We start from the raw sequence: 144,179 nt of genomic DNA on the forward strand, positions 1-144,179 counted from the left end.
AAATGCCCTCTGTGTCACGTCATATTTATACCCCAGGGACACAGGAAGTGATGAATTACTAATTAAATGTTCCTAGATACTCTTTTCAACTTTGTAAACTACTGTAGAAATGACAGAAAAACTTCGATTACATTCATTTCCTAGGAATTGTTAGGGGTGCCAATAATTGTGGAACAGGTGATTTTATGAAAAATAATTATTTCTTAGTCAGGGATTTTTTTTTCCCTTAAAATTCACTTGAGTTGAAGGTTACATATTTCTACAATTGTCAGTGTGAGAGTATGCTTCTGCAATAAAAATGTAATTTATTTTAAGGCTTTTAACACATCTTAACTAGGGGTGCCAAGAATTATGGAGGGCAGTCTGTATCTGTGCCTGGCTGTCAAGCAAACGGTGTCTGTGTGTTACCAAAAATATCCACAGTCCAGCATCATCTCTCCCGAATCCCAGTACGGAAGCCCAGCGTCATCCCACCCGAATCCCAGTACGGAAGCCCAGCGTCATCCCTCTCAAATCCCAGTACGAAAGCCCAGCGTCATCCCACCCAAATCCCAGTACGGAAGCCCAGCGTCATCCCACCCGAATCCCAGTACGGAAGCCCAGCGTCATCCCACCCGAATCCCAGTACGGAAGCCCAGCGTCATCCCACCCGAATCCAATAACCCAAAGTATGTTATGTATTCTATTGGCCACTAGAGTTCAACCCTAACCCTAACCCACCACTGCCTCACTAAGGTCCTAAAATGCAGACATTTACCAAATATTCCACATCATTAATGCCATTTGATGGAAAGGAAAAACATTTATCAGTGAACTGTGGTATCATTTTCTTTATGTCACCTGCAAAAAGTCTCTGAAACAGGCTTGATGAGACGGATCTTTGGAGGATTATTAGTGACTATGTGGGTCTTTGTGGGCAATGAGTGTAGAAGGGGGATAAATTTGAGGACTGACTGGCATCCTATTGCTCTTGTGGGGACCTGCATAGAGCCAAACCCTCCCTGTCTAAGCAAAGCGCCTTTAGGGCAGCGGCTCTCCAAGGGCTCAACAAGACCAAGAGAGAGTATAAACAAAACTCAGAGTGGGGGAGGGATTCCAACCCTTATTCCTGCAGGAATGAAGTTTCCACTATACCATTATAAAATTGGCCATTATGCTCCTTATTCATCATCATCATCATCTTTATTTATAAAGCACTTTAAAACAACCACTGTATTATGTTGTCTAGCAATTGAATGCACTATTTTGTTATGTCATAGAATAGAATAGAATAGAATAGTTACTTTATTGTCATTCAGAGATACACGGGTTAGTGCACAACAGAACGAAATTGCGTTGCATTATTTTGCTCAACATCAGCCTGGCAGAGTGCAATAAATATATATAAAAAGATGTATATATAAATATATAAATAGGAGCAGAGTACAAGTACCACAATTTAGCAGCAAAAAAAACACAGTGTACATCACCACAAGACATAGTGCAAGACAGTAGACAGTGCAAGACACAGTGCAAGTTCTTGAAAAGTGACATGTGCATGGATGGAGAGACACGGAGTGTGGGGGAGAGGTGTGTAGGGGAGGGGCTGTTATGAGTTCAGGAGTCTGATGGCTTGAGGAATGAAACTGTTGCAGAATCTGGCTGTTCTGGTCTTAATACTGCAAAGCCTCTTCCCCGAAGGCAGCAGGGAGAACAGACCGTGGTGCGGGTGGGTGGAATCCCCGATGATGTCACGGGCTCTCCTCAGACAGCGTTTAAGTGCAATGTCCTGGATGGATGGAAGAGAAGTCCCGATGATCCTCTCTGCAGTCCTCACCACTCTCTGCAGCAATTTTCTGTCTGAGGCTTTTGAGCTGCCAAACCAGATGGAGATACAGCTGGTTAGCACGCTCTCTATGGTGCCTCGGTAGAAAGTGGTGAGTATGGGAGAGGAAAGGTGTTCTCTCTTCATCCTGCGCAGGAAATGCAACCTCTGCTGAGCCCGTTTTACCTGAGAAGTTGTATTTGGTGACCAGTCCAGGTTTTCAGTCATCTGCACACCCAGAAATTTTATGCTGCTGACCACCTCCACGACATTGTTGTCAATGACGAGTGGTGAATGACTGGGCTGTTTTCTCCTGAAGTCGATGATCATCTCCTTGGTCTTTTCAACGTTCAGGATCAGGTTGTTATGCCTGCACCATCCCACCAGTCGCTTCACCTCCTCTCTATAGGGCTGGTCGTTGTTGTTCCTAATGAGACCCACCACTGTTGTGTCATCTGCGTATTTTATGATGTGATTCGAGGCAGATGCAGCACAGCAGTCGTGAGTCAGCAACGTGAACAGCAAAGGACTGAGGACACAGCCCTGAGGGGAACCGATGGAGAGAGAGATGGAGCTGGAGATGTTGTTACCCAGTCTCACTGACTGTGGTCTGGCAGTGAGGAAGTCCAGCAGCCAGTTGCACATGGGTGTGCTGATACCCAGGGGGCCCAGTTTACTCACCAGCTGCTGGGGGATGATCGTGTTGAACGCTGAACTAAAATCAACAAACAGCATTCGTACATGAGTGTCCTTGTCCTCCAAATGTCCTAGGCTCAGGTGAAGAGCAGAGGAAATGGCATCTTCTCTGGAGCGGTTTGGCCGGTAAGCAAACTGAAATGGGTCAAATATAGGTGGCAGTGTAGAGATGATGTAGTCTTTCACCAGCCTCTCGAAGCACTTCATCATTATGGGAGTAAGTGCAACAGGGCGATAGTCGTTAAGACATGTGATGGTGGATTTTTTGGGCACTGGAATGATAGTGGCAGACTTGAAGCATGATGGAACGACAGCCTGCACCAGTGAGGTATTGAAGATGTCCGTAAGGACATGTGCCAGCTGGTCAGCACACTCCCTGAGTACTCGTCCTGGAATGTTGTCGGGGCCTGCTGCCTTCCGTGTGTTCACCTTCCTCAGGGTTCTCCGGACATCAGCCACATTGAGGCTCAGTGCTTCTTCATCCGGGTGAGGATTGGCTTTTATTGCAGGAGTGATGTCATTTCTTGCAAATCTACCGAAAAAACTGTTGAGTTTATTCAGTAGATGTGGGTTGTTGTCACACAGTGGAGCAGCCGCCTTGTAATCTGTTATTGCCTGAATCCCCTGCCACATTTGTCTGGTGTTACTGGGGTCACGGAAGAGATTTTGGATCTTCTCCGCATAGGCACGCTTTGCTGTTCTTATAGCACGGTTGAGGTTGGCTCTCGCTGTTCTGAGTGCAGTCTCGTCACCCGACTTGAAAGTGATATTCCGTGCTTTTAGCTTCTCACGTACCTCTTGCGTCATCCATGGCTTCTCATTGGCCCTTGTGGTGATGTTCTTCATGACACAGATATCCTCTGTGCATTTTTGGATGTAGGCAGATACTGATTATCAGTGGCAGCAGCTCTGAACATGAGGGTCATATTACTAGCTACAGCTGGACGTCTCCAACACAGGACTATGTTGTGATTCAAACCTTGACAGGGACCTTTGAGTCCCACGCTGCTCCAAGGTGTCTGCTGGCTTTCTCTTCTCTTCTGTGGGGCTCTAGATCTTCTTGAATCTTCTAGCACTGCCCAGTTGATGCCGTCTTCATCCTTTTCCCACCTCTTTCCAGGCAGCCGCGCCGCCTCGGTCAAACAGAAGAGGCTAATCAGCCTGGCCCCGTCACTGGACCCCTTTATCAAGTCGGTTGTCCACATTTCTTCCTGCCCTGCTGGAGCTGACTTGGTCAACCACAAGTGAAATGATTGCGACGTGGAAACGTCTGGAACAAGTTCGGCTGCGAAGTGGTCGGCCACACAAGCTCCCAGAAAGGTACCTGATCACCCAGCATCGATACCCAACCTGAATGGCAGCAAATCCCACCAGCAAGGTTCCACCCTCTAACGGAAGCCTTCCCAGAAGAGCAGAGGCTATTATAGAAACTATTAATACCCTTTGGATCAGAGTAAGATGCTGGACAAGCTGGTGTCCCAGTACTTGTGTCCATATAGTATGCATCTCTCTCAGGAGGGCGACACGGGGCACAGACGTCTCAGGAGGGCGACACGGGGCACAGACGTCTCAGGAGGACATCATCATCCAGATGTCCCTGTGTTTAGTGGCCTTGTTTTTACGCATTGGTGGCTTTGCTCCCCTCTAAGCCACACCCACCATCAGCAGATCCTGACCTTCTACAGCCTGCCTCTCATGAGCCACTTTCATTATGAACCAGCCGTGGAGCGACACTCCGAACCCAATTACTGACAGAGAAGTGGCAGTATTTTGGAAATTTGTCTTAAAAAAAACCTATATAAACATTTAAATATGCAAAAAAGTATATTAACCAGCATTAGTATTTAAATTAAATGCCTAAATTACATTTGTAATCAAAGTTTGTCTGCTTATCCTTATTAACTATGCTCTGACAGTTCATTTTCCCCCTCCTCCTCATTTCTTAGAACATGCAACATACAGCAACCAGGCATAACATTAAAACCACTGACAGGTGAAGGGAATAACATCGATTATCTCGTTACAATGGCACCTGTTATGGGTGCCTTTATATTTTAGGCAAGTAAACAGTTAGTTCTTGAAATTGTGTTGGAAGCAGGAAAAATAGGTTAATGTAAGAATCTGGGCGACTTTGACAAAGACCAAATTGTGATTTCTAGAAAACTGGGTCAGAGCATCTCCCAAACAGGTCTTGTGCGGTGTTCCCAGTATGCAGTGGTCAATACCTACTAAAAGTGGTCCAAGGAATGCCAACCGGTGAACCAGCAATGGGGGGCGTCACATGAAATATCAGAGTTCAAGGTGCTGACTTCGCCTCCAAATTCCCCAGACCACAATCCGAAGGAGCATCTGTGGGATATGTGCTTGAAATGGGCAAGATAAAGGATGGATGATCCACATTGCAGCTCACAAAATGGTAGCTTATTAAACCTCAGAAAGAACACAAGAAACAAACAGACCACAATGGATCAAAAAACAGCCAAAAACTAAAGGCAGAGAGCAACACAGGAACAACCACAGCAAACACACAATGACCAACTTAAATACAGAGATAACGAGGACTACATGAGGGGCAGGTGCAGAGCAAGACAATTAGCCAAACATTAGGGTTGGGAGTAAGATACTGTGGGGGTTATAACTTATAATCTTAAGGGTTCAAACACTAGGAGAAACCAGAATAACAAGACCTACAAACCTGGGGCACAAGCAGGAATAAAAGATGTTCCACAAATGGAAAATAACCAATGATTACAAAATAAAGCAGGAGTATCTAAGTCTACAGGTTGAGTTAAAAAATAACATTAGACTCGCTAAGAGGAATGTAGAAAGGAAGATTGCACTGGAGGCTAAGGATGACATTAAAAGTTTCTTCCAATATTTTAACTCCAAAAGGGCTCTAAAAGCTGAAATCACTAATCAATAGGATGGTTAGAGCCTTCCTTACCACCATTTAGTACAAATACAGCATCGTCCATGACCAATATATGCATAATTCTGGGCAATTTATTAACGTCTTTCCAGAGAAGATCCATCAGTTTGGGGCAAAGGAGAGGCTGAGAATAAATGTTTACGCTTTGCCATCTGAATATAAATCTCAGGTCAAAATAAATACAGAAACCTTATCAAAAGCAGATTTACATATTGTGGCACAGATATCTGATTGTCACATACTTGGTAATGAGACACTAGATTAAGTTGAGAAGGAGAAGCCTGAATAGATGCAGGCAGCATTGAATCTACAGCACATTGTGATTTTTACAAGATGGGAAATCAGACACTGTAACGTCTCTTTTTCCCATTTCCTGTTTGCCATATTTGTTGTCTTATCAGTTAAAATATATTTGATTGATCGTATGTATAATAAGCCGGGACGGACAGAATGAATGAAACCTTACTGATCCCAGTGGGGAATTTCTCATTTCACCTTCCTCATCCTGCCCTCCCTGAAACACCGACAGATGAGAGCAGGCCTGGGGAATCAGTGAAGGCCAGCCAGCTATGGAAGGCATGGATCTAACAGACATGTGACTGTTCTGCTGAGGCCAGACTCAGACTGGACCCCTTCTGTTCTCAGACACAGAGGCTTAGCCTGCTGAGCCACTCAGCACTCCTCTTTCTTACTGTAAATGGGATGACTTGGTTATATATATCAGCTTTTTACTTTTTTAACAGGGCCATTTGCGTCCCAGTTTGGGCCGGCCCACCTGGGTAGGCACGTAGGGACGTCTTGTCTCTGCGGCAAGATGACCATCTCCCTCTTCTGTTGGGGTTGCTTCGCTAACTCCGCATTACGGCGGCGGCGCTCTCTGAGGTACGCAGACCAGGGAGTGGCCAGATCTCTGTAGGTGGGTATACCTACGTTTGGTCTGGTCGCTCTGACGGCTGCGATACTCAGGGAGTAGCTGTTGCTGTGGCGGATCGGCTCCTCCCGGTGGTGTCTGATGTCACTGTATTATGACATTCAGGCTCTTCTTGGGTGTCAGTTAGCGGCAGGGATCTGTGGTATCCGGGGTGAACTTCTCCAGGCTGGTGGTAAAGCTGTTCTTTACTTCCATTTGGGAGTCAGGCATCATCCCAACTGACTGGAAAATGGGACTTGTAGTCCTTATCTGGAAAAGGAAGGGTGACCACCTGGATTGCGGAAACTACAGGGGGGATAACACTGCTTTCAGTGCTGGGTAAGGTCCTTGCCAGGGTCATTCTTAACAGCAGCCGTGATCACTGCTTTCAGTGCTGGGAAAGGTCCATGCCAGGGTCACCCTTAACAGGAGCCGTGATCACTGCTTTCAGTGCTGGGAAAGGTCCATGCCAGGGTCATCCTTAACAGCAGCCGTGATCACTGCTTTCAGTGCTGGGAAAGGTCCATGCCAGGGTCATCCTTAACAGGAGCCGTGATCACTGCTTTCAGTGCTGGGTAAGGTCCATGCCAGGGTCACCCTTAACAGGAGCCGTGATCCCTGCGTTCAGTGCTGGGTAAGGTCCTTGCCAGGGTCATCCTTAACAGGAGCCGTGATCACTGCGTTCAGTGCTGGGTAAGGTCCTTGCCAGGGTCATCCTTAACAGGAGCCGTGATCACTGCTTTCAGTGCTGGGGTCATCCTTAACAGGAGCCGTGATCACTGCTTTCAGTGCTGGGTAAGGTCCATGCCAGGGTCACCCTTAACAGGAGCCGTGATCCCTGCGTTCAGTGCTGGGTAAGGTCCTTGCCAGGGTCATCCTTAACAGGAGCCGTGATCACTGCGTTCAGTGCTGGGTAAGGTCCTTGCCAGGATCACCCTTAACAGCAGCCGTGATCACTGCTTTCAGTGCTGCGTAAGGTCCTTGCCAGGGTCACCCTTAACAGGAGCCGTGATCACTGCTTTCAGTGCTGGGTAAGGTCCTTGCCAGGGTCACCCTTAACAGGAGCCGTGATCACTGCTTTCAGTGCTGGGTAAGGTCCTTGCCAGGGTCACCCTTAACAGGAGCCGTGATCACTGCTTTCAGTGCTGGGTAAGGTCCTTGCCAGGGTCATCCTTAACAGCAGCCGTGATCACTGCTTTCAGTGCTGGGAAAGGTCCATGCCAGGGTCATCCTTAACAGGAGCCGTGATCACTGCTTTCAGTGCTGGGGTCATCCTTAACAGGAGCCGTGATCACTGCGTTCAGTGCTGGGTAAGGTCCTTGCCAGGGTCACCCTTAACAGCAGCCGTGATCACTGCTTTCAGTGCTGGGAAAGGTCCATGCCAGGGTCATCCTTAACAGGAGCCGTGATCACTGCTTTCAGTGCTGGGTAAGGTCCTTGCCAGGGTCATCCTTAACAGGAGCCTTGATCTCTTGCTGGCCCACCAGTGACCACAGCAGTCTGGTTTTACGCTAAGAAGTGTATCCTTGACCACATCCTGGCACTGAGGGTTCTCATCAAGCACAAGTATCACATTGGGTAGTGCTGAGCCTGCATAGCATCTCATTGGGTAGTGCTGTGCCTGCATAGCATCTCATTGGGTAGTGCTGTGCCTGCATAGCATCTCATTGGGTAGTGCTGTGCCTGCATAGCGTCTCATTGGGTAGTGCTGTGCCTGCATAGCGTCTCATTGGATAGTGCTGTGCCTGCATAGCGTCTCATTGGGTAGTGCTGTGCCTGCATAGCGTCTCATTGGGTAGTGCTGTGCCTGCATAGCGTCTCATTGGGTAGTGCTGTGCCTGCATAGCGTCTCATTGGGTAGTGCTGTGCCTGCATAGCGTCTCATTGGGTAGTGCTGTGCCTGCATAGCGTGTGTGGAGTCGGCATGTTCTTCCTGTGTCTATGTGGCTTTTGGCGGATTCATGAATTTCCTACCGCTGTTCCTAATGATAAATGTAATCGCCAGGTATTTATTGTATTACATATAAACGATTACTGGATGAATCGTCGTCATCGGTCATAGGAAAGCAAAGCTCAGAAAGGTTTGCAATTTTAATGATGGCTCCTCTTTTCAACATTATTTAGTATATGTAGGTCCAAAAAACTGTCTAAAGTTTGCCGTGTTTGCATCAGCTTTCCATGCGCTCATCATAATCGTCATTCTCCTCCTTACTGTTCGATTCAGTCGTAGACATTGCAGCGCAATCATGAGAAATTCAACAAAAATGAACGAAAAAGAGAAAAGCTAACAAGAACTGGTCACAAAAAGACATTCATCTAGCAATGAGAGGTTATTGATCAAAAGCAAATGATTTGTCAAACATGATTTGTACCTGTTGGTACAACTAAGGGCAACACCACCAACTAATTAACAGGCTCTGTCAGTAGATAAGTTCTATTTGCCTGCATAGCTAAACTGAAATATCGCAATGTGAACTTGTTCAAATATCATTCAGGCCTTCTCAAAAACACAACGCTCATAAAAATATATAGTATGGTCATACACCATATTATGTAAGTTGGTACGGCTTAGTGACGGGGCTATAACCTTTGTTTTAGCAGCGATTATTCTGATATAGAAAAAGTAAATTAAGAAAAAATGATACAAGCCAAAGTGACGACAAAGACAGGCTAGCATATATATGGCTAATCTCGTATTATTAGGTGATCCGTCAAACCTGAAAGTCTTCTTCTTAGATGTCGTTGCACTGCAGTCATGCTGTGCTGATATTTAAGTTCCGCTTTGCAATACTGACAGACGACTGCGTTTTCATTCACTTTTAAGGTGAAGTGCTTCCAAACAACTGATGGTTTCCCGTTTAATTTGGATCCTCATCCACTCTGCGCAGTCCTCCTTCCGCCATATTACAGTGATCGAGAAGGTCATTTTCAATCCATGCTTTTAAATATTCGATCAATCGAGTTTGAGTAATTGCGACAGCTGTAGTGTAATTAGTACCGGTACTAAAGAAAATGTAATACCGAAGAGCTTTCAAAAATGCGGTATTTTTTCAGTATCGCTGATCCCGTGTAACACTAATTGGGGACAAACTCAGATATTTGGTATAAGGTGGGAGTATCTTGTTCTTGGTGCAGCATAAATAAATAAAAATTGCTACATTGCATCCTTGGTAAATCTGTGTATCACGGTGCCCATAACGACTGCAAATAAGCCACAAAATAAGAACATTGTTTGTGAATTCCATCCTGCTGTGTGATAGCGCTTTCCTTCCTATGTTTTTTTCAACACAAAAAACTTGCGCTGGGATGACAAAAGCGTGATTGGGCCAGGATCGTTACGTTGTTAAGACGACTGAAGTGTGAGTCCACCCTAAGATGTGGGTAATTCTTACACTACATAACAAAGTGCCCTATAAATGATTCCAGTTGTATCTGGCTTTCCATCATTATCAGTCACTGTTTTTAAAATGTGACCTATTTCCCCAAAACTATTCTGTGATTCATCAAATGTGTCCCTGTGGTAACATTAGTGTGATCCATTGCCAATGAAAAGGGCCATTGTACGAGTGCACAGGGAAATTGTGGCCCCACTCAGACACTGCATCAGGACCCATCAGCCCGCCTCAGATCTGCTTCCATTCCACGTGCCAGTCTGATACAGGGTGATCATCGTTTTCATGACTGCTGTGCTGTTACTTTGCCTAAATAAATTAAACCCCACACCAGCATAAAGCACCACAAATGAACAAAAACAAAAAATAAAAACCACCTGAAGATGCACAAAACAAATACACATCGTAGGGTCTTTCACAAAAACAGCTCTATGTCCTGCAGGCTAGTGGTTTATTCCTGGTTTGGGCACCGTTGTTGTCTCCCCGGTGTGAAAGGCTAATGAAGTGAAACTATGGCAACAGAATGCAGGTCTCTGTCGCCCTATAGCAGCCACTCATTTCCTCTTTGTGCTCGGCCATCCATCATGCTGAGAGACTCTTTTCTTTTATCACTTTGGGGACTTTTAAAGGTAGCCGCCTGGATAAAGCACCTCTGTCTCCGTGTTTAATCTCCGTTATTTAACCAGAATGATTATGCTAATCGGACAAGCTGTGGAAGCAGGGTCGTACTGGAATGTAATTGATTGCGTTTTCAGAGGGCAGCTCGCGCCCTCCGTATGATTTATGCCGGGAGAGGACACTGTGTACACACTTGTAAGTGGGAGATAACGACGCGGCATACAGAGCGAATAACAAACAGCGAGGGCTTGGCAATCAATTCTTGGGGCCCCACCCTCCCCGTATAATTTTGAGAGATTAGTTTGATCTTTTCCTCTGTTTCTGTGGTCCAGTGTTTTTTTTTATGTCATCACATGCATCACGTAAAGGTTCACTCTGTTAGATGATGGTGTGGTCATCTAGTAACCAGTGGGATATGAATCCCTACCTGTAATCCTAAAGCCATCACTGAACCAAAACCTAACCCTAACCCTAATGCCACTCCTACTGTATCTGCGACACCAGAACACAAATCACAGCAAACCCCCTCCTTAGCTCAAACCCTCACGCCAATCCTAATGGTAGATTCAACACGAATATTTATAATAATATAACAGCTAAACCTATTCTTCACTAATATTAACCCTAACTCTAACCCAAAATTTATCATTAATTCTACCATTAATCCTGATGCTAGTCTCGATTCTAATACGACTGTAACCCTTACCCCAGAATCCTATCTCTAATGCTACAATAAGACTTTGCCCTGACCCGGCCTATCAGCCAGTGCCGGAGTTGGGTCAGCTCACCATGAAAGCCTGGCCAAGGAGCATCCTGCCCAGTCAGGGCGTGTGTCATAAGAACGTAAGAAATATACAAACGAGAGGAGGCCATTTGGCCCATCAAGCTCGTTTGGGGAGAATTGAACTAACAGCTCAGAGTTTTTAAAATCTTATCTAGCTCTGATTTAAAGGAACCCAGGGTTTTAGCTTGCACTACACCTACAGGGAGACTATTCCATACTCTAACTACATGCTGTGTAAAGAAGTGCTTTCTCAAATCCATTTTAAAATGTTCTCCTGCCAATTTCCACCTATGGCCACGAGTTCTAGTATTTCAACTAATTTTGAAGTAATAAGAACATAAAATAAACAGAACTTCCATTCAAGCCACCTCCTATATAACACCCCCCACTCAAAACCTCAAGGCAAGTGTCTCTTACAAGTTACTCATCTGTGGGACCGTGGCGTGGATGTTTAAGTTCCACTCATTAATAGGCTTCTAGTGCACTAGTGACTTAATGCTTGGTGTTTAGACAGTCTATAATAATTTTGTCACTGTGTTTAGAAACATGCATTTCATTTCTGTATTCAAATTCGTTTCTAAAATGTTCTAAAATATGGCAATGTATTCATTGTAAGATGTACAGTATTATCCATAATGTAATTAATGTATTCAACAAATCAAGTAATTACTCTTGGTTCTTTGGCTGTCATTTATCACAAGAATGTTTCATGGAGATGAAACAAAGTAGCCTCTACCTCAAAAGCCAGAAATAATTATTTGCTTTGTGGTATTTTCCTAGTTAAGTAAATGTGCTGTTTTTTTAATTTTAACCAAGTGAGCTTTCTGAAGCATGTAAGTGAGCAAATGGGGAACCGGCTGGGTATTATTACCAGATGGTGGGTCCGTCTTGCAAAGACATTCAGAAATGTGTTTCGCTTTACGATGAATAACAAAGCCATATGTTCCTGCCTCCCCACCACCCAAATAAGTTTACTGTATGTGCATTCTGTGTACATAAACATCCTCAGGATTCCTGCTGACAGAATATAGAGGAGACAGCATCCTGTCAAGTAGCCAAATATTAAGCAGTACAATTCATTATGAATCTAGACTTAAGCAATATCTAAAATGCGAAACAGTAAAAATGGAGAAAACCTTTGTGCTGAAGCAAGATTATCGTGTGTGTGCAGAGCTGCCGGTGAAAGGCCGGGACTGAGGGGACGATTCCACAACGCAGGCAAGTCAGCCATGGTGTCGTCACGGCACAAATATGGGTTTGCTGCCTTCGTTTGGGGAATTTGCTGTGCAGCGTGATCGAACATTGGCGAAGTGTGACTGTCTTTGTACTGTGTATATGGTGTGTAAAATGGAGACAGCTGTGTGTGTTAGATTACGCGGCTTAAGGAGAGCAGAGCAGGTTGCGGGTCAGCAGAATCATGAAGGGGTTCTCTTTAGATCCATGTGTCAGGCGTGACTTCACACACAGCAGCAGAGTGGGACTCAGAGTGGGCGGCGACCTCCTCAGGCCATTGCTGAGCTTGCAGAATGACATCACCTCTCTCATGGGAGGCATAACTGGAACACGGTGCTTGTGCAGCAATCCTACGAGTGCTGATCTTTATGATGGGAAGGGGACGAATTACAGCATATTCTTCAGAAGTAGGCAGAACTGTAATACAGCTGTGCTTTACAGTGCTGTAAATAACTTGAAATTGGACTTGGTCCTGATCTCACTGGAACCGTGAGATGTGTAATGGGTAAGAACCTGTGTATCAGATGTTCTATAATAATGTGGTGCTGGATCATCCATTACTGAGTGAATACTCACCAGAACTCATTAAAGTATCTTAATACTGTATCTATACACTGGCCTAGACAAGGTGGCTGATGTCACTGGTGACCTTTCAGTTAAAAACCACTTTAAAAGTTTGATTGCATCATGCAATATATGTTCTTCAGAGAATATTTGAGCTATATTATAGGGAGATCAAATTTATCTAGCTTTATTAATAATATTCTCTGGATACTGGATGTTTTGCTCAGTACAATCAACCAGTTAGTCACCTTTAATTGCTGTCAATAGCGTTAAAAAAAAAGCTAACAACATTTCAACAACATTAAATAATTTATTCTCATTTTACAGGACAACAGATTGTTTTCTAAGTGAAAAATTTGAGCTCCAAAAATGCTACATGATGTGTAACAGATGCATGGATAAACGTTTGGACTTTAACAGACAGGAGACAGATGTTATTCCGCCCCTGTCCGTGCACAAATGGTTTATGTTATGGCAGTCGGAGCTGGTCGGAGCAAGCTGCAGAGTGAAACAACTTCCTTTATTCGGGAATGTTTCATACAAACCAGAAGGCAGTTTTTTTGCAAAATTCAGAAATACTTTTCCAAAAAAGGACTCTGCTTTAACTCCGAAGCTAAATAGCGTTTCATATTCAATAAACAAAACATATGCATAAACAATAAAATACTGATTAATGATACTTGTTTAAAAAAAACAAAAAACGATGTTTTGGTGCTGGTTACTCAAAGCAGATGGCCATTCCACAGTCGCGAAACCTTTCAAAGGCAATAGAAGTTGTAACAGCATTTTTTTTTGTTTTGTTTTTTGCTTATACATATCTTTGAGAACAACCGGTACAAAGGTACAAAGATTACTGAAAGCCTGCGAAATCCTTTTGTTGTTAGCATTACTTCAGAAATGAAAACGCCACATCGCAGCCCTTTCGAGTTCCTTCAGAATACGCTCCTCCTCCATTTCGTATTTACAGGGTTGCCACATTGAACGAGGCAGGAATTTCTACCCCAAGCGGTAGAGTCCTATGTACAGTACGTCACTGGGGCTGCCCGCCTAAACGGTCGTGACAGACAGCAGGGAGTTGTAGACTCTTGTCCCGTCCGGAGACTTGGTGCCGTGGGTGAGCAGCTCCTGGATAGTCATCCAGTTATCGAAGATCTTCTTGCTCCTCTTCTTCATCATCTTGCGGTGGCTCAGCTCGATGATGCTCAGCTCCTTCTTGTCCTCGGTGGCGCCCGGCTCCCCACCGCGTGGGACGTCCAGCCGGCTTTGCTTCATGAGCTCCCTCCGCTGCCGCTGCTCCTTGGCGCGCACGGCGTGCTGCTTGCGCTCCTCCTTGCTCCAATAGCGGCCCATCTTCATCTCGCTGGCGGCGTCGTCGTCCGTGGTCATGCCGCTTCGCTCCTCGCGGATGCGCAGGGCCCGTTCGCGGAGTAGCCGGTCGCGCACGGGGCGCTTGGTGATGTAGCGGGTCCCATCGCTGCGGATCTTCACCTTCCACTCGGTCTTGGGGTCGGACTCGCCGGCACCTCCTCCTCCGCCTCCGGCCCCCCCCATGGCGTCCCGGCACGCACTCAGCAGGCTCACTTGGCTCTGGGCATACTCCACGGCCGACTTCTGCTGGATCAGCTGCATGTAGCTCTGGTAGTGCTGGGCATGGGCTGGAATGTGGGCGTGTTTGTACGGGGAGTGCGGCGCTATGGGACCCTTGGTCTGCCGGCGCTCTCTAGCCTCTGGTTGCGTGCTGGCCTCGGCTTCCTTAGGGGAGAGGGACTGCCGAACCCGGGCTGGACCGGCCTCGCGGACGGGAGACAGCAGCGGCCTGGACGTGCGGTTGCCCGGTCCCCGTGGCTCGGCACCGCGGCGCAGCGAGTTGTCCGGTGACAGCTCAAGCGTGAGTGGTGTGCTGCGGCAGCTCTCGCCCGTGTTGTAAGCGCTGGAGCTGTCCTTGTCCGATTTCTCGGGCAGCTCAGTGATGTCTGAGAGCTCGTGGCGCCGGGCGTCGATACTGGTGTTGTAGTTGCGGAAGCCGCTGTTGTGTAGCATCCAGGGCTCGCGCAACTGCTGCATGCGATGCGACCTGGCGATGCTCAGGCACTCTAGCTCGATGCTGCGCAACTCCTCATTGAGCAGCTCCAGCTCTTTGTCCACACCCTCTGGTTCGGCACTGGGCTGGTACAGGCCAGGCTGCCTGCTGCTCCGTGTCCGGCACTTCAGCTCCAGAAGCTCCCGGAAGCGCTCACACTCGTCGGCGGGGATGCCCAGGAAGTCAGTATCGGCATAGTCGGCGGAGATGAAGGACTCGTTGCTGAAGGGCGTGTCCCCGCTGCCCAGCGTGTCCTGACTGTAGGCGAGTTGCTTGCGGCTGCCCAGCGTGTTGGATGAGGTGGTCTGGTCATCAGCCAGGTTCTCCTGCTCCGAGCTCTCATCGTTGCGCGTGCTCTCGTCTGTGCGGCCCACCCCACTGTCCTTCTCATGCTGATTGGACAGGAGGGTCGCCGTATCTGTGGTCCCGCCGTCTTCTTCACGCTTCTTCTGAAAAACAGGAACAAGGGCAGTGTCCTTCATAAACTGGGCAAGAGCTTCTCTGGTTACATTGCAGCTGGGATACAATGAACCATTAAATTCAAAACCTATTACTTCTATTAAATTTACTGGACTACATGTATGGCCATTGGGCACAATTTAAAGGAGCATATATGGCTGCATCAGTGGGTTAGGTCTGACTTACCTGATGGAGCATGCTGGGAGCGACATGTCCATGTTACTCAGGTACTCTGTGATGGATTAGCTTACCTGATGGAGCATGCTGGGAGCGACATGTCCATGTTACTCAGTTACTCTGTGATGGATTAGCTTACCTGATGGAGCATGCTGGGAGCGACATGTCCATGTTACTCAGTTACTCTGTGATGGATTAGCTTACCTGATGGAGCATGCTGGGAGCGACATGCCCATGTTACTCAGTTACTCTGTGATGGATTAGCTTACCTGATGGAGCATGCTGGGAGCGACATGTCCATGTTACTCAGTTGCTCTGTGATGGATTAGCTTACCTGATGGAGCATGCTGGGAGCGACATGTCCATGTTACTCAGTTACTCTGTGATGGATTAGCTTACCTGATGGAGCATGCTGGGAGCGACATGTCCATGTTACTCAGTTACTCTGTGATGGATTAGCTTACCTGATGGAGCATGCTGGGAGCGACATGTCCATGTTACTCAGTTACTCTGTGATGGATTAGCTTACCTGATGGAGCATGCTGGGAGCGACATGTCCATGTTACTCAGTTACTCTGTGATGGATTAGCTTACCTGATGGAGCATGCTGGGAGCGACATGTCCATGTTACTCAGTTACTCTGTGATGGATTAGCTTACCTGATGGAGCATGCTGGGAGCGACATGTCCATGTTACTCAGTTGCTCTGTGATGGATTAGCTTACCTGATGGAGCATGCTGGGAGCGACATGTCCATGTTACTCAGTTGCTCTGTGATGGATTAGCTTACCTGATGGAGCATGCTGGGAGCGACATGTCCATGTTACTCAGTTGCTCTGTGATGGATTAGCTTACCTGATGGAGCATGCTGGGAGCGACATGTCCATGTTACTCAGTTGCTCTGTGATGGATTAGCTTACCTGATGGAGCATGCTGGCTGTGAACTGCATTGCCTGATGGTGCTGCTGTTCCAACATGTCCATGTGCAAGTCATCCAGGAAATCGTTCCTGTCATCATCCATCCATCCTTCGTCCAGCTGGAAACGGGGGTGGAGGGGCAGGGGGGGGGCAAGGCAGAGAAGATCATTTTCAGCCAACTGACATCTCACTGCTGACTGTGATACTTTTCACCAGCCTGTAGGATATATACACGCTTTCTGGCGGACGTGTCACACCTGGGTCAGCTACCCACATGTGTGACACCCCAGGGCAGGAACCTGGGGGTGATCTTTGATGCTGATCTCAAATTTGACAACCACATAAACTCTGTTGTTTCAGTTGAGACTTATGTTGAAAATCAAGAACATCCTTTCTTTTTCCCGACTTATCTATGGCTTAATTTCCTCACATTTGGACTATCTAACGCCATACATGCAGACATAAATCAGTCTTCACTAGCTTGTCTCCAATTGGTACGTATTGCTGCGGCCGGGATTAGTGACCGGCACTAAGAAGAGGGAACACATTCAACCAGTTTTAGCATCTCTTCAGTGGCTCCCAGTTGATTTTAGGATTACATTTAATAGTTGACTTTTCGTTTTTAAAGCACTTAATGGACAGGCCCCTTCATACATTGTAGATCCTCTCCAGTTGCAGTCTCCTTCCAGACCACACAGGTCCTTTTTGGGTTTCCCGCGAACCCGGCTGAAATCAAAGGGTGAGGGGGCCGTGACAGCTATCGCACCCGGACTGTGCCGCTGCTTGCCGGCGGATATTAGTTGTTCTCCATTGGTTCTAGACACACCTGTAGCGATGAATGACTGGGACTAAAGCTGCTATATTCTTCTTGCTTCTCTACATGTTTGAATGCTCCAGTGTAAAAACCTAATAAAGACATAAAAACTCCCTATCACACCTCGTATAGCTAATCAGTACCTCACTGAGTTATTTAACTAAACCAGTGGTTCCCAAACTGGGGGGGCGCAGAGGTATTGCCGGGGGGCGCACCAATGGGATAGCCTCAGGGACATGTGCCACCCTAAAATAATCTCTTGATTATTTTTAGTGTGATTATGATGTAGTGTTGTTTTGTGCTATAGTATAGGCTGAAACCTGCGGTTATCATCAAAAACTAAATGCGGTAAACGTAAGACAAACTTTAATTTGTGTACGCCAATGAATATTAACAGGAATGTTAAATCTGCATTTGCATAACTTCAAACTTATGCTGGACTTTTATCTTTAATTGATTGCTCTTTTTTCTCCCACAGTGGTGAAATTGCACCATTTGTAGTTTGTAATTGCATTTATTTCGCTCAATTAGAAAAGGGAGTTGTATTTCAAATTAAGTTTGAATCTGAACCTGTGTAGTTTGAATGGGGGGGGGGGGGGGGGGGGCTCAGTAATGTTCCTATCTAGAAAAGGGGGGCCCTGCAGAGGAAGTTTGGGAACCACTGAACTAAATTAATTAATTAATTGGGTTGGTGGTGAAATGTAACAAAGACGTGACATAGCTGGGGTGCCCCTGAGGAGAGGACTGGGAACCAAAGCGACGTTCTTCTAGCCCTCCAGCAAGACAACAGGAACTTAGAACAGAACAGAAGATTTTTTTTCTCATGTTACTGTTAATTTGCACATTTTCTAATGTTAAATTGTGTTTATTTTTCTCAGCAAATGTATACTTACTACTCAGATATACAGCCTTACGGATTCTCTTTGACTGCTTAAGGTTTTAGCACAGTACTGTACTTGGGATATAATCAAGATGAGGTTCAATTATTAAGGTCAGTTAGAATAATGAAAATTGCATCCAATCATTAAAATCATTTTCAGTCGCTGAGCTCCACTTCTTAACATCAATGGCAGTATTTTCTCTGATCATGCGTATAAATGCTATGAACGCCTCCTGACTATGAATATGCTGAAATGTCCTGCGTTTGGTTAGTGACACACAGGCCCTCCTCCTAACTGGCAAACCTCCGCACGCTGCTGTGTGACGTCACTAACACAGAGCCTTGTCTGGCTGCTCTCGGACCTTCTCCGTTTCCTTCTCCTGAATTCTCACCTGGATCTCTGGCCGGGCCACCAAAAGACACACGTTCTTGTTCTCCTCGCTGGTCAGCAGTGCCACGGCCTCCTCTCGGTTCTGGATCTCCACACCGTTGATCTGGGAGCAGGACAAATAACGATATTTTCGTTATTTTCAAATAGCGATACCCTGCCCCGCCACCAGGTGGAGGCCTTGAGGTGACTGTACCTGGATGATGCGGTCTCCTTCCTGGATCCTGCCGTCTTTCGCAGCAATGCTGTTCGGATCAATCTAAAGAAAGAAAGAAAAAAAACACACCCACTTATACTCAAGACAATAAAATCACATCAAAGTGGATGATGTTTCCTACTTTAATGTTTTAATAACATTTAATAACAATCAACTGGGAAGAAATTCCATTAGTCTACCCATTGTCTGACAGACAGTAATATCAGTTAAATACTTCTATTAAATCACTTTTCAGTGGCATTCCGTCCATGGTGGACCCTATGCTGACTGGACCCGATGCTGCCTGGACCCGATTCTGCCTGGACCCTATGCTGCCTGGACCCGATGCTGCCTGGACCCGATGCTGCCTGGACCCGATGCTGCCTGGGCCCGATTCTGCCTGGACCCTATGCTGCCTGGACCCGATGCTGCCTGGACTCTATGCTGCCTGGACTCTATGCTGCCTGGACCCGATGTTGCCTGGACCCGATTCTGCCTGGACCCGATGCTGCCTGGACCCTATGCTGCCTGGACCCGATTCTGCCTGGACCCGATTCTGCCTGGACCCGATGCTGCCTGGACCCGATTCTGCCTGGACCCGATTCTGCCTGGACCCTATGCTGCCTGGACCCGATGCTGCCTGGACCCGATGCTGCCTGGACTGGCTCACGGCTGCTGCCAGACCCTGTCCCGGATTGGCAGATGGGAGATGAATGGATGGGGAAATGCTGCAGGATAGATTAAAATGTCACCTAAACTAACCAGGCTGTATGACTCAGGAATAAACATGCTATCGCCGTCTGAACGGATGAACATCCATAGAGGCACTTTCTCATTTCTGGAAGCTGATGCGCGATGAATGACAAAACATGGAGCCGGATCTCAAAAACAAATTTAAAAGAAGTGTTTCATTTAAAGGCCTGCAGCAATGAAATGATAACCAGCTCCAAAAACAAAAACTTTATCTCATTCTTTTTACTTCCTGTCCTTGACCACAATATATCAAGCTTGTGCTGCAGATTATAAGACAGTCTGTGTCTCACTATATACACTTTAGTGTTGAATACATTCCTAAACACTTTTCGTTGTACTTTGTGAGCTGCTAGCTTTTGGGGCACCTACCTCGCTCACATAGATCCCGGTTTCGTCTTCATCGTCAGTCCTGTAGCAAACGGTCAGTCCCAACTTGTCCTGGCTATTTATTCTGTACAAATCCACTTCCTGAAAGGAGACGGCAGAATAAAACACAAAATGTCTCTGTATCATAGTATTTATTTTATGGGGCAAAAGGACTCAGCGATACCAGCGATCTTTGCGGTGAGATAGATATACTTCACGCAGAACTGCCATAGTGTATTGTTGTAAACAATGAGAACTGACTGTCCCACAGGACAACTGGAAACAGTGAACAATCGATAGCAGAGCCAACTGAGACAGAATGAAATATGAAAAATTTATTCAGATCTTGGGGAAACATCTGCCAACCAGCCGTGTCTCACTTTTCACGCTCGACACCTGTAATCTATCAGATGGTGTAACAGATACGGCGCTCCTTCTGTCCCGGGGGAGGGGCTCGTCACACGGTGTTTATCTTCACTCCAGTGCCATCCGAAACCCTACATAAAAGGCTTGAATTTGGGGGAAATCACATGGCATTACGGTCATTTAGCGGGGCCCGTCTTCGAAAATAAGCCACTTTCTGGCAAAGCCTGCAGAAGTCACTCGAGAAGTTCCCTGTAATCAGGAGAGCTGGGACAGGCTTTGATGTGAATCCCTATTTTACTCAGACAGCAAACACCTCAAAGACAGTAGCACCTTGCTCCAGTTCCATCCCAACAAAGCATCCATGTGACTTTGAGATCCTATTGTTGATCGAACAATTGACCTTTGTCTCCGAAGATCTCTGTGAAGAGGCACCGTGGCCTACTGCCTAGCCGGGGGGAGCTATTCAGCTGCCTGGGTGACCTTTGACCTCGCTGCCCTTCGGCCGTCTGCCTGTCAAAGCCAAGGCGATTAATATCGCAGACGAGGCCCGTTGTAATGGGCGACCTCATCATTTTTTATTTTACTGCGATATTATGGCCCAACGTAGGCGGCAGTAATATACATCATGAAAGGCATCAGTCTTCCATTATCCCAGTCGTACCATTATCTTCTTTGTACGATCCGTGTTCAGGAGCAGCCAGTGCACCAGAGAAAGACATATTAGTCTTTGCCAATAATAAATAATGATGTTACCGTCTAGCATCTGTGCAGCGTGCAGAACAAACAAGCAATCTGATTGGACCACAGGTCACAGCCTCCACACAACAATGAAGAAGCCTGGTTTGGTCAACAAGAACAGATACGCTGGGCCCGCATGCCATGCTCCAGATGGTCATATCCGCAGCAAGCCTGGGAAATGTTACCTCATACTCCAGCTCCTCTCGATCCATTTCCTGTCGCATGCCTTCGAGGAAGTCGCCGTGGTCAAAGAATTCATGCCTCGGCGAGTGTCTGGAAAAACAATGGAACATCACGGCATAAATTAGAGAAAATATTTAAAGGCTCCTTTAAGACAGTGTTACAAGTCCTACATGTAAAGAGTCTTTTATTACCCATAAATCCAGCTGGATAGATATGGACCTGCCCCTGGTTTACTGCGAGTAATTCCCTCTGCCGTGTGACTTTCAGTACTTAATATGCCAAAGGCCCACTCACAGGGGGCATCGTATTCAAATGCACACAGTCAAAATTCATATTCGCACACATATTCCACGTTGGAAGCACTTTTCCAATATCCACATATCCAATGCCCGCAATGCCAGGCTAAGCCTCTGTAACCGTAATCGGAAGGTTGCCAGTTTGAGCCCGGTTTTTGCAAAATGGTCACGTGTCCGTGGGCCCTTGAGCGAGACCCTTAACCCCCAGCTCCATGGGTCCCGCTGCGGGTGGCTGCCCTTCGCTGCCAAGCCTGCTCTCACCTACACGCGTCTGTGTAGAGACTCTTCCCACGAGGGATCAACGAAGTGTCATTATTATTAACAAGCCTTCACTGGATGCAATTCTCCTTCAGATCTTTACACTGTTTAGACAGACAGATAATTCCAGCTGTTTGCTCTGAGTCACATTGTCATTTGTGTATTCTCAGTATTATTATTATTTATTTTATTTTATTTTTTTGAGTGTAAGCCAAAATGCATGAGTCTTTTCACTAGAAAGCCAAGCAGGGCTCACAGCTGGTCGACCTACCGCAGGTCAGGCTACTGGCCTCACGGGGTACAGAATATTGCGGGGGTTCTCAAAGCGCAGAATGAAAAGCAAGTTTATTCGGACCCAGCCGATGATGCCTTACGAATCAATATGGTTAACGTCAAAAGGCTTAATGTGGTTTGAAATACAAAAATACTACGTACAACCACACAACTCATCATAATCACCCCCAACCCCCCCTCAATAACAGAGAGCTGAAATTATCAGTGAGCTTTAAACCAGTCTTTATGTTAAGTTCCTATCATAACTAAATATTGATGTTTGTATAGAAAGTTATTGTGAATTCATTAAAACTCATAAAATGCTGTTTTGTTAAATTTGTTCCGGACCTCTTTCTTCAACAAAAATCTGATGTGGACCTTTTAGAAAAGTTTGAGAACTTCTGGAAGGTGCTTAGCGAGGCCAAAGTGATTTCAGTTAGACCAAAGTGCTTCCTGTTTTAGAAGGAGAGGCATGATCTGAAGACCGTGATTCATTCATGGCAAACAGTGTACTTTATTGTACCAACCAAAAAGAACAGCAACAATAACGATTGAGTGGATATCCAACCAAAAACACCTTGAAGAGGGGAGTCTGTGTTGTATCTCCACAAAAAGCATGTCACCTGGCTTATTTCTCATCTTCATGCTTAGGGATATTTATACCCCTTCTGAGGCTGCGACCCCAGACAGGCTTCCAGCCCAGAGTGTGAAGCGTTATTCTTCGGCTGAGCTGTGCCATTCCTGCCTGACGGCCTCCTGCCCGTCTAGAGAAGACGGCGCCTGTGGCAGAGCCGGCTGACTGGCAGATGGGCGTAGAGGAGCGCTCTCATTAGCACCCGGTGGGACGCGACAGGGCTTAGTACCGGCACCTCCAAGGCGCCAAGCTGCTAACTGGCACCCGGGAGGGACACGGGCCATGGAAGGAGATGGAAGATTCTTTACAATCTAATTCCAACTCATCTATTTCTTATAGTACTCAAGTCTTATTATTACCAACAACTCGATCATTAGGCTAAGGATATGAACGTGTATTAGCATAAATTTCTACATTTCAAAATGTCACCCGCTATGCAGACAGTTATAGCAGTTCTAACCTTTCTGGGGACACTCAATTTAAACAGGCACTGACAAACGACTGCACATATTCAAATAAGCTACTATTAAATACTATAAAAACATCAAACTATCAACTACAATTCACAGCATGCATGGTTTACATATTCCCCTTTATTTATAACAAGATCATTTTGTCCCTGACTTTCTTCTACTTCGGACATAACAGAGATTATGAATGATAAGCAGTTACTCCACTGCTTTAGTCATGAGGGGTCTGGCCCCCATCCCAGGCAGCACAGGGCAGGGGTACACCCTCACCCTGGACACAGTCATACGCTACACAGGCAGCACAGGGCAGGGGTACACCCTCACCCTGGACACAGTCATATGCTACACAGGCAGCACAGGGCAGGGGTACACCCTCACCCTGGACACAGTCATACGCTACACAGGCAGCACAGGGCAGGGGTACACCCTCACCTTGGACACAGTCATACGCTACACAGGCAGCACAGGGCAGGGATACACCCTCACCCTGGACACAGTCATACGCTACACAGGCAGCACAGGGCAGGGGTACACCCTCACCCTGGACACAGTCATACGCTACGGGCAGTAGAGACACAAATTAAGATAAATGCATGTCTTTGAACTGCAGGAGGAAACCCTCACAGAGAACATGCAAACATGAGACACACAGAGGAAGCGGGATTTGAACTAACAACCCAAGAGCAGTGCTGTGGCTAACATGTTCACTGGACGGTTAAGTTGTGAGCTTTCTGCCACTTGTGGACACCACACGTTACTCACTCCTCTGGCAGCAGATACTGCTCCAACACCCCCACCGGTGAGGCTGCGGGCTGCTTGCTGAGGGCCATGATGTGCTGGAAGGTGATATCCGTCTGCGTGCTGCTGTCTGCCACCTGGGCGTCCAGGGGCGGGGCCATGGCCTTGGGACGCGGAGCGCGACGTAGCACCTGCACCACGATCGGCTCGCTGGCCGTGCGGAAGGCCTCTACCGCCTGGTCATGCGAGGCTTTAGACAGGTCCTTCCCATTGACCTGGAGGGGGGAGAGGAGAAGCAAGCGGTTAGCCGGTGACGTGGGTGGGCCCAGGGAGGGGCGATAGGACCAGGGAGGGGCAGGAACAGGGAGGTGCGCTGGAACCAGGGAGGGGCGCTGGGACCAGGGAGGGGCAGGACCAGGGGGGGCAATGGGACCAGGGAGGGGCGCTGGGACCAGGGAGGGGCAGGAACAGGGAAGGGCAATGGGACCAGGGAGGGGCAGGAACAGGGAGGGGCGATAGGACCAGGGAGGGGCAGGAACAGGGAGGGGCGCTGGGACCAGGGAGGGGCAGGACCAGGGGGGGGCAATGGGACCAGGGAGGGGCGCTGGGACCAGGGAGGGGCAGGACCAGGGGGGGGCAATGGGACCAGGGAGGGGCGCTGGGACCAGGGAGGGGCAGGAACAGGGAAGGGCAATGGGACCAGGGAGGGGCAGGAACAGGGAGGGGCGATAGGACCAGGGAGGGGCAGGAACAGGGAGGGGCACTGGAACCAGGGAGGGGCGCTGGGACCAGGGGGGGGCAATGGGACCAGGGAGGGGCAGGAACAGGGAGGGGCAATGGGACCAGGGAGGGGCAGGACCAGGGGGGGGCAATGGGACCAGGGAGGGGCAGGAACAGGGAGGGGCAATGGGACCAGGGAGGAGCAGGACCAGGGAGGGGTGGTGGGACCAGGGAGGGGCAGATCCAGGGGGGGGCGATGGGATCAGGGAGGGGCAGATCCAGGGGGGGGCAGGGTAGGTATGAAGAGTGTCCCACATTCAAATGTCTCATAAAACCCTTTGGGATGTGGCCCCAGACACAGACACCATCAGGCCTGCCATGCTGACACGGTGCATTAAAAGTTTATTGTATGCAGGCTGCTCTGTGAACAGATTATAGTCGACTGTGACGCCTCAGCTGATGTGTGGCAGAGGTTTCCATAAAAAGGCCGTTCTGCTGCTCTGAGCGAGGTGGCCATGTTGGAAAGGTCAGACCTGACGGCAAAGGTGTCCTTAAAGCACACAGCCCCCGCGCTGACCTCTATAAAACTTTACACTGTTCTTTCCCCCGTTATCGCCGCCTCTGACACTCTGCATTCCACACGGCCGTTCATCACAGAAAGCACATTAATGAAAAGATGGGGGCAGTGAGAGCTGCTTGCCAGAAAGCGCAGAGATGACAGCCTCCCTGTAGGTTTCATTATTCAGGAGGCATGTGGAATTATTCATTAATCCCAGGTGAGACTGTGCATGCAAACGACTGGGTGCCGTTGGAGGATCTTGAGCTGAGACTCCCCTTCAGGATGCCAGATAGGACTGAAACGCCGCCCCCTACGGCTCAAACAGGGAACACCACCATGTGTATATATATATATATGAGGCAAGCAAGAAGAAAGAGTGAATGCTGACGGTCCATTCAGGCAGAGATTCTGTTGTTTCCTTTCCAAGGTCCATGGGCCTGAAAGTTGAGCAGATTGCGTACAACTTTCTGGATGCCCCCCCCCCCCAAGGGTATCTGGAAGGCGGTCACCTGGCTGAATGCGCTAAGTGGGGGGGTACAAACCAAGCATCTCCTCTGTTGGGGGTTTGAGGCTACAGCCCAGCTTTGACCTGTTAGACACTTTAGGGGGCAGTGATTGGCTCAGCAGACTAAGCCCCTGTGCTTGTGATCAGAAGGTCGCCGGTTCAAGCCCCGGCCTTTTCAGAATAATCAGAATAATCAGATGCCTGTGGGCCCCAGAGCGAGGCCCCTAACCCCCAGCTCCAGAGGTCCTGCATGCTTGCTGTGACCCCCAAGCTTGAACTCGCATGTATGTGTGTCTGTGCATCATGGAGAGCAAGATGGGGTAATCCTACCACAAGCTGGAGGAGCCAAAACAGACACTAAACACCTATGCATGTGTAGGCAGGGGTGCCATAAAGGGGGTGGGGGGCAGTTATGACAATTCAACGGGCCCCCTAGGGACAAAAAAAACACAATATGATTGGTCTAGGTTGGGGGGCGACATGATATGATTATAGCCCCAAATCTTTAACGGCACCCCTGTGTGTATCTACCATGATCCACAGCTCCAGGTGAGTTTCCCAGCTCGGATGAGAGAGGCTGGTAACTGGCTGCTCCAGCCTGTAATGGTGCTGAACTAAAACCATCTTCGAACTGGCAAAAAAGATAAAAATCACAAGACCTCTTGCAGCTGCAATATCCTATTAACTTCTAGCGGACAGGGATATTAAATTCTAGCAGTGATGTATGATAACCTGTAAATGCCTCTCCCTCGTTTACAGGGTCAAAGCAAGGCTAAGCAGAATGGGACGTTAATTAGACTGAGCCTGACTGTGATTAATAAAGGTCGTTAGACAAACCAAAATGAGATGCCCTCATTTAGCTAAGTAATTCGTCGCTGCTGAAATGTGGCTCCCCCTCGGAGATCGTCTGAGTTCTGCGTGTTAACCTGTAAAGATTAATTTGTGGACGGCCAGACACTATGTTACAGGGAGGAATCTAATTAAGTTACTCGGCTCTTCCACGTGACTCTCTGAGATGCTCAGCACAAGACCAGCTGAACAAAATGCCCTATTCCAACTCACAAGCTCTTCAGAAATGCTCTGCTGTGACTTGTTAAGATTAAAATGTCAAGTGTCGTTGACTTTAGTGCATGGATTCTCAAACCTGCTCTACACACTGAGAACAAGGAGTCACCGTTGATTTACACTTCCTAACCTGAACCTTAACCCTAACCCTAACCCTAACCTTCCACTTCTTGATGTCCCAACACATTTTGTTGAATCTGTTCATGCACATGGATGCACAGACACACGTGCACACACGAATGCAGAGACACACGTGCACACACTCATGCAGCACGCACACGGATGCACAGACACACGTGCACGCACTCATGCAGCACGCACACGGATGAAGGTCAGGAGCCCAAAAACAGTGTTATTTCGGTGGACTGTCTCCTCTGGCTGTGTTTTCATCATTTCCGCTGTAGGACCCTCTGAGTGATAATTATTAAGTTACCCAGCAGGAATTTTAGTGCCACCGACTCAATCATTACATCTGCTGCAGAATTCAGAGTCTGATGCTTATAGTCATTTATATTCATTGCATTTTACAAATACGGATACGGCTTCATAAATTAGGGGCAGGACTGAGGGTCTTCTGACTTGGTCACTGGTGTGATTTAGTCTTTGCCGATACAGTATCAACATTAACAGAACATGCTGAAGGAGGAAAAGAAATTGCACTTTGCAGCTTGGAGGAGGTTATATGCTCACTAATAACCAAAAAAGGGATTACAGCTAATCCCAGCCTAAAGGATAATTGGATCATCAAAAATGGGTTCAACTTCAGAAACCTCAAAACTCAACGAATAGGAGTAAAAACTTAACACTTGCAGCAGAAATTCACAAATTGCAAAGTGCATGAGAACCTGGATCTCAAAATGACAGGAGTGAACCCAAGGTCCTGACAGCTGTACACAGAAAGGGAAGGATCAGCTTCTAAGCTACATGACAGACTCAGTCTTTTGCCGCAGCCCAGAGGGAGCGTTCTGCTGAACCACATTGTGACCTGCAAGCGGCCCACGGTGACCTTCACGGTGACCTCAGAGTCTCGGAGGCGTCGACCGCAGAACAAAAGTACCGGGCTCCAATGGCCACGATGGGGGTGGTGATGACCCTGAGGATGATCTCCAGCACCCCCATGCTGAAGATACAGGAATCAAATGCTGGCCAGCCTCAGGAGATAACAACGAACACGCATTATAACGCTGTGATCCAGCGTTTCCCAGTCCGGTCCTCGGGGCCCTCAGACAGTCCATGTTTTTGCTCCCTCCCAGCTCCTGGCCTGCAGGTCCCCGAGGACCGGATTGGGAAGAGCTGTAATTCATTTTTCTCTTACACCGTTTGCTCGAGGGGTCTGTATGACACACAGGTAACTGATTTAATAAGAAATGGGAACAGAAGTGGCAGGGACTTTCAGTCACATGCTGATAATTTAGCATATCATTTTTACAGGTGCCCGTGAGACAGACAGTACACCCGTTATAAATGCCTGTGTTTTACATACAGAAAATTGACTTGAAACTTAAATTTATATCACCTTGGAGGAGGTAGGATAATTTGACAGTTTTACTTTCTGCAAGTGAGTGAAAAGGTTAGGGTTAGGGTTAGGGTTAGGGAATGATTAACCCTGCAGCAGGGGTGGGGAGCCTGTTACTGTACATGGAGGGCTGGTGTGGGTTTTTAGGATGGCCTCTCAATAGCCAATAACAGTGGGTCCTCAGGACTGGAGTTGAGAACTACTGGTTTATTATTGGCTGTTTAAGAGGCCTTCCCAAAAACCCGGACCCACACCAGCCCTGCATGGAACAGGCTCCCCATCCCTGCCCTCCAGCACAATAATCAGCATGTTGATTATAAAAATCCACATTAGGTTTGCTTAATCAAAGTGATGGAATTGATTTTTGAAGATCTGGCATTTTGTACTGTAGATACAACAGATGATGTAAAATTATGCAGCGTGACGGTGAATTTATTACAAAGACTCAAACTAAATCAAACTGGCTTGAAGACTTTGACCAGATGAATTTATCACCCGGCGGCAGGTTGGCACAATAGTGACTGCAGATACCACAGGCCACCGTGCGAGGGCAGAGCGAGGAGCGGCTCCGTCAGGTACCGTAATGTGCTTTAAATGTCATAAATTTCCTTCCGGATCAATCCATCCTCCCTCAGCTGTGGGCTTTTGCTTGTAATGATGGCTGCACCCAGTGCTGAAGTCCTTCCTGAGTACCTACCAGACCTCATAGGTGGATTTAATTAAGGTACCAAGCCTGGATCACCATGCTCATAAATGTGGATTCCTGCTCAAGAGAAGAAGAAAAAGACTCCGGCCTTAGATAGGGCAGAGGCGGGGAGGGGTGTACTTCACTCACCCCAGCTCCCCCCCGGTCATCCCGTCAGAGTTCACCATACAGCTCACCCTACGGCTCACTCCAGTGGTCAAAATTGCAGCCATTGTGCCGGTGGTAATGAGCAGCTCTGAAGTGTGGGTGTAAGTCTGGCCACCCCCAGAATGCAAATGCTGCTGATTGCAGCTCCACCCTACAGCAGACGGACTTGGATCAGCCCGCATGCGACCGCTGGTTGTCTCCCAGGAAGGCGGACATGTCAAGCCGGGCAAAGCGCTTCTCACAGTTAAACCACGAGCCCTACAGAAGGCTTGGCCGCTTATCACAGAAAGCATAGAATAGCCGTGGGATTCACGAAACCTGCATAGAGAAACAAGAACTCTCAAGCTAAACACACCAAACAGTGCATTTACTTGGAAGTTTCTTTTGTCCAAAGTGATGTACAATTGAGAGAGTGGGGGTCAGACAGTCCCTGGAGCGATTAGGCTTAAGGGGACTGAATATGACATCAATCTGCCAACGGCGGGATGTTAACCTTCTGACCACGAGCACAGAGAGAGTGCTCACCCACCCAGCCTGGCACAGGCATCTTCGTTTATCTGACACAGGACTAAGGTAGAGCTGACATAGTGGCTCTTCTGGTGAGTATGATGGTACCTTCTCATCATCTGCTCTGTGAGGTAACCTGAGCTTCGGAGCAGAAACCCTTCCCTGGGTCACTCCAGAGGCGCCAAAGCTTTGGAAATTTGCTGAGCGGTGATCTCACCAACCCAGGCAGCTTACACAACAGCCCTCGTGAGACCGCCGTGGGTCTCGCAAGCTCTCTGTGAAGCTTCCTTTATGGTCCAATACACCTCATAAGCAAGAGCTTCAAAGTCTGCAAGGAGAGAAAGGGACACTGGGGACAGACAGGGAAGGACGCCGCTTGCTATGAGACACGGAGGCCTGACGGCTTCCTTCCCGACGCCTGGATGGCTGCCGTGATTGGTGGACTCTAAACGGCGGTCAGTTCTGCTCAGAGCCAAACTTAATCCTTCTTTTATTCCACATTTAACCATTGAAACACAACTGAGCCCAGTAAAGAGTGCTCTCCACATAAACGCTTCACTTCATTCAGACTGAAAGGAAACAGTTTCCCAGCTCGCAAAGCCACTTTGCAGAAGGTCCCTCATTCACTGAGATGTGCTGTCTGAAGACAGCCCAACAGAACAGGGGCAGCTAACAAGCGCGGACGGCTGCAAAAAGGACTTCATTATTCGACAGCTGCTAATCTTGTTCAAGCGTGGGGCATTGCTGTCAGGCACAGGAAATCGATACAAATGCCCCTATTACTTCCCACAGGCTTGTATCTTCTCAGTAAGAAGTCCTTCAGGTGTTCACTGACAGAATGTAAGTGTGATAGTCCTCTCAACATACACCGCATGAACAATAACCCCTCTCACATAGGGATCTCACTATAACCCCTCTCACATAGGGATCTCACTATAACCCCTCTCACATAAGGATCTCACTATAACCCCTCTCACATAGGGATCTCACTATAACCCCTCTCACATAGGGATCTCACTATAGCCCCTCTCACATAGGGATCTCACTATAGCCCCTCTCACATAGGGATCTCACTATAACCCCTCTCACATAGGGATCTCACTATAACCCCTCTCACATAGGGATCTCACTATAACCCCTCTCACATAGGGATCTCACTATAACCCCTCTCACATAGGGATCTCACTATAACCCCTCTCACATAGGGATCTCACTATAACCCCTCTCACATAGGGATCTCACTATAACCCCTCTCACATAGGGATCTCACTATAACCCCTCTCACATAGGGATCTCACTATAACCCCTCTCACATAGGGATCTCACTATAACCCCTCTCACATAGGGATCTCACTATAACCCCTCTCACATAGGGATCTCACTATAACCCCTCTCACATAGGGATCTCACTATAACCCCTCTCACATAGGGATCTCACTGTAACCCCTCTCACATAGGGATCTCACTATAACCCCTCTCACATAGGGATCTCACTGTAACCCCTCTCACATAGGGATCTCACTATAACCCCTCTCACATAGGGATCTCACTATAACCCCTCTCACATAGGGATCTCACTATAACCCCTCTCACATAGGGATCTCACTATAACCCCTCTCACATAGGGATCTCACTATAACCCCTCTCACATAGGGATCTCACTATAACCCCTCTCACATAGGGATCTCACTATAACCCCTCTCACATAGGGATCTCACTATAACCCCTCTCACATAGGGATCTCACTATAACCCCTCTCACATAGGGATCTCACTATAACCCCTCTCACATAGGGATCTCACTATAACCCCTCTCACATAGGGATCTCACTATAACCCCTCTCACATAGGGATCTCACTGTAACCCCTCTCACATAGGGATCTCACTATAACCCCTCTCACATAGGGATCTCACTATAACCCCTCTCACATAGGGATCTCACTATAACCCCTCTCACATAGGGATCTCACTATAACCCCTCTCACATAGGGATCTCACTATAACCCCTCTCACATAGGGATCTCACTATAACCCCTCTCACATAGGGATCTCACTATAACCCCTCTCACATAGGGATCTCACTATAACCCCTCTCACATAGGGATCTCACTATAACCCCTCTCACATAGGGATCTCACTGTAACCCCTCTCACATAGGGATCTCACTATAACCCCTCTCACATAGGGATCTCACTGTAACCCCTCTCACATAGGGATCTCACTATAACCCCTCTCACATAGGGATCTCACTATAACCCCTCTCACATAGGGATCTCACTATAACCCCTCTCACATAGGGATCTCACTATAACCCCTCTCACATAGGGATCTCACTATAACCCCTCTCACATAGGGATCTCACTATAACCCCTCTCACATAGGGATCTCACTATAACCCCTCTCACATAGGGATCTCACTATAACCCCTCTCACATAGGGATCTCACTATAACCCCTCTCACATAGGGATCTCACTATAACCCCTCTCACATAGGGATCTCACTATAACCCCTCTCACATAGGGATCTCACTATAACCCCTCTCACATAGGGATCTCACTATAACCCCTCTCACATAGGGATCTCACTATAACCCCTCTCACATAGGGATCTCACTATAACCCCTCTCACATAGGGATCTCACTATAACCCCTCTCACATAGGGATCTCACTATAACCCCTCTCACATAGGGATCTCACTATAACCCCTCTCACATAGGGATCTCACTATAACCCCTCTCACATAGGGATCTCACTAGAATAGAGCTTAAATGTGAGGTGATAAGCAATCACACAGCTACCTGAGTGAAAGCAGCAACTGTCGACAGTGCTCTGCTGCAGCAAGGCAGGAATGAGCTTCCTCACCCAATAATCCTGCTCTCACCCTGCTCAACTGGTGAATTTAAAAGCTCCAGTCAAAGTTAGAGATTGGGCTGTTCCTGCTCGCTTTCGGCGGGTGAGGTACACTTTCTCTGGGGGGTCGGAGTTCAGATGGACACCAAGACAGAGACGTCGGGTCAATCATAGAAAAGATTGACAACGGTGAAGTCTGTAACCCACCATTTGTGCTGTTACTTTGGTCTCCTGAACTGGGTTGTCCAATCTCCCTCCACCAGTCAGAGGGGCACCCCCCCCCCAGGAAAGAATGGCATAATTCAAAACCTTCAGAACCTGTTAACCTCTCTCAACCCCACCCATCCGTTCCTACCGATTGCTTCAAGTGCACCACAAGCACAGGGTACTGATACTGTAATTATGCAGGACCGGCAAGTCTCAGGTACGACCCATCGGGCCGGTGAGCCCACCGCGAATGGCACCTTGGGTCATAGTGACAGTACCTGTATGAGGGGCGGCTCCAGGAACAAACGGGTATGGAAGGTAGTTTCATCTTTAGAACGAGCCTTTCGAAAAAGATTTGCTGTAACATCACAAGCAGGATGCTTTGTGATCGCAGGATTTTTGAAATACGCTGGTTTCTTTGTGTTACTTTAGCCACAATCCACTGTTGGCCTCCACACTGGTTTCTAAACAGTGAATGCACAATGTGATTTGCGAACAGTTATGTAACAGTTACATCTGTCTCGCAAGAGTTTGAAATTCATGCTGAACTAGAGGAATGTGAACAGAATTCAGGGTTATTGTCAGATGTAAGCGACTGACTACAGTACAGAAACCCGGCATAAGAGGTTATGGGAGATGGATGGAGTATCTGGGGAGGTTCAGGAGTTTCTCTAATTCAGGCACTGCCGTGTTTGCTGAAGAAAATGAAGGGTAGGGAGCGAAGCAGGCGTGAGGAAGGAGCCCCCATCAATGCAGGCCATCCCGTATCAGAGCTGGACTCCTCCCAGACGCCACTCCTCCACCCGGCTAAAATGTGACGCTCCCCCTCCGCCTGCCGACGGCTGCCCCCCGAGGTCAGAAAGCCGCCCAAGCCCCGCCCACCTGCCGCAGTGTTAAGCAGATGTGCCGGCACACAGGGCGGGGTCCGCGTCCCGCTCGCTGCCCTCCCCAGCACGAGACGCTTTGTCCTCACAGAATGCCTCTGTCAAGCCCCATTAGGTCCTGCCTGCTCCACGGCCATTAGGGGGCTACCAGTGTCCCAGTGCTGGCCGCCCCGTTCTGTCCTTTTCCTCATCATTGCACTAGAGCCTCACACCTTTGGGGTTGTGGGTTCGATCTCCACCTCTGGCTCTGCACATGTGGAGTTTGTGCGGTTTGCTCTGGGTACTCCTGGTTACTCTCACAGTCTAAAAACAATCCCTCAGCTGACCTGGTGTCTCTAAATCGCCTGTAGTCTGTGATTGTGTGTCCTTCCACTACAAAACCCAAACTACCAAAGCATATTTAGAAATGACGTTCCGAAAGAGCACACTTTGGTTGAAACTGCTTATTCTTCTTCTTCTCAGAATGCACACTGACACGTTGTGGGGCGATTAGAAGCACCCCTTGATCTTCTGAAACGTATTAATTTAAGTGTAATTCATTCTACCGATCAAGATCTAAGATGAAGCCTGTGTTCTGGTAGCCCATCTTCTTATCGGAGGGGGAAACATCATTTTAGGGGGCACCATGTTATTCCATGCTATCAGCAAGTCTAAGTCGAATTTTTCTGGATGAAAAAATGGTGTAGGGCAGTGTTTCCTAATCCGGTCCTCAGGGACCCACAGACGTTTTTGCAAAAATGTCGACTGTCTGGTAGGGGGCTGGGAGGGAGCGAAAACGCAGACCATCTGCAGGTCCTCGAGGACTGGACTGGGTCTCAATAAAAGTAGGGACCAGGAAGAAGGCCAACTGTTCTCCTGACAATAATGTCCAACAACATCTAGTTTTGAGCACTAGCAGGTAGTAAAATGATATACAGAGGTGTGGGTAAGACCCCATGGACCTGGCATGATGTAGAACTTTAAGTAATAATTGCAGGTTACCCTCATGTTTAAAACGTCAATCACCAGAGCAGCGTGTTCCCGGGACATTGAACCTAAGCCCAAGAGATGGTCGAATACCTGACCAGCGGGAACCATTTTCGACGGTGGCATTTCAGTGGTGCCCAACACCAATGCTGGCAAAGCATTTTCACGGAGCTACCATGGCAAACAACAAAAAACACAGAGACCTCGTTATCCTCTTAATTAAAGTAGATCATTTCTAATGGACAAAGGATCAACATTTTGCTCTCGCAACAGAGGAATCCCTGCCAAACTTTGACTGCTCAAGCTACCTCGATGACCCTAAGGCTTTCAAACAGAGGAACCAATTTCTGCAGAGGGTACACAGAATCTAATTTGAAATAACCTCATAGTTTTTCAAGGCTACTTCAAATAAACTCATGTTTGCCTTTGCAAGGAAAACTGGAATCAGTCTTGATGAAAAGCAAATAAGGCTCAACTGCCATATTGGTCAAAGTATGAAACTTATGATGAATCAAAACCAACCTATAATTTAAGAAATAGACAACACAATGACTTTAAGACCAAGAAAAACATTCTTGCTTCTGATTCATGATGACACAAGTCAAATCACCATTGTGGTGTCTGTCTCAATCCCATCTCGGTGCACCGTTCTGGTCTTAGCAGCAAGCAAGAGAGTTTTATGATAACTGAAGGTGAGAGTCTCTCTCCACCCCGACTCCCCCTGCCTGGTCGGGTTGGTGATCCTGACAGTAGAGCAGAGTCTCTCTCCACCCTGACTCCCCCTGCCTGGTCGGGTTAGTGATCCTGGTAGTACAGCAGAGTCTCTCTCCACCCCGACTCCCCCTGCCTGGTCGGGTTAGTGATCCTGGTAGTACAGCAGAGTCTCTCTCCACCCTGACTCCCCCTGCCTGGTCGGGTTAGTGATCCTGGTAGTACAGCAGAGTCTCTGTCTTCCTTGATTCCCCCTGTCTGGTTGGATTCGTGATCCTAGCAGCAGGAGAGGGTGACACAAAGCGGCCAGCGTGCTTCTGCCGGTTAACAGCCCGCCAATCAGCGGTAAGTGACAGACAGCGGGACGGGACCGATTTGCCAGCAGCCGGAGAGGCGGCAGACAATGGGTCTCGCTCTCCCCTGGCTCCCGTCCAACACTTGTCAGGGAAAGAAAAATGAGAAGAGAGGAAGGGATGGGGAGCCCTTTGATGCTCTCCTGTCCCTAATCACAAGTCGAGTGTGGAGAGATGCACAACCCATCTGGCGATACAAAACATGCCCCGGTCAAAAAACAGGGCAGACCTTTTATGTCATTTTGACAGAACACGCGTGATCAGAGCGCGGCGCTTTGCTGTGGCAACAATGCCCCCCCCACGCCACCGTGGCCATGTCTGAGGAAGGGGGACCGCGGGCTCCCTTTCTGCAGCGCTAATGACTGCGCCGTACGCAGCGCCTGCTCATTAAGCCCCTTTAAAACGGCCAGCGCAGTAGTGCGGCACCGGGCCTGACAGGCACAGCAGCCCTCTGCCTTTCACACCCTGCTGCCGAAACGCAGCCCTCTGACGGCGGCGGCGAATGACATCCTGCTGCACACGTTACGCTCTGTTTTCAGTCTTTAACCCAGAGACGGCGAGGCCGTGACGGGGAATTAGAGTGACTCCGACAGACCCACTGCTGTTTGCTGGTAAAGGGGGGGGGTCCGTCACAGAGTGCCCCCCACTCTCCTGTCACAGGGATTCACCTCTGAACGTCGACGCTTCGCAGACCAGGCATCAAGCAGCCAAAAACATATCCTCTGCTTAGTCTTCCAAAATTATGTCAACGGATAACAGTGTTTTTTTTGTTTCTAATTCTAATCACGTTACATTCACAAGATAACACAGACGTCACACTTCATTTGAGGACACATGACACATGGCTGTGGACTAGCATGACGTGAAGGATCAACTGAAGTATTTCATAAAAAAAGCACTTCTCTTTTAGTCCCTTTAACAGGCAATGCACACACACAAAGCCACATACCCACAAGCCAAACCCTAACCACAGTGCACACCCCCAAACGTCACATACGGAAATGAAACTGGAAACCATTCATTTAGCCTAAAGTCCCTTTCATCTTTAACTGTAGTGGATTCTGATAGTCAGTCTGATAGCTGTGGACAATTAGTGGTGTGATCCCCTACAAGATCAAATAAAAAAATTAAAAAAACGAAAGCATGCTACACAAGTGGCCAGATGTGAAGCGGAAACCTCAGGACACTGCAGATTGCAGATACAGGACTCCTTCACCCCGAAACGAGGGCAGTGGGGCCAACAGGCCCCCCTGACCAACACCCCCATGTGAGGCCGATGTTACCGCCTGTCTTCTTGTCCCCGCAGCATGTGACTCTCCTATGACCCCCCACCCAGAGGAACAGTCCTCAGCTCACAACAGCCAGAGGCAAACTCTCACCAAACTGCACCAGGAAGGGAAACCTTGAGCCCAGCCAGCCGGACGAACTACAGACCGCGGATCTGCCGATTTTACACCCGTTAGCAGAATTTAATTCCATGCAGGAAGAAAGAGGCACAGCGAAGGCCCCCCTGCCAGATCTGCCGGCACTCTCAGCTCTGCGGTCGATGTCCCGCGGCCCGTTACCTGACAGACTTCGTAGAGCAGTTTGTACTGCTCGTCCGGCTTGCGCAGGCTGCACAGGCTACATCCCATGTCTGAAGAGCGTCGCCGTGCCGTCGCAGTGTTGCCCTCTCCAGGGGGGGGCACCCCAGAGCACTTGCTTGTTGGGGTTCCCTCGTAGCAGAAGTGCACGGCTTGTTTGGGGGGGGGGGGGGCTGGCTCACATGGAGGCTGCTGGCTGTAGCACCCCCAGACCCCACGGACGCGGGCACTCAGCTGGCCTCTCGCTTACTGCTCTCCCTCTCCCAGCCTCCCGCTCTCTCTCTCTCTCTCTCTCTCAGCTCCCCTCTCCGCTTCATTCAAACTCCCGGTGTCACCGAGCCGCTTATATATTCTTGCTCATGAATATTAATGAGCATCTCCCCTCCCTCCCATTGAATATTCATGAAGGGCTGCTCCAAAGAGGTGCATAATTGTCCACCGCAGCCAGATGAAGTTTCAGTAATTAGAAATCATCACCGCGCTGGTGCCAGTGGGACAAGGGCTTTCTGTGGTCAGCCCGCTCGCCGACTGTTTCCTGTCATCCTTTGTTCAGTAAAACTTTACATTTGTTGGTCATAAGACCCAAAACAAGAACGGTATTAACATCATAAAGAGGCTGCGAATAGTGTTTCATTGAGGACCATGCTGAATTAGAAATTAAAATGATATTACACACAGAAATAAACATTTCACACGTATTCTCAAGCGTCCCAGCATTCCCTGTCAGGCAGATCACAGGCCATGTGCATAGCGATGTCTTAATAGGGAGTGATGTATCCATTTTGTAAGCAGTCCTTTGAGCTTTCCCGGCAATCAGAGGCAATCCCCGAGCGCCGCCCAAACTCATAGAGACCAGTCAGCTAAGCTTGTTCTCGTGTGATATCTACTCAGCCCTGGTCTGTCTGGGGACCCCCCAGTCCCTGCACACATTGGGCGGGAGGGGGGATCGCTGACCCTGAGTGATGTCACTCGACGTGTCAATTACAACTGGAGAGGAGATGTACCCTAAGATTATCAACTGACATTTGAGTCATATTGAATTTGACAGAAGCCACGCTTGGATGCTTGGGTAACCTGCCTCTGACTCTCCGCATGACGTCACCCCGGATGTTCACCGCTCACTGATCAGTGAGGTTTCCGCCGTTTCCCTCACAGCGTGTCAAACGCGTACGCAGTCTGGTCCCCTGCTTTATAGTCTAGTAAATATCATGAATCCTAGCTCAATAGTCAATGACAAGGAAAAACTCAGCTATCCGTTATAGCCGTCGTCTAACAAAACACCACAAAACTTATATAAGAGGTGAAGTCAAGTCGAAAGTAATTACAGAAACCTTTCCGATGTCCCTAGCTGAGTCTTGGTGTGACATCTTTACATGCAGGTGGGCATCCTCCTGCGTCTCCCAGCACCCACCCCCAGTCTCCACCCCCACCACCGCGAAACGGCGGAGAAGTCACCATGACACCAGAGACAACAAACAAGAGCAGGACTGAGAATTCCCATTTTTAAAAATTCATTCCTCGTTTCTGTGCCGACCGAGCATCCTGTCCCAGACAGGTCTGTGACCTCGGAACTTTCTGCAAGCAGTCTGTAAATGGCAGTCTGATCCGAGGTCCGGAAGAGACGGGCAGAACAGATACGGCCAGACGGTGAGCAAGGATGTAAGGTGCCCTGTCTGGCCAGGTCCCACCCACTATACCTAATGAGCCAGTGTCAAGCTGCAAGCACTGCAGGATCATTCATATTCATGAACCAGGCTTTGTGACACCCCCCCAGCCCCCAGCCCCCAGCCCCCAGCCGCAGCTGGAGCCTAACAGCAACCCGTCTCTTAATGGCTCGACTGGGCGTTCCACATGCCACTAGCACTGAACCAGCCTGTTCTGCCCAGCGTGCGTGTGTGCGTGCGAGTAGGTACACCTTACCTAGGGACACATAAGGAAAAAAACAGTTTATTAAAAATCTGTGACTGCAATGAAAAAACTAAAAATGCAAAAACTCTTGTATTTTGCTTGGTTATTTATGGTTACGGTCAGGGCAGGGTAGGGGTTAAGGTTGTCATAGTTAGCGTTAGCATTTTTCCCATAGAAAGGAATGAGCGGTCCCCATAAAGATATGTATGCACAACTGTGTGTGCGTGTGTGAGTGTGTCTATGGGCGAGAGAGGCAGCCTGCTCAGCCTCACAGGACTCAGAGCGCATTCTGCTTCTGTCCTTTAAAGACGCCGAATGAATTTCAGAAAGCAGACATACAGATTTAATGTTCTTTAGACGGACACCAACAGCGTGGATTTATCTCACTGGGTTTAGCTGGTATTAAAGAGCTGCCTTCATACAAGGAAGGAATTTAGCACCTCTGAATGGAGGCTGTGTTTCTGGCCCTTAAATCTCCCCGTTAGGCCGGCTGTCATGACCATAAGGTGTTAATGAACGCTGACCCACCCCCACTTCCCAGTGGGGAAAATGTCAGGGAGCTGAGTTTTATTATTGTACGGTGTGTAATGTAGGAATGTCTCAGGTTTCACACTCAAGGGGGCGGAGCCAATCAAAGCGGGCTGCTAATTGGTCAGTCCTGAGAGTGACGGCTTGGGCGCCCCGTGGGAGCAAAGCCCAAGTTCTCAGAAGCTGAGCAGCAGGTGACTGAGTGACATGGGGTTCTGCTGTGTGATGTGAGTCCCTGGCTGCCTCCCCACCGTCATCATCCCTGGGTCGCTGATCCCTGCTGCCGTTCACCTTGATCTATGGAGAATGTGGACATGACTGTGCGTGAGATTCACAGGGGAAATCTGCGACGGGACAGGGCTGGAGGCTCAGTCCATTCAACCACCATAATGGTCTGACTGGGTCACTGCTGCTACCTCTCTGTGGAGAGCAGGCGGGTGGGGGCTCGGGGGCTCGTCGCCGGCCGTGGGCCGCGCTTCGCTCAAAGCGCATCAGGCAGCTGTCGCGTACGAGCCTTTATTTACACAGAGCGCAACAGACACACAAGCCACGGGAATTAAGCAAGAGGAGAAAAACGACGACAACGGCTATAACGGTTTAATTGGGGGGAAGAGGCTAATAATGCCGTATCTGTCACTTAAACACATTAACGAGCCCATCTGCAGGGGGGGGCGGGGCACTCGGAGTACTCGGGAGCTGTCATGTCCGCATGTGACGGCGGAGTAGAACAGATGTGTGCGCCGGAGAGCGCGACCCAATAACCACGCGGGGCGACTGCCGGCGAGCTTAGGGCGGACCTTAACTCAGCCCTAACCTTAACCATAAGTAACCAAACAAAATACGAGACTTTTGCCATTTTCAGTTTTTTGATTACAGTCACAGATCTTTATAAAATTGAGATTCCCCTTCTGGGAACCGAAAAGGTAGTCCTCACAATATCAAAATAACAGGTTTTTATTACATTTGGTCCTCACAATGCACCATATGCATCACACACACACATTTTTATGAACGACTCTCCCAGCGTGAGTGGAGAACAGAAAAACGTGCTCATCTGATCTCTTGCGCTGCCGCGGTGGCAGAACGCGATCGATCGCAGCTTAACGCCGTAAATCTGACAATATTACATTCCGGTGTACTGGGTACATCTGTGTCTCAGAAGTAAACTCGGCACCGCGTGCCGTGTGGGAAAACATCGCATTTCGCTTGGAGACCGATGGATCAACGTGACAGACGAATGACTTTCGGGCAGACTGTGATGGCAGAGGAAGCGAGATGTGACATAAAGCATAACGATGGATTTAAATATGAATAAATTAGCGGCGACGGTGACCACTAATGAACGTGGCTGCAGTAAATAGACGCCAGGGCTCTCCTGACAGACTTAATATGTCTTTGGCGCTGGCTGGCTGCCAGCCTGTTAATGGCTGAAAGTGGAATTAGGAGACATAATTGGGCAAAGCTAAAGCCGTCATCTAACCTACAATACAAGGTAGAAAAGTGCACGTCCATAAAGGCACAAAAAAATATTTACGCTTCATTATCTAAATGCCATGACATTCCACCTGCAGGTAAGTTATGTCGCTTGTCAACAGAGTTAATAGGCTGGATATTACCGGGGTCGGGTTACTTTTGTGCCCGCGGGTTCCAGCTGGGGGACCGGGCACCTCGCTGTGGCGTCTGCCCCCTAGATCTGTCCTCAGGGGCAGATTCACTCAGGGGCTATAGCCAGGGGCCCCAGAACACATCAGTCCCCCACTTCCATGCTGATGTCAGCCCCAGGCCCCAAGATAAGTCAATCCGCCCCTGCTTGTCTTGTCACGATGCTCTCGGCACCGACAGTGCTCACACCAAAAGACATTTCCATCCAGAGCGGATGATGTAATTCAATCACCTCTGATGGGGCCGACATCACCAGGCTTACGGCTGAGAGTCTCTCGGCGTGACATACTGGAGTCCTCCCCATTTACCCAGAATGCACCTCATTACATCACAACACCTTTGGAAATGAGAGCATGCAGGAGGGGTATTGGTGACCATTGGTCTAACAGGCCACTAGTGGGTAGGTGGGTGAGTGGGTGGATGGATGGCACTGTCACCTGAAGGAGAACATAAGGACTGTCCTCTTAAAGTGAATTAGAGAAAACCAAATTTGGGTGGATATTTGGAGGAGAATGACAAATCTACAGCTTAATGGTGCTCATTCTCATTGCAACTGGAAACATGCAATTAGACAATAAAGAGAGAATCACAGGAAGCCAAACACACGATTAAAGACATCAGCACTGCGCCCATAGTAACCATGGAGTTATAACCAGATCCTCCCTTGCCTTTTGATGCCTATTATACCCCTTTGACAATCTACAGAATACTCTGGCAGAGTACTCAAAATACTCTGGCAGAGTACTCAAAATACTCTGGCAGAGTACTCAAAATACTCTGGCGGAGTACTCTGGACTCTTCGACTATGATTACTCATTTATATAAGGTAGAAAATGACTAACAGGCTGTCTCTTGAGGTCTGAGATTCCCTCCATTTTGCAGGCAATTAAACAGAACCCCTCAGAAGCAGTCTTGGGCTCCTGGAGACACAGTGAGTAGAAAAACCCACCATGAAGCGCATGAAACTCCCCTTGCTGGCCCCTGGTCTGTCATTGTGATACACTGACCTGCTTTGGCAAGACACACCTGGGTCATCAGAAAGCGACAATGAGAAGCGTTTTTGTCTCCCAAGTGAGTGGGCTGTTTGTCTCTGTGTGTGGAGCAGGGTTCTGGTGACGTGGAAGCAGACCCATCAGAACCAGCAGAACCATCCCGGCTGTCTGCTAGCCATCTGCTCCCTCACCTTCACCTTCACCGCACTCCTGCCCAGGACAGATCTGCCTAAGACAATGCAAAGCTCATTATGGCGATAAGAAACTTCAATAACCATCCTCAGGCGTATCAAAGTCCAATTCATCATGACTTCCCTTCCGCTTGCCCCCGGACTCCCGAGCGCTGTGAGAAGGAGGCTAATCCGTTTAGCGCCGATGAAAAATGCATTTGTAACAGTCGGCATTATTCAGCTTTGAATGCTGAACTTGCCCATGTTTAAGCACACAAAGAGGGTTACGTGAATGAGGACCCTGACAAACCCTGAATTCACGTCTCCGAATTTAGAAACACACTCACAGGCTTTGAAAACCGCAAACACACACATTCAGCTGAGATGCACATTTTTACTGTGTATTATTCTTCACATCGATCTCAGAGAGCTATTCTTACAAAGTCCTGATCTCCTTAATTTGTAGTGTGTGTGTGTGTGTGAGTGAGTAAGAAAGGAACTTAACAGCTGTACTTCGTTAGGAGAGCCAGGGTGTGTGTCTATTCTCATGTGTGTGTATAGTTTTAAAAATGTCCACCAGCTCCCAAAATGAGAAAATGGACACAAAGTAAAAGCTTGGTGATTAAGGTGTGTACAGTACAATGTGAGCCATATTATTAGCCAAAGCATATTTGTCCTTAAGTGCTATTTTCAGCAGCACGGCATCAGCGGAAGACGGCGTGTTTGTTTGAAGATAACAAGCCCCCACACATCTCCCCCCCCAGCCTTTCCAGGGGCAGGCATTTTGGGGGGGGGGGGGAGGGGATGGAGGCCTGTAATTTTCCTCCAATTGAAAGTTCATTTACACGGGACTGTGCCACACATGCTGTCATTACAGAGGACAACCCCCCCCCCCCAGACAAAGAGGACAGCCTCTGGCACTGAGGGACAGAGAGAGGAGTTGGAGTCCTGATTACACAACAGCAGCAGAGATGCAAGCGAGGACCTTTAAACGGGATGAGGTACGTGATCACAGAAGGAAAGGGAAGAACAAACGGCTCACGGACGTGTTACTTTCTCCTAAGGGCAGCGTGTTGGGAGTGTGACCCAAATCGGCCTGCTAGTTCACATTAAACAAGTGGCATGCGACATTTAGACGAGAAAATACAGCAAGAACACACATTTTTACTGAGACATCAGAATACTGAACATCGTGGTTTTTTTTGGGTGATATTTTTTAATGAGTGTTATTGTTGTTCATGAAGAAGACTGATGTGCAGCAGCCTGACAGAGCATGAGAGAGGAATGTAAGAAATCTTAACCGTTATACACCGTCCAAGACTCCTGCAGACAGCTGAGGGCAGGCTACCATCACGCAGCTGGACCACAAAGGTCAACCTGAGGTCTTTCTAAATTAGCTTCTGCCATTTTACTCAGACACATCTTTGACTCTGTTAATGACCCCAAACAGCAATTAGCAAATTGAAGCCATAAGCCAATCAGGCCCACACTCAGAAGCCCTTAAAAGAGCCAGGAGCACTGGAAGGTTTTCGCTGTATAATTATATAGATGAACGCCGCTCTCGGCGGGGGCCGGGGGGGCTCCTGCTTTATTTATGCTCCAAACAGCTTGAAATGGCCCCTTTGTATTATTTTGGCCTCCATTAGCACCAGCGGGGGATGATATGACAACATGAAAGAGTGCGAGTGAACGTGCCGTGTTCCCCGCTTTACCGCACACAGCCCAGCGGCTCCTGATTAGGATAAGTGGCTGGAAAATGGATGGATGGATAGATGGATGGATGAAGGCCTGTAGCTTCAGCAGAGATGACGTCTGGAGTTATACTAAAGGCCAGCAGTCTTGCCTATAATCATCTAATAGTTGGGTTTAAGTCTCATATGAGAGACCCCTTCAAACCACAAATCGCATCCTCCCTTTCTCCCGTTCTCCCTTTCTCCCGTCCTCCCTTTCCCCCATCCTCCCATTCTCCCTTTCTCCCGTTCCTCCTTTCTCCCATCCTCCCTTTCCCCCATCCTCCCATTCTCCTGTTCTCCCATTCTCCCTTGCTCCTGTTCTCCCGTTCTCCCATCCTCCCTTTCCCCCATCCTGCCATTCTCCCTTTCTCCTGTTCCTCCTTTCTCCCATCCTCCCTTTCCCCCATCCTCCCATTCTCCCTTGCTCCCATCCTCCCATTCTCCCTTGCTCCCATTCCCCTGTTCTCCCGTCCTCCCTTTCTCCAATTCTCAGGGTCATTTCAGCTGGTACTTTGATCGCTTGCTGGTGGTCACCTTACATTCCCCAGAGTGCATTGCCCTGCCTCCTGGCATCCCAAGCTCATTGTGACATGTTTTGAATGACCCCACGAGGCGTGAAAGGACATCCTCCGCTGTAATTCAATAACGGGACAAAGCAGCAGCACGTTTTGGGCCCCCTCCATTGTCCCGCAGCACAGGATGAGTGACAGCGGCGATCCTGAAGTCCCTCCTGGGAGCCTGGCGGCCGGGGAGCCGTTAGCCTGTACCTGTCACTCAGAGCCGGGTCACGGCAACCTTCTCTGAGATGGACCGGGGTGAGGGTCCTGCTGGTCACGGGTTTGACCCTTGGGGGTCGGTGTTAAACTCACACAGCAAATAGCACACGATTCTGGGCCAGAGCCTTGGTATGTCCTGCTATTCCAGGGGGGGGGGGGTTTCCATAAAGCAGGATTCCCCAGGTAGCTGGATAACTTAAGCCAACAGGAAAACTGTCTAGTAGGAAGAGAGGTAAGTGACATTCCTATTGGACAACCCATACAAGGTACCTATGTAGTAGAGAAATCCTGCTTTTTGGAAACCCCCCCCGACAATCATTCCGTGAATGCCGAGTACACAAACAGCCCTCAAGCAACTCCGCTTGGAGACACGCATGTGGGCGAAAATCCCTACTGGTCCACTACCGGCTGATGGTACACAGTCCCTGGCAAACCTGCACTGTGCACGTGTGCCTTCCACCCCCTGCTCACTCGATGTAAGTATTCCGCAATCTCGCTAATGAGAGAAATCGATGATCGTTCCTCACCACTGAACAAAAATCCATTCTTATTGATTGATGACAAATGTGAGGGACCATTATGTGCCAATCAAGTCCTGCACGCTTTCAGACGAATAAAGGGCTCGGAGGTGGGGGGGCGGGCGGATGGTGATCTCCAGCTCACACATTTTAAGAAAAAACTGCCTTAAATTACCCAAATAAATACTCTAAAATAAGCAGCAAGTAAAATCTATTTATGGGACTGACATTAATCGTTATCCATGTGTAAACACTGAAATGCAGAGATATAACAAGAGAAACATCTACTGTATATTTGTTGGGTACAGAGAATCATTGCAAAGTCAATGCAAAGTCCAAACAAATGCACGCTTTAGCAAACAGCCAAGCGTAGGCTCACAAACACCTACCCCAGATACTTAGGCTACCGAGAGGAGCTGCAGGCATCAGGTTGGAAGTGATGTGTAAGTTAACCTGTACTTCCACGGTGACAGAGCCAGGATTACAGTTAATGCAGGGAAATCTACACTCTTACCATCACACTCATCAAGGTCCAGAGAATTCTGCATCATTCCATGCTGCCCGACAGGAAGAGGTGCTTATTGTGTACATTCTGCCTCATCTTCTGTCCATCTTTGGGATTAGAGAGTATATTCACCTGAACCCAGTCTTAGTTCCAAGTCTTATGTAGGTGTGCACCAAAGAATGATGGTGAAATGACTGATTTATGATTCATATTAGGAATAGCTTATTCATAAATAATGTATTGGGTATGAGAGCCTGAGAACTTTATTTCGTCCTACAAACATGTACTTAATTAGTATGATTCTTCTTCCTGCAGAATAGTTGCTTACCTAAAACGTCTTCAGAAATGGACCGTTCTTGCAAAAGGTAAGTAAAGGATTTCTATAAAATTGCTGAATATTAGTTTATGGTTATAATTTTAAAAAAGACATGTGAAAGACATGGCAGGGAACTTCCAAGCCGTAGACGTGATGCAGATCAGCTGTTGCTTCCCAAACAGGTGAGCCTGACTTGACTGAAAGCTTTTTCCACTTTCTGACTCATTTCCCTGCTACACCCCCTCTTAACGAAGGCTCCAATTAAATAAGAGAGCGGCAATCCGCATTAAGCAAGCCGACTGGGGGGGTGGGGTGTGGGGGGGGGGGGTGCGATTAGCAGACTCTGTGAAGCATAATACCACTTCTGACGTGCAATGACCAGGTGCATTAACATTACTGTTATGCTTGCACACACTCTAATAATGAGACCATCGAGGTCTGTGGAGACACACCAGCAGCTGATGGAGCAGGGCATGAGGGAATGAGGGCATAAGGGCATGAGGACCTGTGGGCATAAGGGCATGAGGGCATGAAGTCATAAGGGCATGAGGGCATGAGGTCATAAGGGCATGAGGGCCTGAGGGCATGAGGGCCTGAGGGCATGAGGTCATAAGGGCATGAGGGCATGAGGTCATAAGGGCATGAGGGCCAGAGGGCATGAGGACCTGTGGGCATAAGGGTGTGAGGGCATGATGTCATAAGGGCATGAGGGCCTGAGGGCATGAGGACCTGTGGGCATAAGGGCATGAGGGTCTGAGGGCTTGAGGGCATGAGAGTCTGAAGGCATGAGGACCTGTGGGCATAAGGGCCTGAGGGCATGAGGACCTGTGGGCATAAGGGCAAGAGGGCATGAGGTCATAAGGGCATGAGGGCATGAGTCATAAGGGCATGAGGGCCTGAGGGCATGAGGACCTGTGGGCATAAGGGCATGAGGGCCTGTGGGCATAAGGGCATGAGGGCCCGAGGGCATGTGGGCATAAGGGCATGAGGGCCTGAACCCTCGTGACAGCAATGGCAGCCTCTCACACCCAGATGGTGAGAACAAACTGGTGCCCAGTGACAAACTCGGCCTGAACCACAGAGAACATGTGTCCCCCGCTAATGTTGCTCATGTGATCTTTGGTTCTTCTCTACAGATGAAGAACCATGGTATAGGAGCGCTGAACATCTCATTTGGGCCTTGGTCACTCCTGAGCTGAGGTCTGAGATTCCTCCACGGTACGAACGGCCAGAACTCTTCAAAAACGGTTCCGTTGAGAAATGGGGCTGCTGTAATTGGAGGCTTCATAAGCTCCGTGCTAATCGGCTTAGCGTCTGAAGCAGAAGCGTCGCGTGACCCCGAGGCTGCAGATCGGCGTGACGGTGCCACAGTGCCTGAAACGCGAGAGCCACGGGCTCATAACGGAGCAGGAACGACAGCTGGGAGCCGTGGAAGACAAGACAGGGCCTGGGAGTAAAACAAAAATGTCCCTCCTTCCAAAAAGTGTCTGGCTGGGGCAACCTTAACTTAAGCTGGATCGTTTGAATGAATGTCTATCCTTACACATGTATGCAGGTGTGAAAACCGCTAACTGCAGACACATGAACAGGGAGCCTGGGATCAGAGTCTGTGACTTGTCAGAAGTTTCAGCTCATTAAGAACAGCACCCGTAGCCTCTAACAGGAAAGCTTTCATCTGGGAAAAAACACATCTGGACTTTTCCACGTGAAATTGAAAGTATCCATTGTGTACTGTGTCAATTCATTCTTTTAAATGTGTGTAAAAATTTTCTAAAATGAGGAAGCTGCACCAGTGCTGTAACTGACCATGCAGCCTCAGAAACAAGGGTGACTAACACACCTTCAGCTGCCTGCCACTGAAGTTTATAAGTCATCTTCATGTTTGCGCTGGTGACTTTAAATCGCCCCTAGGGTGAGAGTGTGCCTCTGTGTGTCAGGTGATGGACTGGCATCCCTTCCAGAGTGGCCCCATGCCCTGTGCTTCCAGAGACAGGCTACAGTGTCTGTGCTGGGTAAATGCTTTAGGAAGATATGATTTAATCTATCAGTATCAGAAGGTTAAGAAACTGATTAGTGTTTCTGGTATTATACTGCCACCCATTGGCAGACATTATTACTGCAGTTAACAGAATTAAGGCTTAGCAGAAATAATGGATTTCAAATGAGCAACAACCAGTGAGAAAATAATCTGATATAATTTACTTATATAATTAATGTGCTGCTATATATTTAGTGTGCCGTCCTAGAATATCCTTCCCACACATCCAGAATCATGTCACAAATACACTCTTCCTCAGTCTATGCACTTTAATTAATCCCTATTCTTTGGCAGTTAAACGAATACTGAGGTAGAGAGGAGATGATGGGATGTTGCTCAATATGCCAACTTGATGGTACTTGTGTTCTAATGCACCTGTTTTACACCATCTTCCATTGCTGAAGACCAGTTCTAATACTCAAGAACAGAAGTACAGAGGAGGGTAAAAATCCCCGGATGTCGTTCTTGCCCCAAATATCAATGATACTTCAGCTGCATCCTCACCAAACGAGACCAGTCCCATGATTCATTGCACCCAAAGTTCATTCCTGGGAGGCAAGTTAGCCAGACCGCTCTCGCCAAGGCGTTCCTAGTATTCAGAGACACCCATGAGCACCGGAGAGAGCTGCTGCTCTGCCGTTAGCCAGTCTGACTGCCCCACACCCCCCCAGCTGGCGGCACGCTTACCCGCCTCGCCTTGCTTACCCGCCTCGCCTCGCTTACCCGCCTCGCCGTGTCCTCGCCCGCCTCACTCTACTCTCTCTCGCCTCCTCTTTACCCTCCACCCCCTGTCTCTCTCTGCCATCAAGGCTAGCAAATATAGTGTAATACATATCAAATTGCCTAACATGTAATTTTTATTGCCACGACAATTTCGTTTAGTTAGCGTTCACCCAAAAGTGACATCTGCATTGAGGAAAAGACGTTATTTAAAGATGCTGAGTAATAAAGACTGAAAGATGGTTAAAGCCGCGTGAGTGTGGTTACGGGACCCAACCCAGTGCAGCTCCATTGGCGAAGCATAAATCACGGGGCCATGGAACGCTGTGTGGTTTTCTCAGGGAGACCACGAATCTTACAGGGGGGAGAGAGCACCTCCGCGAGAGGCGGCAGGATCCCGTCCCTGGAATTACACAGTCGGCAGTCACAGGCTCCCCCCCCCCCACAGACAGACGGTCTTATGCTACCTGCAGCAATAAGCAGATGATGGCCGGCTTCTGGCGGACGGGACGCCTGTCTGGCACTTTCCGAAAAGCCTGCCAGCTGGGCCAACATGAGAATGTGGTCCAGAGAAGCGCGACCCGCCCTGTAACCAAAGGACGGGGGGGGGGGGGTACATGCTTTATTTCCTTTTTCGAAAAAGCAGTCAGCTGAAGCCAAGTCAACTTCATTTATACAGCAATTTAACAACAGCCATTGCTGACCAAAGTGCTCCTCATAGATCAGAAAATCACAGCATGGTATCAAGGCACAAGAGCGACATAAAACACAGATACACAGTCTGCTCTGTAGTACAATGAAGTCTCATAAAATGCTGAATACAGGTGAGTTTTAAGTGCAGATTTGAAGAAGAGCGTCTAATATGCAGTGGTAAGCTACTCCAAAGCTTTGGTGCCACCACTGCAAATGCAGCTCACCCTTTGTTAGTCACGTCACTGTCGGAAAGTGCCAAGCGTGACCGAGCACGACGACCAAGCACAGTGACTGAGCACGGTGACTGAGCACGGCGACCGAGCACGGCTACTGAGCACAGCGACCGAGCACGACGACCGAGCACGGTGACTGAGCACGACGACCAAGCATGGTGACTGAGCACAGCAACCGAGCATGGCTACTGAGCACGACGACCGAGCACGGATACTGAGCACGGTGACCGAGCACGGACTCTGAGCACGACGACCAAGTACGGCTACTGAGCACGGTGACTTGGGCACGGTGACTGAGCATGGCTACTGAGCACGGTGACTGAGCACAGCGACTGAGCACGGCTACTGAGCACAGTGACTGAGCACGGTGACTGAGCACGGCTACTGAGCACAGTGACTGAGCACGGTGACTGATGGGATGCGATTATATCAGCCAGGCCTCCCCCGTCCCCTCCTGGTAATAACAATAAATACCAACAGGCTCCATTAAATGCAAACACGAAATACTAAACGACACGCAAAGCTACAGAAAGGTGCGACAGCACATAACACCAAATTAACAGAAAACTAATTTTCTTCATAAAATCCTTATTTTCCAGGTATTTACATTAATGTTTATCGAATCCAGGAAATAATTTACGGCGACTGTAAAACGAAGCTAAAACAAGCATTACAGCCAAATAAAAAGACAGCAATTAAATTTAGCCACTAGGAGGCTCCACGACCCCAGTTTGCGGAATTTTTAAAGCCACATTTTCGGCCTTGACTGCACAGCATGCAGGCCATCCTGCGACTTTCCCCAGATGAAGTTACACCCTCTAAACCTTCCAGTATTAAAACATCAAGGGGGAAATTTAAAGTGGAAATAGCTTCAGTGACACATAAAATGAATTTTTCTTCAGAGCCCATATAAATATTTTACGGTGTTTCCAGAGCTGTCGCATTGCAGACTTCCCCCAGTACATATATACACAGGGTATGGAAACATAAAGCCTTCAGTCTTCTCTTTTTTGTTTTAAGAAGTGGCAGGATGTGATAACGGCTGGTTCCTGTGCTCTTTAGCAGGAGACCCTGGGTATTTCTCAATATGGATTACTTGACTGTTCTTGTGTTCTCGCATGCGTTCTTGTGTTCTCGCATGCGTTCTTGTGTTCTCGCATGCCCGTGTTGCGTGATCATACATTGCAGAAGACCATTTCCAATACTCAAGAACAGAAGTACAGAGGACGGTAAAACTCCCCAGATCTCATTCCTGCCCCAAATATCAAGGCTACATTTACTGCATTTGGCAGACGGTCTTAGCCAAAGCGACTTACATATGTGCTTAGAACTTTCATCAGCGAATACATTCTGATACTGGTTCAGTAGAACCTGGCTATGAATACTATCACTCTAAAAACTCTGTTGGCAAGTAATACATTTTTTTATAATAATGAGTATAATCCTGGAAGTGCTAATCCAAGTCAGTTGCAGTTGCATCCTGGCCAAACGAGACCAATCCCATGATTCATTGTGCCCCACGTTCGTTCTTGGGAGGCAAGTTAGCAAGACCGCTCTTGCCAAGAACACAAGTAGGATCTTTGCGTTCTTGGTGTTGATAAACACCCCCTGTCTTATCCTGAAAGGAGAAGCGGGGCCCATTACAGAGACGAGACTACAGGCATCCGATTTGTCGGGTTTGAGCTTCTTACCAGCTTATTGGGCCACAATCTGCCTGCAGTGCAACTCAAACAAATAAAGACAAACAAATTTATAATACACAGCTAAGCTAGTAACCAAGCAAATAAATGAATAAATGAGCAGAAGATTTCTTAGGCTCATGCAGAATGCTTGTGACCAATCTTTCGTTTGCAGTCTGCGAATAAAAGAAAGTGTGATGGAGAGAGAGAGAGCGATAGACTGAGGGAGAGGAAAGCGAACCCTTCGCTGCGCTCTCTGGGGAGACGGAACAGCAGCAGCATTTAACTTGCAGGTCAGTGAGTGCATCGTGGAAGCAGCGAGGCCTTCCACAGCGACCGACAGGAAGCACCTGGGCCTGGGGGCAGCACTACGCCGCCTAGCCCCAACTGGAACAAATATCCACCTCCTTGTTGCCCAACATCTCAGCTTCCTGCCTGTAAACAAACACAGCCCCCACTAGAACCCCCCCAAACCCCTCTGCCAAGTGGTAGTGGATTTCTGGAGTGGTTCAGCCATTCACTGATTTCCATTCAGCAACGAGCCTTGACGCACACAGATGGTTTGGCCATCAAACTGGGAGTTAGGGCTGCATTTTACTGGCTAGTGCGTTAAATAAAACGTGGGTATGTGTCAGCAACAAAATAAATGGGTTGGTTTTTCACTCCGACTCCCCCCAAGTGGTGAGTGGTGGTACAGCCCTGGGGGTGTGTGGGGGTGTGTGGGGGAATGGCGGCCCCCAGGATTAAGTCCAGCAGAGCCTCATGACAGAGGCCAAATGCAGTGGGCCGAATGGAAACAGCTCATGTCGGAGGATGGCTGTAAGGCGCTCTGTCAGCTTGTGCAAGTCAAGAATCAACCACTCAAATAACCTCATTTGCAGCACATGCATGCGGTTTCTTTTCAATCAAATGTCCTCGCAAAGTAAAATTAGAATTTGGCAAAATATTCCAAGTTGATCGAGTCAGGTTTTTGCTCTGTACTTCCACTGGCAAGAGTAACTGCGATCTGGATCTCACACTCCATCAAATAATCAAGGAGACCCTGGATTTCCACTGAAATCGCCTGGCAACCCCAACATATCCTGACACTACGTCAAATCCAGGGAAGCTTTTTTTTTTTTTATGGAGCCTTATTCAGTCAATCTAGATGCAGCAGACAGCCCATCCCACAGCTGAAGTCCGGGAGATCCTCCAGAACAAGGCTAGTTTGTCAGGCTCTATGGGAAACGTAGATGCAAGGAACAGACATCAGCCAAGAAGCCCTTCATCAACATTTTCAACATGTTATCCCACTTTGGGACACACATGCTGAAAAGAGTGGTGACACTTTACTTAAAAATGTACAACAACTGACAAACAGTACCCAGATGCATCACAGAAGACAGAGGGACCGACCCAAAGTGAAATCGGAAGGTAGATGAAGGTGTGTAAATGCCAGTTTACTGTTATCCATTAGCAATTTCTGACTTAGAACATACTGTATTTAATTTTACATCCACAAACACAACGGCTAAAAATATTTCGGCCAGTAATAACCTCTCCCAATCTTGCTTCTAAGCAATTGTGCAGTTACCAATGAAAAGCTAGTTGCCTGAACCAAATAAAGGCTTTATAAATAACTGTGATGCTTTGTTGGTCTTCTGAACAGAGATGGTGTCCATCTTTCATGGTATTCTGCTTCCCAAGCTAGGAATTTAATAACAGACAAAGCCTGACAGCAAATTTACAGTCGTCTACAGACATCTGGCAGCGTTCGTTGACTGGGTATCACAGAGACAGTGTGTCCTTGACAAAGCAGAAATAGTCAAATTACAAGACAGCATTTTGGTAATTGGAAGAGTATATTAATACATACCCAGCCCTGTTCTTCTGAAGGTCTCCCTTATGACAAATAATCTTTCAAGGAGCACAATACTAACTAAAACTAAGGAACTAAGTAATGAATGTGTAACCAATCTTCAGTGACCATCTTGGCACTCATAAGGTAAACTGTAATAACGTTCCACTTGATAAAATGACCATAATTCTCGACAAACGCAATGCAATTGACACACCATTAAATTAGAAGCATTTAATCTGCCCTGGAATGAGCCTATTAAGGTGCATAAAGTACTGACTTCGGCCAAGTCCAAAGACTTTCCCAATTTAATATGGATGACTCGTTAAAAAATTCTAACAGCTAAGCGCTAATTGCACAGTAAATAATGATTAAACACTATATAAAAGTGATGACTTCATGGATTTCATTGACAGCAAGTTTGAATATCAGAGAGAAGGTCCAGGGTTTGGTGCCAGATTTACATCACAACTGGCAGCTACTTCTACGCAAACCCAGCATTTTCACACATTTGCTCTTCACACACCACACCAGTAACATATTCTACATCATCTACTTATGTCCAGAACTAACATTGGGGTGAAACCCCTCCATTAGACATTATAAAGGTATCATTATTGTTGGGATATATTACCATGTCTTTAAGGTCAACTACAAGGAGGCCTCACTAAACAGTTCTATGCCGAGTTGTACTTGATGACGGAATGACGGAGTTTCATGCTGATGGCTTTGACGGGTTTTTGTCTGGTTTCAGAGAGAATCTTAAGACTGAAACAGCCTTTGTCAGAATCATGAATGACTTGCTTCTCCTGTCTGACTGTGGCCATGACACATAGGACACTACAGATGACTGGGTTCTCTTCGGCAGACTCAATCAAACTCACGGTCTCTGCAGATATGCAGTCATTGGCTGTGGCACTGTGAGCTCACGGTCTCTGCAGATATGCAGTCATTGGCTGTGGCACTGTGAGCTCACGGTCTCTGCAGATATGCAGTCATTGGCTGTGGCACTGTGAGCTCACAGTCTCTGCAGATATGCAGTCATTGGCTGTGGCACTGTGAGCCTGCTCTCGGTGTGTGAGTGGAGCAGAGTGCTCAGTCCATGAATCTTACCCGTAAATAAGCTTTGGCATGAGGATACCAGGTGCTTGTTTCCATGGCCACGCCAATGACACTGCACATTATGGATCTGTCAGGCTCAGAATTAACTATGTAACCTTTAAAGTTAAATAAATGATTTTCTCCAGCTGAACTCTGATGTTAGTAAACAAATGTTGGTAGCTGACATGTTATTCTGAGGTATCAGACTTTAATGTGGAAGAATACTGCCTTACGTGCAGGGATCAAATGACCTATTAATTCTCCCATTATAGACATATAATCATCTACAGGGTCTTTATCCATAGAATGCAGTGAAGGTCAGACTGCTCTTCATGACCAGCCCTAACCATAACCCTGCCCCTACCAGTATGCCTTAGACAGGGAACATGGAAACTCACTGGGAGCACAGGTAAGTCCAAAGCAACCCCTTCAATAATGGTAATCCAGAAGGAAAGTCCACAGTAAAATTCAGTCCATGAGAAATCCTGACAGTAATAATCCACAGAGAAATAGGAAAGCATAAGAAGAATGCCAGCAGCGACGTTTTGCAGGGATGCCTCAAATAACCTGTTCCTCTTCTATCTCGGACTTGTGAAATGAGAAATGCTGTTTGGTACATGTGGTGCTTTAGGTTTCATTTTCACAAGCTTTGAGCCCTTTTTTCAACAGAAAGCTCCATCTAGTGGGACAGAAAATATAGCAAACTGTTCTGGAAGTGTCATTCTGGCCTTCACTACTGTTTGGCAAGTGTTTGTTACCTTCTGAAGACAAAGAAAAGTTTATAACCACGATTAACCATCTGGTTTCTTCAATTTTAACTAGTTAAAATCATCCTTTAAACTGAAGAGAAATGATGGCTTGACATTAATCGCAATAATTATCGATATCAACCTATATGAAAACTTTTATCCCAATAACATTTTTGGCCATATCGCCCAGCACTACTGTAGACTGTATTTTCCAAAAGTACCACTCAATCACCATCTTGAACAGCCCAGAGAATAATTTCCTACCGTTAGAATAGTGGAGTTTGTTTGTTTGTTTATCAATCAATTAATCAATCAATCAATTCTTTTCAAAATTACTGTATATCACCACAGAGCACTTTTTGTAACATGTGCTTGTGAAAATATCTATTCTATTCATCCATCTATCATCTAATCCTGGTCAGAGTCACAGTGGGACCGGAAGTCGACCCCCGGAAGCACACAGCACAGTCTGTCAGAGGCCAGAGTCACAGTGGGACCGGAAGCCGACCCCCGGAAGCACACAGCAGTCTGTCAGAGGCCAGAGTCACAGTGGGACCGGAAGCCGACCCCCGGAAGCACACAGCACAGTCTGTCAGAGGCCAGAGTCACAGTGGGACCGGAAGTCGACCCCCGGAAGCACACAGCACAGTCTGTCAGAGGCCAGAGTCACAGTGGGACCGGAAGTCGACCCCCGGAAGCACACAGCACAGTCTGTCAGAGGCCAGAGTCACAGTGGGACCGGAAGTCGACCCCCGGAAGCACACAGCACAGTCTGTCAGAGGCCAGAGTCACAGTGGGACCGGAAGTCGACCCCCGGAAGCACACAGCAGTCTGTCAGAGGTCACTTCAGGCAATTGATAGAAGCCAGTCAGCTTAAGATTTTATGTTTTAACTGATTTATCTGACACACAGATAGATACATACAGAATACAGAATGACCACTGTGATGATAACAGAGACAGGGACATCACTGGAGCCCCCCCAAATAAATGTGCACGTGTGTTTTCATTCATTTGCCATAAAATCAGAGCCCCCCCGCCGACACTAAGCTTGCCGCCGATTCATCTCCGAATTGCGACTCTCTCAGGTACCTTCCTGATATTCGCTTCCCCATCCCTCCCGGACGGAAGCCCGGAGGTGCGTCTCGCTCGGCCAATCCCTCCCGGACAAAAGCCCGGAGGTGCGTCTCGCTTGGCCAATCCCTCCCAAGGACTCGCTGGTGGTCACAGCGCGTCTTTAATGTCCTCCAATGGCGTGCGGCTTCATCACTGAGCGCCTGCGGAGGCCCCCTGTTTAGTAAGTCACACCCCCCCCCCCTTTACAGAATGACTCTAAGAAGCCATGGATGCTGATGTGCGCCCAACCGGGGCGGGGGGGGGGGGTAAAGCGAAGGCAGCCTGCATTTTAATCACTCCGCACTCTGCGTGCTCTTCTGACAGACCTCAGAGAAGAACAGATGCACGGGGAGTCTTTCCAGTTCCAAACGCGCCTGAGACATTCCCAGCATGTCGACCCCCTGTTTGTTGCTTCCCGATATGCAGCATATATTCCGCTGTCTATCTCTGACCACATGCGCCTGCAGTAAAGCTGCACAGTCAAGCTGCTTCTGCATTATAAACGAATAAACTGCAGCAGCGATTACAGGCAATCAGCTCAGAAAAAGGCAGGACAGTCTGAGGTCAATTGTAGGTTCTTAAAACAGACCCTCAACCAGTTTGCTCCCTACTGGCCTCCGTGCCTGCTGATAGGCTGACGTGGCTGTTAGGCTCTGTGACGCTCTCCCATTGGTTCTTTGTGCCCCCGTCTGAACGCTGCTCTAATTAACCAATTAAAAGGCCCATGTAACACATGTGAGGACTGAGAAATGCGTGAAAGCCGGCGCCCCCCCAAGCTGAGGATTAGACCGACTTCATGCACTGATTACACAAAACATTCAGCTGTGGGGGGGACGGCGGGGGGGATCAGGTGTTCCCTGGCAGATTAGGCCTGATCTCTTATTAATGGAAGGGAGAACAGACCTCCTCCCCTTTCCTTTGAAGTGAGATGAGTCAACCTGACAGGGGCAGAATCCCCTCAAAGAGCACCCAGGGTAGATGGGGTCAGAGCCCAGTTATGGGCCGGGAATATGAGACATCGGCAAGGACTGGCCAAGCCAGAGTCACCTCTGGGCTGATAAGCCAATCCACACCCTCTTCTGGCCCTAATTCAATTCAATGTATGAAGCCTTCCTGCGGGGGGGGGCAAGATGCATGTAATTTTACTTAACCTGCTCTTCTGGAAGCCATCCAGGCCCTTTGTAAGGTCAGGCCCCATCAAGAGTGTGTGCACTGGGCCAGCCAGAAGGGGGCGGCAGTGAGGGCCGGCTCACGCGGAGCTGGCACGGGATGAAGGTGGGGCGTGTGCACGGGATACGGGTTTTAATCAAACTGGCGCTGAAAGGACCCGGTGTGCATAGAAAGGAAAGCCAGAGGTGCGGAGAGACGGCCTCAAAGGCCGCAGGGCAGACGCCGGACCCCTAATAAGGAGCTTCAATTAACAGCGGAATCCCGGCCTGGGAAACTTTTAAGGACTTAAGATGTAAACAAGATGAAGAGTCAGCAGTAGAATCCCAAGGGAAGCGTTTTCCACGGGGGGTGGCAGAGGGAATGAAGACTACACTTTACAGTCACGTCAGGGGGTGCCCTTTTTTGATGAGGGGGCTCAATTTCCTCTCCCTAATTTTGGGGCTAAAGACTCAATGAGAAGCCGTCTGAGTTCTGCATGGAGGGCTGTGTTTCTTATGGAGGCAACGTGGATTTAATCCAAACCCCCCTTCCATCCCCTGCCCCACCCCCAACTAAAACATATTTGTCTGTGAGTCATGAGTACTCTGGGGGTTAGAATGTTCCAGAATTTATTTATTTCTCTAACACTCTTCCCAGCTGTGTGGCAGCAGTTATTAAAGGAACAACAGAGGTAGAGAGAGAGAGAGAGAGAAAGAGAGAGGATGGAGGGAGCAGGGTGGGAGAGAGCTACACAGGATATTATTCTTTTCCAAAGCTGCCTTTGTTTTATGTCCAGAAACTTTTTTTCCCCCTTTTATTCCAGCGAATGTTTACATCATTCATCTCAAACTAATTCCCCCAAAACACTATCTACACATGTGATTAGTAATATAACAATTTAACAATAAACAATATAACACTCCTTTTTCACTTTTTACGGAGAATCGAGCTGCTTCCCAAATCACACTGAGCAATCACACTGAGCAATCACACCGCACTGGTCACACGCAGGAGAGCAACAAACGGCTCCCCCCTCTATGAGGAGGCTATTTTTGCCTAAATGTCGGGCAGAGCCAAACACGCTTAGCCCAAAACCCCTGTCCGAAAGCGGGCCTTTCCGGAATCCCACCCTGCATACAGGCGTATGACAGAAACCCCACGCAGGCTGGACCAGGGTGGACGACGTTCTCTGCGAGGAGGCGGCCCCGGTGCGTGCTTCCTGTGCAGGATTCTGGGATTCGTCGGGGGTAAAATCATGCCACCAGGGGCCACCGCTAGCTAATGACTGTCACTATCTGCGTGACTTGGCACATCCAGGCGGGCTGATAAGAGGCCACCGAAGTCACTCAGGTCTTTAGTTACACTGCGGCTTAACAGTCTGATGTTGTGGCTTTTTACATCCTCTCCTAGTTGGGAGAAAAGACAATTAAGAATTCAGCTGCTGCAAAGAGCAATGCCACAATGTTACTTATTGAATTGGGGAAAAAACCTGCTTCTGATCATTTTTAGAAGCCACAGACTGTAATTTTCCCCCAGAATTCCTAACAGAGCCGCTCTCCCCTCGACTGACGTCCTTTACCTCCTTCGTTCACCCCAAAAGAGAAACAGGACTAACCATACAGGAATCTTGTTTATCAGATTCTGTTTAAAAACTCAGTCCTGGTCCCTGGCTTTCAAGGAGCCGCGTGACCTGTATGCAGACGTTGGCAGGGGAAGAACAGAAAGCAGATCCGTGACCTGAGCATGATCTTGTAGTAGGATGAGCGAGTGAGTGAACACTCGTGCACGCACGGGTACGCGCGCGCGCACGCGCACACACACACACACACACACACACACACTCAGCCCAGGCCTCCGGTTGCATCATCCTTTGTCTGTACTAGGTGCCAAAGGACTCGGTGTTAATGTGGGCACAGTACCCATAATCCTTTGCATCAACTTTGCAGCCAGCTCTGCATAAACAGAAATTATGTCAGCAGCCATTCAATACATTTTATTTGTTCAACATGGCTGTTTATGTACACATTGCAGAAATGACTAATTTCTCAACATTCGGCTAAAATAAACATAGTTGGACATGTTTATAAATAATGAAGGAATCTCAGTTGCATGCTGTTTTTCTTTTTTTTTTTTTTTAAATTATGGAATTATGCTGGATAACCATGTAGCTGATGTATAATTAGCTGCCCATATATCTTGGGTTGTCTGTGGAAATCAATTAAGAAACAAAGGAAAAGAGGGGTGTGATTTGCAGCTTGGGTCCAGTGAAGAGCAGCCTGGGAAATAGCATGGTGACCTTCAGAACACAAAGGCGTCTTCTGAAGGATGGGAGCCCTCTGAGGGCACATGTACGACCACAGTGAGGTGTGTAATGTGTGAGCTTCAAACGAGATATCGGCACGCTGGGGATGGACCAGGCCTGAACCGGCTCAGTCCGGTTCCCGGGCCGAACAGCCGGTCATGTCCGGCCGTGTTCCCGCTACTCCGAGTGCCAATCAAAGATTCCCTGCTGCTCTTCAGAACCACGACGGTGAGAAGCCCCCACCCCATCTCCCCCCCGCCACCCCACCCTCCCCCTTATGTGTCTGTCGTCTTGAAGGACAGCTCCGGACCTGCAGGGTTGGCTTTATCAGCTGCTGCCAATTACCGCTCGCACGTCTGGCCGTAATCCCCGGAAACGGCCCTGACTGACGGGGCGGGGGCGCCAGCTAGCCCTGGGAACTTTCCAGAAGTCGGACAGCGGCGTCTGCTCCCCACCTGGAGAACCTGAATGGGCTGAACTCCCCCTGTAGGCCTCGTCTGGACATGTCGCCACAGGACAGTCTTTCAGTATGGCGCCCCCTAGTGACAAAGGCGCCCCCGACATTCTTCCTCCATGTGGATCATGTTAATGAGCATTCAGTCGAGCCTCCTTCACTGGGAAGGGGAACAGCTGGTATACAGTGAGTGCCCCCTTTGTCCTGTTAGCAAAGCTGGCTAAAGATAGCCATCGCTGAGTGCCGCTGACCGGACTAGCAAGGTGGATCAGGGTGTCATACCGCCCCGGGGACCATGACGGGGGGGCCATCCGCAAGCTCTCGCTTTCAGGGGACTGTCACAACAACACCTCCCCGGGGGATCTCGCTCAGCGCATACAGAGCCAGCGGCAAACAAAGCCAGGTGGCAATTTAGGACTCTCCGCATGCTCCCAAAAGAAAACAAACAAAAACACAAATGAACTCAGGTCTCTTTCAAGGCCCTGTCACAACACGGGGCCCCCCAGGGGAGATGTCATACACAGCATGTGAGGGGAGGGGCCTCGGGAGTCATTCTGTACTTACACAGCAGCTCACACAGGCTTTAGAGGTGATCAGAGTCTTACCTGGAAAGAAAAAAAGACAAAGTGCCGTTAAATTCATGTAAAGGCAGGTCTCACATCCGAGGGGCCGGGCTGTGTGCCTATGTGCTGCATGGACTCGGCTCCTAAGATAAGGCCCTAAACCGCCACACCACCTGCTGGCCGCATAGGGAATTTTCTCCTCAATGGCTTAGAAGGTGGCGCTAAAGGCAAAGCCACAGCGGTGGCCTGAGCGGCGTCGACAAGGCCGCCCATGGCAGCGTGGAGGCCACCAGCGAGGGAGACGCATACCCGTCCGCGGTTGTAAATACAGCACGCGTCAGCAAACGGCACGCAGGTGCGTGCAAACTAAGAGGCGGCATTCGAGCCAAAACTGCGCTACGGAGAACGCCACGGGGCGAAGGGGGGCCAGGTTACCGCCGCGCTCGCAGCCTATGCTGAACGTGCTCACACAGGCTGAATCCTCTCGCAATCAATTTGGGACAAATTTCTATGATTTTACGCCAGCCGCATGTGTAGTTTATTTTAAGAACTCTGTTCTTAAACACGCACTCTGTAACACGGCCTCATAACAGCAGAAGCAAGACATACAAATACTAGATTTTTAACTACTTTTTTTCTATTTAACTTGCTGCTCTCAGAATTGCTCAAGATACAGTGCGTCTATTAACAAACTACGCCTGATTCTCATCCATCCATCCATCCATCCGTCATGTCTGTTTATTCAATACTGGGTCACAGTGAGCCTGGAAGTTCATCCAGGAAACCCAGGGGACAGGGCAGGGGACCCCGGAGGTGACATGATGGCGATGAGGCTGCATGAAATACACTGCTGTGGGACCCTGAGGTGCACCTGATCTCAGATCAGCTACTAACAGCAGGCATTAGCAGTGAGAGATAGCTGCGAAGGATAGCAGTGAGGGTTAGTGGAGAGGGTTAGCGGTGAGAGTTAGCGGGAAAGGTTAGCTGCAAGGGATAGCAGCAAAGGTTAGTGACAAGGGATAGTGGTGAGGGTTAGTGGAGAGGGTTAGCAGTGAGAGATAGCAGTGAGGGTTAGCAGTGAGAGATAGCAGTGAGAGATAGCAGTGAGGGCTAGCAGTGAGAGATAGCAGTGAGGGCTAGCAGTGAGAGATAGCTGCGAAGGTTAGCAGTGAGGGTTAGTGGAGAGGGTTAGCGGCGAGAGTTAGCGGGAAAGGTTAACTGCAAGGGATAGCAGCAAAGGTTAGTGACAAGGGATAGTGGAGAGGGTTAGCAGTGAGAGATAGCAGTGAGGGTTAGCAGTGAGAGATAGCAGTGAGGATTAGCAGTGAGAGATAGCAGTGAGGATTAGCAGTGAAAGTTATTGGTGAGGGATAGTGGTGCGGGATAGCGGAGAGAGTTAGCGGGAAAGGTTAGCTGTAAGGGATAGTGGTGAGGGTTACCAGTGAGAGTTAGCAGGAAAGATTAGCAGCGAGGGTTAGCGGCATAGCATCATCTAGGTGAATTTCGGACGCCATATCCTCAAAAGGCCTACATTCTCCTTGCAGTCACACAGCTTCTGCTGGCCTCTCTCCATATAGAGCTCTGACCGTCCCTTTAAATATGTCAGAAGTTACCACAGCCTATGTAACACATTTACAATTTACTGCGCCCACTTCTGTCCCACCGTGGTTTTACTGGCCTTTCATCGCCAGCGGGGATCCTGGGGGACCAGGTTTTAAAAAAATTATTAATCTCCTCTGACAGCCTCTGATCACAAGGCAACAACTGGCCAGTTTTAAGGAAGAAGTGAGACTCGCATGCTGGATTTGATTAAAGATAAAACTGGGGAAGCCATTGTGTGCTCAGCCAGCTAATGGGGGCCGTCAGACCGCAAGGCGAGCGAAGGCAGGCCTGCAGGGGAAGCGTGCTTCGATCCACGGGGGCCTTCTCACAAGGCCCGACTGTTCAGAAACAGGGGTAAGTACTCAGGGACAGTAACAGCGCACTGCACACCTACAGAAATGAGAAACCCCAAGCAGAACCAGCCTGGCATGGAATCTCGGCGGAGCGGCGCTGTAGGTAACCAGCAAAAACAAGCGGCTTCAGAGGCCCGGAATGTCGACTCTGCCCCCTGCGTCCAGATGCCGCTGGATCGCCGCTGAAATGTGGAGCCCGTACGTTCCTGCTTCCTTCCCTCCGCGCTGTGGGACTCGTTCGGGGTTACGGATGATCTCAGCCCGCCTGCACGCCCATGTCCCTCCCCCGCAGAGGCACAGTGCACATTTCACAGGGACAGCGCACCAGTGCATTGAGCTCGTCTATTAAATGTATTCGCTTCGCTGCCAATTAACACCTGCATTCCTGGCCGATTCACACTACCGCAGCGTCTTTAAGTGCCTCAGACCGCGGGGATTTAGCCTATGCGACCGACGTGGCTCCTCTGACGATTACGGACATATTACGAGCAGCTGGGCTGCACACGCAGCAGCTGATTCACTGAGTCACCCTGAGCAGCGCCGATCCTTCCAGAGGGAACTGAGCTTGGGTTTAACAGCAACACTGCCTGTTTTCACAGGTTCTGGATTATCATCGGGAGGCTGACTGTGTGACTATCATCCACGGACGTCATCAGCACAGTGAGAATATTATCTAGTCCAACAAGACTGACTTTATTCTGCAGTCCAAAAAAACAGACTTACTACAAATTTTTTCCCCCAAATACTCAGTGGATCATACAAAAGGACTGGACACATTGGAGGATGAAATTAAAAAGTAATGTGCTATTAGGAGAATATGGGTTAGAAAGGAAGGAATGAGTGTCTGGACTATTCTGCAAAGCTGTCCTGTTTCTCTTTATTTAAAATGCATCTGGAGATGCCTCACTGACAGTAAAATATACGCCGAGAGGGACGGAGGCCTGAGATCAGTGCCAAGAGCAGCTGATGGATTAAGAATCCGTGAGTTTTCCTATATGACACCAGTTTGCTAAGACGCCATCGACCAAACACCCCTTGAATGCTCCATGAAGGACTCTTACCTTTTGGCACAACAGAAGGGCTGTTATGAGGCTCGGGGGATGGGGGGGGTCTATTCACAAGCGTATGAGAAGGGGGGCGGTCAGGCACCTCTGTGAGCGTCTGTGCTCTACTGCTGCCAAGAACAACAGGATGCAGTCAGCACCAGGGTCTGGTCTCCACAGCCAGGATATGGGGCTCCTCCCAGGGAGGGGAAGGGGGCGGGGCCAAGCAGGGGCGTGTAAGAGTTCTGGTGAGGGGGCGGGGCCTTATGGGCATGGGTGGGGCCTCACAGGAAGGGCATGGTGAGGCTGGCACTCTGAGAGCGCACAACCACACAGGCTCAACAACATAAACCGTAGTGGGCGGGACCTTACATCGAGGGGCGGGGCATATCTGAGGGCATGGCCAAAATATGACCAATTCCCTTGAGCTGTAAATAGCTGATGTCATGTGACGCCAGTCTGCGTAAAGGTGTGATGCCACAGACAGCCAATGGGTGCTGAGGGCCTGGCCTGTGCGTCTCCCTAGGGCCCCCCCTGCCCCCCCCCTGCAGCATGCGTGTCCCGGGGCATGTTTAGAGATGTGCTCAGTGACTTTAGGGTGGCGGAAACATTCTTATGTGTGGGGAGAGGCGGAGGTGGGGGTGACGGCCATAGCCCGCTCATGGAATATGGAGCGTTTATCTCGAGGACAGCCCCCGCAAGTCCCAGACCAACGGCCCCCTTCACATTTCCAGTCTCTCTGGAAAAAATAAACTTCCGTAGCAGAAATTCCCTCCCCCCACGCCTGGGTATGATGGAAACCCTGCGCTGTGCACTGGAGGTTTGGGGCCGGGGGGGGGAAGGTGTAGCCACAGAGTGTCCGCAGGCACATGGCCCCAGGTGGCCTAAGTGCTCCCAGCCCCCCTCCCCCCTTAGAAATTCCTCTTACTTAGAAAGTCTCATCAGAAAATGCCCGATGGAAATGTGAAAAGAACCTACTGCTAGTCTATACTGCAAATATCCATTAATATTCATGCATTCATATTTAACCGGAGTAGGAATTCTCATTGTCTCATTTTTAACATTTCTCATATTCTCCTTTATAATACTGTTTGTGCATTTGTGCAGAGCTACTTGACTGCCCAGTAAAGACCCCCCAGCCCAGATTGAGAGCCGCCCCAGTGTGTGTGACAGCACTCGGTCCCATGTGGCCATTTTAATGACCCATGAAGACCATAAGCCCTCCTTAAAGTATAGGAAGGAGTGGGGGGAAGAGACTGAGGGCGACAGGGACGGGACGGGGGGGGGGGCGGTGTTAGGCTTCACCGAAACATGAAATGAAGTGAAAGAGCCATCAGTGTGAGCCGGTTACACTGGCGTCCAGTGACAACACTGCAGTAATAAGACAGTCACTGGAGTGCGAAAAAATGGAGGGGCCACGTGCCGAAGGGCCCCCAAACACCACAAAGGACGGAATCAGACAGCAAAGGCTCCCAGACGGAGGTCTGACGATGAGCAGGCGGGACGGCGAGGAGCCAACGAGAAGCTGAGTGGTGGGATCGGGGCGCAGAGTGACGCGGGCTCGCTATTTAAACAGGCTAACGGTGGCTAATGCTAATGCCCGTCGGTGCTGTCGGCGTCGAGGACAAGAGCCGGCACGTTAAAACACAAACACACACACGCAACCATGTAAACAGGGGGCTCAAGTGCGATTTCACGGATAACCTGGCAGGGAAAACAACGGTGGATCATTTCAGCGCCGACGTTAAGCTCACAGAGAGCCGAGATTTAAGGGCACATCCTCAAAACGCCTATCCCCCCCCCCCACCCAAGCCGCGATGATGAGATCTCGCTGGAGGAATGCACACGCTCGCCTAAATCTAAAGCGCGTCTGTGGACGTACCCCCTCGGAAGGAGCCTGCTTTCCCCATTAGCCGAGCGGCGATCCAGTGCGGACGGCGCTGCTCCAGCAGCCAGGGCCATAAGTCACTCCTCCAGCAAGCCAAGCGCATCCATTCCTCATGAGGAGGCCAATCGGCGAATCGGTAAATCAGCCAGTCGGGACATAAGATGAAGAAAAAACTAAAAACTATTTCGTACACCATAAATACATTCAAAACCATAATTACGACTATCAGAACTAAAGTAAAAGACATGCCTCTTTCTCAAGTAATAAACCAGAAGGCTCCCTCTCTGTAGATGGGATGGCACACAACACGCAGCGGCAAATCGCCATGGCTGCGACTAACACGACAGATTTATGAATTCCGGGGGAAAAAGGATGACCCTCTTTGATGAGGGTAGTTGTGTGTCTGGAGATCACTGTTATCTCTGTCCACGAATCCTGGAAGCACAGAGCGCTGTCCCAGCTGGGAGACGCCCAGGCATTTATCTGAAGGAACTCGCAAGGCTTACAGACTGAGTAAGGTCTGCTTTTAAATGGCTGATGGCCGGTCGGCTAAAACAGACGGGCCCTGCGGTTGTGGGGGGGGGGGGGGGGGGGGTGAAACAGACCCCTGGGCCAAGCTGGGGAGGAGCAGTCTGACCAGTTCAGGGCTGCTGCTGGTGATGATAACCCCAACTGGTTTTGAAGCATTAATAAGCCTTCAAACCTGAGACTCTGCTAAATGAAACCAGCGTGGAACAGGGAGTCTGACGTCGGCAGATAGACAAACCCCCCCCCCCCCCCCCCCCGCCCCCTCCCCCCAGCAGCGAGGCCACGTGGCTTCAGAACGGAGGTTTGAATCCTGGTTCTGAAACAACATTTTTCCGTCGCCCAAAGTCCACAGAAAGTAAAGCCAGCCGCTGGATGACGAGAGCAGATCGGGCCCGGTGACGGATGCTCGGGTTTGCGGGGGCATCGTACGGGAGGTCCGGGCTTTTCCGAGGTGATCCTGCACCTCGCGGGTTTCAGTGAGGAGTACGCAGACGCTCGCAGCTCGCAGACAGTCGACTCTGCTTAAGGCGGCCATTTGAGGCCCAGCTGTGCCGACAGTCGAATGAGGCTGGGGGTGTGGGGGTGCGCGGGACCTTCCTGTTGACAGCTGGGGCAGTTAATAGATACAGAGACACCACACAATACTCACACTCACGTTTTCACATCAACACCCATACACCACGTCTGTCACTTTAAGTGACTTTAACAAAAGTTTGCTTGTTTGATTAAATTTAAATATGCGCAGGCAGCCATTCAACATGAGTGTATAAAACACTGGAAACGTAACGTGACACCAGACATTAAAGCCTCCCATTAGCTGCCTGTTCCTCATTCTCAGGATAAACAGGCAGACATTATGCTGAACTACTGTACATACAAGCTTTATAACAAACCTGAATCTCAGAACTTATAGCTGAATTTTACATGAACACTTACGAAACAATTATTTTGTCTGAAACTGACAAAAAGAAGGGTCTTAAATTTGGTCATTCCTGTCATCCAGGGATTACATTATCATCATTATTACACATCTACTGTGATGACATTACACAAGTGTGTGCGTGTGTATGTATGTGGATCATTGTGATATTACATTGTGTTGACCAAATGTCCTCAGGGGAATATTCAATTTTGTAAAAATCTGTGCCTGCAATCAAAAAAGTAAAAATGCATAGTCTCATATTTTGTTTGGTAACTTATGGTTAAGGTTAGCATCCGTCCCCAGCTCCCCGTCTCCCCATCTCAGCTCCCCGTCTCCCCAGCCCAGCTCCCCGTCTCCCCAGCCCAGCTCCCCGTCTCCCCAGCCCAGCTCCCCGTCTCTCCAGCTCAGCTCCCCGTCTCCCCATCTCAGCTCCCCATCTCAGCTCCCCGTCTCCCCATCTCAGCTCCCCGTCTCCCCACATCAGCTCCCCGGCTCAGCTCCCCGTCTCCCCGGCTCAGCTCCCCGTCTCCCCATCTCAGCTCCCCGTCTCCCCGACTCAGCTCCCCATCTCCCCGGCTCAGCTCCCCGTCTCCCCTGCCCAGCTCCCCGTCTCCCCGGCTCAGTTCCCCATCTCAGCTCCCCGTCTCCCCATCTCAGCTCCCCGTCTCCCCATCTCAGCTCCCCGTCTCCCCTGCCCAGTTCCCCGTCTCTCCGGCTCAGCTCCCCGTCTCTCCGGCTCAGCTCCCCGTCTCCCCTGCCCAGCTCCCCATCTCCCCGGCTCAGTTCCCCATCTCAGCTCCCCGTCTCCCCATCTCAGCTCCCCGTCTCCCCGGCTCAGCTCCCTGTCTCCCCGGCTCAGCTCCCCGTCTCCCCATCTCAGCTCCCCGTCTCCCCGGCTCAGCTCCCCGTCTCCCTGGCTCAGCTCCCCGTCTCCCCATCTCAGCTCCCCGTCTCCCCTGCCCAGTTCCCCGTCTCTCCGGCTCAGCTCCCCGTCTCCCCTGCCCAGCTCCCCGTCTCTCCGGCTCAGCTCCCCGTCTCCCCGGCTCAGCTCCCCGTCTCCCCGGCTCAGCTCCCCGTCTCCCCTGCCCAGCTCCCCGTCTCTCCGGCTCAGCTCCCCGTCTCCCCGGCTCAGCTCCCCGTCTCCCCATCTCAGCTCCCCGTCTCCCCTGCCCAGTTCCCCGTCTCTCCGGCTCAGCTCCCCGTCTCTCCGGCTCAGCTCCCCGTCTCCCCGGCTCAGCTCCCCATCTCCATGGCCCGGCTCCCCGTCTCCTATCTCCTACTGCCTGTTTGCACTCTTTCAAAACACGCTTTCAAAACAGCCCCCCCGACCCAAGTGTGGCGCGCTCCCGAAACCCCCACCCCCCACCCCTGCCTTGGTTTCTCCCTCTCAGTCACTGATGAAGAGATAATATGCAAGACATCAAAGGACATGAAGCTGCCAAAAAAGACTGGGGTGGGGTGGCCCAGGAATGGCACTTTCTCAGGACATTCAGATACCAGCGTTAGAATGAGTCACTGCGCCAGTGAAGCGTCTGACGTGTGCGATTAAGCGGCTCGGAGACTGGCGTATTTACGAGCCGCGCTAACAGCAGCTGGGATGCGTGTCTGCGTGTGGGACAGAGCCGGGCCCTGCCGCCAATCGCGGCCCGCCTTGTCGCCCCCTCCCCCTTTATGTGGCAAATTATTGCAATTATAAGCCAAGCATGCCGACAGGAAGCGAATCTGTAGGCCACCTCTTTAAAGAGCCGCGTGCAAATCAAACGAGCCCCGCATCTCGACTCATTTAAGTCAAAGAGGAAACAACTTAAGGCTCCCGGCCCCCCCAACCCTAAACCTAAACCACCCCCTCCCCCAAAAAGGCACCCCCTGTACATTTTGAAGACTGTCTCAAGTCTCAAGACTGTTCATTTATATACTCTATGTATAACAGACATGTGTACAGGATCATACATAACAATCATGGCGCATTCAGAGATCCTGCTTTGATCTCCATCACAGCGCAGAGTAATTAACAGCCGGACGGAATCTGTCTGAAGTAAGACAGAGAGCGTCGCAATACGAACACGCTGCTGCGTGGGAGGAGAGGACAGAATACAGTCTGTTCAACATGCGCTTAGCCATGCGAGCTGCAGCGGAGAAGGGAGACAAAAAAGAGCAGCGCAGTCACACTGCGTTACGTGGGTGCGGCGAACAGCCAGACATACATAGAAATGCAGAATAAACACAGCCTAGACAAGACAGTGACTGAATGCTGGGAAATAGAAATTCCACTCTTCAGTAAGGTGAGATAGAAAGGCCTTGTGTAGAGATAAAATAGAACAAGGGATGATTCAGAAGTACTGTGCGGAGATAGCCCACACAGTCGTGTCTGGTAACCTACTGGGGAATATAGAAATCACAAAAAGTATATATAGAGTGTATAGAAATACTAAAGCAAGGCAGATTAAATAGTGGTGTGATGGCGCTCTACATGGCCAGCTCTGTATGCGAACTTGCCTGAAAAGGCAGAACTGGGAGCCAGCACAGAAGGTTGGGGCCCCACTGGGACCAGAACCTACAACCATCTGTGCCCAGAAGGCAGGGGGCACCTGGGCCTAGAACCTAGAACCATCTGTGTACAGCAGGCAGGAGGATGATGCTGACTGGGATCCAGGGCAATCCATGTGCAAAAGGCAGGGGGGAGAGTGAGCCTGGAAGCCAAAAACATCTGAAGAGAAGGCTGGGGGCTGACCAGAACTGGAACCCAAAAACATCTGTGCAGATAAGGCTGGGGGTGACCAGGCCTGGAACCCAAAAACATCTGTGCCGAGAAGGCTGGGGGCTGACCAGGCCTGGAACCCAAAAACGTCTGTGCAGAGAAGGCTGGGGGCTGACCAGGCCTGGAACCCAAAAACATCTGTACAGAGAAGGTTGGGGGCTGACCAGGACTGGAACCCAAAAACGTCTGTGCAGAGAAGGCTGGGGGCTGACCAGGCCTGGAACCCAAAAACATCTGTACAGAGAAGGCTGGGGGCTGACCAGGCCAGGAACCCAAAAACATCTGTACAGAGAAGGTTGGGGGCTGACCTGGCCTGGTACCCAAAAACATCTGTACAGAGAAGGCTGGGGGCTGACCTGGCCTGGATTACCCGGCCATGGGACAGAAGAGCTTTGCACTCTGAATGTCACCCAAAGCTTTGCTGTGCTCAGAATCATAACGCACCCTGTACATCTAGATTGTGGCGGATAAATCCTAAACGCACACCACAGTAATGCATTCTGTGTAGTTTCACAATGATGTAACACAGCTATTCACTGTGTGCAATTATACACGAAATTACAGCATAATGACTGGACAGAAATGTGCATTGAGGTTTTTATGCAAAACTTTGATACTACATGTTTAAGCACAACATCCAATCATTGTCCAGAGAAGGAGGCCATGTCCTAACTTCCCATGTGAGTCCCGGCTGTGCAAAGCCTTCTCTTACGGTCACTACAAAGGGTCAATCTCAACATGTAATCAACACGAGCACCGTTCACCTGCTGATGCTACAGCTGGTGAGGACGAGCAAATGGTTAAATGTGGCTTCATCTTTCCTGCTTGCTGACTTGCAGGTCGACCATTTACCTTCTGGGTGGAACTTCAAAGTTAAGCTGGAGTCCAGAGAAAACATAAAGTGCTCCATAAATAAATACGGCAGCTTGGATCGCTGGCTGAACGCAGATGGAAACGAGGAGAGCAGACGCCAGGAGGGCAGAGGAGGATAGAGCAGGAAAGGAGAGCAGAGGGGAGAGGAGGAGAGGAGATAAGAGAATAGAGCAGGAGAAGAGAGAAGAGTAGAGGAGCAGAGGCAGAGGGAAGCATAAGACAGGAGAGAACATGAGAGGAGAATGGAGGCAAGAGAAAGGAGGGCAGAGGAGAGCAGACTTATAGAGAGGATTCCATAAGTGAGGAGACTGGAGGAGAGGACAGCAGAGGGACGGAGTGCAGTGAGGAGGAGAGCAGATCAGTGCTGTTGCTAGGAGAGGAGAAGAAAGAGGTTTAGCGCTGCAGTTCGGTACAATGGGCCCTGAAAGCGTCTCCCCGGGGCCAGTCTCCGCGTCGTGCCGGGAACATGCTGAGATGCCTGTCGCCCTCGGTTACAGCGCCGGCCCCCATCTGTGACCGGCCGCGGGTCTCTCGCCGGGTTTACAGCATGTGCCCAGACATTAGCTCACGCCAGCCTAGCGCCCGAACGTGTGCCTGTCTTCAGCGAAACACCTTTGACGCGATTCCCCACGGGGAGCATCGGCATCACGCAGAAGTCTAATCCCGGCGGCGTCCGGCTTCCAGCTGGGGTGGTACTACCCTGCCGTTAGAGTTAAATCTCAGGAATGCGCTGTTATGGGGGGGGGGGGGGGGTACTTTGGGGAGATATAAACAGCAGCCCCCAAACAAAAAGAGGCTAATTGAGTTAGAGTGTCACATGGCTCCCTGCTCCCAGCTCAGCGTGGTGTGGGGGGGTCAGTAAGGGGGTAGGATCAGTCAGCTGTGAAAGGTAAAGCAACCTGGCTTCTGAAAGGGGCCACGGAGGGCATGGGATCAGAGATGCCGGTGTGCCCGCTAATCTGAGAGCGTCCTGTCCTGCGCGACAGAGCACCCATTCAGGGGGGCCAGCAGGAGTCTGCTCCCTGCTCCCGGCTCCCTGCTCCCGGCTCCCTGCTTCCGGCTCCCTGCTCCCAGCTCCCTTCTTCCGGCTCCCTGCCCCCTGCTCCCGGTTTCCTGCTCCCTGCTCCCTGCTCCCGGCTCCCTGCTCCCTGCTCCCTGTCCCCCCGGCTCCCGGCTCCCTGCTCCCTGCTCCCGGCTCCCTGCTCCCAGCTCCCTGCTTCCGGCTCCCTGCCCCCTGCTCCCTGTTCCCAGCTCCCTGTCCCCGGCTCCCTGCTCCCTTTTTTTTTTAAATGGGAGCGAAAATAGTGCACATCCCAGATTTTTTTGTTGTATACCACTATTGAAACTGCAGCACTATTTATATCTGGCAGTAAATAGCCCACCTATGGATCGGAGTAACAGGCCTACAAAACACTGCGAACGTCAAATTCACTTACCACTGTTAAGGTTATTCATGCTTCATAAGACTAAAATAAGTAGAAATCGTACAGACACTAACGTTAGGAGAGAAAATGGATAAAAAGTGACTTTGTAGCTTGACGTTTTTCCAAATTTGTGTACAGGATGTTTGGAGCAGCACAAATGTAACAAGGACTCGATAAATGGATACTCTGTTAAATGTTTGGTTTTTTTCCTGTTTCAATTTCTCGATTCAACAACTGAATATATCACAATAAATGCAACATCCAAAACTATGTATCACCTAACGTTTTGATGGAGTGATTGCTGAGCGATGTAGACACCAGCACACAAGTATAACTGCTCACGACAGCACAGCCCACCAGTGTAGGTCATGGCATTGGCTCGACGCAAAACTGCAATACAGCCTTTAGCGCAACGCATCTCTGCCTTCATTAGCCGGCTGGAATCTGCATCTGGGGAAAAATCTCGCTGTCCGCACACCTTCCTGCAGAAACATCAGCTTTCTGAGAAGAACTGCACCCAGAAGCTCTGAACGACATCTCACTGAAACCTTCAAAATGCGTTATCAGGGCAGTAATCTGCACCTAATTAAATATATTTAATTAAGTATGGGCTTTGTAACAGGTAGGGTAACACAGTTTCACAGTCTTTTCACAATCACACAAACAAATCTCTGTATGGCACCAACAATTCAGAGGAAAATAAGAAACAGACTCCGAGAAACTTCTCAGCCCGGAAACCTGGCTTTAGCAACACTGAACACCCTAAACTCACAGCTGTAGAAGGAGATCAGGAATATGAGAGCTTCAGTGGAGCTGTTACGTAAAAAGTGAACAGTGTCCTATTTCAGAGCGTTTCATTGTGAAATCTCAGGATCCAGAGGAGTCAGTCAGAATAGGAAAACAGTACGGCTTATTTCACGAATGAACATGGAAAACATGCTAATCCGCTTTGGTAATGCGAAAGAAAAAGACTCATTTGGCTTATCTGCTGAGAGAGTTCACACTCAGTTACTGAAACACGCGCCACGTGAAACACAGATCTGATAATCTGAGGAAAATCATGGAGAGTTTAATTCACCTCCAAGTATGTAAATGCTTAATACATAGCAAATGTTTAGTTATTTTTAAATAGGCGTTTTATGTGTAAATGCAGAATTAAAAACAGTGCAGAGCTAGGGCACCCACGCAAGGATTCATATCAATGCTAATAGGAAAATCAGAAAAAACACAGGTGACACTGACATCCGACTCTTCACAGGCTTCCAAAACAAAGCCTGAAATCAGAAGGTGACATTTTTCATGAAACAAAGAGCTGCTTCTCTGTTCTGTAACACGGTTTCCGTTGGGTGTGTACGAAATCCCCTGGTGATGAAAAACAACAACAAAAAAAAACTAATAAAAAGATTTAGGGAGAATTCCCCTATAAATCTGAGTTAAGCAATTAAAGAAGTGTAGGCAAACACACCGCAGTCACGCCCCAAACCTCAGCAGGGGGTGCAGGAGAGGAACAGCAGGGGGCGCTGCTGTGCTCGACAGGGGACCTTATCAAAGCCCAGGTGCCGGGTGACGGAAACGGCTTTCAGTCATTGAAGCTGAACCCAAACTATCACATTCTGTTATTTTTCTGACGGTACGCACATGGATCGAAAGCTACCCTGGGATGAGACGGGTCACTGGGGGTAGCGGGAAAGGATTCTTCAAAACAAAAACAAATTATTTGAAACTGGGACCCGGAAGACAGCCATCAATTGGTGAAGTGTTTGTATGTCGCTCCCCCAGGCCGGCGTGGCCCCTGTACAGACTGCACCTCTCAGGCTTGCTGTCTACACAGACCACCTACTGTTCAGTCCAGCAGGCTGGTTTTAGAGACGACCTCATCTCCATTCTGCGCTTTATACTTCATTCAACTGCACATTATTGTTGTTTCCAGTCTACTGTGATTTCTTTCGGGTTTGGAAACTGTGCTGATTATAAAAAAGAAACTATTTTAAAAATTAGATTTTTAAAACAGATATTTATTTTGATTGTAAATAAAACTTAATAAAAATGAATCCAAATATTTTAATATTTCAATATTTTAGCTAAGCACTGTAACTGCACTTGATGTCTCTTAGATGACATCACAAGACAATGATATCAAACTGATTACCATGGCGGGAGAATCGTAAGGGGGTGGGGCTAAACTGGCCTTAATGAAGGTCAGGTATATGAACCACCGGTCATGCTTTTAACCTCTTCTGTTCAGCATGGCACACTGTGGCTTTATTGGAGAAAGGGGGAGGGCGGAGAGCAGATTCGAGGATGGCGCCCCCCGCTGTCAGCACCCGGTATCGCAACCTTCGTCAAGCTCCTGACACTGGGGTCAGAGAGGGGTCAGACCTAAGCAGCTCTTCGGACAGGAGGCCTGCTGGCCCTCAGAGGATATACAGGCTTGTATAAATATTGACTGAAGCCCACGGCTGCGTGACTGATACTGCTGGGGAGCAAACGTCCCGAGGGGGGGGTCACGGGACGTGTGGACGCCATCAGTCAGCCAGCGATGGGTGTCCCTCTGAAGATTCCAACAGAGAGAGCACTGGCTGGGTTTGCTTTGCGTTAAAGCACCTCAGCCGCTGCTTGACCTCCGAGACGCAGCCAAACATCGCAGATGGGGCTGTGCAGGCAGGCTAACGAGGTCGTGTGAACACGGGTCTGACATGCAAATGAGTGACAGCTAGGCTCCCAGTGGGCCAAACCTCCATAGGTATACTGGGGAGAAGGCACTGCAACACAGGAAAACACTAGTTTCTAACAATACTTGTGACAAATAGGTAACAATAAAGCCTTACAATTGCTTTGAGACAAATTAATGTCTGATGTCTGCAGTTACAGACCAAAGGGAGTTTCTAATGAGAATTTAAATTAAAAAATACACAAAATCATAAGTCTGCTGCTGCTGAGGGCGAGGAAACCTCGAGCTGTTCTCGAAAAGAACCAGAGAATGAAAAAAAGGAAAAGCTGAGAAAATTCCTGGAATGTGGAATTATCGGCGGCCCGGAACGTTCCCTACGGATGGCATTGCCGTCTGCAGCACGATCCGTTTTCCCCAGATGAAAGAGGTGTGTGTTTTTCGGAGGACGGGTGGTTTTGGCGTGGCGGTCTGGGGGGAGGGTGTGTCCGGGCGGCCGCGATCTCACAGTGTACGGGCGCCGAGGTGAAGCCAGGCGACAGGGGGCCTTACTCCCCCCCCCCCCCCACACGCATACCTCAGAGTCGCGAACGCAGGCAAACATGTGCTTCACATTTCCGTGGCTTCACACAAAGCAAGGAGCTCTGAAGATATTCCGCTGGGGCAAAAATATTCAAATTTATTGGAACTGAAAGAAATTTAACGGAATTAATTAACATAATATACGTAAAACGATTAATACAACTATGGAAACATGCAGATAAAAATACTTTCTGCTCTGTCTAAAGCCTCCTCATCGCTCCTCTTTAAACCCGTCAGAGGGCAGAATCCAGCCTCTCCACCGACACCGCCTGGGTCCGGAGCCGGCCAGCCGTCTCCACGGGCCTCCAGAATCAGATAAAAACGCGCCTGGATGTTTGGGTGGGACAGCTGTGGGGGGGCTCGGGTTACACTGCCCCCTGTCAGGGAATTTGGGGGACGGGCACACGACACTGGGGACCCCAGCCAGCTGCCACAGCTCGAGACACCGGGTCACGTGTGGCGGCCATGCTCAGCTCCACGGCACCATTGTTTCATCGGGAAGTGGGGGGGGGGGGGGTCAGCACACAGTCAGGAAGCACTTATTCATTCACTTTTTCTTTTCCATTGAAAAAAAAAGTTAAATAAACCCCTGTCTGAGCTGAAAGAGGGACTGAGGACCGAAAATACAGGCTTTGTGTTCGGCGGGTCGAGCCCCAAAGTGAAGGCCGGCATCCCAGCATGCCTTGGTGGTGAGAGAGCAGCTGCTGGCCTGATATAGCGCAGCAGGCCTTGGGGTCTGTGTGTCCCGACTCCTCCCGGTGCCCCCACCCCCACCTTTCCAGGGTCCCAGGTTCGGGTGTGAGACAGGAAGGGTGGAGTCACAGGAGAGACCGCCTGAGCCCTGCTGATATCTCCCAGCGTGAGGAAGGGGATCCCCGCGCCGCTCGGGCAGGTGTGTGGGGTCCGTGCTACAATCCGGCGCTCACACTCGGAGGTCATGGATTCCTGCCCCCCAGCCCCCCCAGAGTGTGCTGCTATAGCGTGGTACTCATGCATGAGTCTGATTGTAGTCTGATGCAGGCATCAGACCGGGTGCCACTGGAATGACGGTGACATTGTGAGGCACCTGAGGGACAGAAACACAGAGAAGGCAGGAGCATGGGAGGGGTCAGGGGTCAGGGGGTCCCTAAACACTCCATAAAGGAGCAGCTGTTGTCCAGCCAGCCGGTTCAGTAACTCGATGCCGGCCGCAGATGTGAGGAGGTTTATTTAACGTTGCCCGTCAGGCCCGGCACGTGACGCGCTCGGCTGCAGAGGTCGGCCCCATTCCCAGAAGCTTCCGGCGGCACCGGTGACCCCGTGGTTCAGGGAGCTGGTAGAGTGTCTGAACGATGCCCTCTCTGCGCAGTGTGGAGCCACTGTCAGTTTTGCCAGATTGACTGATGGCTTGCGCACCTGCATGGTGCTTCATGGATACTCTCAATCTGCCAATCAAGTAACATGAAGGTAACTGAAATGTTTTGTAGCTGAAATGTTACTGAAGAACACATGGATCTGAGACACTCATTTGCCTACCATATGAAAGGCTAAAAAAATCAGAGAGGAGGGTAAGTAATATACACACTGCTATTGATATTGGCTTTGCATGGTTCTTAACAGAGATCAAGCAAATTGATTATACTATTACACAGGGGTGTGTGTGTGTGAATATTATACAGCTGGCTGAAATCCCCGAGTCGGCAGAGTGGTTTCACCGTTGAGCGTGGGCCTTAAGCCCAATGACCCTGCTGCCTCAACTGTAGGTCACTTTGGACAAAAGCATCTGCTAGATAAATCAATTGTAAATGTAGTGTATATGAGGGTAACATTTCAGGCACCATCACAGTCTATCAGTATGTCAGCTTGGTATGTCGTCACAGTTCAGTGGTTAATGGTGAAATTTTTGAAGCAACTTCAGGGGTCTGAACAATCAGCTCCTGTCACCCCCGAGATGAGAAGTCCACATTTTTACGGCAGGGAAGGTAGTAACCCCAACAAAATAGCCTTAGTGATAATTAATTCCGTTAACTAGCCCTCATATCTTCCAGATGCCATCCACTTTGATCAGGCTTCCCCGAAAAGCATGTCAACACGCCCATTGTCTGGCTCTCTGAAGGTGGCGGTCACGTGGCAGCCCGCGGCGGCTCGGCCAATCAAACGAGCCGCGGCACGGCAGCCCGCGGCGGCTCGGCCAATCAAACGAGCCGCGGCACGGCAGCCCGCGGCGGCTCGGCCAATCAAACGAGCCGCGGCCCGGCAGGCTGTTCAGCTATTTTGGCCTCACCTCAGCGGGCCGATGCGGGCCCCCCTTTGAAGCTCCCCGCAGTGGACCGAGGCGGCGACGAGGCCAGCGGTCCCAGGCAATTCGCGGGAAGCCAGAGCTCGTCCTATCAGGTTTCAGGTTTTGTTTTCGCTCCGCTGGCTGCATGAGTCTCCACGAGTGCTTCACATGCATCTGACCTCCATTCCGCTGTCGCAGCTGAGGGAAGTGTGCTCCTCATCCCAAAAATGTGGCCAAAATGAAGGAAGCAGTAACAAAACTCCTACAGCGTAACCAAAAAGCACAATATCAGCTGTAAATAAAGCAGAATAATGACTGAGCTGCTTTCTGAATGAAATGACATGGAACAAAATGTCTCCTAATAAACGTATAATATGTAGTGGCTGCTATTATTTTTTTAAACGTGTTTTTAAGACCCTGACCAATGTTCCGACTAAAAACTGGATTTATTGGGTGCTGCTTCACAATGAAGACAACAAGCATCTCCTGGTTACTCTTGACAGCAATAACTCCAGCCAGCCCCGCTGAAATGACTGGCTGGGACAGGAGGGGTTAATCCACCCGGATTAATTAGGTAGCCGGCAAGAGAAGCAGAGGAATAATTCCTCCTCGATGTTGGCGAGGATCTTGGTCAGGCTATTCCGTCACAAATGTTGAAAGCACATTCCCTGCCGGAACATCACAGCACCCAGATTCCACAGCAAGACGGACGTGGCATTACCAGTCCCGCGGCAAAGGGCTTTAATCACGCCGGGGGGGGCACCTGAAGCCCAGCTCCAACACTCTAGTCAGGGGGTTAAAGCATCTTCACTGCCACCCTGACAGTGACCCCCCCCCCCCCCCCAAGCTGGTGGTCTCACCCTTGTCAGCCAATCTTATCCTTTGAGTCAGCTGTACACTGAGTCATAATGTTAACAGGAACATGTTTGCGCAACCTTTCTAAACTGCGGATTAAAATACACATACTGCCTGATGTCCACTGGGCTGCACGACAGTGACCCATGATTAAGGGAATGACCATCAGACTGGGAGTTTAAAGTGGAATTTTAAAATGGTGACGTGAGTCAGTTTATATAACTGCAGCCTCACGCATCCAGGCTTGAGCATGCAAATGCTGCAGTCACTGTGTGAGGAGTTTGCACATGCTGACGGTCCGAGGGGGGGCCCTTTCCCCTCCTAATGCTGGGCTGCAGGATACAACAGCAAAAGTACAGCAACCAGGACAGTCTGTTAAACTCCATAAAATATCATTAAATAAGATGCTTCCTGGCCAGATTTGCTTAAAGGTGACCCCAGAAGGAAATGACTGCAACCACAGACTCCAGGCAAATTAGCAGCAACAAGCTAATTAAAGCCGGATGTGCCTCAGTTTGTCACACACGTGTAATATCTTCATAAAAATGCCAATGAAATTAACTTAAGTTCTTACTTTAATCACAGGGAAGTCAGCTCCACAAATAGCGTACTAATAAAAACATGTAATAACTGTTACAAAACCACACGCATAAACTCTCTCTCAGTACATACATATACACACAAGCTCCTACGCGTCTGTGTGTGTGTGTGTATATATATATAAAAGCTCTGTGACAAACGACCTTTCAGCAAACAAGTGGTCCCTGCACAATTAAAAGGCCGCACCTTGACGTCATTAGCTAATTCATAACACCAAGAGCGTTCTGCAGGCTCCTGGCTGCCGTAATTGATTTGGCATCTCATCTCTAAACTGCGTCTCTTATTAATAAAAATTAACAAAAGACAGAGATGTAGCAGCCAAGCGATGCAGCTCGGGGATTCGCGGCGGCGAGTGGGACTGTGCCGTCATGCTGGGGGGGGGGGTGAGGTTGCGAGGTGATTAATGGCTGGGGGCTGGATGCATTACCGAGCCGGGGGGGGGGAGGGGGCCAGGAAACGGCAGGTCATTATATATCGCAGCCAAGGGTCCGTTAATCAGCCTATTAGTGCTTAATTGAGAGAGTTAATTAAGGGGGCACAGGGGGTGTGGGGGGGGGGGCAGCCGTGGATGGCAGTTGGCATGAAACCTGAGTGTGCGTGGCCCCGATCGCCTCACTTGACGGTACCGGGATTTAACGATGGGGTGTCAACAAGAATGTGTCACATGTGGAGGCTGAGCCGAGGCACGCAGGCGTCACCGGCTGAGACGCCCCCCAACTAAGTCATGGCCTCTGCAATCCTCCACCACATGGGGTCCCACACCAGCTGCTGGTCACCGCCACTGAAAACCAGCTCACCCGCTCGAGCCGATGTCACCCAAGTGATTCCGGAATGTTCCGTGCGGCCAAGCCCAAGGAGGCCATCCTGCATGCAGGATGAAATCCAATAAAGCCGCTCACAATGGCCCACTTTCCCCCACCGCCAAGTTCACCAGCATGTGATCCTCGTGCAGGAATGACTGCCAAGTCTGTCCTTACGGAGCCGGGAAGCGGAGTCACATGAGACGCCGGAAGCAGCGCGTCCGGCGGCGCCTCATTAATAAAATCGAGAATAGGAGTCGGCACGGGATCTCCGAACGGGACACAACCAAGGAACCAAAGCCGACCGCTTGGATAACGTAGAAGGTGAAACGCAGCGCGGAACACATGCAGGAGCAGGCTGGCTGTACTGAGGTGAAACACGGCATCGGGAAGCCACCCACTGCGGGCGCACCCCTCCCAGATCAGGCCGGGTTAATGACACCCCCCGTTAGCGGCCGCGTAAAACACCGATGTTCTAATGAGCCTCCATCGGGGTCCAGCCCCACCCCAACACCGGCGTGTTGCACCACAGAGAGACCTGCAGACGGCCTGGAATCTCCGCTAGTGTGATGGAGCTGCTCATTCGGAAACGCATCTTATTTTAGCAGGAATCCTTGTCCGACGAATCTAAGAAGAATAGCCGGTGTGGGGGGAGGGCAGCAATCCACATAAAAAAAGCACACAGCAGATCATTATACAGGCCCCCCCCCAAGGAGAAGGGGGCGGTGAGGGGCAACGCTGCTAGGCTCACTTCAAAAGGAATTAGCGCTTGTCAACATGCAAACCCGCGGCCTGCCTCCCTCCCTCCCTCTATCAGCGCCCATCCGCAGCCCCCAGCTGGGGGGCCGGGGGTGTGGGCCGCTAAGCCAGCACGCTGGGGGTCCCGTACTTGCGGTAGGATGAGGCTGCGGCCTTGGGAACTGCAGTCACAGCTAAATGGCGCGCTAACCTTTACTTCAGCATGCAAGCTACCACGTCTTGGCAGTTCGCCGGTATTTACCGAGATTTCACAACGACGGCATCATTTCCTGGCGACTGTCCTGACTCTCCAGACGCCCTGGGGTGACACCCTTGTCTTCTCTCACTATCGGCGGTGCTGTGTTAGATTTATATCTAAACAATCAAGGAGACAAGCATTCCTTAAACTTGATCATTTTGCATCTCCCGACACACCTCTCTGCATTTGGGCTTTAATTTTTTTTTTAGTTTTTACACAGTATATGTGCCAGAATTCACCGCAGTCGGTCTACAGATTAGTAGTGTTAGTCTGATTTCAGTCACTGTGAATTTGTCGATCACGGCGCGGCCTTAAAGACGCCATTAAAGTAAAAAGTTCCAGCGATTTATAACATCTTCCACTCTTCACCCCAGAAAGAGAGCATAATTAACCTAATAAAAGGAATCTAATTAAGTATTATGGTCAATATTTTCAGCAGCTTGCTAATGGCATCATAAACCGCTTATGTAATTCTTGGACTATGTAGCTACTTCTAATCCTCATGCGTGCTCCTCCGGCTCTCTTTATTCACCCCTTCACTCTCAGGACCCAGATGACGCGTTTTCCTTCGCTTTGCCTCAGCATTAGATCAGCGATACTAAGGAAATCATCTTTGCGTCTATCGTCTGCCACTAGCTATACACAGAGGACGTCCTGACATAAAATTATAGTGGTTAACATCTCAGCGGAGTGAACTTTAATGATAGGTTACGTTTGCTGATGTTATGTTACGGATCAAACACGGTTTGAGTCCCGATGGCGCTTAACTCTCCATTTGCGTATTAAAACAGCTGTTAACAAAAGGCTCAGGCATCGCAAGGTGATCGTTACACGGTTTCATCGGTTCGTCGAGACGAAAAAACCCACCGCAGCCTCGTCACTGACGCCCAGCTCTGTCACCACGGCAGACGCACAGGTGTCAGGCTATGGGGGGGGGGGTCCATGGGAGGCACAGACCTTCAGTAGGGAGCGCTCTTCACTCACACCTGACAGGTTGAGGGTTCGAATCCTGTAATTGCGCCATTTCTCTGCAAGTGGCGGTGGGGTTTTCTACATGGGTACAACTGATGTCTTTAAATTGCATTTTTTGTGTGCTCATATGTGCCTTGTGCCCCCCACACCTCACAGCCCAGAGTACAAAAATCATTTAAATGCTCTTTGTTGTCTAAGATAACGTTTCACCGGTGCTGCCATTTAAGTAGCCGAACAGTTAAGGCTCCCAAAGAAGTTGATTTTGTAGATCCCCACATTAGTACAGCTGTTCTTCTTTAAAAACAAACACGCAGAGCCTGAGGTAAAATAAACCTTCCTTTGATTCCACACGAGAAGGTCACACAGAGCGTATGTGTAAACACGCCCAAGGATTTCGAGCTCCGAAAAAAAAAGAACCATCAGATTTTGGGTGAGTGGAAATCCAAACGCCTCCTTGGATTTAATGAGGGACTCTCTCTAGAGGACAAAGAGCCATTCATTCCCTCACTCATCGATTTAGCCCGAATCGTAGCACCGCAGACGTAGAGCAGCCAGAACTCTGTGGTTCTGTTCTGCTGAGGTAGTGTGCGGGTCTGCATGTAGGCCTGTGCTAACGCAGAACAGCCCTGCAGGAGCCTTGTAGCCCAGAAACACGCTCAAGACCAGTGTCCTGGGTTCCTCCAAAGGAACTTTTGAAGATTCCTTTTCCCTTACTGGTTTTCTAGCTTTTATATGTTATCTGTAAAGCATGTACTATGGAGAAATCTGATCTATTAAAAGTCAGGTTACGGTCTTGCTAAAGGCTATGACAACGGTTTCTGTGTGATCCGAATCTCCCACACCTGCGGTACCAGATCTGATCCTTCATCAGTTTCTTGTTTTATATACGTGACTCATCTGCAAAGCAGGGACTCTATGAGGCAAAGCATGCAGCAGAAACTAACCAATCACAGCCAGGAGGGCGACACTCTGACCATCTGATACACAGCACCTTCTCCTACTTGACCTAACTCGATGAGGCATGGCACCTACGCAGACACACACGGGCTCTGGTCCCCTCCCTGGGGACACGGGAAGCCTCGCGACGCCGGGAATGTGGCACAGAAGACCAGCAGGCCTGGAGAACCTGCTGACTGAGCACGGGGACAAGCCGGGGGCACCGACTTGAGAAGCCCACCCCCCCCGCTGCACTTTCCGCCTGAAACCAATCACACAGGAAGACGCCGCAGGCAAAGTGCCGGTAGCTGCACACTGAAACACACATTTTCTTACCTTTTTTTATTGAAAATGATTCCTTAAGTAGCGCGGTTAGGAACTGCCTGGCCACCCAGGCAACCAGCAGAACTGAATAAATATTTTAGTTCGGGTGGTCATAGCCCCTTCCTTAAACTTTTATTCTTCATTTGGACAGCAAATGGAAAAGGTCATCTTTTTGGAGAATTATTTCCATCTACTTTCTCGTACAGGATTGTGGGGCAGGTGGGGGGGGGGGGGCTGGTTGGTATGTGTAGCACACACAGGGCTCTCTCTCTCTCTCTCTCTCTCTCTCTCACTCACACACACACACACACACACACGCAAACACACACAACTTCAAGTTGTCTTTCCTATAACAATCTTCAACTTAACATTCAATTCTGGCTTTAAAATAGTGACACGTCTAATAAACTACAGATAATATTCACCATGAGGTATAAACATATGAGGTCAACCGTCCCCGGGGCCAAGGCTGGCCCAACACTCCGCATCCCTCTCAGACCCAGACGCCCTTGGTGTCCCTTCAGGAATAGTGCCGCATTCTCCTCCTTCCATGGGCCAGATAAACCACAGTTTGATATCCTGCACCTCCTCCATGAGTCAAGGCTACAGGACCTCCAAACCAGGGATAAACTGGAAGAAGCGCCTTTGCTGGAACTGAAGAAAGCCTGTAACCACGGCAACGTGGAGGTGAACCTAACAGCACTGGGGGCGAGGCAGGCGACATCCTGGCAGGGGTGCCAGCTGGGTTAGGGTCACGCTCAGAGACCCCGATTCGCCTACACCGTGATACACCCCCTCCCCCCATCCCACACACACAGCTCGGAGCGGAGGACTTACTGAGCCAGCACACTGACCACATAAACGACATATGATATACGACTCCTCACAGCTAATTATTAATGGCGAACAGGGCTGTCATTATTTTATTTACATTCACCCTTCAAGCCCACCCGTTCCTGACCGTTCATAGATATTTTTAGAAGACCATTCAATGGAAACCAGAGGGAAGAACTCCGCATTTTCACTGGTGGCCCGTCACCGATTCACCCTGAGCGGCGGCCTGGGCCACATCCCTGACCCTGGCATTTAACGACAATGCGGTTCCACCTTAACAAGCGTGAGATATTCAGCCAGCCAAGTCATTAAGACTCGGAATTATTAAAACAGCTTTGTGCACCTCAGATGGCATTTGACCGGCTGCAGTGGTGCACATGGCCCAGTCTCTGAAACAGCTACAATATGAAGACATCTGAAGTCAAACAACAAGGGGCGGATACTTTAACTGGGAGTAATGCAGTTTGCCGAGAGACCTGTGACCTCACTTCCTGTCTCAAGCAAAACTAAGGCACTCATTTAGCTGAGCAGTATAAGCAGATTTAATTCCTTCAATAAACAAACATTTCTGCCAAAAACATTCCTCAGAGGGTGACGGCATAACTGACAGGGTTTCGGCTGTAACTGCAGATCTATGGCACGACCCCCCAATGGGGTGCAAGCCGCAAAAGATGTCCTCCGTACCTCCATGATCCGGTCGTGGATCTGAAGTCCTCCCTCTTTGTCCACGGGGCCATTTTCCACAATCTTGGACACAAAGATGCCCTCATTGGAGCTGCCCTCGTCCTACACAGGAGAAGACAGACAGTGAAATTTAAAAAATTAGAACAAATTGCTTAGAAACACAGAGCTCAGCAGAACAAGCCTAAACGTGTCCAAATGGAACGTGAGTGAATGGAGCAGCACAAGCCCACTCGGCACATGAATGACGACGCCGCCTTCATCTCCAACTGGGTTCGGCACCTAAAAGTCACAGTGGGCCGGCCACAGGTGCACATTAAATACGGTTAATATAGCTTCACTGCCAAGATGTCCACGCCAGGAGAAGGTTCTCCGGGAAGGACATGGCCGAGCGGCTAACCTCAGCCAGACGTGGGGGAGGGGGAGGGGGGGACAGTTGCATGTTGCATGTCTGTCACTCTGACTATGATATAGTGCATGAGACAGCTCGCTAAGTTCCAGCCGGCCTGCCCTACCAGGGCCCTCTCAGCAACCCCCAGTCCCAGAACTCACTCTCTCCAGCCGGCCTGCCCTACCGGGGCCCTCTCAGCAACCCCCAGTCCCAGAACTCACTCTCTCCAGCCGGCCTGCCCTACCGGGGCCCTCTCAGCAACCCCCAGTCCCAGAACTCACTCTCTCCAGCCGGCCTGCCCTACCGGGGCCCTCTCAGCACCCTCCAGTCCCAGAACTCACTCTTTCCAGCCGGCCTGCCCTACCAGGGCCCTCTCAGCAACCCCCAGTCCCAGAACTCACTCTCTCCAGCCGGTCTGCCCTACCGGGGTCCTCTCAGCACCCTCCAGTCCCAGAACTCACTCTTTCCAGCCGGCCTGCCCTACCGGGGCCGTCTCTGCACCCTCCAGTCCCAGAACTCACTCTCTCCAGCCGGCCTGCCCTACCGGGGTCCTCTCAGCAACCCCCAGTCCCAGAACTCACTCTTTCCAGCCGGCCTGCTCTACCAGAGCCCTCTCAGCACCCTCCAGTCCCAGAACTCACTCTTTCCAGCCGGCCTGCTCTACCGGGGCCCTCTCAGCACCCTCCAGTCTCAGAACTCACTCTTTCCAGCCGGCCTGCTCTACCGGGCCCTCTCAGCAACCCCCAGTCCCAGAACTCACTCTTTCCAGCCGGCCTGCCCTACCGGGGCCCTCTCAGCAACCCCCAGTCCCAGAACTCACTCTTTCCAGCCGGCCTGCTCTACCGGGGCCCTCTCAGCAACCCCCAGTCCCAGAACTCACTCTTTCCAGCCGGCCTGCTCTACCAGGGCCCTCTCAACACCCTCCAGTCCCAGAACTCTGAACCAACCCCACGTATGAATGTAAAAGACTGCTTTGTGCACTTGTATGTAAACCTCAAAAGACACGATCGGACTTTCGGGCTAGCGTCCCCCCTCCACCCCTACCCCCAAAACACGGCTCTTTTCCAAACATGCCTTCAGTGCATCAGGAATGTTACAACATGGTCTGGCGAGTGCCTGAAAGGCCGCCGACAACTTGGCCCCTTCAGCTGAAGGATGAGGACGTCCAACACCCGGTCCAGCCGATCAACAGAAAGCAGAGCGGCAGACACCCAGTGTCACACCCAGTGTCACTCTCTGTAATTCTGACAATTCTCTTTGCTTTTATGTCAGGAGGAAAATCTGCTTACAAAGTCATGAAATGCTAGAAAGAACCCCCCAAAAATATCAGATCTGCAGATCCAACCTGGTAAACAACTCTGTAAAAAGAACTGGAATGATCACAAATCCACAACGACAGGAATTAAAATTTATAATGTTAAAAAGCTGTGGTTATTTGGTAGTTTTGTTCTTGTAAAAGTTTCATGTGCCTCAGCCTGTGTCAAAGGAGAAAACGGCAAATTACACCCTGATACCCCAGTGGCCGATCCCTCCCAAGGAGGTAAACACCACAGATGAACCTTAGAAGGACGTGAGATGATTGGCTGATTGTGGTTGGAGGAGGACCCATGCCCCTGTGCTCCTTTTCTGAACCTGGGTATTGCAAAGCATCACAGTCAGAAGCTTCTTCAGCCTTACAAGGTTTGGGGTTTGGCCAGTTACTGGGGTACACAGCTCTCACTGGGAGCAGCAAGAAAAGGGATGGGATATTCAAAGGGGAATTAGCACCAAGAAAACATCGGTTTCACACAGATCCCTGCTGACACCAAAGAGCCTCCAAGGCACTGGGACGGGCTGTGGCCAGAGTTGCAATCTTTAATTCAACACCATAGAAGATAATTATAGCCTTTAATCTGAAAAACCAAATCCACTAAGCCAAAGCTAAGTGCCAGGCCAATAAAGTCTTGATTTATGCTATCTATATATAAGACTGGGTACAGGTCTGGCGAGAAGGCTGCTCTGATTAGGATTTGAGAATAACCACAACCCAACCCTGTGAAAATAACCTTAACCCAACCCCATGAGAATAGCCTTAAACACAATCCTCTGAGAATAACCATAACCCAACCCCATGAGAGTAACCATAACCCAACCCCATGAGAGTAACCATAACGCAACAGTCTGACAATAACCATCAACCAACACTATGAGAATAACCTTAACCCAACGCTTTGAAAATAACCATAACCCAACACCGTGAGAATAACCATAACCCAATCCTCTGAGAATAACCATAACGCAACCCCATGAGAAAATCCTAACCCAACACCGTGAGAATAACCATAACCCAACCCCGTGAGAATAACCATAACCCAACCCCGTGAGAATAACCATAACCCAACACCGTGAGAATAACCATAACGCAACCCTGTGAGAATAACCATAACCCAACACCATGAGAATAACCATAACGCAACCCTGTGAGAATAACCATAACCCAACCCCGTGAGAATAACCATAACCCAACCCTGTGAGAATAACCATAACCCAACCCCGTAAGAATAACCATAACCCAACCCCGTGAGAATAACACGTTTCATCACTTTAAAATTGTAGTCATTATTTAAAACTGTGTCTGCAGTAACAAAGAAACTTTAAGATGACTTTAATACAAAATGCATTTGATATGTTGTCTTTGTTCTATTTGCAATTAAATATGAGTTTATATAATTTGCAAATCATTGCATTCTGTATTTATTTACATTACACACAGCATTTCTGGCAACGGGGTGGTAATCTAGGAATCACCCATAATTCAGCAGTTCAGTTTCTCAGATTTTCTAAGGCAAAACATTTAGAAACTAATAGTGAAGAAAATATGAACACAACTAAGAACCCAGCTCACATGGTATGAGGAGCAAACAGCCTAAATGCTCTCAAGGCTCATGGGAATTTACAATGTTCTGAGGGCAGAACATTGATTGGTTCAGAGAGATAACCAATCAGGTGGTAGAGGAGGTGGGTCCGAACTAGAGGAGGCAGAGCCAATCAATCAGATATCTTGGTCCCGCCTCCTTTAGTTGCTCACGACACAGGGAATTTCTCGTTATCCAGCTGCTGAGAAAAGTCAGTTAGAGAGAGATGCTGATGTCGGCTGCGCAGCTTGTCGTCGCACCGCAGGTCAATCAGCTCCAGCGACAGCTGATATGGAAGAGGGCAATAGAGGCAGCTTACTGAGCGCAATGAAAACGCCCATTAAACTCAGCAGAGGGAGATGAAAGAGGTGCTGCACGTTTCTAACCTGCCCACCTACGTTCTGTAGATAACAATCCATTACTCCTCACAGTGCATGGAAATGGGAGGCGTTAGGCTCATATTCTGAGGGGTGACTCCATGACAGCCATGGAGCTGGGGGTTAGGGGCCGTGCTCAAGGGCCCGCAGGCCTGTGAGCTGCAGAGGCCGTGCCTGCCGTGCCTGCCGAGCCTGCCGAGCCTGCCGTGCCTGCCGTGCCTGCCGAGCCTGCCGTGCCTGCCGAGCCTGCCGTGCCTGCCGAGCCTGCCGTGCCTGCCGTGCCGCATGCGATGTGCGTATAGCTGACTCACCACTGCATCCTCCCATTCCATGCCAACATTTATCACATTCAGGCGCTTAGCCATGTCTACGAAGAATGGCAACTCTGCCAGCCAGGCAGCTTCTTTCCTTACTTGACCATTTTCAGCCAAAAAGTGCCCTCTCTCTTTGTGGAAAAAACATGCAGTGCAGTCCCCAGACTGAGCCATCTCATGTCATCATGGTAAATTACACCTCCATACTCTGCCTCGGTGTCAGAAGGATGCTGTCGATACTGGCAGAAGTACTGGGCTTCTGCAGAAATTAAATTATTGGTCTTCATCACTGGTGTCACAACGTGATCGCATTGCGCACAGGACTTGATGAATCAAGCAGTGGATGTTAACAGCACCCCCCCCCCCCCACCACTGCATAGGAATCTGGCTAAAGCACCCCCCAATATTACAGGTGCACCCCCAATAGCCATTCCACTCAGATATTCCATGGTATTATCACCCCCTGAATAGCAGAAGATACGCACTGAAATAAATCCACGACTCTTGTGTGGGCCTTAAGATTTTTGAGGTTAATTAGTCTCTCTGTAATTTTAACGTTATCATCAATTCCGCTCAGAAAAATCAGCACCTGGGCAGGATCTGTTGTATTCCTGCTTTCATCACAGGCCAAAGAAAAGTTGTGCCCTCTTTCACTCACTTGTCTTCTGATGTCTGAAGACATTTCCTCAGTTCTCCTTGGAATAGTGTTACAAGCGAGGAAAACATTTGTAAACTCTTGCTTCTTTTCTGGGCAGATGTTTCCAGCCCTCTTCGTTACAGAATCGCTAATAAACACGCCCTCACATAAGGGTTTTGCATGTTTAGCGATTAGTTTTGCTACATAATTTTTCTTCCGGCTCCTTGGTTCATCGCTGTGAGGTTAGAACAGTTCTGAGATGTTCCACTTTGTCTACTCATTGGCTGCCGGAGAATCTCGGATAACACTGCATGCTTAGTTTCATAACGTCTTTCCACCTTAAATTCTTTCATAACTGCGACAGTCTCTTGACAGATGAGACAAACAATTCTTTTGGATTTGGCAAAAAAAAAAAAAACAACCAAATTTACATGGTGAGCCGTTAATGTTACTCAGCGACAGCTTGTAAGAAAGTAATATTAGAGAAGTGGGTGCGATCCTGTACTGTCTGCTGCTTTCATTAATGAGCACATTAGTCCAGCTTTGTTAAACCTATTTTCATTTGGCGGTTCAAATATAATAGTTAAAGAGACAAACCGTGGGCCTTTTAAAACCCCTGCTTGGCTGTAATTGGTTGGGAGCCGGACTTGGGACACCCCCGCCCTGACACACCCCCAGGAGAATAACCCTAAGCCAGTGGTGTTCAAACTTGTTTTTTGACACGCCCCCCCAGGGCTGATATATCAGTTCTGATCCCTCCCACCCACACGCACACGCACACACACACACTCACACACGCACACACACACACTCACGCACACACACACACACGCACGCACATGTAGGGTAAACATATCCTTATGGGGACCGCTCATTCATTTCAATGGGAAAAATGCTAACGCTAACTAAGACAACCTTAACCCCCAGCCTGCCCTAACCATAACCATAAGTAACCTAACAAAATACAAGAGTTTTTGCATTTTTAGTTTTTTCATAGCAGTCACCGATTTTTATAAAATAGAGTTTTCCCTTATGGGGACCAGGAAACCGGTCCCCATAAGGGAAAAAAACGGATATTTTTCTCGTTATGGGGCCATTATGACCTGGCACCTGCCATTTTAATTATTTTAATTTGAGTGTCATATAATATGCACTGGCATATAATGTCCTCTTATTATTTTTAATATTTCTAAAGGTTGACATTTCAAAATTGGTTCAGCCCCCACCTCAAACCTCTTTCCCTGTTTTTCTTCTCCCTTTCACCGGCACACCCCCCTCTCGACAATTCCTTCATTGCCCCACAGTTTGAATACCACTGCCCTAACCCCAACCCTGCCAGAGTAACCCTAAGCCCAGTGGGCGTGACCCTAACCCTCTCTGATGGAGATTGCAAAGCCATGACCGAACACCTTCACCCTTCACCTACCCCGCAGGGTCTGCCGCCGCCGACGATATTGAATCCCAGCGAGCCTGATTCCCGATGCAGGACGGCTTTCATGCTGATGGTTTCTCCCCCCTGCAAGCAGAAAGAGGGCAAATGGTAAGAGGGGGGGGGGGCAGACGGGATGCCCTGCGCTCACAGCCAATCACAGCAGAGAACAGCTGGCAGGAAAGCTGAAAGAGCAGCGAGGCCGCAGGAGAGGCTGCTGTCAGCGCTCTGCCTCCATTCTCCCGATGTGGGGGAGTGGGGGGGGGGGGCATGTCAGCTGTCACTCTATGTAAGTCATACTGTACCATGACTATATATAAAAATGGCATCAGTGGTATGCTGCAGTGCATGCTGACCAGCTCCTCTGACTGAGTGTACAGGCAACAGACGACATCGCGAATAGAATAACAAATATATAGTTCTGGTGGAAAGTGGACAGAGAGATCGATCCTGCTATTTATCCCCAGTTAGGGACCAGAATACCAGCTGGAGTCTGACATGGGGGAGAGCCACTTAAATAACGTAGCTACTTTGTGTAAACTACTCCAAGAAGTAACTTTGTATCTTAAGCCTTTCCTATGTATCACACACTCATTTCTTTGTTACTCATCTGTATCTGTACAGAGAGCAAACTACTTAATGTTTCCATTGGTCTCTGGAGACACAGTGAAACATTTTGTTTGCTTTGGTCCTTTTGAAACATGCAACTTAAATTCGAGACCCAACATCTTCAAACGTTTCTGTCCTCTTCAAGTTGGAAAAAAAAAATGTTTCGCTGTTTCACAACTAAATGGAAGATATTTTAAGGAAACGTTTGCAATACGCCAAGTTGGTGGAGGTTGAAACGAATACCGCAAATCTCACTAACCAATAAAATACAGATTTTTAAAAGCGAAGTAATAAGCAACCAATGAATATCAGGCAACAAAATGGGGCCCCTCATATCACGGTCAGTCACACCCTTTGGTGACAACAAGTGACACAAGGCAGTGAGGCTAGGAGCAGTCTCATACCCACAATACGCTGCTTCCAGCAGCGATGGTGATGAGGGAATGTGACACCAATTCAACGGGAGCTTTAACTGTTTTTGAGACGCGGGCAGGAGTGCACAAGGACATAATCGCCCAAGCGTATATTCACACGTGACCTGGCTGCCCCGAGTGTGGAGGACCTGCCTTTAACCACATCAGGACCCCGTGGTGGCCGGTAGCTCGCCTGTCTCTAATCCACTTGTATCTTTCAATCTGACTCTGCCATATATTCACTAAAGCTCCCACCAAACAAATCCTATTCATACTGCCTGACTAAATTTGAAAAAAGAAGAAAAAAAAAACTTTGAAAACTTCTACCACTAAGCAACTCCACCATCCACATAACGATTTTTAATTTTTTTTTCCGGCCGTTGGTTCCTTTCTTTACAGGCTAATTTAAGAAATCATTCCCTCATAAATGCTTTCTGGGAAAACAAAGATGTGTATAAGGACTGCTACGTTCGTCCATACACCACGTCTCATTTTTGAAAATGTGCTCCACCCTAATTAGGCTGAAACGTAGCCTGTCCTGTTATGGGTCAAATGGTCATTCAGCCAAACCATTTAAATAAGGTCTCTCTGAGAAACCACTGACTTCAGTACGAAATGCATAGCAAGCAGGGTAATTGTTCCGCTTGCTGGCTACAGTGTGGTCACGAGATTCGGGATTCAAGATGTTTTACTGGCTATATACAACAAGTGCAGTGGAGTGGTTACCCACTGGGCCATTACCAGTATAACAGTGTATAATGAATAAAGAGCCAAAGGACAATTAAATATGCAGAAAAGCAGTGTTGCCCGTAGACATGTTTCTATTCAGGAAAAGTGCAGAGTACAGTAGATGGTAACTACCACAAGATAACTATCATACATGTCAGTCCATCACCTGTATCTTACAAAGACCAGGACCCTGCAGACAAAGGATCCACATAAACCAACCCACACACAGCTGTTCCTAAATAATCAGATTTAAACATCTAAATGAGAGCAGAGCTCAAAGCAGAACCTTCCACTGGCAAAGGTACCTTAGTGATGAAAGGAGACTTTGTGCCATATCTTGTGACAGGGGATGGTTTCCATGAGAATTATCTGGGGGAAGGGGGTGTGTGTACGGTAAACAGCAAATGTGATAAACTGGGCAGGGATTCTCAGAGACGTTCCCCGCCATTAAGGTAGAACTTCAAGCTGCTCTCATTTGGCAGCTGAAGTGAAGCATTGCATCATGGGAGACATTAAGGCAGCAGGCCCTGGTTACTATTACTTTAAATCATCGGCGTGTTAAAGAGTTACTTTTAAGAGTTAAAAAGTTACCCAGATACCCTAACGGCGCCGTGGGTCCCTTCTGTCCTCAAGTTCACAGCCACAGTCCAGTAACAGCCATGCAGATGCTTTCCAGTAACCATTTATGGTGTCACAGAAATCTGCTTCATCACAGACAGCTAAAGCTGCGCTCAGCAGGAGAATAAGGCTACATGGAGTTTCACAGAAACACACACACGCCCCATTGTAGTCTGTGTAAAGCTTTTGAGCTTGAGAACGTTTCTACCAATGGCTCCCTAGGTGATTATTACTAGAATATTTACTGCCTCACTTTCAGTCCACTGCAAAAAAAAAATAAAAAAATGCGCTAAATGTCCAAATAGCATAACGAAGGAGTGAAGAACAGAACATGATGTGAATCACACATTGAAATGTCATTATACTCTTCAGGGATATTCCGGCCAGACTTTGGAGAACAGCAGCATATCAGATCGGAATCTGCAGACACGGTGTATTTATATATTAAATAAAACTTTCCCGTCTAGCGCCATTTTATTTTTTTATTTAATTTTGTATAGGAGAAATACCTCCTCGTGATGCATAATTAAATATAAAAGTGGGGTAAGATGCTGATGCAGCGTCACACGAGTGTGAGAAAGTGGCAGAGTTTTGGTGGCGAAAGGTGACTCGCGCTCCGGGCTCCGCTGTGTGCAGAGGAGCGGTAAATATTTGGCCCTCCCCTCCCCCCCCCAGAGTGCCAGCTGGCCGACACTGCAGCTGACAGACATGCCTCCAGAAAGGATGAGGAGTGGAGGAGGAAGAGAAAAAAAAAATCTCCTGACCAGCCAACAGCCCTTCCAAGACCTTCAGCATTGGAAATCCCATTAAACAACTTAAGTAACGACCACAGGAGACTTCAAGTCTGGTTAAAGAAAAAGTCCGAGTTGAGGTTACTTAGTAAGCATCTTTAAAAAAAAATCGGGGCGGGGGGCGACTCGGGGTTTCCAGTGTGCGAAGTACATTGTCAATAAATAAAAAAAGTTTAAATGCGATTTTTTTTTTTTTTTGGCTTTAACAGCGTTTGATCGGATTTAAAAGGGGGTGCTAGACATCCATCATTAAATGTCTGGGGCTGACTCTCACCTTATAGGGGGGAGATAGGCTCTTGGTGAGGGAGGCGATCCTGGCGCTGTACTCGGTGAACTTCTTCTGGTACTTGAGCGCTGTCATCTGGAGCTCGTTGTGCACGGCGGAGAGCTGCGCCACCAGCGCCTTCTCCCGCTTGCTGGACCTCAGAGCCTGCTTCTTCACCTCCTTGTCCAGACTCAGCACTTTGGCCTGAAGCGCCCCGTTGCTGACTTTAAGCGCCTTCAGGCAGCAGTGGCCGTCCGATCGCTGCTCCTTGTGGGTGAGCATCAAGCCGCAGCCCTTCTCGCAGATGCCCACGGGTCTGTAGTCGCAGCTCTCTCGCATGTGAGAGTCCATGTCCTTCAGGTTCAGCACTTCGCTGCATCCCTTATTCCTGCACTTAGCGGGCGAGTAATCGCACATCTCGGCGTGCTCCGCAAGATGTTGCAGCTTCACCACTTTCTCGCAGCCCCTGGCATGGTTGTCACACTTTATGTCCAGCTTGAGAATGAGGTTTCGCAGCGGCAGGACGTGGTTCAGCTCCTTGGTGGAGATCCTTTGGCACTTGACGGGGCAGCTGCTCTGCTGAACGACCCAAGGCAACACGCAGGCAGCGCAGAAGACGTGACCGCACGGAGTCGTCAGCGGATCCTCCAAAACTTTGTTACACAAGTTGCATTTAAAATCTGGGTCCACGGCACCCTTGAAGCGATCCAGCTCAAATCCCATGTTTATAACAGTCGCAGATGGCAGAGGAATCGCCACAGACGAGAGCAGGACTTATCTCAGCGTGTCATTGGGAGTACGCGCACCGTCCGACTCTCTTTACTCACTCGGCTAATTGCCTGAGACTTCCTTTAAAAACGCAGTGGAATTCGCTACCGTATTACCCGTAAGAGAAGAGCAACTCGTTTTGCGCTATCCCATTTCTTAGCGAGTATTCGTAAAAATACGAATAACACGTGTTCTAGCAAAACCTCTGGATATTTCCTTAATGATTTATGCAGGCTTTTGCTGTAATTCATAATCATATTGTATGTGGCTGTATTTCCATAAGCCAGATTATAGCTGTTGTTACTCACAGAAACCATGAAAACTCATCACTTTCTTAGTCTGAAAAAAAAACACCCTGTTGCTTTTAACCTCCGAACAGAACGCGAAAGCCTAAGAATCGTCCTCAGATCTGTGTTTATATGGTTTATGTATGTGTGGTGTTGGAGGGGGTGGATGTTAAATCCATAAGGGGATCATTATACAGTTTAAAAATGTGTTGGGTTTTCTGCTATAAGAACCTTGAATACCTCCACCAACGGAGACTGCTGGCACTCGTGTATACCAGATCACGTTGTTGGGGTCTGAGGTTTCTGGGATGTTCTGTCAAGGGGGTGTAGAAGCTTGGAGGGGTACTGCTTTGCTTGTGGCACTTTGGCCAGCACGTGACGCTGACAGCTCTCATCTCGCTGGCCGACCTTCACCATCTGCTTCATCTGTCACCAAAGACGGCACCTGGATCCTACCTGATGGACGCTGTGTGACTCGGCACGGGGCCTCTGGGTGTGCCTGTGTCCTACGTCTGTGTCCATATGCCCCGGGGATATTATGGGATGGGTTCTCATTGTGCAAACTTATCTGAAGGAATTAAACATAGGATGAAAAATGTAAAACAAAGACACCAAATGGATATATATTTGTATTTTGAGCAATATCCTCTGGAAATTGATAGCCCAGCATATTATACATTAACAGCCCAGCCTTGTGTCCTGCGTTTCCTGGCATAGTCTCACTGGGGTCCTGCACTGAACGTTTGGCTGTGCTCCTTGTTTCATATCATGGTGAAATATAGCAAAATGTCTAAATTAGTAAGTGCCATGTCAGTACTGTTGCCTTTATCAGAGAATGACACCACGCCACCTACTGTAAGCAGCAGCTCTCCAATGGGCAGAGATTCCCACACGACCCACATGTCTCTCTGACGTATCTTAACTGGAAGCGGGTGGTGATGATTACAGGATGGCAGGAGTCCAGAGCACAGCAGGGCCTCATCGCACATTGCAAGGTAAAATCTATGATGTAAAATACAAAAAGAAAGAAGTAGATACTGATGGTGATTTTTAAAAATGTTGCCATGTGAAGTATGTTTAACACATGGTAAAAGTTACTTAGGACAAGGATAGTCTTCATGGAGCACGGTATGTTAATCGAGGATTGTATCATACTCTTTTCAGGACATCTAACCATAATTGCTAATAAGGCAGGGAATTCTGTGGATGGGACACCCATCCAACAGGGTATCCACTGGATGCAGGGCTGGTCCTAGCCAATGTGGTGGTCTGGGCAAGCATCACGGCCGGTGCCCCTATCTATGGCAAAGGGTCTGCACCCTCTTAGAAACTGGCACCTCTGTGGCCGGCCTATATCACTTACAGGACTGAATGGATGGGACACCAGTCAGGCAGGGTATTCACTGGATGGGACACCAGTCAGGCAGGGTATTCACTGGATGGGACACCAGTCAGGCAGGGTATGCACTGGATGGGACACCAGTCAGGCAGGGTATGCACTGGATGGGACACCAGTCAGGCAGGGTATGCACTGGATGGGACACCAGTCAGGCAGGGTATGCACTGGATGGGACACCAGTCAGGCAGGGTATTCACTGGATGGGACACCAGTCAGGCAGGGTATTCACTGGATGGGACACCAGTCAGGCAGGGTATGCACTGGATGGGACACCAGTCAGGCAGGGTATGCACTGGATGGGACACCAGTCAGGCAGGGTATTCACTGGATTGGACACCAGTCAGGCAGGGTATTCACTGGATGGGACACCAGGCAGGCAGGATATTTACTGGATGGGACACCAGTCAGGCAGGGTATTCACTGGATGGGACACCAGTCAGGCAGGGTATGCACTGGATGGGACACCAGTCAGGCAGGGTATTCACTGGATGGGACACCAGTCAGGCAGGGTATTCACTGGATGGGACACCAGTCAGGCAGGGTATTCACTGGATGGGACACCAGTCAGACAGGGTGTCCCCCAGCCGTGTGCCTTGGCACAGACTGGCACCCCATGAAGAGTGTCCCTCAGCCCCATGCCCAGGCACAGACTGGCATCCCATGCAGGGTGTCCCCTGGCCCCGTGCCCATGCACAGACTGGCATCCCATGCAGGGTGTCGCCCAGCCTCGTGCCCTGGAACAGACTGGCATCCCATGGAGGGTGTGCCCCGGCCCAGTGCCCAGGAACAGACTGGCATCCCATGGAGGGTGTCCCCCAGTCACGTGCCCCTGCTGCCTGGGATAGACTCCTGGCCCCAGTGACCCTGAGCAGGATAAGCAGCAGGAAGATGGATGCACCTAATTTAAACTCTGAACAAATATTATATTTATCATCTGGAAACAACAAGCAAACGATTTCCTTTGAAATATGTAAGAATGAAACATGATAAGATACAACTTTTCTGATTTTTCTGTCAGTGGGACCGAGATTGTTACCCTGACTGTGAGTAATCAACATCTGTGCACAATGGCTCTCACTAAGCTATCGGTGCAAAATGCATAATCTTCACAGCATTATCGCTGATTCTAGTTAATTAAAAATGTTAAAACTCATAAAAACAACTCCGAAATACCTAATCACTGACTCAAAATATTATTAAAGTATCTGAAAATGTTCTGGCATCTGAGAGATAAGATTACAAAGTAACATTTCAGTCATGTTGTGACGAGTGAATTGTCAAAGTAGCTGAATAATGGTCTGCCCCCCTGCCCCCCCTCATTGAGATGCATCTTTAATAGCTCGCCTGTGAATTTAATTCTTCCACGGTGCCTGGAGACGTAGCATCTTTCGGCATAGACAATGCGCGTGAGCGTGTCGCCCGTGTGCAATGGTGAGGCCCAGGCTGCACACAGAGCCGGGACACGCACACAAAGCCTGGCTGTGCTGGTGACTTTGCTGTGCTGGTGGCTCACAGCCTTTTCACAAAGCACACCTGCAGCTCCCTGAGAAACCGCGTGCTGTGTGTCATTTACAATTCAAATGCCTTAATGACATACCGTTATATGCCCTGCGGTGGCATAAAATGCCACAAAATACTGGACGTGCCCTTACAATCAAACCTTTCCAGCTCCCTGCTTGTCCTGCCATCCACATCTTGTCAAAAAAAGAACCATTTTGAATCTGTAGCTTTAATCCAGTGAAGCCTCCTGGTTTTTTACCGACATAGACATGCTAAGCATTTTCTTGTTCCTGTGTTTTATTTTTAAATAGAAATTGATGTTATTTCTATCTCTCCACCATATCGACTATCAACCCAAATTCAAAATCACTTTGAAAAGTGAAATGGCCTTTCATCAGGGTTAGAAAATGGTTTTCCCAAAGCGGGTAGTATTCTCATGATCTGAGGACGCGGGCATCCCATGTTTGTTTTTGAAAGACAAATGTGATGAGGGGCTCAAACAGCAACAGATGGTGGCAGAGATACGTCCGCAGCGATAAGCCCCGACTCACCCTCTCCTGGACGAGACACTGCAGGCAGTGCTGGGTCACCTCAGGTCACATGCAGGACCCCCGTCCCGCCTCTCTGCCGCTCACTCTTACGCCCCACGCAGTTCAGGTTACTGTAGCTAAATCACAAAATTGTCAAGCGTGAGTCTCTGTCCCGTAGCACTCGGGACGAACGCAACCCGCATGTATCCAGGAGAGCCCCGATGACAGACAGCGCGAATTGAAGTCCTGCCCTACACCTTTTTAACCCCCCTCCCCCGCAAACCACACTCCGACCTGTGTGTCGGCAATCGCAGAGGCGTACAATACAGGAGCTGATAACCCTGTGCTTTGACAAGTCTTTGGAAAACACAGGACAAGTGTTGTTCACATAAGCAGCTTTCCCGTACGCGGCGTAGCGTGGATGAAAGTGAACGGCTATAGACCAGTCAACACGCAGGCATGAGCTACCGTTTGATATGGATGCTAGGAGCCAGAAATGCTGCACACTGAACGAGGGGAACAGAAAAGCTGAGGCCCGTGTACAGGGCAAAGGTTTGATGCAGGATGATGCCAGAATAAAATGTTCAGGGGGCTAATCTCAGTTCCCTGATCAAAAGGGGAACCCTGACCTATTTCTCAAACTTCATGCAAAGCAAACATTTATAGCTACATACCAATGAGATTTTTAGCCGTATGGGTATGCAGTCAAGAAAAACAGTTCAGGCTTTCTAGCTAATTAAAAGTGCTTCAACTAGGAACGAAGGCATTTGCTATTATTTATCTACGGGAATGAAGCACCACAAAAATGCTTGCTTGCTTCTCATTTTTGATGGTATTTTTGATATTTCGTTTTCAAATTCCTTGCTCTGGACTATCTGATTTCACACAGGAACAATGCACGCATTTGCCAATGCACTCCTTGCTGACATGTTAAGGCGTTTAACTGAATGGACTCAGTTGAGCTGAAAACTGGTTAATATGGAGGTGACGTCAAGAATGGCTGTAGCTACACCTCCTGGAGTCCCTGCATCCGGTGTGCTTTGCTGTATGTGCCACACAATGCTGCCAGTATCTTGGTGGGATGAATAATTGAGTGCATTAGTTACAGGGATTTCCATGGGAATAAGGTGCAAGATTAGAAACAGATGATTCTTTCTGTGAGGGACACTCGAGCTGTGTGAGCGAAGAAGAGAAAAGACGCGAAAGGTCTGAACTGGCATGTCAGTATATCACACAGTGTCCCCCCTGACACCATTTAAAGGGGCCAGACCGAAACACACTTTAACAAAACAGTTAAGCAACTGGCTCTGACACGAACTTAAGACGCACCCTTATAAAAGCCTGTTTACAATATTCCCATTGATTTGACCTTATGAGGTCTCTCATCGCTTTACTGATATGACTCATGCATTTTTTAATTAATTACCTAGAAATCAATCCCCTTATCCTTGCTATGTGTACATAAGGAAATTGCACACTCACATTCAGAATTATACTCAGACCTATAATAACACATCAGCTAATGAATGTACCATGCACTGCTAATCTTCGTCCTTAATACTGGTGGGCAGTGACTGGAATCTGCAGTACCTGGAATTGGGGATTACAGATGTGACAAATTGCAGTGTTCCACATTTCCTTTGATCTGGTCTATCAAGCTGCCAAGAGCACCAGCAGACAGACGACTTTGAGCTGTAGTATTTCAGTTCCCTGAAAGAGATTAAAACAACGGATTGAATTTAAATGAATATTCATAAGAAAGGGCACCCCTAACCCTAAACCTAACCCTAAACCCAATCCATAATGCTGAACTCTAACTCTAACCCTAACCATAACCCTTTTGAACTTTAGAAGGCAGCAGGGAGGCCCCCAACATTGTGCTGCACTAAATAAGTAATGATGAAGTTTTGCTCAGCGTTAAGTGTCACTGAGTTCACAGTACGTATTTTTAACTCGCCATGTAGAGGAGAGCCATAGTGAGCGGAGCTGTGGCCTGCTAACTGGTCTCTGGGTGCTTGGGAACATCTGCTGCTAGGGAAGAGGGGAGGTGTAACAAGCTGGGGCCGGTGCCAACACGTCTTAGCAACGTGCTGTCTGACACTGGCGGTCAGGAGTGAAGAGGAGGTGAGAAGGGGTTTGGAGGGGGTGAGGAGGGGGCGAGGAGGGATGAGGAAGGGATAAGGAGGGGTGTGCAGGGGGTGAGGAGAGGATGAGGAGTGGTGAGGATGAAGTGAGTAGGGGATGAGGAGGGGATGAGGAGGGGGCAAGAAGGGATTAGGAAGGGATGAGGAGGGAGTGAGGGGCAGACAAGGAGAGACAAGAAGTGGGTGAGCATGGGATGAAGGAGGATTGCCTCTTCCTGAGAGGCTGCTGGGATTGCTGTAGAGGCTGCTGGGGCTGCTGGGATTGCTGTACTGTTCAAGCCGGACGGGTTGTGTTGTGTGCCTGTTGAAGCGGTTGATTTGATTTGAATTATCTGTAAAGTATATTTGAGCGTTTGTGTGCCAGCACGGTTACGTGGGTGGTTGTTGTTGTTTTTATTTTTTACTCTTATTTTTACGTGTGTACTTGTCTGTCCTTGTGAGTGTTACCGACAGCCGCGGGCGCGAGTGGCGTTTCTGTTTGCGTCCTTCGCATCAAACACCCGCGGGTAATATTATCGAACATCGGTAACATTAACTCTAAAAGGTCAGTTGCTCCGGAGCTTTGCTCGGTCGCCGGTCGGGGCCGGGAGGACATTTTCCACTTTTTTTCCCGCTCCGGCAGTAGCCTGCTTTGAGAGGGTTTTTGTGGTTTTTTGGCCTCCCTAGAGCAACTTCGCTTTAGTTTAAGCTAAACGTGGTTCAGCAGGAAGTTAATCTCGGGTAAGTAATTGTAAATTTGGTTATTTTAAAAGTTAAATTTAAAGGTTGTTATCGCTGACGCTGCCGGATAATTTATAATAAAGTACCGATTTAACGCAAGTGTTAATTTAGTGTTTTAGTGTACTCGGCACTCTGTTTTAACTATACGTTAATTAGATCAACTAAAAGTTTATATATTCTCTATTAATATACTGGGCTGGGAGTAAAGGACGGGAACATAGTGAGTTAGGTAATTATGGGGCCAGCTCAGTGTTGTGTTTGCAAGATGTTTGCCCTTCTGGATGCTTGCGTCCAGTCGGACTTCGTCTGCGAGCGATGTGGGTTAGTTGACTCACTCATGGTCCAGGTTCGTGACCTAGAGGAGCGGCTGGCTCTCATCCAGCATAGCAATGAGTTAAAGGAGAGAGTTAATACGCCTTCTAGGGAGACTATGTGTACGTCACAAGCGGGGAGGGGGGAGAATGATGAACAGGTAGGTCGAGAGAGCTGGGTGAACGTAGGTCGTAGAGGTAGAAAAGGACGTACACAGTTCACAGAGGCGGCATCACCTGAAGTAACGGTTTCTAACCGCTTTCAGGTGCTTCCAGCTTTAGAGCCGGAAGAGACTGGGGAGGCAGGTGGGCCCTTGGGCACCAAGGAGCCACCTAACCCTAGTAGGAGGGAGGTTGTGGTAGTTGGGGATTCAATTATAAGAGGTGTAGATAGTTATGTGTGCACCCGTGATAGAGGGTCCCGTACGGTGTCTTGCCTGCCTGGTGCCCAGGTAGGGGACCTTCCAGATCGAGTGGACAGGCTTTTGGCCCCAGCCGGGGTGGATCCAGTGGTCGTGGTGCATGTTGGCACCAATGACATAGGAAAGGGCAGAAGGGCTGTTCTGCAAGATAAATTTATAGAAGTCGCGGATAAGCTCAGAAGCAGAACATCCACGGTGGTATTCTCTGGAATACTTCCCGTGCCACGTGCAAGTCAGGCAAAATTAGCTGAGATAAGGGGATTAAATGCGTGGCTAAAATGGTGGTGTAGGAAAGAGGGGTTCAGGTTTATGGGGCACTGGAAGACCTTCTGGAACAGGTGGGACCTGTTCAAGCCGGACGGGTTGCATCTGAACCATAGGGGAACCAGTGTATTGGGGAGGCGTATGTGCAGAATAGTTGAGGAATGTTTAAACTAGGGACTGGGGGGGCAGGGAGGTCAGTTAAGAATTTATGTGGGGAGAGACGGAAAGCCCAAATAAAAATTAAAAGTAGACACTGTAAAAGGCCTACCATTAGTGGTCTGTATTTGAATGCTAGGAGTATTAGAAACAAAATTAACGACTTAGAGGCTTTAATTTCTTCAGACAATTACGACATTATAGGAATAACTGAAACATGGATGAGTGACAATGATGGTGATGAATATAATATGGATGGTTATACGTTGTTCCGTAGAGACCGGATAGGCAAGAAGGGAGGTGGTGTTGCAGTATACGTAAAAGAAAACTTGCAGGCAAGGGATCTCACTGATAAAAATAAAAATTCAGAAGCTGTATGGATCAAACTTGATGCTAAAGATTCAAATGGCCTAATTGTCGGGGTTTGTTATAGGGCACCTAATGTGGCTGTAGAGGAAAGCAGAATATTATATGATGATATCAGGATTATGAGTAATAAAAATGATGTGGTGGTTATGGGTGATTTTAATTTACCTGGGATACAGTGGGACACAGTCTCTGGCTCTTCTGTAAATGAACTTGAGATGGTGGAATTAGTACAGGATTGTTTTTTTACTCAGTTTGTTAATACTCCTACCAGGGGAGAAGCCCTTCTTGATCTCGTTTTTTGTAATAACCAGGATAGGATTGGAAAATTAGAGGTTTTAGACCCATTGTACGGTAGTGATCATAACATGGTTAAATTCGAGGTTAATTTTAGTGTCCAAAGAGCAAAGTCTAAATTAAAAGTATACAATGTTAGGAAGGCTAACTTTAATGGTATGAGACGGAAATTAGAAACTGTAAACTGGACAGAGTTAAATAGCAAAACAGTAGAAGAGGCATGGGAATTTTTCAAAAGCACATTGTTGCAAGTGCAAGAGGACTTCATACCTGTTTCCAGCAAAACTAAATCTAGGAAACGACAACCAAGGTGGTTTACTAAGGAAATTAAGAATAAAGTCAGGAGGAAAAGGGCTCTGTTCCACAACTGGAAAATAACTAATGATTTCAAAATCAAGCAGGAGTATCTAAGTCTACAGGCAGAGTTAAAAAATGACATTAGGCTATCAAAGAGGGATGTAGAAAGAAAAATTGCATTGGAGGCTAAGCATGACAGTAAAGGTTTCTTCCAATATTTTAACTCCAAGAGAGCACTAAAAGCTGAAATCACTAATTTACAGGATAGTAAGGGCCTTATAATTGATAACGAAATTGATATGGTAAATGAGTTTAATGATTATTTTTCAAGGGTGTTCACAATAGAGAACACAAGTAACTTACCACCAATTAATACGAATACAGCATCGTCTATGACCAATATATGTATAACTGAGGTTGATGTGATACTAAGCCTAGCTAAACTCAAAATAAATAAATCACAGGGGCCTGATGGCATCTTACCTTTAGTCTTGAAAGAGATGAGGGATATTATTAGCCAACCTTTGACTTTAATATTCCAGAAATCGTTATCTGCGGGTGTGGTACCATCAGATTGGAAGCATGCTAATATAACACCCATATTCAAAAAAGGGGATAGAAGTAATCCGGCAAACTATAGGCCAATCAGTTTAACTAGCATTACTGGAAAAATAATGGAAGCTATAATTCAAGTGAAAATGGTAGATTACCTAGATGCAAATAACATTATAAAGGATAGCCAACATGGATTTAGGAGAGGTAGATCCTGCTTAACGAATCTGCTTGAGTTCTTTGAGGAAGCTACAAGTGAAATTGATCACAAAAAGGCCTATGATGTGATTTACTTAGATTTCCAGAAAGCCTTTGATGTTGTCCCCCACAAACGGCTCTTGTTAAAGCTTAAAGCTGCAGGAATTTTAGGAACTGTGGCAGCTTGGATCAAAAACTGGCTAACTGATAGGAAGCAGCGAGTAGTTATTAGAGGCACTATGTCACAGTGGGCCTCCGTTTATAGTGGGGTACCGCAGGGTTCAATTTTAGGACCACTATTGTTCCTAATTTACATTAATGATATTGACACGAATACATACAGTAAACTGGTTAAATTTGCAGACGACACTAAGGTGGGCGGGGTAGCAGATACTAATCTAGCAGCAGAGAGGCTCCAACGGGATCTGGATTTAATTAGCGAATGGGCTGATACTTGGCAGATGAAATTTAACACAGATAAATGTAAGGTAATCCATGCAGGGAGCAGAAATATACAGTACAGATATTTTATGGGTTCCACTGAAATAAAGGTAGCTGATTACGAGAAAGATCTCGGTATGTATGTTGATGCTTCCATGTCCCACTCTCGCCAATGTGGGGAAGCAATAAAAAAGGCGAACAGAATGTTGGGTTATATCTCTAGATGTGTGGAGTTTAAGTCAAGGGAGGTGATGTTACACTTATATAATTCCTTGGTAAGACCCCACCTAGAATACTGTGTGCAGGTTTGGTCACCATACCTCAAGAAGGACATTGCTGCCTTAGAAAAGGTGCAACGAAGAGCTACGAGAATGATTCCTGGTCTTAGAGGAATGTCTTACGAGGAGAGGTTAGCGGAACTGAATCTGTTCAGCCTTGAGCAAAGGAGGCTAAGGGGGGATATGATTCAGGTCTATAAGATTCTAACGGGTCTGGATGCCGTTCAGCCAAATGACTATTTCAATATTAGTCTAAATACTAGAACTCGTGGCCATAAGTGGAAATTAGCGGGAGAACATTTTAAAACAAATTTGAGGAAGCACTTCTTTACACAGCGTGTAGTCAGAGTATGGAATAGTCTTCCTGCTATTGTAGTGGAAGCTAAAACCATGGGTTCCTTTAAATCAGAGCTAGATAAGATTTTAACAACTCTGAGCTATTAGCTAAGTTCTCCCCAAACGAGCTTGATGGGCCGAATGGCCTCCTCTCGTTTGTAAATTTCTTATGTTCTTATGTTCTTATGTTCTTATGTTCTTATGAGGAGGGGTGTGGAGGGGACGAGGAGGAATGAGGAGGGGTGAGGAGAGAAAGAGGAGGGATGAGGAGGGGGCGAGGAGGGGACAAGGAGCGGAGAGGAGGTGATGAGGAGGGGGCCAAGAGGGCTCTTTCACAACACTGCTGATAGAGAGGCAGTGTGACATTAAGCGTGCCGTGGTGATGGCATATCAGGCTAAGTTTGGCACTCAACTGATACGGCCAATCTCCCTTTGGGAGGAGTGACATCATCACTGCGGTATGTCAGACATCTGTGCAACTTTTCAATTGTCAAACGGCAGAAGAAAATGTAGCCAAAATGTTCAAAATATGACAAACTTTTGTCATTGAACTTGATTTTATATTATAATATTACAAAGGTGTTAGATTCTGTGGCAGGTTAAACAACCAAATCTGAAACCAGTGGGTCACAAGTGAGGATCTCTCTGCTCAGGTTCATTCTAAGATATCCTGTGCAACAGCCTATCAGCTGTACTGCACTCCACAGGAAAGGATGTACAGAGGAAATACTGGATTAGGATCCTGTAAGAGAGACAAAGCCTTTCACCAGGTTTGGGATGCTGTAGACCCCATGGGGGTATCGTATCTTACCAAAGACACACGCACACTGATCTAGCTGTAGCTCCGTAAGGCCCCATAAAGTGAGTGAAGCAGGCAGTGTGTGTGAGTAATTCAGGTCCAGAGAATAAAAGTCCAGACCAAGGTTTTGTTTCAACCAACCAGTTGAATATAAAGAGTCACAGTCACAGAGTACTCAACTGTTTGGACTTTTACTCTCTAGACCTGAACTTCCCACCTCTAGTGAAAGTGAATATGTGTTTCTCATGTCCACAGACTGATTTATATCTCACAATCATGCAGAGGTATGTAGGCCAGATCCAGAGAGTAAAAGTCCAGACCAAGAGTTTGTTTCGCCCACCCAGTTGAGTATAGAGAGTCACAGTCATAGAGTACTCAACTGTTTGGATGAAACAAAATCTTGGTCTGGACTTTGCACCTGAATTACCCACCTCTGCACTCATGTCCCTCCAATATCACATATACTGGACATGCACACACCGGTTCACTTTCTCACACGCACAAACACATTTCTACCTCTGGTGGGTTGGAGATGTTTTGCTTGGCGGTTAATGAATGAAGAGAGAATCTCATGGGATGGGCGCCACTGAAGCGTTTGAAGTTAGTCAGAGAGTCCCGTGTTTCTGGTTCTCATAATGGCCAGACTGTGGATAAAAGCGGCTCTCCGGAGAGAAGGGTTGAGGGAGAATGTCGACAGGGAGGCCCGACTCGCCACCTCGAACTGGATGTGGAAAAACATACAAGCTCATAGTCTGCATCCCAGGTGACGAGTCCCGGATTCAGAACGACTCGTGATATGCCAGAGATCGTTTAAGAAATTCAAGAATGATGGCGGTGGCCTGCTGAGGTGAACCCAGAGTAGGCCTAAATAACCTCCTCTATTACTCAGTGCTCAGTCATGGCTATTCCTGCTGTGGAGTGCATCCCTGTAATAAACTAAAAAATAAAAAAGAATAAAATGCAATTGTTAAGTACCCAATAATGAAGGGTCTCTCCATAACAATTTGTTTGATTATGTTTAGCTGTATGTATGGATGAGTGGTTCAATGGATAAGGCCCTGGTTTCCTAAGCCAGGGGTTGTGGGTTCAAGTCCCATCTGGGGTGGTGCTTTTCCTTCAGGGGTGGGGTATGGTTCAGTAGGTACCTATGATCAGAGGGTCATTGGCTTGAATCCCATGCTCAGCAGATTAGCCACATCACCCCTAGGCCTTCAATCTAGGTCTTTAAAGTAAAATTAGTGCTAAGGGTGCTGGATAAATGGCTGAACATGCGCTCCGAGCCCAAGTGTCACTTTCATCTCTGTATGTATGTGTATCTCTTCAAAGAAGAGCCAGATGAGACACTTGGTAATGTGCTTGTACATGTGGGTAAATGAAGCTTCATTTGAAAGATACTTTGTTATATAGAGGGTTCAAGCAGCTCAGTTCAGCGTTACGGCGACCCCAGTCCTCTGGCCGTCTGTAGGCGGCTCTTCTTCATTCCTGGTGTCCCCCCTACCCTACTTTAGACGACGGGAGTTTATAAATGGCTCCTGTCCATGTTTGTTTATACACTCCCCCTCGAGGAGGACGGGGGAGGGTCTCTTCTCTGGCCTCATCGGCAGATGAAACAGGCAGGGAGGGCAGCTCCCATCCTGCGGTAGCCGGCATGGCTGCTTAACGTTGCGCCGTGTGATTTCCTGTGGCTGCCCTGTCACGTTGTCATCAAAGAGGGAACCCCCGTCCTGAAAATGCCCATGATCTGCTCACATGCCGCGGCCTTGCGGAGGCTCGTTTCACTTAACAGCACTTTCGGATGCTGCCTGGCCGTCTCAGATTACCGCACTACCACCAAGCCGCAGAAATTAGCGATTCAAAACTGCGGGAAAGTACGGCCTCCGGTCATGGGAACCCAGTCTGATATATAACACCTAATTGATAGTTAAAGATGCCTAAGTCCAACCTAATATGGCTTCATCTCCATTCTGCCTGCTCACAGATAAGAACCCAGAGTCATGGATGAATGAACTTTTGGGCTCAGGTTGCATGTTTGATTCTCTGGGGCCACAACACAGACAATACACAGTTGTTTATAAAGACGATTGGTCAACACACTGAGCCGCGTGCAATAAGGCGGCAGACTGCAGCGTAAGAAAAGGTGAAAGGGGAGAAAGGGCCTCAGATGATGGCCTTGCGTAACGTAATCGTGCCTCTGGCTCGGCTGTCCGTATTGTGCTAACTGCAAGCCTTCTTTATAATGGATCACGGGAAAATTGAGAACTTGGCTTGGTTGTGATTACAAGCTAAGTGACAACTGCGGAGGTGTAGAAAAATAAATTATTGATCATGGGAACAAAAGGTGTCTTTTACTGAAGCTTTCGTTTTCTCACACACCCACACGTTCAGCTCACATGCAGAGGCACGGACGGCAGCGCGCTCCCAGGACGCGATCTGCATCTAATGTGTGTGTGTGTGTGTGTGTGTGGGTTTGCATAGATCACATTTGAGGACCAAATTTCAGTAAAACCTGAAATTTCCCTACTTTTGGGGATATCTTTTGAGGTCCTTATTTGGATAACCTCAGTTTTATAAAAAAATCTGTGAATGCAATCAAAAAAGTAAAAATGCCAAAAGTCTTGTATTTGGGTTGGTTACTTATGGTTAAGGTTAGGGATGGGTAGGGGTTAAGGTCGTCATTGCTGGGATTAGGGTTATGGCCATAGAATTGAATGGATGGTCCGAACAAACGTGTGTGTGTGTGTGTGTCTGTGTGTATGTGTGTGTATGTGTGTGTGTGTGCATGTGTGCGTGTGTGTGTATGTGTGTGTGTGTGTATGTGTGCATGTGTGTGTATGTGTGTGTGTGTGCGTGTGTATGTGTGTGTGTGTGTCTATGTGTGTGTGTATGTGTGTGTATGTGTGTATGTGTGCGTGTGTGTGTATGTGTGTGTGTGTGCGTGTGTATGTGTGTGTGTGTCTATGTGTGTGTATGTGTGCGTGTGTGTGTATGTGTGTGTGTGTGTATGTGTGCGTGTGTGTGTGTGTATGTGTGTGTATGTGTGTGTGTGTGTATGTGTGCGTGTGCGTGTATGTGTATGTGTGTGTGTGTGTGTGTGTGTGTGTATGTGTGTGTGTGTGTGTGTGTGTGTGTGTGTATGTGTGCGTGTGTGTATACAATGAAGGCAGCTGTACAGACTCTCCAAAATGAAAGGCTTTCTGTCTGGGTCCACCTATGGAAAAAAATGGCACCTTCCTGTTACTAAATTCATACATCAAGTATAAAAACAACAATTAATGACCTTTAATCTGTACTCAGGATAATTTAAAAAGTCGAAATTGTCAAAAACAGCAGCTTGAGCGCTTCCCTATATAGTCCCTCTACACCCTGGAAGGTGGGACCTCAGCCCAGGCTCAGGGCTATGATGCCCCCCCCCCCCTTACTTTAAGCAGCGGAAAGATTCACATGCAAATACCAGCCGTACATCATTGCTTTCGGGGGCTATGCTGAACCTCACGGGTCTCCGCATCTCCAGTGGGTGACGAGATCCAAGCCCAGATAGTGGCTCTGCATTTTTCCTGCAGGTCAGGTGGAAAAGCAAACAAAGGATGGTGGGGCAAAGGCGGCCAGCCGTCCCTCCCCAGTGCAGAGGATGGTCGCTGCTCAGGAAATCCTTTCACTCGCTCTATTAGACACATCCTCTCCGTCTCACGTGTGGAAAGAGCCAGCCAGCACTCCCCGGGGGGCCTGACGTGGGGGGAGCCTGACGCCCGGGGAGCCTGATGCGGGGGGGCCTGACGTGGAGGGGGGGCTGATGCCCGGGGAGCCTGACGCGGGGTGGGGCCTGACGCCCGGGGGGCCTGATGCCCGGGGAGCCTGACATGGGGGGGGCCTGACGCCCGGGAAGCCTGACGCGGGGGGGCCTGACGTGGGGGGGGCCTGATGCCCGGGGAGCCTGATGCGGGGTGGGGTCTGACGCCCAGGGGGCCTGACGTGGGGGGGGGCTGACGTGAGGGGGCCTGATGCCCGGGGGGCCTGACGCCCGGGGAGCCTGACATGGGGGGGGCCTGACGTGAGGGGGCCTGATGCCCGGGGAGCCTGACGCGGGGGGGCCTGACGCCCGGGGAGCCTGACGTTGGGGGGGGGCCTGACGCCCGGGGGATCTGATGCTGGGGGGAGCCTGACGCCCGGGGGATCTGATGCAGGGTGGGGCCTGATGTGGGGGGGGCCTGACGCCCGGGGAGCCTGACGTGGGGGGGGGGGTCTGACGCCCGGGGGATCTGACGTGGGGGGGGCCTGATGCCCGGGGGATCTGACGTGGGGGGGCCTGACGTGGGGGGGGTCTGACGCCCGGGGAGCCTGACGTGGGGGGGGGCCTGACGCCCGGGGGATCTGACGCGGGGGGGAGCCTGACGCCCATGGGGCTGACGCACAGGGGCATCATTGTGGCCTGCCAGCTTTGCTCCATCTCTGGCAAGCGTGGCACTAACAGGTAATGCCGTGTCGAATGTGAATGAATGAAACCATCACCTGTAAATACGTAATGTGTGTATAGCCAATGGAAGCAAACAATACAGCAGGCTAATGCTTCTTTGCTCTGTCGTAGCTTTTGGGTTCCTGGTCCTGACCCTGGTCCTGGTCCTCTCTCTGGCCCCGATCCTGTCTCTCGTCCTGGTCCTGTCTCTGGTCCTGGTCCTGTCTCTGGCCCTGATCCTGTCTCTGGTCCTGGTCCTGTCTCTGGTCCTGGTCCTGTCTCTGGCCCTGATCCTGTCTCTGGTCCTGGCCCCGATCCTGTCTCTGGTCCTAGCCCTGGTCCTGGACAAGTTTTGATCCTGTGTCTGTCCCTGGTCCTGGTTATGGTGAAATCCTGATTCTATCCCAGGCCTTGGTCCTGGTCGAGTCCTGATCTTGTCCGTGGTCCTGGTACTGGTCCTGATCTTGACTGGCCCTGCTGTCTCACCTGCATTTCTCACAGTCAGTAACCCCCAGTACTGTCAGCACTGAAGACCTGGTAGAGCCATACCATACCATACCATACCATACCATACCATACCATACCATGCACAGTGTTCATTTTTTCGGAGGCTGTATTCTCAGTCTGGGTATCTGTGACTCCCCCCTCGATTGCGTCACGGATGTTGATCTGACCTAAACATGGCAGCTTGTCGTGAGTGAGCTCAGGGCCAAATATGTTGACGTGCTTGACGTAGCTCTATTTTGATTTATTTGTTTTCCCTTCCGCAATAACATGAGAACACACCACAGCAATCCTACAGATTCAACAGGCACAGATAAAGACAAACTTTAGACCTACTTTACTATCACGGTTGAGTAGAAAAATGAAGCCAGCTGGTCTGGAGACCGTTTAACTCAAAACAAATTTCTTTACAGAAATGGCAGTTTAGTTACAGTAACCTTACTACTACTATAGATAAAGTTCATAAAAGTCACAAATAGACACAATTTAACTTCAAGAAGTAAGATGGACTGAATATTATTGAACCCAAATCTTTTGAGTTCAATCAGTTTAGCGAAACTACCACAGCCCTGAAATTAAATCCTCATCATCTGTGCAAAAGTTTGCCCCACATCCTGGTAATATCCCAACACGAAACCAGATGGTGAATGAATTGGACCATGTCATCTGTTGAGGACTCAAATGAGGTCAAATGAGGTCAGACAACTGGAGTGACGATGATAATGATTAAACATGTCTTATTAGGAGATGAAAGATATTCTTCCAGTTAGAAGTAATTAAACTTCAAAAAAAGGCAGTAATTAATACGAGAGACGTGCCAGGCCTCGTTGTCTTATTTAAGGAGGGTATCTCGGAGCAGTCGTTGCTTTGGTTACCAGAGACATACAATTAGTTGCTACTTCAACCCTCCAGTGATTTGTGAAAAGGAGTAGACAGGAACAGTGATTAATGACTTAGCTTGACAGAAACCTATGGAAAGATTCCACTTTGCATCCAAATTGCTTGAAAGGTGTAAAATCATTGATATAGAGAAGATCACAGCTAACGCTGCAGACTTACAAGTTGCCTGAAAGAAAACAAATCCCGTCTTGTACCGTCATTGTTCCTGGCTAACAGCTGTTTTATGGGTAAGTTAACTTTGTGAACATGAACACACAAGCCAGGCTGTTCCAATTAGCTTCAATTATGTCGCGTGAGCGTCCGGCCCTCCTCTTTGCGAAAACAACTGCCCTAGCGCTCCTCAGCTTCGCCTGTTTGTTGACAGAGCTCTGAAGGCATGTGTAAGACTGTTGCAATTTTACAATGTCAATGTTGACTGTAGCATTAGCTGGTCTTTCTCGTTTCAGCAGCTATATAAATTCTACACATCAATTCTACCTGCTCGCATTAAGTCATTCCTTAGTATAATCCTGTGGCACGCAAACATAACGTTGTTATACAGCAGGTCGACTTTTTTCAGAACATTTAACAGACATTTCTATGCTAGTGAAGGTAAATAAGAAAAATGTCATGACCAAGCAAAACCGGGGCAGCAGACGTTAACGTTCGATCACCGTCAATAGGTCTGACCGAGGTTAAACCTGCTTCATGTGAATTATGCACACAATTCAAACTGGCCACATGCAATTCAAACTGGCCACTCTCTCTCTCTCTCTCTCTCTCTATATATATATATATATATATATATATATATATATATAATTTTCTGGTGACTCTAATTAAAAACATAAGCAGATCCTACCGTGTTTTAACATCAAAAAGTCAGTATTAAAGCGCCCCGTGTTTGTTTCTTTAATAGTAAGTAAATGTTTTGCTACTTTTATGCACTGTAGTGATTTTGTGGCTCTGGGTTTATTTATGCTAAAACCCTTTGATTATCTTTTTCAAATTAGAAGATTGCTGACTCGTGGTAAAATACTGCTACTTGGTATAATTCAAGACATAAAATATTCATAGTAATGAAAGCCAATGTTCATCGTAAGCTTCTTAGAGCAAGCTGATTATAAAAATGATATTTATTAATTTAATCTTGACTTAAATCCATTCCACTTTCCCATGAACCTAAATATGTAGGATATTTATGTGATTCAACACCACAAAAAGGACTTTTCTTAAGCCTATTTAAATATGTGCCCCTTTGACTGGATTTGATTTTCCTTTTTTACTTTTATAAATTGCAGTTTACAGAAATGCATGTAAAGTAGCCCTTGTTATATTCTAGTGGAAAGAGTCAGAAAGGGTTAGAGTCTCATATGAGGAACACCATTTTTAAAACCGTGCGGTTTTCAAAAATATATGTGATTATAATCAGTCGTAAGAATTATTTTCAGATTAACAGCACATTTCCTAATTTTGTCCTGTGTGTTTAAGACCTGACATCATAGATATATGATTGGGCATTTGTTTCAAACAAACTGCGGTAATAGTAAAATTGTCCACAGAACCTTGCATTAGGGCCCCCTGATATCGAGCCAGGCCCCCAGTTCGGGCCGCCTTTCCCTCCCAAATGTGCCGCTGTAGGTGAGGAGAGCAGGGGCTCCTGGCACTCAGACCGCACAGCTAGCTGTGCCTCCCCATGTTTAACGTGCCCTGTTGCTCTTTAGACAGCTATAGACATGCCAACTGTATACTGACAGAGACGTTGTTTTCATTACAAATTTCTACTGACATTTTCCTTTTTTCCCTAAATGACCTCCCAGGATTACTGTAATACGCCATTTAATACTGCAATAGCGCATGGCCAGCAAACCCATTTCAGCCGTGCAGTTTCTCTGTTCCACCAGCAGGGGCTCTGCTCTGCAGCAACCTCAACACAGATACTTGATTTTTTTTTTGTATTGGTGTAGATAACAGTTAATGACACAACCATCAGTTACCCAGGTAGACAGACACTGATAGCAGTACAGATGCATGGCGCTCTTGCGTGTGAGAGTGGTACAGTCCGGGGGTGACAGGATAATCGAGAGGTCCCACGCACATGTCACTGCTGATAACTGAGGAGGGGGCAGGCCTTGGCAGAGTGCTCAGCTCTGTAAAAATAGACTAATAGCGGGAAAACAGCGGGGGCCCCTCACTCCATGACTAGAGCAGAGCCTCCTGTTTTCCTGCCCCCCCCTCCCCCCCGGCGGAAAGCACCCGTCCTCAGGACAGAGACCTCTGCTGTGGAGCACATGTATTTCATTAGATCCATTTTAAATGTTTTTTTCTCCCCCAGTCCCGCCGCTTCACAGTCCGTTTCAGCTGAGATTCGGCCCTCAAAATTGATTTATGTCTCTGCAATAAATGTTTATTAAACATAATTGTCCCTCAAACTTGTCAGAAAGGAGATAAAATAAGAGCGGCCTCTGCAATAGAGGCAGCTATTCATCCCTCACACTGGGCCTTCAAAGCCGAGGTCTCCTGTTTGAACTGCACCGCTATCTGTAAGCCTCCAAGCAGCAAGCCACCTCACACGCTGTCACAGAACACGTCTCCACAACATACATGTAGTGACAGAAACAGTGTCGCTACCTGGATTTGTCTTGTGATTTTGACAAGAGGTTGTATTAAGCCCGAGTGTGTGAAAGTGTGTGCATGTGTCTGTGTGTGTGAGCGGGTATGCCTTACCTTATGGGGACACAATGTCCCCACAACGTGATGAATACCCGTTTTTTCCCTTATAGGGACCAGTTTCCTGTAATAAAAACCTGTTATTTTGAAGTTGTAGGGAGCATTTTTCAGGTTCCCACAAAGATCAAAAATCAAAAAAGTAAAAATTCCAGAAGCCTCGTATTTTGTTTGGTTACTTATGATTAAGGTTAGGGCTGGGTAGGGTGTCGTGATTGGGATTAGGGTTTTTCCCATAGAAATGAATGGACGGTCCCCATTTAGATAGGTAGACCAACTTGCGTGTCTGTGTGTGTGTGTGTATATTTTTGAAGGTATACGTGAGATATCATCTGAGGTACTGAAGAACATTGAGTGGAAGTCTGTGCTCTGCATTACGTTCTCATTCACTGGTTACTTTCTAAAGCCCTCGTCAAACCTGACATCTCTTTTCAACAAACGGAGATTTCAGAAGAAAGCACAAAGACGACAGCGACCGGGCGGGTTCGCAGAAGTCCGGCCGTTCTGTCTGAGGTCGGAGATGTGAGGTGTATCAACAAACAGAGCACGACGGCTGCGGGTGGCCTCATGTTCATTATTTGTGTCTCTAACGGATCCGATGAGCCTGGAATCCTTTAAGCTAACCGCAGATGCCCGGCCGCACGTGAAGGGTATTAGGTTATGGAGCTGCGCTGTGCTCTCACGCAGCTCGAAGATGAGTCCGCCATTTCCTCCTGTGGGTCCTGCCTGATGAATCACTCGTCCTGATTTAGAGAGGTCCTCCATTTAGAAAGTATGGCTGGGCCACAACACCGCACTTTTCACTGTGACGAAGCAAATCGCATTTTCCAAGTTGAAGTCAGTCTGAAGGCAGTTAAAGAAATTTTTGCGAACATTAGAAGGAGAGTGATGCAATCTAGAGAAAATGGGTAATAATTAATGCTTTTAAAGTCTGAATCCTAAAACATTTAGGAATTTTATGTAAAGTGCATTATTGCTGCCACGGAGACGAAAATCTGACTTAAACTGCTGTGATTTATTTTTGATGGGAACTTCAAACGTGACTGCAGAGTGGCACAAAAAGGCATCGGCCGTATCGGCCAGCTGCAATTATCCACGTCATCTGGAGTAACCATGGAAACTGTTATCACAAGAAGCTAAGCTTTGGCGAAACAGATGAAGTGAGAGAGGAAAAGGGGGAGTGAGCCAGACAGAGAGAAAGAGAGAGAGGGTGGGAGGGTGAAGGACTGTAAGTTGAGATCTTGAGGCTGAGATGCTCCTTTGATACTGTGGGACTTTTGGCCGAATGTCCTGGCAACAGCCTGCGGTATGTAACCTCGAGGGGCGGGGCCATCTTATTCCGAGCGTCATGCAGGCCGGCGGCCGTCTCCCCAGTGACCTCCCCAGGCCCCGGCTGCCGGCACGGCGCCCCCTTTGCTGCCGCGCCCCTCGGGTCGAGCCGGGAGGAACAGGACTCGGGTGGGACCTGCCAGGGGGGTGCCGAGGCTTTAACAGGGCCTCTCAGCTGCCTCAGTGACAGCTCACTAATAACAGCCGGTAGTTTATATAAGCGAGGCGGCCTCGTGGCATCTGGAGTCAGCTGGAAGCGGCGCGTGAGCACGTCATCCTGACATATTAGCTGCCAAAGCTGACTGGTAGAGCAGGGGGTGGGGGGGTTGATATTCTTCCTTATCAGCCACATCGCGGCTATTTTTAACAAAGAGTCCAGGCAGGCAAATGCTACTTTTAGGGCTGATATTAGTTCTTGAAACAGTTTTTAAGAATCACAGAATGTCCGTTGACATTCCGGAACATAACTATTGTCCTGTGCAAATGATTAATCTCTATTTATGCTAGTAACATGTATACATTGCTAAGGTTGCGCAGTGACTAGCATACAATGAGGTGTCACTCATTAACCTCACCCCAGCACCTTTCAACCTTAACTTAAAGACTAACCTCTTGCTAATCTTTCCCCTCAGATCCACTTCATGGTTGAAGTAGACAAATCATATTGGAAGCTTACTGGGAAGTATCTTGCAGCCTATGACTTCCCCGTTTCTGCGTTTTATTAGGTTTACGCCTGAAGTTCCCTTGCTTTTCCCACCGTCGTTTCTGATTGCGGCGTGTCGTCAGGCAGGGTTTCCGTATTCAGGAGCTTCTCTGCACACCCTAACTTCACAGGTACCAGAGTCCCAAAAAATTCGGAGATGGATACAGCGGCCGAATTGACCTCCCTCTGCGGGACTGGATTTACTTCCCCAATAGTGGCAATTACATGAGCCTTGATTAAAGATGGCTGCTTATTGATCGCTTAGCCCTCACCAGAAGAGGCTAAACCTTAAGCCCCAATCCGTTATGCACTCGAGGCGTAGGTCATTCTTTCTCATGTTCCCCTGCAGAGTTAGAAAGTGATTTATTTCTGGACGTTTTCTGAAACCAAGGGTGGGAGTCTCTCTGGGGTAGATCCTCCTGTGCGGGACGGTTGGCCTGGCAGTTCACTTCCACCGCAGGGAGCTCGTCTACTGGCCAACCGCTTCCAGAATTCCCTTCGCTGGGCAGACGTGCCCTCCTGGGTAATAAACTGAAATTAAAAACGGAACCCCATCGCCAGTCAAGACGGGAGCGGGGGAGATGTTGGTGGAAGAGCTTCAGGCTGCCAATCGGAGCAGAGCGAGCCTTACGCTCATCCTCGTCGCTCTGGGAGGTGCAGCATCACCGGTTACCGGTTGTCCCCAATCCAGAAATCTGCCGGTTTATCTCCCTTCTGCTGTGGTGACTAGGGCTCTCCGCCTCCTCCCTCTGGAGAAAGCTTTAATTGGCGTGTGATATCTCGAAGAGAGAGGAAAACATCTTCTGGCTTTAACTCCCCTGCCAAAATGGGCCCGGTGGCAGAGATTGCGTCAGCGTGGAATAGAGACAAATTTCACTCAGATCTGTCCTTAAAATGTGAAAGCATGTGACCTATATCTGAGAAAAACGATGTTGAACATTGTACACTGAACATGATAGACGTGAATGTAAATCTGAGGCATGTACGCTCCTGGCTCCTGCCTGTCTAGCATGACGATGGACCCCGTTTGTCATTATTACGTACCCTCTGAGCAAAGCCATGACGTTACTCACACGCCATGACACATTTACACGCTCTGCTCACACCTGTAAACAGACAGACTTAAACGGCTCAGCCCACGGCATGAGCTCAGTGTGATGCTTTACCGGAGGTGAGGTCACGCACCTCACCCAAGGGCACAACAGGACGCGAACCAACAACCTTCACATTATAAGATTCCGTTCATAATCACTCAAGATCCTGAAGGCTTATGGTAATACCTCAATACAAGGCTTACATATGATGTACATGCATCACAGTTATTACAAGTAAGGAATGTGTGATCCAAAACAATATCTATATGATCTATTTTAAATAATAATAATAATAATAATAATAATAATAAACACGTGACTGCTTGTGTAAATGCATGAGGTTTTTCCCAACCTGTTATGACTGGATAGTATGTAAACCATATTCTAACAAATCATTTTGCTTTTAAGTATTAGATATTTGCTTTTTAAAGTTCTGTACACACTTTGTGCATCTCACCGCGCAATGTGAAATCTTGCTGTTAAAAATGGCATGAAGATTAGCACTATGACTGAAACGGTGGAAGCGTGGTGTTTAATTCCTCCGTGTTTCTTTACATGTCATCCAAAGTTTACCATTATGAAAGAGAGATATTTATATAATATGATAGAACACGGACTCTATTCTGAGGTTTGGTCCACTGTGTGTTAATTTTTTTTTTATGATTTTGCACAGAACAGAAGCAAAAAAAGAGCCTTCATGATGCGCCGTGATCCCACTGGGTTCCTGTCACGACTTCAACATGCAGATCTATGAAGATGAAGACAGCACCCTTGGAAACATCACAATGCAGCCTTGGCACATCCCCAGTCTTTATCACCGCTGTGTGTTTCGTAAATATTAAAACCTCCTTTATCTTAAAAACAAGCTATTTGTCGCTACACATTAGGGCCTCTTAAACACATCATAAATCAAAGTAATTAGCCTGAGTTTTCATGGCTAAACTCAGGCACATTGAACCTCAATAAATTAATTACTCGCGAAGAAAAAAACGTGTGCTGTCAAGCTGAGGGCCTGAAGCCTCCATCACGCATCATCTCCAAGTTTCAGCTCCGCCACGCGGGTTAAGGACCGTTTTCCATTTCAGATCTTTTTAAACAGAGCTGCTTTTGCCATGTATAAATATACAGCAAGCAGATGGCGGTAAGGGGGACACTTTCAGCGTGTCGGAGAAGGAGCGAAGCGCGCGAGAAAGATTGATAAAGAACATCTGCGTAACTCACATGTCACCTCAGATGTGTTTGATCACATTCTAGATTCACAAAATGCCATTTATGATCCACAACCTGCAGGTTTCATATTTCACAGTCGGCTTTGAGGCCTCTTCATATGGACACTTTGCATTTAAGCTAATATAAATGGTCCCAACTTTAGGGGTGAGTCCAAAAAAAGAAAAATGGAAATGTTTTTATTTACACATTTTATTGTCCCGAGTGGCGGGAGATCCACCACGTTTTTCCTGATTCGAAAAGCTCAGTCTGCATTTTCTGTATTTGCTTGGTGTTACCAGCGAATAGGCTAGTTTGGTTAGCTACCTTTGAGGGATCGTAAGAGAGGTGGATGCTCTCTGACTTGAATGCTCACTGACGCTTATAATCTATGATAAATGCATCACAAAAATAAGTAACCGTTTCTTAATACGGGTGACATTTTTAGGAGGGGGGTACAACACACCTCTCCTTATGCCCTTATGCCTCTATGTTTAAGCTTCTTGGAACTTCATCTGTCCGGGTGCACATCCTTCCTGTACTGTATGAGCTTTACAAAGGTCTGTACCGGAACCAGGCCACATCATCTCATTCCTGCTTACGGAACCTTTTCCTTGCTGCTTCTCCTCTACTTTCTCTTGTTAAAGGAATGCAGATTTACTGTCGAGCTGAAATGTTAAAGCTGTTGAAATCTTCACTCTGTGTACATAACTGACAGTAACTACCTCCAACAAGCCCTCCCGTGGTTAATTAAAATTAAATAAAATTCCCATGTATAATGACGTAAAACTTGTGAAATCTTGTAATTATGCCCTCATGAATAATATCCTGCTAGACTCCACACTAAGGCATCTGCAGTTTATATGGTGCTGGGCTGGTATTTACGTTGGAAATGTCTCTCTGTCAGCGAATCCTAGGCTGCTGTGCCTAGCGGCTCTCAGGGAGCATGTACCTGCATAGACTGAACGTCAGCCTAACAAAGGATATTAATGTTGATCTAATGGCTTCCTCATTAGGGAAATATGATCCTATGTTTCCCAAGAGTCCGTGCGGCAGAAACAAACATGTAAAACACTCCCCAAAACTTTCTTTGTACTGTTTAAACTGAGAGGGAATAATTCATTACATTGTTACATTATTTATACACTCAGCAGACCGTTGTCTCAAAAGTGAATTACAAAAGTTCTGCGTCTTTATTGGAGGTTTGGTCTAGCGTCACTTGCGTCGAGCCGAATCCTTGACAGCGAAACGTTTCCAATGTGCCATTTGCTTCACCTGCTAAATAAAGTAAATCTTTGGTAGCTGCTCTTGTATTTTGAGACACAAAAGCAGTTGACCTTCTGGGGTTTAAGCCCTACTGTGAACTCCTCCATGAGTCTGGCTGGATTTTCATGAGCCATTGGACCTTGGCAAAGACTGGCTTGCTCTTATGGCTCAGGCAGAAGGTCGCAGGTCAGGGCCCAGTTAATTAGCGGTGGTGGAGCTCGTCGGGCTGCTGAGGAACGCGGTGCCGATGGACTTGATGGGACGTCCGCAGCGCGGCTCCTGGGCAGCGACCCAAACGACACGTTAGACCCAAAGTATCTTATGATCAAAGGCACGTCCCAGGGAAGCAACATCTTCTCCCCTTTCCACACCTATGCAGGTAGGGGGTGCCACTCGCCGATATGCGGCTCTGCGTCCGGCTCACCGTCCTCGGCGATGCCTGATAAGGGAGGTCAGGAGTGAGACAGAGAGCTCCGAATCGGCCTTATCTTTAATCTAGGGAACGGTTCAGCTTCTCCTGCTGGGCACCCAACAAAATAAACACTTATTGACGTAAAGACAGTACTTTAAAGCAGATATCAGATAACATGGTCCATCAATCCACAAACCACAAAATTACATACTTAATACTGCCCCAGTGGAGTCCTCGACCGTATCTGAAAGTAAGACTCAGCAGAATGCAGAGCAAGAGACATCCAGGCACCAAATAATTGAACGTTTGCTTCAACTGAAAGTCCAAGACCTTTCAGTGGGGTTAAGACTGCAACAACAATGAAGTCAAATCCCAATAATGATGCACATCTGGGAGGGCTGCGTCTCCTTCGATTCGCTCAGATATCCGACATCCCCAGACAGCTACGCTCCCAATGCACTGATATTGTAATTTTCAGCTCTTTGTGAAAATAGTTTCATTGCTATGAAGTTAATGACCTCTATCAGTTTTGTAACATGATCAGATCAGCAAGGATACTCATATCACTGCTGGGGGGGGGGAGTTATATAAACAGGACAGTGAAGGGTACAGGGGCGGGGGCATTGCTGTTGTACCCTTGAGAAAACTACTACAAGCAAAATGGTTTAAGAAACAAACCTGCACAGATTCCATAAGACATAGTAAGGTAACACTGAACTGCTTTGGAAAATAATGAGGAACACAAGTAATTATTTAGAGTTTGGTCAATACTAAATGAAAGTAGGGTCTGAAAATAACATCACCTTTAAACTGACAATAGCATTTTTTGGTGTTTAATTCAAAGAAAAGGAAAAGGGTGAATAAATGTAAGAAAGGAACGTGACGGAAAGCGACGCATTCCAGGGAATGGCGGCATGTCACAAGTGCTGGAGAGTTAGGAATGCTGCAAATGCGGGGATAACGATCGGATAGAGGAGCGTGAGCAAGTCCGGGCAGATGCGAGAGGAAGCGTCTGTCGGCACGACGCGCGGTTCGGCTGACGCGGGCTTCGCCGTGGGGGCTCCTCTCTAACCATGTCATTGATGTGCGGAGTAGGACAAGTGGAAAGGAAAAAGAGGGTGGGGAACAGCTCCATCGTGGAATAACATTCCCGGGAAAAGAGCCGGACTGTCATCTCGGGGAAGCCCACGCTATTACCACACAGGCAGCTGAACGCTACACAAAGCTGCCAGGTCCAAAAGCCGGGACCTACACAGAAGGTCACAGCTGGCAGTCCCGGTCGCAGCTCCGCACTGACACTACAGTGTAGCACACAGACAAAGTCAAGTCAAAGTCTCTTTTATTGTCAGCTTGAGATTTATGATGCATGGGCAATAGGCTGGGGCGAGATATCGCTCTTGTTGGTCGCAGTTCAAATGAAACGGCAATAAACGGAACATAAATATTGGAAATATAAACATAAAATGGTACCACTTTACAGTAAGAGAACCCTTATGAAGGGTTTGTGAATGCTTTATAATCTGGTTATTAATTGTAAATGATTAATAGATTATATAATATATAATAATTATAATAATAATAATTATTAACCAATAATAACGCAGCTTTCTTTTCATTAATGCGTTACCATCATTTATAAGTGGCGAAAGGGAGCCTTACTACAAAGTGGTGCCTTTAAAATATATACATGTTCAGGGTTGCCAACTCTGGTCAGCTGGCTGGCATTAGATTTTCAATTCATCAGACACATTTACACATATGTAACAGTTTTGTTACCTTATAAATAGTCCATAGCTAATTTTAGGTTTATAATGGAATAATGCAGATTTGAGTTTGAGTGACACTCCATAGCGGCGGCGATGGAAGTAGCGCTGTGGGGGGTACAGGGCCCCCTACTGGGCTGTTTTATTCAGGAGCTCTGCGTGGAGCAGCCCCCGGCGAGGGGGTGGGCCCACCTCTGACAGACACCCCGTGAAAGGCCCTCTGCATACGGAGAGGAGACTGGAAGAGGGACAGAGACTGAGACTGCAGAGATGGATTCCCATGGTTAGTCTGCAGCGTGGAGGTCGGGGCCTTGGAATTCAGACCCGGATCAAATTAGGGCGAAACGAATTTGAAAATTCACTCTGATAGATTAACTATATTAGTCCCTGTTTGTCTTCTATGAGGTTTACCGTATATGAGTGAATCAGTTGCAGTCCAGGATGGACCGCGGAAGCTTGGTTTGTCTTCAGCTGTGGCCTGAATGCAGAAGGGAGAGAAACACGTCCAGAAAAGCGCATGGCGACACAAAACGAAACGCTGTATTCATCTATCTCAGCTGTGAGCCAGAGTGTTACTTAACTTCAAGGGGGTCTTCCAGGCGAAGAAGCAAGCGAGAGTCAGCGAGGGAGGGGGGCGGTCACGAAACTGCAAGATAAAAAACAAAACAAAACACGTTACCCATCTGCACAGCGTCTGCCAGGGTGACTAGAACATTCTGGAGTCTATTAACTGCTGCCTCTCCGGGGAGCGTGCAGTGGAGGAGCTGTTGGAGTTCGCCGCGTAAACACGCCGCTGAGTGCTCGGTGCGGCCGGTGTTCAGGCTGTGTTAAGTGCACTCTCTGCCGACTCCTCTTCGCCGACATGTTCAGGCTCCTGTTTAACATCTGTCTGTGTTTTCAGGAACTACTGCAGATTTTTCTAAATCAAAGGCTTTTGGAAAAAAGAGAGAATAATAATAAAATAAAGTAGGGCTGCCGTATATTTGAGATTCTTTCTATGGGGCTGTTCTCAATTTAATCTAAGTTTCTTTTTCTTGCTTTTGTGCGAGTTGAAAAACACATCTTATCGGGAATCTGGGGTTTCTGTGAGCTGCCTGGCTGTACAGCCCGCTGATAAGGCCCCCCCCCCTGGCTGGGGTAGGTAACCCAGCTGATCCGCACAAACACTCGTTAATGGGTCGGCTTCAAGGAGGGGGTGGGGGGCTGTTTTGGTTTCCACCAAACGTGTTTTTCCATTCCTGCAATGCAGGTTCTCTCAGTGCTCTGACATTTATCTCCTTTGATCTGGGGAAGGCAGCAAAGCCTGACAGTGCACCCCCCGTGATGTGTGTCCATGGGGGGGGGGGGGGGAACGTGCTTCCAGTTAACTGGAAGATGTTGACAATGACAAGCTTGTTGGGGCACACTCCCCACACCCGCCCCCCCCCCCTCCACATTTCCCCTGACGTTACTTTTCTGCACCTCCCCATCTTCTCTGACAGATGTCGCATTTAAGCTCGTCTGCAGGTCTGAGTGAAAGCCTGAATAGATGCCAGGCTGAGTGGATCCTCGGTCGCAGATGTCTTGCTGTTCGCTCCTCGGGCCTTTGCTGCTGCGGCTTTAGCTGATCAGGTCCAACTGGAAACAGCTTTGAAATATCTAAGGTATGGCAAATGGAGAAAGGGAAACTCAAATCTGTTCACAGGGCAGTCTTTGGGGTGGCCCAGCTATTCAAAGCAAAGTCTGAAGTTTGAAATTATGGCTGTTCTTCACCAAACAACAACCCTCAATGTATGCCAGGCATCTCAAGTTCTGTTAAGTTACAGTGTCAGCTAAATGTACAGCACACACAAAAAAAAATCGATGGTACAGAAATCAGCTGAAATACAGAAGCTCTAAATTTTGGTCTTTTGTATGAAATATGAGTATTTCTGACAATTTGTTTTAAATCATTTTGTTCAGAAATCCTTTATTTTTGGTGCATGTAATACGTTCCCTCACTTCATCTAAGTCTTTCTACCGGACACGCAAACGTACGTGTGTGTACATGTTCCCTGACAGACACACGCACGGTGCCAAATGAAATGAAAAGACTGACCCAGTGGCAGGCAGTGCATTCTGGGCCAGAGGCGCACACCTGCCGGCAGAGGATGGAGGACGAGTGCAGCGTGGCGTGACGCGGCCGTCAGCTTCCCTGCTCACAGCCGTAGATAAGAGCCCCGACTTACTGAGCCGGTTTGTCCTGACAAGAAGCGCAGGCACTACTGCCGGTGGCTGCAGACTGACAATCTCTCCCACCACGGGCGCGTCCGACAACCCGTCTATCAGACTTCTCCAGTGAAACATCGGGAGGATCCGTCCCTGCCCTGCCTGGCAGTGTTGCCGCGTTTCTGCTGGCTGATATGGTTGCTTGCACCTTCAGATTTCCCCTTGCCTGTCACTCCCTGAACACTAAGGCCTTGCCCCTCGCCTCGCTCCCACTGTACTGGCCAGGGGTCACGCTGTGTCTGCAGGCTGGCCCAGGGAACTGCGCTGTCTTCCATTACAAACTTAAACTACACATCACCACCCCCTACTGTACGGTACGCTTTCCTGATTTGCCAACATCTGGATGCCTGCCTGTTCTACCTACAGAAACCTTGGAATGACAGACTTGTCTCTCCTCAGGCCCAAGAGCTTCTACAATTGACCCAGGCCTACAGAATGTCCTCCACAAGAAAAGATCATTAGCCCACAAACACTGGAAGCTTCTGGGTTGTCTTCTAGGGTTTAAATATCAGCACTATGTTCTGAAGATTCCTGTAGATGGCATGTAAGCCTTGAGAACCTTGTATTACGTTATATATTGCAAACTAAGTCTAAATTTTTGTTAGGACTTTTACTTTTACTATTTAAGGGGTGTTTATCTTGTTAAGCAAGCTGTTTTGAAATATGTCATGAAAAAACATTAAATAAAATGACCTAGCATTGCGACCTTTGGAAATTATGGGTAAATAATTAAAGTTTAAATCACTGGGCAATGAATCGGTACCCAGATAAACATTCACTGGCAAAGAGCATTTGACCCTCTTTATATTATATTGTGTTTATAGCTCTCAAACCACCCCGATTTATGGAAACTGGGAATGTAGCTGAAGGTGAAGGTGGTTTGCATTAGACAGGAGTCAGGAGACTGTGCTCATGCATCGTGTCTGTTTTGTTTCCAGAGAGATTTTTAACGCCGAAACACGGGGCAAGTTTGAGCGGCTGATGGAGTTTGGATGCGAACTGAGAGCGAGAGAAACTTGCAGACAGTGGCAGCCGTCCCTGCTCTGTTAATAACTCAGTGGTGTTACTTTCGTTCTGGCGTGAGATCTGATTGGCTGCAGTTGAGCAGTGTGCGAGACGTTGAACTTGGCCTGCGAAGCAGACTGAAGGGCAGGCTTTTCCAGCCTGTTGTCTGTCTGGTCACCATGGGAATGCTGCCCCCTGTTGGTAGATATGTGCGTACTCTTATAACCATAGGTGTGAACGACTGAAGGGGTCAGCTCTTCTCGACAGTAACCTTAGAAAATTCCCTTGAAGCCCCTCCCTTCCCCAGATAATTTCCTTCCATTATGACGCGTACAAAGTGAAAATTCATAAACGATGGCTGGACTAATTAACAAATCAATTAGCATCTATCTTAGCAGAAAAAATATTTTTAAATAGTAAATTATGGATTTAAATAGTCCTTTGTGTTCAATATGGTTAAGCATTCATATCAAATGGTCTATACGGAGTTGCATGATAAAAAATACAGTAGTACAGAACGCCACGATATTCAGGCTGCAGTAACACATAAAGCAAATACATAATAATATATTAATAAACTGTATGTGTGTTGAACTGGCATTGTGATGGACACACATACATACTCGCACACACACACACACACACAGACACATTTGTATTCATATCTTTGTGGGGACCGGCCATTCATTTCTATGGGAAAACCCATAATTCCAACTATAACACCCTTAACTCCTACCAAGCCCTAACCTTAACCATAAGTAACCAAACAAAATACAAGACTTTTTTCTTTTTTGATTGTATCCACAGATCTTCGTGGGGACCTGAAAAATGGTCCCCACAAGGTAAAGAAAAACAGGTTTTTAATATAAAAATAATGTAATATAATGTATGTATATTATGTAATAATATGTAATATAAAACTAATCCACAGACACACACACACACACACACACACACACATTTATATATAAGCCACTTGAGGGCAGTGAGTGAACAGCTTATATGATATATAGTTTGAAATCTCTGAAGTACTGTGTAACTTTTTTGGTTTAAATAAATGATGAGAAGGATGGGATGTCAGACACACGGACAAACAAACTGAGGGAATCAGTGTCTCTCTCTCCCTGCGTCTCTCTCTCCCTGTGTGTCTCTCTCCCTGTGTGTCTCTCTGTACCTGTGTGTCTCTCTCCCTGTGTGTCTCTCTCCCTTTGTGTCTCTCTCTCCCTGTGTGTCTCTCTGTACCTGTGTGTCTCTCTCCCTGTGTGTCTCTCTCCCTGCGTCTCTCTCTCCCTGTGTGTCTCTCTCCCTGTGTCTCTCTCTCCCTGTGTGTCTCTCTCCCTGTGTCTCTCTGTACCTGTGTGTCTCTCTCCCTGCGTCTCTCTCTCCCTGCGTGTCTCTCTCCCTCCATCTCTCTGTACCTGTGTGTCTCTCTCCCTCCGTCTCTCTGTACCTGTGTGTCTCTCTCCCTCCGTCTCTCTCTCCCTGTGTCTCTCTGTACCTGTGTCTCTCTCTCCCTGCGTCTCTCGCTCCTGCAGGCCTGTCGCTTCTCCTCCCCGCTCTGAGGGCACTGTGACTCCGTCACGCCGCACGGCCCCTACACGTTGGCTATCCAGTCCTCCGCAGGCTCACCCGGACCCCAGCTGTGCTGAACGAACCAGCGGCCTCAGCTTTATAATGGTAATAACCAGCCCTCCCGTTTGGCCTGGATCCACCTCCTTACACAAGGAGGATGATAAGGTGGCTTGAAGCCAGACTGAGCTCCGCCAATTACATTCTTCCTGCTAAAAGCATGACAGCATCTCTGCGTGAAACTTTCAGGGGGTCCGGAATGAAACGCCAGTCAAAGTGTGAGGAGCTAACAGGGGGTGGATGGGAGCCGTTTAATACCGACAATGTGAGGTAATGTGGCCCCTGTGTGTGTTCGGTTACCTGCTGGAGAAGGTGGCCGAACTCCTCACCTGAATGTGGGAGAGAAGAGCAGCACATCAGACCAAGCTGTCTCTCTGTCGTCAGCCATTACGCTGCTGTCCGTGAGTGTGGGCCGGCACCTCTAAGGCGTCCTACACAGCTAGCTGAGAGAATGAGTGCTTTACATTCAGCTTATATCTACTGATGCACAGATATACTCATACACACACCGCAATGTGTAGCTTAGCCCACACCTGCAGGGTTGTGGGTTCGATTCCCACCCCCAGTGTGTGTGGAGTTTGTATATTCTCGTGTCACACAGGTATCCTCTCGAAATCCAATAACACACAGTTAGTTATGTGTGTGTGTGTGTGAGAGAGAGTGTGTGTGCGTGTGTGTGCGTTGATGGATTACAAGGGCATAGATTTGCGTATGGACAGTAGGGACTAGAGGTGCACATCGATGTCATTATCTATATCTATTTCTGTATCAACCAAGAAAATTATCTGTTGCTGTATCTGGATAGAAGACTGGAAGTCTGTATGGTTCATACTGGAAGTTAAAATTGTAAAATTGTATTTTCTAATCTAATATTCGCTTCCAATCGTTGGGCCTTAACTAAACTTTCTGAACTGCCTGAACCCCCTGCACCTTAACCAAGCGAGACATTGATCAATCAGAAACTGTGAAAATGTCCCTCATTTGAATGAAATAACCTTGAATTCCAGCGATACGGCGTTTGTGTTTCTTGATGTTAATGCTGCTGCAGTTTGCCAGGGAAATGTGAGTTATTACTCTACAACATAACAGCAATAACAGATAAAGCATCATTTTTTGTTCACTATTTCAACCTTTTTAATGGAAAGAATTAACAGATACAGCTAAAAATGATGAGCGATGTATTTTGGGGTTCAGGTTTGTACAGGGGTTTGAAAGAAATCTGCACACGACAAAGCCCCCCCCCCCCCATGCGAGTTTCCCAGAGTGACGTCCGGCCAGGAAAGGTGATCTGCCAGCCTGATCCCTCTTGTGTGTCAGCTTGGTGGGTCGACTGCAGAATACAGCAGCGTCTTTTAAATAATTGGTAGTAAATGAAATGACTAGTCAGTGAAATCAAAGTCCTGTGTTTCAAACAGAATTGGGAGTTTATATCTGGTGTGTCTCCACAACGGCGTGAATCGATTAGAAGAAACATAGACATGCCAGTGATGGAGCTGACTTTTTCCAAATAATAGCACAAAACTTTGGGCAGAACAAAAAATCTGCTTACGATGCATCATCAGAGCACTGCATTGGCATCCGGGTGCATCCCTAGTAGAGACATTTACTACCAATATCGTGGGAGTGTTTAGAGGGACATGAAACCAAACGATCATGAAACCAAAACCAAGGCCCCTGCTGGACCGGAACCCAGCCCAAGGAGCCCTGTGCATCCTGGGATAGAGCCCAGACTGGAACCCTGCACTGGATTAGCAGTTACGGACGAAGGATTGATGGCTGCATAGGGTGTAAATCGGCGGAAGGTGAAAAAAAGACCCCAAACATTTATTGACTCCCTCTGATGTTTATTTCCACCACTTGGTGCTTTGATAAATGAGTGCAATTCTGTGAGGTCCTTTGCTAATGCAGGTTCAGTCAAGGCTGAGTACTCATATGTGACCTGTATCTGCATTCAGGGGCTGACGGTTTAGCAGACACCAGACGAGATTACTCTAGCTGTATAGAAATGCATGAAGGCTCTCGTTTCAGCCATTATTCAGCTGCAAAGAAGATTCCTCACGCTGTTAATGTTAACCCTCCAATTAAAATGATAGATTCCTTGGCGCCATTAATGAGGCATAGCTTATCATGTAGAATTATACCCTCCTGTTTTCTGTGCAAAGCCTGCAGTATGGGGCACAGTGCTGATCTCCCGCGGAATTCAGCGCAGCTGAAGGGAAAATGTATTAAGTATATATTAAATCGGAGTATGCACAGAATAATTTATTTTGAAGTCTCTTTAAGTCGGCTGAATGCGCAGGGATGATTTATGATTTTTTCATAAGCTCAGGTTGGATATTTCTCTAGGTAACGAGTGGGCTCAAAACTAGCATGCATAAATCACAGTTACCTCCAAGCCAGATGCGTGGCTCACATGGATATTTTAACCCATCCTGTCAGAAAATTAATGACCACTTTCCCCCACCTGTGCTGCGTCAGCAAGCGGCTTGGGAGACAGGAACCGTGACAGAGAGCTGTCATGGAACCTCATCTTGGTTTGGCTTGGGCTCAGTCCCAACAAGATTCTGTATTTTTCTTGTCAGCTTTGATTGTTCCGTTTGTTTGAGCTCCGACTGAAAGGCAGGGCCGTGCACTTCACTAGATTTAAAGGAATAAAATAAGTTTATTCATCAATTTCAATTAGAAAAATGCATTGTGTTTCTGTGACCTTTTAAAAATTTCAATAGTTTGTTATTTGCACGGTTATGAATATGAAGACCTCTTTTGTGAGTCTTGTGCCAAAGGAGCGTAAACAAAGCTAAGATATAATGGATTTTTATATGGTATATGCCTGTCTGGTCTGCCTTCAAATGAAACCACAGGGCTTCTATAAAAGAATTCAAATCCACTGGTTGAAAGAGGGAAGCGGATGTGGTTCTCGTTTCCGTAAGGACATCGGGGTGAGCTTGGGGGTGCAGCCATTGCATTTCTGCTCCCATTCATTTGTTTATTTTGTACGTTTCATTTGCTTCTTCCCAGGGTAATTTGCATGAACATGTTCCTCTGTGAAACAGGAAGCCAAGGCCACGGAATAATCCGGCGAGGCTGAACATAAGCAAGTGGAATTTTAATACAGATTAAGTTTATTTTGATTTTATTTCTAAGAAGCTTTCTCCATTACTCTGCTTATCCTGTCAGGGTCACCTGGAGTCTATCCCAGCAGGCACAGTGGGATACCCTGAATGGAGTAGCAGTCCATCACACACACACACACACACACACACACACACAAGCAGGTTTGTAATTATATCTTTATCTTTGTGGGAACTCTCCATTCATTTCTATGGGGAAAACTCTAATCCCAACATGACGACCTTAATCCCTACCCAGCCCTAACCTTAATCATAAGTAACCAAACAAAATACGAGACTTTTGGCATTTTTACTTATTTCATTGCATTCACAGATCTTTGTGGGTACCTGAAAAAGCGTCCCAATTCACCATGGGGAGGACATGCAACACGGGGAGAACATACAACATGGGGAGAACATACAGAATGGGGAGAACATACAACATGGGGAGAACATACAGCATGAGAAGAACATACAAAATGGGGAGAACATACAACATGTGGAGAACATACAGCATGAGGAGAACATACAACATGGGGAGAACATACAAAATGGGGAGAACATACAAAATGGGGAGAACATACAACTTGAGGAGAACATACAACATGGGGAGAACATACAGAATGAGGAGAACATACAACATGGGGAGACTGTGCACAGGGAGCAGAGGCAGGATCTGAAGGCCCAGCTTCAGAGGTGGGGAACAGCAGTGCAGCCCACTGAGCCACCAAGTCACACTAAGAAGCTTTTGCAGACTCAATAAAATAGACAATAGACATGTATGTTTTCGATTTTTTTTTTTTTTTTTTAAGAAAATCCTTTTCTCGGTGAAATTGAGGATAACAACATAGTTTACGCCAAACATTACTTGTTTTACACACTCAACTTTATCCACAGTGATAATCGTAAACAGTACATTATATATTTTATTTTCAGTACATATTTGTCGGGTAGTGTAGCACATTAAAGGGTGCACACTGTAAACTTTCAGCCACTCAGCGTAGTGGGTTTATTGTAATCTTTATTACTGACAAGCCTAGAGTGCAGCCCTGTCACGGGATTGAATTGGTATCTCGCAAGAACAGAAGCGTGCTGCGGTGCAGAATTTTAAGTGGGTAAGACGCACCGCGGAGATTATCACAGCACCTTCAGGACGGGCCCGTGGGCGTCTCTGACGGGCGAAAGGCGCCAGATCCAGAACACGAACAGCAGATTATTCCAGATAAAGTGCTGAGGAGCAGCAGTGCCGCAATCGATATTTCCCATCCATCTCAGCTAGGCATAACCAAGCATTCATACGGTGGTTTGAGGAACAGCACCACTCAATGAACAGCATGTACGTTATTTCTCCCTGCCACTGTGAAACATATGGTGCTTATAATACCATCCAATGAGTCTTCATGGATAAGATTCCAGCTCTGGTACACCAGTCTGGGTCATGAATCTAGAATTCTTCTGTTCATTCATCTACTGATTAATTTGCAGCTGCGCATATCTGGAGTCCGAGTCGCTCCCGCAGAATCCTAATGAGCCTTCTGAGTGAGCTTTAGCTCTGGGGCTCCTCTGACATTTTGGAGACAGTTTCTCAGTCAAGGATGGAAATATTAAACTCTTTATTACTTCACTGCTCTTCTAGTGGACTTTCCAGTCCACAGAGATGTGTAAACCTTGTAAGACTCATTCGTACAGCTGGATGAACCAGTTTTATTCGATTATGCCTGGTTTGGGAGTTGAACCCCCAGCATATAAAATTCTGTTTCTGAGCCAGTATTCTCCTCCAGTCCCCCGAGTCACACTGTACATCTATGAGTTTATTTAACTTCAGTCCCATTGTTAACCCTAAACCTAACCCTAACCATAACCCTAAGCCTAACCCTTATAAACAAGGCACGTCCTCTGAGTCGCTCCAGTAACATTTCGAGCCGGATGCATGCATATCTGAATGTCTGAATATCTTGCAAGCTTTGTCTCCATCTTCTTCACACCTCTTTTCCAGGTGAGGCCAGTACGCTGAGCACGACAGACCACACCTCTCTCGTCGACGCCATGGACTCTGCCTCCATCCCAGATGTTCCCAAGCTGGCTGAGGGACGCTGGATCTGCCCTAGGGGCCTCTGTCCTTCAGCATGTGTACAGAACATCTCGGCTGGGGTAGCCCGAAATGCCCGAAACCCCTCAGCTCTCGATCTGAAGGAATGGCAGCACTATTTTGAGGTCCCTCAGGACCTTCAACCCCCCCTCACCTTGTCACGGAGACTGAGCCCGGTAGCCCTGTGGACAGACCTCATTTCGGCCGCTCGTACTCACGACCTTGTTCTCTCGGTCATTAGCTGCAGCTCCCGGCGATGAGGACAGGAACGTGGGTGGGCCAGTAAGCAACCAGCTTGGCCTTAACCACCTTCACGGAAACGTCCGGCGCGCTCCAAACCACAGCCTCTGAAGTGACCGTGTCGTGACCCTCGGGGTCGTGCTCCTACCATCGTTCAGGAGTTATGCCACCGCGGGCGGCCTCTGGCTCACACGAAGTGCAGACTTACACAGAGAACATCCCAGATACATAGCTCACAGATGCACTAATGCAAAAAGATGCCACGCACCTGAAAATATATTTATACATTACCTTTTCATTTTCTTGCCATGTTCTTTGGTACATATTACTGGTATATTTTTAGCTTAACCGTCTTTTGCTGTATGACTTCTTCAGTGGTATGGGAAGGTACATTTTGACATAAAATTTGACTAACATAAGGGTTTGTGGAAGAGATTATTTACGTCATTGGAGGATTTCCTGAATAAATTCCATGAACCCTGACACAGCGAGAGGGGCAAGTCAGAGGGATAAGCGCTTCTGACTGAATCTGTATCTCACTGGTGGTTAAGCACTTTAGTAATAATCTTTATTATCATTGTTGTTATTATCATCATTACAGCTGTTTGGACCGGCCACTGGAAGCTGGTATTGCCCTTAGAGCTTCTGATGTATAATCCATAGGCTGCATGGCTCATTAACACTCATCCGTATTCAAGGTCATGCACAGATGTTAGACACAGGCAGTGCAGCGTAATTCCTCTTTATTGGGAGTGGTGGGTCACAGCACCTCCCCCAGGCATTTTAAAACACATTTCAGATTCCCTCCCCACTGCCGAGAGACAGTAATTCATAAGAGGGTTATCCCCCATCCTCAGGGAACAAGATTACTGTCAAACTTTCTTTAGTTTCAGATTAAAATTGTCCATTCGCTCATTTCTCTATTTTCCTTGATAAGGGGATTATCACTGATTGTGACATCCTCCTGTTTTGTGCGACGACAGTTTCATATGTTTTTGCCTTTCGGGGGGCTGGCAGTGGAAAGCACCGGGGATATCTTCATCGGTCCCCCGGATCCGAAGCCGCGCCCCCCCATCCATTGCTGTGGCAGCCTGTGGCTGCAGAGTGAAATGGAACAGCTGGTCAAGCCCCCCCCCCCGCCACTCCTGTACCACTGACCCAGAGTCCCTGGCTTAGCACTCCTGGCACGCCCCATGAGCCCGTCCAAAACTTTCATCTCCTGACAGTAGACAGCCAGCCACCGCAGATGTTAATTTTCACGAGCGATAAATCATTCATAATTACTGGGGCCTGCTGTCATTTGGGCTAGCTGATCTTTTCTGAGATGATCTTTTACATAAACTCCTCCTGGATTGCGGCCTGGCTCATTAGTGCCAGAAACAGGGTGTTTGGCGAACCGTCGCTCTTCCTATTGGCTGTAATGCAGATATGGCTGGCCACTCATGTGCCTGATAGACGGCGGAGCGCCGAGCCGCCTGGCGTGTTTGCCTGCCGTGGCAGGGACCTTCGCAGGTTTCCACTTGATTAAACTGCTCAATAGTCGCTTTAATTTAAAACCAAAAAAAGGTAATGAGAAAATAAAATGCGTAGATGCAATGTAATTGAGTTTGCTGATCATCCAGAAATCAAAGTGAGTTTGATTAGCAGGACCTAATCATCCTCTAATGACCAGATTAAAAACAATCGCTGCTGTCTGCCCGGAAGGACTGATTTCTGAGCTCTGACCAGCAGAGGGCAGTCTGGTGATCCTGTTCAAAAAACAGTAATAATAAGAATAGTAAAGTCCTGTCAGCTTGTGTCACTTTAAATTGCTTTACGCATTATATTTGCACGCAATAAAAACAGCAAATTTCATATTAAGTGTGTTTTTTTTACATTTTTAGGCTGGGAAAGCCTAAAAGTTCACAGAATCATGTAAACATTTTTATCGCTGCATGATGAAAAAAATGTGCCAAAATATCTAACACCCATACAGAGACGGCTCTCCTGACATCCATTAGTCTTTAAGAAATGTGCTGCTTATAAATTATGGACAAAATAAATTGGTAGGACTCTTAGTTTTGATCCCGAAAAAGCCATCAGTGAGAAGCCAAACGCAGGCATCATGCAGAATTTATAATGAGTTTAATACTGTCTGCGCTGGTATGAAACAGCCCTTAATGCTGCGGAGGGAAGATTGGAGTGCAGTCTGCAGAAACAGCTCCGCTCTGTGATGGTATGTGGCACATTCAGTTCAGATGGCACTTTCAGCTCTTCCTTCTACAAGGAAGTTGAGACTTCAGCAGTTTTGAAACTGACTCCCGCACAGTTAAACATTGTCCCTGCCTGTGATTCAGGTAATCCAAAGGCCAGAGATGCAATGCTGATATTTGCCATCGCTCTGTAAACAAGGTTTTACTTGATCTAGAAAGTAAATTTGTTGATGTTGTTGATGTCAGATGAATTACTGACTAATGACCGTGTATACTCACAGCAAGCAGCCAAATATCGCATATCTCTGTGTATAACAACCAAGTATACATCCCTCAATCCCTGACGGGTCGGGCTCTGACGGGCCAACAAAGGAGGATGTTTTATCGACAGCCCAACCCTGGGTCCTTCATCCAGTCTCGCTCAAACCATCAAACCTTCCAGCACCTTCCACATAGACATTTCAGGAAAAGGAAAGGCTTGATTATGCAGAACAAAAAGTCACAGTATTTCACAGTATTTCTCATTTATGTTCCTCCAATAAACCATGACAGGCTTTAATTATCGGCTGAACCAAGGAAGCCATCCCAAAATAATGACTCCAGTGTCCTTCTGTCATTTCAGTCCGGCGTCTTCTAGGCCTCGCTGTATTACTACCCCTGCAATACAAGCAAGACTGACGTCCTCTGACAAGAGAAATGAATTCTGTGGCCCAGCGTGATCCCATCACAAACTGCAGCATACAGGCAGTACAGATGAACCAGCTGCTGCTTTCGATATATGATATGTGCTTCCATGTGATTTTCCAGGTGAAACTCATTAATGGGAATCCGGAAACTCACTAATAAATGCCAGCGTATACATTCATATGCCGGGGATCTTTTGGGGGGGTTTGTGTCTGCACTCATTTTACCCCCAGGCTGGTGGAGTTGTTCTTCACATAAAAACATTAAGGCATGTAAGTCTGATAGTTCACGTAACTCAGTGGAACTCATAGTAACATGACTGTGTTTCAGCCTTTTACTGTATAATTAGACCTCAAAAACAACAAACTTGAAATGTGAATCAATATTGAACATCTCATGGAGTTTACAGAGTTTAATTAGTCATATTTCTATGTGTTTCAGGAGCACTCATGTTTAAACGATACTGTATGTTGTGCCTGAACACGCAGCACCTGAGCCTGCACTGAACATCCTCCCATCCTCCCCGAAGGGCTGAGCGTTTCCCGGCTCTGGAGTTTGCCCCGTAATCCTGTGGGTTCTCTCCCGGACCCTCCTGTTCTACCCCATACCTCTTCATTATCAGACAGCAAACTTTGTGCGATCTACTGTATCTGAGGCTAGCCTGGGGGGGTTGAAATGCTACCTCACACCTCCTGCGGTGGGGATTCGAACACGGCCCCCCACCCGCCTGGATTTCGCACGCTCTCCCAGTGCAGTGTGGGTCCCCTCCTGCCGTCCAGAGACGTGCAGTTAGGCTAATTGGTTTCTGTAACTCGGCATGTGCCCTGTGATTGACAGGCTTCACCGCAGCCTTGCTGCCTGGGATGGGCTCCAGAGCTCCCCCTGTGATCGCGACCATGACCAGGGTAAGCGGTTTGAAGATGGATGGACGTGTTATTTGTTTATCTGCTCTCCAGAACTGCTTATCCAAAGCTGAGTCATAGTCCACTTTGCTTCCGGAAAGCAGAGGATACGGGAGACGCTGGGCTGGCCGCCGGCCGCGGTCTCCGTAGGCGTGTTCATTGTGTGATGAGCTCTAACGAAAAGGTCAGATTAGAGAAAAAGTCCTGTGGACATTTACTGTAAAGGGGGCAGCAAAAATAAGATATACATCTTTTATATTCATTTTTACTTTGCTCAGAAATATATAAACTACGTCGGATCTTACGTAGGATTTGCAGACTCCTGTGAATCTAGAGTTATTGATAAAATCATCATGAACATTTATGAACCACTTATGAAGATGTTATAAAATGTGCCCTTTATGTAAAATATTGCCTAATTCCAGGGCACAGAGTGAAAAGCTTTTAGATTAATGGCGCTGCTTAATGCCATAAATGGAAACACGACGCCGCGTAAAACTTAATCTGTCATTGCAGCCATCAGGAACTGGAGTTTACATATTTAAATATACACCAACTGTAACTATGCGTTTTCAAAATTTAAAAAATCTTTTCTCATGATATATTATAGAATTATGTCAATGTGGTACATGAAATGATAACAGGGTTTAGAGACAAAAGAGAAAATAAGGTACAGGGCATTTAACCAAAAAAAAAGGTATTGGAGAGCATGAGCACCTCATTACGCGATAATCAAACACAGGTGTGATGTCTGATCAGGACAAGGGTGATTCTGTATTTGCACATTAATAGCTGGTAATTAAGAGGAATGCATTTTTAATAAGTTTGAAGTGTTATCTTACAGTGCCCCTCAGGGCAAAAGCTGCATTTTGTACATACAGTGATAATCATGGACCTCGACAGAGTTAGAATGTTCCAGTTTCCTCTGCTGCTCGATAGGCCACATCAGGCTGCCTGCTCGCTGACACATTCAAAGGCTTACGTTAAAATATTAATGTTTTCAAAATTTCATAATTTTCTTTGAACAAAAAAATATAGGAAGGCATGCTGGCTTTCGCTGGCATGCAGTGAATCTTCTTCAATTACTGCATTTTGAACAAAGGAAAGGAAGAAGATGTTTGTGTATGGAGAATGCAAGCAGGCAGATGTAATATTGTGCTTGATTTAGACAGTTGTCTATATTTAATACAGTACCTGCTGAGATATAGCTAGCAGGTAATCGCTTTTTTAAATGACCATGGTAAAATTAGTTTTAATTATTCATTAATTATTTACTGATTATTATTCAGTAGCATAAAGATATAAATGCTAAATTACTCATGCTGCTCATTAACATTTAACATTTTGCTTCAGTGACAGAAACAACGTGGCATTAAATTATGCGAACTAGAAACACAGGTTTATAACACCAATAGATTGTATCGCATTAACATGTGACCTTTACACCTCTATCAGCAGTCACATGACTATTAATCACATGACTGTTCAGACCTTTATCCAAGGTTCAGTGCAATATGACACACGAAGGGCTGCCCCTTGCTGACTACACACATGACCCAGCAGACACCATCTATCCTTACACACTTTTTATATACTCATTAATTAATAATCAATGTAGAAAACATTTCAATAATTCATTATCATAAATCATTTCACATAATTTGTATGACAGCGATATTGCATAGTGAAATCATTGATTTGCCATTTCAACAAAGATCAATACATAAATTGTTGGACATTAAATAGTCAAATTTATTTGTGTAAGGGCAGACGCTATGGCTTTCTGAATGAAATCCCACTCAGCTACGACCCTGTCAGGACCACAATGTGTGGCCTGCTAAACTCACCCTATTCATACGTAATGTCTGAAGACTGCCTTTCCCCGACATTTAAGCATAATAAAAATCCACATCTATAGTGCATTAGAATGCATTTAAAGTGGCAGTGAAAAACAACAAAAACAATTGAAGGCAACAACGGAATTAAGCACATTGAAATCCCCGAGCGCCCACCTGATTAGTGTGTGTGTTCAGCTCCGTTTAAATCCAACACAAAATGTCAACAGCGTCATCGCTGAAATGACTGAGAAGTGCTCTAGTGCACTTTAGGAAATAGGTTATTTTTTTTTCACCGTTAAAGTGTCCCTTTTTTCAAAGGCATCAATAAAAATCTCAAGCAAACCTTTGAGTGTTACGTGATGCAGCTCTAACCGCGATACATCTCCAGACTGTGACACGAATAGGTCCACCTGATGGTATCTTCATGACCTCAGTTTTGGCCTCCGTGCATCTGAATGGGCTGAATGTGCAGCTGCTGGCCGTATATTCCATACCGTCGTGAGTTCGAGGCTGACTGCGAGGCCACCCTCACCCACCTTTCTTGAGGCAGTTCTATGGCTCCATGGGCTAAGCCTCTGTGCCCCAGCCTTGGCAGAATCGTCACGTGTCTGTGGGCCCTTGAGCAAAGCCCTTAACCCCCAACTCCATGGCTGTCATAGATGGCTGCCCTTCACTGTGATTCACAAACCTGTTCTTGTGTGTGTTTCATGGAGAGCAGGACGGGGTAGATGAAAAGACAGGTTCCCCACAGGGAACAATAAAATAGCCTTTGATTATATTCTCCCCCACGTGACTCATCCGCTAATTGCTGTTTATTCTGGTCTTTAATCCGACGCTGACGTCAGCCTGCATTTCCGGCGTGACGGCCGTGTCTCTGACTGCGGCCCCTGCAAGCAGGAGCATCTTACCCCAGCAAATGGGCCCCATTTTTCAAAGAAAGAGCAAAAAGGGTTCAAGTTCTGAACCTCACATATTATTACCATTTTGACATTTACTTCTGAAGAGGAGACATCAGAGATAAAATACTTATATACAGAAAATAAAATATGTCACCATACTAATTATGTTTAACAGATACCTTTTTGGAGTATAATAGAGAGTTTTGAAGGGCATCTCCTCCCATTCGGAACCTCTTAGCACATGTCCTATACCTCTGACATCTCTGCAGTCTTTGCTTTATGTTTATCTGGCTCTCAGTCTGCGGTATGCTGGGGCACTGCATGCAGTGGCCCTCTCTGAGTCAGGATCTACTAAATCCACCCTGCTGTCACCTTTGGTATGCTGCTGCACTGCGTGCAGTGGCTCTCTCTGAGTCAGGATCTACTAAATCCACCCTGCTGTCACCTTTGGTATGCTGCTGCACTGCGTGCAGTGGCTCTCTCTGAGTCAGGATCTACTAAATCCACCGTGATGTCAACTGTGGTATGCTGCTGCACTGCGTGCAGTGGCTCTCTCTGAGTCAGGATCTACTAAATCCACCGTGATGTCAACTGTGGTATGCTGCAGCACTGCATGCAGTGGCTCTCTCTGAGTCAGGATCTGCTACATCCACCGTGATGTCATCTGCCGTACGCTGGGGCACTGCGTGCAGTGACCTTCTCTGAGTCAGGATCTACTAAATCCACCCTGCTGTCACCTTTGGTACGCTGCTGCACTGCGTGCAGTGGCTCTCTCTGAGTCAGGATCTGCTACATCCACCGTGATGTCATCTGCCGTACGCTGGGGCACTGCGTGCAGTGACCTTCTCTGAGTCAGGATCTACTAAATCCACCCTGCTGTCACCTTTGGTACGCTGCTGCACTGCGTGCAGTGGCTCTCTCTGAGTCAGGATCTGCTACATCCACCGTGATGTCATCTGCGGTACGCTGCGGGACTGCGTGCAGTGGATCTCTTCGAGTCAGGATCTGGTAAATCCACTTTGATGTCCCTTTACCTCTCGCTGGTGCAGATGGGCTTCTGTACCATCATAGACCCTTTAATGGAGTTTACACAGGCAGTAAAGAATGAACCCCAGCTGCACATTCTGCTTTAACTGGTCATTTTTGCAGCAATATTATGGGTAATACTACGGGATACAAATAATGCGATATTAAGCAATTACTTATGTATTAATTAAACACAGACTAAGTGTTAGTTACATACTGATCTCATGTTCGATCATCATTAATGAATTGTGAGGCATGTTTTATCTCACACTATATTTTCTATATCTTTTAACTCTGTGAATCTCTGCAAACTACTGAAGGAACAAGTAATGAATAACAAGTAAAATACTGGTCTCATGTTTGTTCATCATTAATGAATCGTGAAGCATCGTTTATCTCCGGCAGTTACCTTATTAGGTCACACTTCACTTGAAGGGACACATGATGTTGTAGTTCACCAGGGGCGGGCAGTATTATCCACAAAGGACCGGTGTGTATGCAGGTTTTTTGGGTAACATTTAGGTCAGCTCTTCAAACCCAGGTGTGAGGACTCTTCATCCAATCAGTCCTCTAATTAGTAATATAATTAGTGACCTGCAGCGAAAACCTGCATACACACCGGCCCTTTCTGAACAAGATTGGCCACCCCTGTAGTACACTTTAACTTAATACATTAATTAACCAGTAACTAAGTGTTACTTATGTACTGATCCCATGATTATTCATCACTTAAATCAACAAAGATTGTTCAGGAACTCTATTCAGGAACTATATTAGTTAACAGTTAACTAATTACAAGTAATAATTATCTTATAATTCCTGCATGGAATACATCAACTGTCTTAATTAATGACGAGCTAACACTTAGTTAATCATTAATCAATGCATGAAGTAAAAACTATTACAATATTTGTGTCCCCTCAAGTGAAGTATTACCATATTCTGAATTAAAAACAAATCAGTGATTGCAGCCGGGTAATCTGAACTAGAGTTAAACTAACCATATCTCACATATCACTTCCTGGTATAGGATCAGCAGCTATGTTTTTTACACAATGACTGAACTGAAAGGGTGTTTAACATTTTATTTTACTTAAGCTATGTGCATGACAGTTACTATGCACCTGAAAGGGCAGTCGACAGATTAATCTGAGTCCTTTTTATGAAGCTTGTCATTTCCTCCTGCTCTTAATCCTAAATCAAGTAATTCCAGTATTTATTCTTATAAAATAGAATACTCTAAAAACAACTGAATATTCAATAGATAAATAGTTACTGAAATGCTATAGCTACTTTAAGTGTGATGTTTTCAGTTGGCAGTTTTATCCCTTTTGTGTTATTCATACAGGTCTGTGCATATTTTCCAGTGTCATACCGGGCGAGATATTTTCAGCATAGCATTTTTTTTTTAGGTTTAAAGGGGTGCAATTTTATTGTAATATGTCACAACCTTGGACTGTCATTTCTCGCATCTTCAACCGCCACTCACGCCCTACAAGAATGCCATCAAAGAGGTCACAGTGTCCCTTGGAAACGTAGGTCAGAACGAACTAAATTTTAATGCAATTTCATTTTAATGAAAGTAACTAATCGCTGGGCTTAATTCCCTCTCTGCCCAAAACAAGCAACAATCAATCCTGTTGTTGGATCTTGGCCAGCAGACACTCAGTCCTAATACCACTGCAACACCTGCAGCTCAATTAGTTAGATAAATTACTTACTGCTCAAAGGTTAAAGACCAAATGCACATGGGTCACATCACTGAATGGATAGTCATGTTTAAGACTGTTGTCATAATAACTTATCAGAGTACAAATGTTGTCTGCCAATAAATGTGATTGGTCAAATTACTGTAACCACATGAGCGGAACAAATGTCACGAGTCGTTTTTCATTCCAGTTGTATCACTGGTATACTGAACACTTGAGAGTTTTTTGATGTTTCTATTAATTATAATGATTAATGGGAGCCTATACTGATTTCACGTTGGATGGAGTTCTCTACCCATTTTGCTGAATTCTTTAAATACCTTCTCAAAACCAGAAGGTCCCTTTACCAATTAACAGCCCGGTGTGAACTAACATCAGAGATAATCACTGGATGCTTGCCGGTCCAATCACAGCACAGAGAAGTAGACACGCAAGAGCGCAGGCAGCTGGACTCACAGAAGACTGTGCGCCAATAAAGGAAGCTGCTTCTGACAATCATCCCTCAGAGGAAATAGAAGACAGGGCGTGAACTTCCTGGCTGAGACTGAAGGCACATAACCTGACAGCGGTTTGGGAGGAACATGTGTGACCACACTCATGGATCGAAAGATCTCTACCGCTACTTCGAATAATGCTACTGTTACTAATACTACTGATACTAGTAGTACTGTTACTAATACTACTTTTAAATGAGAAGTATAGCAATATTGCTAGTAACAATAATACTAGTAATTGAATAATATAGCACATGGCAAAAAAAATAAAATGTCCCCCTGCAAGAGTATCCCTGTCATTAAGATCTTGTTGTTTAAATTAGTCCTGTAGTATCTTCTGTGTCGTTAGCCTTCAACCATCAGGAAAAATATATTTCATTAATCCCCAACCACAAGCCTTGCCATCCCCAAGAATCTTGCAACATAAGTGCAGTGAATTTGTTAGAGATCTGCAAGCATCATCAATACAGTATAAATGTACTTAACAGTCACATTATTGTAGTCAAGCTGGTATTTATGAGCTGACCGTGTGCTTCCCGCTATACTCTCACTATACTCTATATGCAGCAAGCACACCTTTGAAAAACTACCTTAATTTGTACAACAGCAGAAGGCATTGCATGCGAGTGAATCTTTGAGCAGCTTCATGAAGAATTATACTTGTATTTTGTAAAACACAGCCCTGCATTCACTTAATGCAGAACTTCTAGTGTTAGGAAGAAATGTATCCAGATGAAATAGAAAGAGGTCAATGCATTATTTCATTATTTCCAAAGCATATGAACCAATTTTAACATGCAATTATAAGGAAAATGACAAATTTCCACAGTGCTCTGTGCTGTTTTAACTACTCTGTGAATTTAAATGCTTGTGCATTAGCGGGGTGAAGATACTTTACAGTACAGTACAGAGCCTTCCTTGATAAACGGAAGGCGAAAAATGAAATTATAATATTTATTAAATTGAGGGTAGCATGTGTGTCCGTGATGTATACACTGTGTCACTGGGGATACACATTATCTCTGAAAATACACATTTTGACCTAAATTGTGTACCCTAAGCATTTTACTGTGGTGGTTCTCAATCGGGGACGCCCTCATCTTATTAACACATTGAACATATTTGATCTGATCACAGTGGATGTTTCTCACACAGAACAACCCTGCTCTATCTCTGTGCTTATCCCTAATTCAGTCCACTTACAAACATTCAAGATCATTCTGGTCAGATGCCTTTATTTAATAGACACTTTTATCCAAAGGGATTTTTTTCAGAAAGCAGGAATCAGAAAGTCCCTGGAGCAACTGGGGTACCAACAGCGAAGCCGTTCTGCTGACCCTAGGATTCAAGCCAGCAACCTTCTGGTCACAAATATAGGATCCTAACCCAGTGAGCCACACACATAGCAGGCAG

General features: G+C 47.8%; 1 protein-coding gene across 3 annotated transcripts; it reads right to left on the reverse strand.

The window, feature by feature from the left end:
* Positions 1-13,220: 13,220 nt before the first annotated feature.
* Positions 13,221-95,202, reverse strand: pdzrn3b (PDZ domain containing RING finger 3b). Of its 3 annotated transcripts, none has more exons than XM_023794029.2 (10): positions 94,314-95,202; positions 90,877-90,966; positions 84,841-84,942; positions 23,941-24,191; positions 21,250-21,337; positions 19,964-20,062; positions 18,842-18,904; positions 18,650-18,751; positions 16,566-16,682; positions 13,221-15,456 (listed from the first exon to the last, which is right to left on the reverse strand). In XM_023794029.2, exons 1-10 carry the CDS (start codon positions 95,025-95,027, stop codon positions 13,978-13,980), a joined length of 3,105 nt encoding a protein of 1,034 aa, XP_023649797.2. In that variant the 5' UTR covers positions 95,028-95,202; the 3' UTR covers positions 13,221-13,977. The 3 variants fall into 3 exon arrangements, with proteins under 3 accessions (XP_023649797.2, XP_023649796.2, XP_072571095.1); XM_023794028.2 differs by having other exon boundaries at positions 13,221-15,459; positions 94,314-95,199; XM_072714994.1 differs by lacking the exons at positions 84,841-84,942; positions 90,877-90,966; positions 94,314-95,202 and adding an exon at positions 37,179-37,679 and having other exon boundaries at positions 13,221-15,459.
* Between the last annotated feature and the right edge of the window lie 48,977 nt (positions 95,203-144,179).

The sequence above is a fragment of the Paramormyrops kingsleyae genome, chromosome 8 (genome assembly GCF_048594095.1).
Source record: "Paramormyrops kingsleyae isolate MSU_618 chromosome 8, PKINGS_0.4, whole genome shotgun sequence".
In the NCBI taxonomy this organism is placed as follows: domain Eukaryota; kingdom Metazoa; phylum Chordata; class Actinopteri; order Osteoglossiformes; family Mormyridae; genus Paramormyrops; species Paramormyrops kingsleyae.

Coding starts and splice junctions, on each gene's coding strand:
- pdzrn3b (XM_023794028.2), bottom strand. CDS start 95,027: ATGGGATTTGAGCTGGATCGCTTCAAGGGTGCCGTGGACCCAGATTTT. Junction 18,752..18,841: donor AAGGAGACCGCATCATCCAG/GTACAGTCACCT, acceptor TCCTGCTCCCAG/ATCAACGGTGTGGAGATCCA. Junction 16,683..18,649: donor TGGCCCGGCCAGAGATCCAG/GTGAGAATTCAG, acceptor CCCCGTTTCCAG/CTGGACGAAGGATGGATGGA.